The sequence below is a fragment of the Lacerta agilis genome, chromosome 14 (assembly GCF_009819535.1).
Source record: "Lacerta agilis isolate rLacAgi1 chromosome 14, rLacAgi1.pri, whole genome shotgun sequence".
NCBI classification, from domain to species: domain Eukaryota; kingdom Metazoa; phylum Chordata; class Lepidosauria; order Squamata; family Lacertidae; genus Lacerta; species Lacerta agilis.
Genome location: NC_046325.1, coordinates 14104551 through 14242432, shown reverse-complemented (window position 1 = coordinate 14242432; position 137882 = coordinate 14104551). Strand labels below are relative to the sequence as shown.

At 47.4% G+C, this 137882-nt stretch overlaps 8 protein-coding genes and 1 long non-coding RNA gene across 34 annotated transcripts in view; 6 read left to right on the top strand and 3 right to left on the bottom strand.

The window, feature by feature from the left end:
* FBRS (fibrosin) overlaps positions 1–13461 on the top strand; it is a 19849-nt gene extending 6388 nt beyond the window's left edge. For 2 of the 12 annotated variants that reach the window (XM_033170782.1, XM_033170780.1), the window contains exons 3-17: positions 1207–1242; positions 1821–1850; positions 2811–2859; positions 3497–3905; positions 4861–5099; positions 5696–5895; positions 6093–6137; positions 6314–6409; positions 7022–7090; positions 7173–7202; positions 7402–7638; positions 7809–7941; positions 8893–9156; positions 11183–11402; positions 11901–13461. In XM_033170782.1, coding sequence (XP_033026673.1) covers positions 1207–1242; positions 1821–1850; positions 2811–2859; positions 3497–3905; positions 4861–5099; positions 5696–5895; positions 6093–6137; positions 6314–6409; positions 7022–7090; positions 7173–7202; positions 7402–7638; positions 7809–7941; positions 8893–9156; positions 11183–11402; positions 11901–12645 — 2802 coding nt within the window. In that variant the 3' untranslated portion in view covers positions 12646–13461. The remainder of the gene's footprint in view (positions 1–1206; positions 1243–1820; positions 1851–2810; positions 2860–3496; positions 3906–4860; positions 5100–5695; positions 5896–6092; positions 6138–6313; positions 6410–7021; positions 7091–7172; positions 7203–7401; positions 7639–7808; positions 7942–8892; positions 9157–11182; positions 11403–11900) is intronic. The other 10 variants (XM_033170785.1, XM_033170786.1, XM_033170792.1 and 7 more) reach the window with 10 other exon arrangements.
* A 5583-nt stretch (positions 13462–19044) lies between these two features.
* On the top strand, positions 19045–50953 carry SRCAP (Snf2 related CREBBP activator protein). 7 transcript variants are annotated; one of them, XM_033170774.1, is made up of 35 exons: positions 23876–24119; positions 24605–24678; positions 25771–26015; positions 26305–26547; positions 26711–26896; positions 27195–27335; positions 28134–28350; positions 28658–28950; positions 29265–29352; positions 29464–29553; positions 30160–30315; positions 31319–31572; positions 31647–31824; positions 32143–32279; positions 33611–33780; positions 33880–34072; positions 34156–34292; positions 34551–34737; positions 34917–35086; positions 35641–35990; positions 36458–36586; positions 36629–36991; positions 37074–37241; positions 37898–38128; positions 38515–38841; positions 39058–39299; positions 39434–39798; positions 40510–40712; positions 40874–41043; positions 41761–41957; positions 43974–44088; positions 44396–44524; positions 44619–44801; positions 45225–45308; positions 45687–50953. In XM_033170774.1, the coding sequence occupies exons 1-35, from the start codon at positions 24079–24081 to the stop codon at positions 49713–49715; spliced, it is 10485 nt and encodes a 3494-aa protein (XP_033026665.1). In that variant the 5' UTR covers positions 23876–24078; the 3' UTR covers positions 49716–50953. The 7 variants fall into 7 exon arrangements, with proteins under 7 accessions (XP_033026668.1, XP_033026669.1, XP_033026665.1 ...); XM_033170775.1 differs by having other exon boundaries at positions 36458–36991; positions 45687–47975; positions 48102–50953; XM_033170777.1 differs by lacking the exon at positions 23876–24119 and adding an exon at positions 19045–19249 and having other exon boundaries at positions 36458–36991.
* A 4060-nt stretch (positions 50954–55013) lies between these two features.
* TMEM265 (transmembrane protein 265) lies at positions 55014–57190 on the top strand. The gene is made up of 2 exons (XM_033170819.1): positions 55014–55534; positions 56799–57190. Exons 1-2 carry the CDS (start codon positions 55328–55330, stop codon positions 56874–56876), a joined length of 285 nt encoding a protein of 94 aa, XP_033026710.1. The 5' UTR covers positions 55014–55327; the 3' UTR covers positions 56877–57190.
* Positions 57191–60347: 3157 nt separating this feature from the next.
* On the top strand, positions 60348–75768 carry PHKG2 (phosphorylase kinase catalytic subunit gamma 2). 2 transcript variants are annotated; one of them, XM_033170811.1, is made up of 10 exons: positions 60348–60452; positions 62592–62720; positions 63009–63184; positions 64299–64353; positions 65056–65121; positions 65238–65401; positions 65716–65806; positions 66383–66536; positions 72920–73045; positions 74834–75768. In XM_033170811.1, the coding sequence occupies exons 2-10, from the start codon at positions 62626–62628 to the stop codon at positions 75116–75118; spliced, it is 1212 nt and encodes a 403-aa protein (XP_033026702.1). In that variant the 5' UTR covers positions 60348–60452; positions 62592–62625; the 3' UTR covers positions 75119–75768. The 2 variants fall into 2 exon arrangements, with proteins under 2 accessions (XP_033026702.1, XP_033026700.1); XM_033170809.1 differs by lacking the exon at positions 60348–60452 and adding an exon at positions 60540–60564 and having other exon boundaries at positions 74834–75118.
* On the bottom strand, positions 66247–67688 carry LOC117059223. Its single transcript, XR_004427902.1, has 2 exons — positions 67123–67688; positions 66247–66533 (listed from the first exon to the last, which is right to left on the bottom strand). It is a non-coding gene; the product is annotated as an uncharacterized LOC117059223 (long non-coding RNA).
* A 525-nt stretch (positions 75769–76293) lies between the features above and the next one.
* Positions 76294–82134, bottom strand: CCDC189 (coiled-coil domain containing 189). Of its 2 annotated transcripts, XM_033170815.1 has the most exons (9): positions 81996–82134; positions 80877–80908; positions 80635–80700; positions 79983–80152; positions 79603–79673; positions 79337–79453; positions 78747–78807; positions 77377–77454; positions 76297–76679 (listed from the first exon to the last, which is right to left on the bottom strand). In XM_033170815.1, the coding sequence occupies exons 1-9, from the start codon at positions 82017–82019 to the stop codon at positions 76507–76509; spliced, it is 792 nt and encodes a 263-aa protein (XP_033026706.1). In that variant the 5' UTR covers positions 82020–82134; the 3' UTR covers positions 76297–76506. The 2 variants fall into 2 exon arrangements, with proteins under 2 accessions (XP_033026707.1, XP_033026706.1); XM_033170816.1 differs by lacking the exon at positions 80635–80700 and having other exon boundaries at positions 76294–76679.
* Positions 82135–82814: 680 nt separating this feature from the next.
* On the top strand, positions 82815–96471 carry RNF40 (ring finger protein 40). The gene is given in 21 exon segments (XM_033170793.1): positions 82815–82878; positions 83973–84169; positions 85647–85814; positions 86148–86283; positions 86378–86400; positions 86402–86615; positions 87613–87734; positions 87871–88017; positions 88129–88203; positions 88332–88451; positions 89667–89846; positions 90097–90232; positions 90539–90660; positions 91565–92073; positions 92659–92776; positions 93575–93724; positions 94243–94455; positions 94580–94705; positions 95229–95369; positions 95573–95674; positions 95779–96471. Coding segments are annotated over 20 exon segments (3111 nt in total). The 5' UTR covers positions 82815–82878; positions 83973–84037; the 3' UTR covers positions 95956–96471.
* Positions 96472–98805: 2334 nt separating this feature from the next.
* On the top strand, positions 98806–119670 carry RUSF1 (RUS family member 1). Of its 7 annotated transcripts, XM_033170804.1 has the most exons (16): positions 98833–98976; positions 99987–100155; positions 100384–100471; positions 101161–101238; positions 101549–101663; positions 102236–102281; positions 104534–104566; positions 105204–105309; positions 105450–105551; positions 105671–105741; positions 105925–106109; positions 106499–106556; positions 107179–107249; positions 117952–118110; positions 118751–118828; positions 119390–119666. In XM_033170804.1, exons 2-16 carry the CDS (start codon positions 100109–100111, stop codon positions 119482–119484), a joined length of 1332 nt encoding a protein of 443 aa, XP_033026695.1. In that variant the 5' UTR covers positions 98833–98976; positions 99987–100108; the 3' UTR covers positions 119485–119666. The 7 variants fall into 7 exon arrangements, with proteins under 7 accessions (XP_033026692.1, XP_033026695.1, XP_033026697.1 ...); XM_033170806.1 differs by lacking the exon at positions 101549–101663 and having other exon boundaries at positions 104534–104633; positions 119390–119670; XM_033170802.1 differs by lacking the exon at positions 100384–100471 and having other exon boundaries at positions 119390–119664.
* Positions 119671–120354: 684 nt separating this feature from the next.
* On the bottom strand, positions 120355–137408 carry SLC5A2 (solute carrier family 5 member 2). Its single transcript, XM_033170800.1, is given in 17 exon segments — positions 120355–121063; positions 121523–121694; positions 122321–122536; positions 122931–123099; positions 124252–124402; positions 124603–124710; positions 126000–126135; positions 127531–127760; positions 128627–128707; positions 131432–131537; positions 131813–131844; positions 131847–131916; positions 133204–133263; positions 133865–133948; positions 133950–133970; positions 134698–134769; positions 137290–137408. Coding segments are annotated over 16 exon segments (1932 nt in total). The 5' UTR covers positions 134767–134769; positions 137290–137408; the 3' UTR covers positions 120355–120836.
* Positions 137409–137882: the final 474 nt, after the last annotated feature.

Sequence of the window (137882 nt, the reverse complement as noted above, 5' to 3'; positions counted from 1 at the left end):
AAAACATTCTTCAGATCTTGAATACTAAGGCTAATTGTGAATTCAGGACATAAGGGAAACAGAGAGCTTAATGTGAACCAGAACATAGCGTCCTGCCTGGGCCAAGCCACTGAATCTGTAAAACAGAGTTTCTTTGAGCTTGTGCAGGATAGCTTTCTGTTGCTGTTAAATTACCATATTTTTCCTGTAGAAAAGGATTAAAAATAAAGGATTCCAAGTACTAGTGTATTGCCCTGAGACAGGTTGAATCTCAGCACTCCTGCTAGCAGACAGCAACAGAGCGGGAGCAAAGTTGCCCTCAGAAAGTGGGAGGGCTTGTGGTTTATTTATTGGAGGGCTTTCTGTTGTGTTGTTGAATCTCCAAATGGCAGATGAGTTTTGGTGACATCAGCAATGACGCTGCATCAACAGGGTTGGAAATACTACTAATAATTTGATTTGAGGAGGGAGACAAATCCCAGCCCAGCAAAATTGCTCTTGGCATCCTCAAAATGCCTAATAAATTTAGAGCAAATAGTGGAGCAGTGGGCATGTTTGGACAGTCGTATAAACTGAGATATGAATGAGTCCTGTGTACCTGCATTCAGGTGCTTGGCTTCTTCCTTTGCTCAAGCTGGAAAACAAGCCAGGAAGTATTGGGTAACTATAGTTTCACGTTGCATCTGAACTAGGAAATGCTGGTCAATGGCTTCTGAAAAATCTAGGCTATGAAACCAGGGTTTAAAGTTGTTTTAATACTTGAGTTGTTTTGGAAGTTATTAACTATAGTTTCCTGGTTTGGCCATCATGGGGTATTATAGTTAACTGATCTTCCTGTCTTGTTCATTTGCACAAAGGGAGGAGTGAAGTGACTGCAGGAGGAGGAAAGAGACTCATTCATATCTCAGCTTTTTAAGCTGAGATGATCATCTGAATGCAGCCAATTTGTGTCTGTGTGTAGCATGCCAGCCAGAATCTCGTCTTTGTGGAATACTCAGCATGTGTTTCTAAGGAGGACACATTTTTTCTTTTATTTTCAGTATTGCTCTTAAAATCTTATTACTCTCCTGACAAAACAAGGATGCTTTCTCTTAATTTTTTATCCTTGGTTTTTTTTTCCTAATTCTTTGGGATTAACAGCCTCCTATCCTTCTGAGTCTAATCTTTCTTTCTTTCTTTTCCTCTCTCCGCCCCCACCCCTGGCCAACCTTTATTTTCTTTTTCCAGCCTTCTCTCCAATCCTACCTGGAAACTGGATATATAGTAAGTGGGCAATGTATATATAGTAAGTGGGCATTCTCTCCCACACCCCTGTTCTCTTGGTTTGGGCTGTAGTTTTCCTTAGTGGTGAGCCCTGGCTGCACACAGTTTTACAGGGCACTGTTTTAGCTTCCCACACATTATTTCCTTGGCATCCTTTCCCACCTGTGAACTGGAGCAAGGGTGTGTGTGCGTGTGTGTGTTGTAAATGGCCTCCAGGAGATGTGTAACTAATCCTCTCCACTCGGTGCTAAACCATGGGAGATGCTGGTCCCTTGGAGAGTGAGAAGGCACCAAGGCTTCTTCCTTAATTTCTGATGGATTCAGCTGTGCTTCTTTGCAATGATGCCTGCCTGCATGATTTCTTTGTATTTGATTCTGTTCCCTTCTGAGGCCTTGGGTGGTCCATGGGTTTGGGGTATCAGAATATCAGTCTTTCCATGTGCCATAAAATCCTACCATAAGTCTTCTGCAGAGCCTGCTGCTGACCAGCATTTTGGTGGGGTGTGTATGTGTGCCACTGAGGAGCATTTCCAATTTGCTGTATTGACGGACTTCTTTCTTTCATTCTCCTTTTGCAGTGTGATACAGAAAGTGACCCAGAGGAGCAGGTAGGCATAGCCCCCACCCTGGTCCTGTAATTTGCCAGGCTTCACTTGTGACTGTCACATCACTTGACACTTATATGGGAGTTTTGGGGCAGGGCAGATATTGCAAAATGGATCCAGCAGTTTGCAAAATGCCAAGGTCCTGTTTCTCTGCATGCTGAGCCACATGGGATCCAATTCTCCATATTTCTCATCCCACGCAAATGTTGGTATTGTGAATACTTGAACCATGTGGATCTTTGCAGAGTGGTGTCAGGGTGCTGTGGAAAATGTGCAGACATTGGGCCTTTATTTATCTTATTTTATTAATTATTTGTCTTCCACCTGAGTCTCAAGACAATTTACATAAAAACAACTAAAAATAGCTTTGAAACCTGTACACAAAACAACAAAAGGTATGTTTAAAACCAATATGGAATAAATACCTTTTCACCTGGCTGGAAAAGCTTGTCAAAACAAATGTCATAAATTGCTTTCCAGAAAGTACAAATAGGGAGCAGCTGCCATATCTCTCTGAAAGTTACCATAGAGCAAGCTTCTGATATTTTAGGGACTTCAAGGGGATACTTTTGCAGAATACAGTGACCTATCTTTGTATACAAGGACAGCAGGTCAAAATAAGCACCTTGAATTACCGGTATACCTGGAAGGGTGTAGGAGGCCAGCATTTGTCAACACTAGCATAATAATTTCCCAGAGGCCTGTTCCTTTTGGAAGGAAACAAGCTGTGTTCTGCACCAACCATAGAAGTACCGGTAGTGACCAGAAGTAGCAAATCTGTCCTTATTTGAATGACAAGCTACTTCCATTGCTTGCTTCAGAAAGAAATAGCATTTGTGTCCTTCAGAAGCTTCCTGACTGCTTTTCAAGTTGGCCTCAAAACAATTTGGGATGGTGCATATTTTGTGCCGAATTGTCTTCTCTTGCTAAATAATGAATGGCCTGTTTTTCTTGTCTCTGTAGGCCTCCGTTGATGACCTCGAACAGTCATTCACTGTCTCAACCAGCAAAGGTGGGTTTGAGTGCACAGGGTGGGGGCTGCTGGTCAGAGTAGAAAATACTAGCCTGGATGGACAAATAGTCTAGCTTCCTTTAATGTATATTCACAACCATATTCCTATTAGCAACACTGAAACTGCTCTCTTGTCCAAACACCAAGGTGCCAGAAAAACTCTTAATAGACAGCATGATACTCTGGTAGGAGTCACTTGCACTGAGTTTCCTTTCCTCTGCCTCATCACATTTCCTGTGGTGTGCTGGGAGCAGATAAGCTGCACTAGATAGTTTCTCTTTTTGAAAGCTAATGTAAACTTTTTGAGTAATAGCAACACCTAATATCAATTCATGCTAAGTGCTTGAAGTACTGTGACTAGGTGGGCCTCTTCTCCAGGTGTGTTTTCAGCTCCCTTTGTGTTTGATGTTTTCATAGAGTTTTTAGGGTCCAATTGCTTAAGAATAGTTCCTTCCTCCGCCCCCAAAAGGATTCTTTTAAGTAGATTGTGACACGGCCCCTCTCCTGCTCAACAGGACATGCGGCTGATTTGCTGAGCCAGGGAGTCTATGGCTCAGCAAGGATTGAACCGACAGTTCAAAGCCTACTCACCTGGTACTCTTAACCTCTGTTTTTTTCTTTCTGTTTCTGCCCTCAGCAGCCTCGGGACCCATTGGTGCATTAAACGGGAGCTGTGAAGCCAAACTCTCTGTGATCCCTAAAGTCTCTGGCCTGGAGCGGAGCCAGGAGCGTAATTATGAGGCCGACCGGGACCCCTTGCTAGTGCCTTTCCTGCCCAAGGAGCCCCCTTCTCAGGCAGCCGCAGCCCCCGCTCCAGCTCAGGCCTTGCCCCCCAGTCCTCCCGCCCCGCCTCCCACCAGGACAAGGGCTCAGACGCCTAATGCTGTTCGCGGGACACCCCAACCCAAAGGCCAGCTGCCTCCGATGCCTCAGGGGGGAGCCGTCCCCCACAACCTCACCCAGAGCCAGCTGCACATGAAGGTACCGCCCTTTGCCAGTCAGACGCAAGCACCATACGCTGTAGGGCTGGATCTCAGCACCGGAGGGTGAGTCCCAGTTCACTTTCTCTCTCTGATTCTCATTCTCGCTTTCCCTCTTCCCTCTATTTCAAGCTTTCTCATGTCCCTCTTACTTGTCTTCCTCTCCTTTTTTTGTCCACTCTCCCTTTGCTTCCCCCTGCCTTTGACCTGTCACTCGTCATCCTCCTCCTTGTCCCCTTCAAGCAGTTTCCCTTCTATCCTTTGTGTCTTAATAATAATAACAATACTTCATAGAGCACTCATAAGGGTTTTTTATTTTCAAATCACTATTTACATCTCTGTAAAGTAGGTCAGTATTGGCATCCTTATTTTCATCCCTATATTGCAAATTGCAACTGGGTTGACTGGAGCTGATGGGGGAGAGAGAGATGCTTGCCGAAGGCCACCTCTGGCAGAGGCAAGATTTGAACTGGGACTTCCTGGGCCCTATTTTGTGACTCCTCAGTGCATGTTGGCTGCACTCACCCCCCCCACACACACATTATCTCTCCTCATATTCATTTTTTTTCTCCTTGAGTGTTGCCCATTTATCCTCATTTTTTATTACAGAAAATGTTTTATTCTTCCTTTGCAACTGACATTACTGCACTGACTTGGAAAATTAATCGATTTGGCAATATTAAAGTGCAGATGTGTCCCAGCTTAACTTGGCAGCCTAAACACCCATAATGAGTAATCCTTTATGTAGGATTACTTTGAACAGAAGACCCTCTATCTCTGGCTTGTCTTCACAACAGCCTTTCCTTTTTGCTGACTAGGGACTTCTGATTGGGCAAATCTTGTATTCAAGCCCCCCTACTCCCCCCAATTGAATCCACTGCTGAGTTGAGATTTGAACCCAAGCCTCCTGGGTCCAAGTTCAGTGCTCTCTTCAGTGCTTCTGTGCTCTTCTGGCTTCCATCATTACTCTGTCTCCTCCTGACTTCCACGCTCCAAATTTATTTTTCTCTCCCTTTTTCAGGTGCAGCCGCGGCGCAGCTCACCCCAAGCCCATTCTCCCTCCGTGCTCCCCCTCTTCCTCTCAGCTCCCTCACCGGCCCTCCACCCCCTCGCTGGCCCTGCCTCCCCACGCCTTTCCGCCCACCCTTCGGCCGCCTTCCCACCACCACCCAGGCATGTTCACCCCCTCGCCTGGCCTCCCACCGCCACCCCCGCTGCTTCAAGTTGCCGGGCACCCAGCTGCAGCCGCTGCCATATCTGGTAAGAGGGACTTGGTGGGAGGGGTGTGGCTGATGTGTGGTCTTGGGGAAGATGGTCAGGGGCTATGTAGAAATGAGAGGGCGTGAGAAAGTGGGGCATAGGCTAAGAAAATAGAAGGTTACTGTCATATTTTTCATGTTTTTATGATAACTTTAGAATCCAGAGAACTCTGTGTAAAAAAATTTTTTGTAGCCCTCGTGGTGGCAGTGGTTGGGGCTGGGGAGAAAGAGATGTGTGGCTATACAAGGGCAACATGAAACAGAAAGGAAAGGATGGAAGTTGGGGCAGCGGAGGAGGAAAATAACTGCCAGGGCAGATATACGAAGGGTTTCACTTGAGTGTAGCAGTGCTGGCTTCGAAGGTGTAATGCTTATTGGCAGAAAGCCTTGGCAAGAAGAGGAAAAATCTGAATCTAGCTAGAGAAGCACTTCCAGAAAAGCTGGGAAGGGCTGTGTGGCTCTAGTGAGTTGTATGGGTGGGGTGATTTGGGGTGGGTGAGTGTCGAATCTTTTCCCCGCTCCCTTCCTTTCCTTGCTGGCTCTGCTCCGCACCCCAAGCAACTTGCTGTCAGCTGACTTGTTCTTCTACCTCCCCAGAACAAGAACTAATCCGCCAAGACCTGAGTTCGCGCTTCCTCACGGCCCAAGGCGGCGCCGACATGGGGGCTGCCGCCATCCGCCCGCTGGCCTTCCAGTTCCACCAACACAACCACCAGCACCAGCACACCCACCAGCACACCCACCAGCACTTCACCCCTTTCCCACCAGGCATGGTGCCCACAGCCAGTCCAGCCATGGTAAGTATAGTCCTGGTAGGATTTCTGGGAGAAAGGGAGGGTGGGCATTGGGAACCATGGCCCCGGGTTGCTGCACCCCCCTCCCTAGTGTAGGGCTGAGCTTGTCGGTGAGAGCTGAGATGATGTGCAGGATGGGATTCTGCCCTCAGAGCTTTTCTCACTTCTCGCTTGTGCCTCTCTCTTCCTCTCTCTTGCAGTATGAGAAATACCCTGGCAAGATGGATGGGCTCTTGCGGCACAATGTAAGTGCAGCCTTCTTGGAGTAGGGAGGGCCCAGGGGGTTGACCTGTTGGCAGGGGGACCCAAGGAAGCTCTGAGAGTTGTGTGTCCTGAGGAAGGAGCAGACCCCTCCCCTCTTTCCCTTCCCGCCTTGGTTTTCTCTGGGTGGCGCTTCCATTGCTTTCTCTTCTTCTTCCAGTTTTATGCCGCCTTCCCCCCAACCGTGTCGGGGATCTCCCCGGTCCTGCCTCCCGCTGTGACTTTTGGCTCCCTGCAGGGGGCGTTCCAACCTAAGGTGAAGCCTCCAGACATAGTAGACAAATGAGCTTTTCTGTTCTTTTTATCTTGGAAGGGGGGGAGTTCTAGAAGTCAGGGCTCCTGGGTTCCCCCTCCCCAACCTCCTGGTGGATTTTTAGCAGGGAGGGCGGAGGGCCAGGACTCCTGGGGAATCTATGTGAAGAGTTGTGGGGAGCAGAGTATGGGGATGCGGGGAGCCAGGGTTACTGGGGAGAAGTGGAGCCCCAAAGCTTTTGAGCATGAAGAGCAGGTGCTTGGACTCTTGGGTTCATCTGCTGGCTCTGGGAAAGAGGTGGGGCCGAGGAGAGCATCCCTCGTGATTTGGAGAGCATGCGTGTTTGTGTATGTCCTGCATGGCCTGCATGGAGTGGCATTCTCCCCTCGTCCTGAGGTGGACAGGGAGGCTGGGAGCCAGAGCTCCTCAATAGCTGGGTTGGGGAGCCAGGAATATATGCGGAAAACACAGAAGGTGGAGTGCAAGAATGGATTTCTGAACTCTCCCAAGAGGATTGCACGATTTTCTGTGTGCTTGGGAGAGGGATCTGAATGTGGAGAGAAGAGAGTTATACTCAGCAGCCTGTCTCCTCCTGACCCACTGTTTCTTCCCTAGAGCACTAACCCTGACCTGCCATCCCGGCTGGGGGCTGTCCCACCTACCTTGTCCCAGAAAGGCACTCAGGTGAGTGTGCTATCTTTATAGGGGGTGGGGCAGTGTGGAAAGTTTGACTAACCCCCCACTTGGCTTTTCTGTCTCCTTTCAGCTCACCGATCCCTTCAGGCCAACGCTAAGAGTGAGTAACCCTGGGACCCCTCCTGGACACGGTGCAGTGGGGTGGCTGCTCGGGGTAGCAAGGACTAGCGATGGCTGACCCCACGTGGTGGCGAGGGAGAGGGAGAGGGAGAGGGACTCAAGTCATGGTGTAGGGCAGCTTGTGCCTGGCCCAGCAGGGACATAACGTACAGAGCTGATGGTTCCCCCCTCTCTCGTAGAAGCCCGGGAAGTGGTGCGCCATGCACGTCCGTGTAGCATATATGATCCTGCGGCACCAGGAGAAGATGAAGGTAGGGTGGGCTTGCGCCGCCTCCCCCCTCCGCCTGCGTTCAGTGATGGGGTGTGGCGCAGCTCCTGCTGGTAGCCGCCAGAGGGTCGCTGCAAGCAACGGGAGAAGCCTCTCCCATTCTGCTCTTCTGATGTCTGTGCTGGACCCTGGATGCAAGGCAGGGTCTGTGAGTCTGGGTTAGGAGGCGGGTAAACGGGAACCACAAGACCAGAGCCTGGGGCTGGGCAGGAGCAGGAGGTGTCCCTGCCAAAGAGTGGGTTGCGGAGGCTGCTGTGAATAGCGTGCCAAGCCTGGTTGCTCAAGGCCCCCCCCTCTGTCTCCTTTATTTCCTCTCAGCTGGTGCAGGGCGACCCCCAGAAATTGGACTTCCGGAACGACCTTCTCACCGGTTTGCCTGGGACGGGAGCCTTTGGCAGCCTGCCTCACAGCCAGGAGCTGGCACGCCCAGCCACTCTCTTCACAGCCTCAGGTTGGTGCCTTACTCCCCATCCTGCAGTTTTCTTGACTCTTAAAAGGCTGAGGGCGCTCTATGTCCCAGCCTGCCAGATTTCTGGGCCTCCTGCAAACTCTGTGGAGACTCTTTCCCTTCTGTGGTACTTGGAGACTCCCCTAGAACTATGCCAGTAATGATGTTTTGAATGTTTTTATGTGATGCCAATAAAACGTTTGATGATGATGATAGTGAGCTTTTTGAGGGACCCAGTGTGCAGGATTTCAAGGGTGGTTTCCCCCCCCCCCCCCAAGTAGCCTTGCCTGTAAAATGTGAACAGACGTGCCCTGCCATTTATATGGTTGTGTCAAGGCAGCTAAAAAAGACACTAAAAAAGATTATGTGCTGCTTAGATTATTTGGTAGTGACAAGGGACTCTTACTCCTCCTTATGTTTTTGGGAGCCCAGCATCCTCTACCTGAAAGATTGTATCTCCTTGTATTAACCAGCCCAGATGCTGAGATCCTCAGGGGAGCACCTTCTCAGTCCCATCAACATGAGAACACAGTTGGTGGTGACGTGAGGGAGAGCCTTTTCTTTGGCTGCTCCTATATTGTGGAATTCCCTCCCAAGAGAGGTTAGCTTGGCTCCTTCTCTGTATCCTTCTGCCAGCAGTCGAAGATGTTCCCATTCAGACAGGCTAAGGTGCAGACAATGCTGATCACTTTGCCGCTGTCAGGGCAAACTGTATTTTAACTGCTGGTTTGAAATGGGTTCTAATGGATTTTCACTATTGTTTTTAACTAGTTTGTTTTTACTACTTAGCATGTTGTAATGATATTTTTTAATGTTGGAAGCTGCCTCGATCCCAACTTGGGGAAAAGGCAGGCTATAAATACGTTAAATCATGTCAGTAACCATGAGGTGCACCCCCTTCTGTCAATCCCAGCATCTCGACCACTAACTTTTCTTCATGCTTCTGTCCTGCAGGTGCCATCCACCACCCAGGCAGTGGCACATCATATGGTCCTGCCGGCACCCCTCATGGCTCCTTCCTCAGCCCCAGTCCCCACATTGGTAAGAGCTGGCGCACCAGAATGCCAGGGCCGGTGGGGCAGGACCCAGCATCTTCCATACGATTGCTCACTCCTCTGCTCGCCTCTTTTCCAGATCCCTTTGGCAGGCCCCCCAGTTTTGCCTCCCTCGGGGCACTCTCCAATGGAGCTTTTGGGGGCCTGGGAAACCCATCTTTCAGTGAGTATTGTTTGGGGGTTAGGGGCATAAAATCTGTAATTAATGGGGCCAGAATGGTGTTTCTTGGGTTTACCCAAGACCTCTAGGCTGACTTACATGCAGGGATTTGAACACAGGACTCCTTCCTTTCCTCTTACTCCACCCTCTACTCTTACAGCTGGAGAAGTAACCCAGGAAACTTGTTTTCCCGTCCCAGTCCTTGCAGCCCCATTATGAAGAGCTGGAGACAGAAAATCCTGGGTTCTACCGTATTTTTCGGTCCATAAGGCGCTCCGGAACACAAGACGCACTTGTTTTTTAAAGGGGAAAAACCAGGAAAAAATGTTTTCCTGGTTTTCCTCCTCTAAAAAACAGGGAGGGGGCGCTGGAGGGGAAGCCCCTTCTCCCTTCACAGCGGCTCATCCCCGCTTCCTTAAAGGGACATGGGGACGAGGGGAGAAGGTTTCTCCCCTCCTCCCCATGTCCCTTTAAAGCAACAGGGGATAAGCCTGCTTTTGGCATCGGGGCGCAGGGTGGTGGAGAAAGCAGCAGCATCCCCGCTGTTTCCTCCACCACCCCGTGCCCTGCACCGATCCTTTTGGGATCGGCGGGCAGCGCGTGGGGTGGTGGAGGAAATCCTCTACCAACCTCCCTGCCGCCCACCGATCCCAAAAGCAGGCTTCACGCTGCCTCCCCCCATCCCCTGCCGCGTTCGGCGGGAGGTGGGGGGAGGCAGCAGAGATGTTGGTGGATCGTGCTAGCAGCTCCGTGAACGGAGCTGCTGGCACAATCCACCAACATCCCCTTCGCTTCCTGCCGCCTCCCCCCATCCCCCGTCGCATTCGGCGGGAGGTCGGGGGAGGCAGCGGAGATGTTGCTGGATCGTGCTAGCAGCTCCGCTCGCCGAAAGAAGCTTCTTTCGGTGAACGGAGGTGCTGGCATGATCCAGCAACATCGCCGCTGCCTCCCCCCACCTCCCGCCGAACGCGGCAGGGGATGGGGGGAGGCAGTGGGAGCGAAGCCTTCGCTCCATAAGGCGCACAGGGATTTTCCCTTCCTTTTTAGGAGGAAAAGTGTGTCTTATGGAGCGTAAAATACGGTAAGTTTTGGGGTTTTGTTTTTTGTTGTTGCTCTCCCCTTGTTTCACCCACATTCCCTTGTTTCCCTCTCAAAGCTGGAAGGAAAACCTAGGAGCTGTGGATCCCACCCTCTTCCTTCTGCCAATTTCTGTGTCCCCTCTCGGAGGCTAAGTCTCAGGACTTTTTCCCTTGAGCCAAAGCTTTTGAAGTTCCTCCCTTTGCCTCCATTTGTGGTGCTCCTACCACCTGGCTGTCATTTCAAGGCTAAGGCTTTACGCCTCTTCCTTGCAAACTTGAGGCTGTTAGGACTGATCTAAACTTTCAGAAAAGCAAATGGGGCAATAACTGGGTTGGGGCAGGTGTGGAATAGAGACAAATTCTGCCCTTAGGAAACTCACCTATTAGGAGAAGCCCAAGTTAGAACATGTGTACTTGGTATGCTGGCGTCCTTCAGGCAGAAAGTTTTGTTGTGAGAGATCATTCAAATGTGTGATGCATTTCCTCCCCCTCAATTCATTAGCAGCATTTGGGAGGGGGCTATTTCTGAATGATTGCATGCACAAGCTCTTATTTATGCCCTTTTCTCCATGGTGCCATGTTCATCAGTGCTCTAGACATGATAGCTAAACTCTACCTCCATGGTCAGATGCAGTAATGCTTCTAAATACCAGTTGCTAGAAGCCACAGGAAGGGAGAGTGGTTTTGTGCTCACTTCCTGCTTGCTGGTTTCCCACAGGCATCTGGTTAGCCAGTGTGAGAACAGGATGCTGGACTAGGTTTGCCCTTGGCTTGATCCAGCAGGCTCTTTTTATTTTCTTATTCCAGCTTGGGGACCTAGTTGCCCCCACACCTCTTACCTGGGTGAGCCCAGCTGCCTGGGGCTTTTGAGGATCCTGCTGCAAAGGGGCCATAGGGACAGCAGTGTTTTCTAATGTGCCAGTTCCAATCTTTCTGCTTTCCCGTCCCAGACTCGAGTGCTGTCTTTGGGCAGAAGGACAGTCCCGGAGCTCCAGCCTTCCCTAGCCCCCATGAGGCATGGAACCGCTTACACCGCACACCCCCTTCCTTTCCCACCGCCCCAGCCTGGCCCAAAGGTGGGGCTGGAGATGGGGCTGAGCGTGGAGGAACCCAGCACGAGAAGGAGAGCGAGAAGCCAGAAGGGCCAGTGATCAAGGATGAAAAGGACAGGTAAGAGGTGGGATACAGAGGTGATGATGAGGGGGTCAAGGCCATTCCTGGATGAAGAGTGAATGGAGTTAGATACAATGGAACCTCTGTTTTTGAACGTAATACGTTCTGGAAGACCGTTTGACTTCTGAAACGTTCGAAAACCGAGGATCAATGGGCAGTCTGCAAAACCCATTGAAAAAATGGAAAAACATGCGATGGAAGCTATTGAACTTCCGAGGCACATTCAAAAACAGAAGCAATTACTTCCAGGTTTTCGTCATTTGGGTTCTGAATCGTTCTGCTTCTGAGATGCTCGAAAACTGAGGTTCCACTGTATTCAGGAGAGGGAGGGCAATTGCTGCTCTTTGGGACTCTCTATGTGTGGGTGGAGTAGGAGGCAGTTGGGCCAGCTGACAAATAAGGGGTCTCCATAGGGCTGGCTGACAATACCAGGGTGTGGAGAGTGACTTTTTCCTGCCCCCAACACAAACTTTCTTTTGCCTCTGTGTGTTTCAGAGATGCCCTCTTCTCGCGCCATCCACTGCGTGCCTCTCCAGCTACTCCCACCCCAAAGAACCTACAGTTGGCTCACGAGGAGCCCCCCGGCCGGTCACACATCCCAGCAGAGCGTGAGCATCGCTACGGAAGCCCGGCAGGTTCAGGCCATGCCTCCCGCTCCCCTTACCCAGAGCTGCCTCTGAAGAAGGAAGTGAAGGTCAAGGAGGAGCCTGAGTTGACGGGCTTCGAGGGGGCGCTGCGCACGGGGCCTCCCTTCCACAGCACCCTGCATGTTTCCCACCCCCTGGGGACGCTGGCTGTGTTTGAAAGACCTCAGGCCGGAACTGGTGGAAGCGTCTCCCCATACTTGGTTGCTGCCCCGCCCTCAGCTGCCTCCTATGCTGCGCTCGAAGCTTGGCGCGAGCCCTATCACCGGGGGCTGGAGCTGCACCCGCTACAGCGCCTGCCCCGCTACCTGGAGACCCCGTCGCCTGCCGCCACTGCCGCCGAGGACTACGAACGGGCCCGGTTATATGGCCTGGCGCCCCCACCCCACCCCAGCCTCATGGCCTATCCCCGCCACCCAAACGGGCTGCTGGCAAAAGCCACCCCTGCTGCGGCTGCCGCTGCGGCTGCTGCCGCTGTGGGACTGCTGAGCGCCCCCCCGCCTCTCATCCCTGCTTCGAATGCTCGGCCCTGCTCCCCCCGCCGTGCTCCTGACATCCGGGAACTGGCAGCCTACAAGGACCGGGACTCCAGATAATGGTGCTCTGGGACATGTGTGCACCTGTATCAAGCAGCTTCCCTCGTCTCCAGTGGACTGGTGGGGTCAGTGTGAGCCCTGGGCAGAGAAACCGAGCCCCCCACCCCCTTCCTGTCAGGCAGGGAAAAGAGTGCAGCCTCCTGCTGCCTTAACCTGAGGAGCACCTAGCCACCCCTCCCAGAAGGACTTTAGCCTCCTTCAGCTATGAATAGTTGGAACCTCTTCCAAGCTCAGGTTGGGGCTTAAGAGATACGGGGTGTGATGTCTCTGTTTTAGGGGTGTTTGTGGCGGAGGGAGGGCAGGAGTCGAGGAGCTGGTGTGCCCTCAGTTTGGGGTCCCGGTTTCTTCCCAGATCCCTCTTCCTAAGAGGTTTTGTGTCTGCTTCCAGTATTCCTGCTGGGCTGAAATGGCTCTGGGGTGTGTTCTTCTCCCTCAATGGACTGAAGGGAAAGCTGCTTTCAGGGGAAGGGGGAGGGCTGTATCTTGGGGCACCTCCCCCTGCCAGGCAGTGTAAATATTTATATATTCTGCCCCAAGCAGGTGGGGGAAAAGGTTTTTTTGTACATTTATAAAAGGTTTGAGATTGTGATTTTAAAAGTGACTTCTCCCTCTTCTCCTGTCCTCCCCCCACAACTCCCCTTGTTTTTACTGTACTGCTCTTTTCTATACCTGTATCCGCACCCTCTCCACCTCCTGGTCCCTTTCCTCCTTCTGTAATTGATTGGAAAGGTGCAGTGAGGAGGGTGCAATGCACTTGTCCAGTGCCCCTTTTCTTCCCCAGGTTGGTTAATTAAACCCCAAACTGGTGCTTCTGGATTCCTTGGTGTGTGTGTGTGTGTCTTTGGATGGCTGGTGGGGAGGAGGGCAGGAGGAAGAGGGGAAAGCGCAAGACCTCTACAGTCTTTCTCACTTGAATCCTGGGTGTTTAGCCCCATCTGTTGGAAGCAGGACACTATTAGATTAAAACTGGAGTTCTGGGAAAGGGAGGCTGGCACCCTGGACGGATATAATTTTTGCAGCCCTTTAAAAGATAAAAGAAAGGGAAAAAGACTTGGAGACAAACTACACTCTTTGATCAAGATTCCCCCAAAAGCATCACATATCCAGAGCAATTGTGATGGTATGGAAGTAGGACACTGGTTTTTACAGGTGGTGAAACCCTTTGGCATGAAGGCAGCATCAACAGTGTTTTTGCTTTGGAAGAGAAATGAAAGCCTCATTTTCGTCTCCTTCTTCCCTCTCCCTTTTGCTTTAGGGACAGAGTGATAAACCAGTGCAAGTGGCTGCCTGAAAATGAAAGTGGGTTTTCCATTTTCCTGCCTCCATCTTTAATCCTTCCTGCACAAGTCCGAGACTTAGAGCCCAGCAGACAAAGCCCTTTCTCCAAAGCATGATCCCACACACCAGAGGGCAACCTAAGAAATGCCCATTTAAAAGCAAACACCTGCCAGGGAGTTGGGCAAAATGAAATGGTCAAAGATATCTGCATGACAGACTTCGTAACTCCTTTGAAGTTGGGACAAAGTATGTCTTGGTGCCTCTCACTAGCATTGCTGTAAGCTGTGCCAAGACACTAAGGTAAATTTGTGCAGGTCTACAGGTAGCCCCTACCAGTCATAGCTAGACGTTTCCCTACCCAAGTGTGGTATCTCATGTTGCTAGCCACTATTGAACACTGAGCTAGATTTGATGCTCTGAGCAGCACTAAAAGCCCTAAGGATTTCTCTCTCTACCCTAAAGGCTGGATTCTCATTATTATGAGTTGCTCTAGTATGATATATCATGCCAAATGAGAGTGGAGGAGGAAGTAGGCTACTGATGCTGCTTGTAGCCTGGTTGCTTATGGCAAAGGAACCCCTCTATAATTCACTTTCAAACCAGTAGTTGTCAGTCTTCGACATCTCTGCCACAAACACTTCCTAATGTTGAGAAAGTACACAGAAGGGGCAGACATCTCCATATCCTGGACCATCCTGGTACAGTATAAAACTGGGTTGGCAGTGTGGAATTGTCATTGGCGAGATACCCTGGCTATCACCAGCCTGAGATCTCTGATTCTGGAGTTTTGCTTCACATCCTTTCCAACTCCTTTGCACAATAGACTGTTTGGGCTTTGGTAGAATCTGGGGGAAAGTGATAAAAGATGTGGCATTACAGCCAGAAATGAGCCAGGCTGGGACTACAACCGGGTTGCACCCTCTCACTTCAAAAGCCACATGTTGTTCATTGCAATCCCGGGGGGGGGATCTCACTAAATATTGAATGGCCATATTACGTATGTGACATATATATATATAACATATATATAACATATATATATATATATATATATATATATATATATATATATATATATATATATATATATATATATATATATATATATATATATATATATATATATATATATATATATATATATATATATATATATATATATATATATATATATATATATATATATATATATATATATATATATATATATATATATATATATATATATTTGGTTTATACTCCTTGTATTTTCACAAAACTTCTCCATTGCAGCAATTTTTTAATTTCTGTGATAAGAATAGGATGGAAGAGGTAGGTAAAATGGAAAGTTTCTTGTCTGTGAAGTTTCCTTTGTACATTTTTGCTTTCTAGTAGTCTAAATGTTTGGTACTGTCTCTTTCCAACCAGGAGGGAGCAAAGAATCTGGAGCGACAATGACTGGAATTCAAAATCTCTTTTAAAACCACTTTAATAAGAATGAACTTTTCTTTCCACCGCCAAGCCACAAATTTTATTATGGGTAGGCAAACTAAGGCCTGGGGGCCAGATTGGCCCAATCGCCTTCTAAATCCGGCCTGCGGACAGTCCGGGAATCAGTGTGTTTTTACATGAGTAGAATGTGTCCTATTTAAAATGCATCTCTGGGTTATTTGTTGGGCATAGGAATTCATTCTTTTTTCTTTTCCAAAATATAGTCTGGCCCCCCACAAGGTCTGAGGGACAGTTGACCGGCCCCCTGCTGAAAATGTTTGCTGACCCCTGTTCTAGGTGATACAGGGATCAGTTTTGCAGAAATGAGTGCAACTAGCCAAATGCTATATCCTAGGCTACTTTTATTTTTTATACAAAAAACAAACAAACCACCTACATGCCTGGTTCAGTTTGGACTGAGGCTCAGGTTTGAAACATGAAGTATTCACAAATCGAATTGGGTGGCAAAAGCTTTTAGTTTTATATTTTTACATTATCTCTTTGGGGTGGTACAGAATCATCCAGAAGACTGAGATGGATCTCTAATGTCCAATATTATTGTTTTGTATGATTTTTTTTTTAAAAAGTAGATCAATAATGGTTCCCAATTGTCCAAAAAGCAGAATCCCTGTAGTAGTTTATAGCAAGTGATTTTTTGCTGTTATCTGACCTTTGCCAAACAGGAGCCAATCTTTCAGAGTAGGCAAACTGACTCCTCCCATATTTTGTAATCAGAATATACACTGTAACACCTAGATTATTTAGTAAATATTGATGCTTCCATAATATGTTGCCAAAATATTCCCAATAACATAATTTCTGGCCTCAAAAGTAATACTTGTAAAAAAAAAAAGTTAAAGCAAGAGGTTTCCAAATGATAGCTGTCAACGGAAAGTAGTTATCACATATAGGAATGCTGTGGTTTTTTTTAATTGCCATGTGAACATTCCAAAGCTGCTAATGCTACAGTCCTAATTCAGTGGGACTTACTCAAGTGGGTATAGTATTGCATCTTAAACTGTACATCTTCTTTAAACTCAGTGGTGTTGATACCAAAATTATCTCCAGGTTGAATATCCACTGAGATTTCTAGAGCCCCAACACAGATTTCAACCTAGTCCCAAGTTACATCTATTGATTTAACTGGCCTTGTTCTATGTGTGACTAAAATTGGATACCATCCTATGACAATTTATTGTATAGTGAAAATGATTTGATAAATGCTTGGTAAAAACCTTCTGAGGTGTTGTCCTCATTATACATCCTCAGGAGTTCTTCTACATACGTTTCCATTTGTTCCTTTAAAACTGGATGTCATTCATGGAATGTGTGGCTTTTTTCCTTTTATGATGAAAATAAAAGTTACCTGAAAGAAACATGCCACAGATGAAGGCATTTTAATGAATTGTTTTAAGAACAGAAGAATCTAGTTCCAGAACACAATCAGCAAAGCTTGCATTTGGGTCTGCAACAAGTGGAGCTACGTACAGCAGTGATGGAGAAGTAATGCTTTAGGTCATGCTAGACCTATAGTTTGACTTAAATGTAAAGCAACATCGTATGGTTATCAGCTTATATATAACTTTTTTTTTAACGGCACACACACAAACTTATCAAGCTGCACTCCAATCCAGAAGTCCAAAACTTCCATGGGTTCATGCATCCTTTTTAATATCTTGAGGGGACGGACGGACAGACACACACTTGTCATCACTTATGACAGTGGGACCTACAGAAGCAGTTAACAAAAATGTTACAATTTAAAAATGACAAATACAGGAATCATGGGGAGGGGGGCTGGATACATCCTGTGGGCTGCAGGTTAGCTATCCCTGCTACACAGCATAGTAGTTTAAATAAATTAAGTTACCATATATTTGCAAAGCAAATTGGCTTAATCAAAGATGCTAGTACTCGATATAGCTACAAGTTTGCTAAAAATCCTTGTGTGTTTAGGACTGCAGCATTAACTTGGTTTATCCTCAGAATAGGTGGGAGGGTGTCCTAGCTGGCCGTTAGTACGGTATTTGGTTTTTTCCACTGCAGCCAATTAGTCCATGGCAGAGGTAGGACTTGAAAATAGGCCTCTCACATAATTAAGTCAAGTAGACATTGCATCATAGTCTCTCTCTGTCCCCATTGTTTTATATTTGTTGGACAGGCCCAATTCTGAACCATCTATCCAGAATGGAAGTGAAGAAGAGCAAATATTTGTAAATGTCATCCCCTTGTTTTATTTAGAAATTAACTGTGATTTATAGTTATCAAAGCAATAAAATACAGTAATAAAAAACATAATTTTTTGTTGTTCAGTCGTGTCCGACTCTTCGTGACCCCATGGACCAGAGCACGCCAGGCACGCCTATCCTTCACTGCCTCTCGCAGTTTGGCCAAACTCATGTTAGTAGCTTCGAGAACACTGTCCAACCATCTCATCCTCTGTCGTCCCCTTCTCCTTGTGCCCTCCATCTTTCCCAACATCAGGGTCTTTTCTAGGGAGTCTTCTCTTCTCATGAGGTGGCCAAAGTACTGGAGTCTCAACTTCAGGATCTAAGAATAAGAGCAGGTAAAAATGAGTTTATAAGCAGGTAGCTGAAGGCTTTAGCATGAATCTAAAATGTTTATTCAAAAATAACATCCATTAAGTTCAAGAGGGTTTATTGCCAAATGAACATGAAAAGGTCTATGCTACATCTAAAATGAAAATACTGGTTTTGAAATAACACTCATATTCGCTTTAAATGCCTATGAGTCCCCCCCCTTCCTTTGCCAAGTTAGCAGGGCCCACTTTTGCATCTAACGTCAAAATTTGGAATTGGTTCCCTTTGGAGAAATTATGATTTCAAACTCATAACTCATTGAAGCTCTGGAGTTCTCAATGCAGATTTATCACATGTAAAATCAGTGCACTAGGAGTTTTGAAATGAACTCGAAAAGTTGTCAACACCGTCTTGTGAACCTCGTTTTGCGCGACGTTGCGAGCACCCTCCCATGTAAACAATACTCATTGAAACTTTGCTGACTTTCAAAGTCGCATCTGAAGTTTCTGCGAGTCCTAGGGGAAGTGCATGTTTTCACGAGCCAAAGCAGCCTTTGCTCATTCATAAGCGCAGTGTACATCTTGTTTTGAGCACCTTCGAATGGTCGCGCCAGCCCTCCCAGCGAACAATTGGAAGAATTTTTCAGGAAAGACAAATCGAGTCCTCCCTCCCTCCCTCCGTCCGAAAGAGAGTGGGAGACTCCAACCCCCAGCATCCCCCAAGACTCCATTTCCCAGCATGCCCTTCACTCGCGATGGCCTTTCCCTCGCTCCGCGGGTTCGCAGTCCCGCATCCCGATCTATCTGATTGTGAGGGAGAAGAGCGCCGTCTTCCGCAATTCTTCTGGCCCGCGGCATCTCGCCGGGACGCCGTCCTCCCGCGTTACGCGCCTGTGAGATACTTTGGGTTTGAGTTTCTTTTCTCTTTCTCCACGCACGCACACCCTCCTTCGCGTTATCCGAGCTCTCGCGAGGCTTGAGCGCCGAGGCCGGCGGGTGGAGGGAGGCGGTGGGAGGAGGGAGGGGCTGGCCCTGGCGCTTGGTGGTGGCGGCCGCCATTTTGCCGCGGCGGGTCGGGTCTGGCTCGGCGGGGTCTGGTTAGGGATCAGCATCCGGGTGGGAGGGGTGGGCGACGTGCCGAGGAGCACCGGCGAAGGCCGCGCAAAGGGAGAAGTCGCGCGGGAGAGGTCTGGGAGCCACGGATGGCGGCGGATTCTCTCCGGCCGAGGCGGCGGCGCTGGGGCTGAGGCGGCGGCAGGAGGAGGCGGGGCAGGAGGCGCCTCCCCTCCCTCCTCACTCCTCCCCCCTCCCACCCAGGTAAGATGGCGGACCGGCCGGGGCTCTACTCCTGTCGCTCACACCCACCTCCCTGGAGGGGTGCAAGTCTCTGCTTCGAGTCGGGAGGGAAAAGTGAGGAAACAGATAAGAGCGCGCGTGTGTCTGGTTGCCGGTGGTCGCGCGCGCGGCCTTTTACCTCCCCCGTCCCTTCCTCTCTTCCATCGGTCATTTCCCTCCCCTGCCTATAGAGGGCGCACTAATGGAGAGTGGCGGGGCGGGAAATAAGAGAAAGGAGCCAATGTGGGAGCCGCACGCGCTTACCCAGCCAACGGCCGCTCTCAATGCTGGCCCATTATTACTTCACCTATCGCCCTCCCCCCCCCTCACCTCGTTTTCTTGCGCGCGCCGCGAAACCGACCAACCAACGGCCGCCTACTCCTCAGCGGGTGGGGGAGGGGCGAGCGGGGATTCTCGGGGGACTAGGGAGGGAGGGCGAGGGAGGGAGGGGTTTGGGGAAAACTGGGGCGGGGTCAAGGGGTCAAAGGGAAAAGGTGGGAGGGAAAGGGTGACAAAGGGGTTAAAGGGTGGGGGAAATCCAAAGGCATCGAACTTGTGCTGAAAAAGAAAGAAACTAGGGGTTAGAGGGGCAATCGCTTGCGATTAGGGTGCAACGAATGAATAAATGCAGGATTGTGGGTACAAGGTTTGATTTTTAGGGAGGTGCAAGAGTTTTGATAAAGGGTGGCAAGTTTAAAGGGTATTAGGGTATCATCTGGGGCTTGAGTGGTTGCTCTGCTCTAGGGTTTGGGTGGCTAGGGATAATACTTGAAAAGTTGGGAGTGGGTTGCAGTTACTTAGCACCATCTAAGTTTTGCAAGAAACCAGACCAGAAATAAGTGAAAGGTTAATGTGGTCATGGAGTCTGAGGAGGGGCAGGCTGAAGCTCAGAATGATAGGAAGGGAGAGGAGGCTGTAGTGAATGAAGATACCACAGTGGAAGGACCTCCCAATGAGGCAGAGAGAAAGATATCTGGATTGCTTCCAGAGACAGGTGTGGGACAGGGGGAGGCTAAAGACTCAGAGGCAAGTGAGGGGAAGGTTGAGGACTTGTTGGGGGCAAGTGAGGAGGAGGCTGAAAAAGAACATGAGGCACCAGCTACTGGAGAGTTGATGGGACCAGACCAGGATACATTTGGACCCTTGGCAGAACTGAATAGCGGGGTGGCTGAGGATGTACTGAAAGGAGAGGTGGCATTAGGAGTGTCTGGGGAAGAGGCTGAGGAGATTATTGAACCAGATCTGGGAAAAGCAGAAGAGTTGGAGACAGTGGCTCTTGAGGAGCTTCAACTTAAGAGTAATAGAGAGAAAGAAGAAGCGGAAGAGTCAAGAGAACCAAATCCGGAGGAAACCAGTGTTTTCGGGAGCCCAGAAGAGGGGGAAGCTGAGGGGAAGACTGGAAAAGGAATAGATCAGCAGGAGATGCAGGAATTTATTCATGAGGAAGAAACACTGGTTGGAGAGGGTGAAATGGTTCTAGAAATGGGGGGAAATGGGACTGAGGAGTTGGCAGGGCCGGACCACGGGAAAGAAGAGGATTTGGTAGAAGAGGACCATGTAGATTCTGGAGAGAGGGTTGAAAAGGGAGATGAACAGGAAAAGTTGATGGGACTAGAAGAGAGGGAAGATGAGGCAGTTGGGGAGGCTGAAAAGATGTTGGTGGAGGCGGGAGAGAGTGACAAAGAAGTTGGTGAATCAACAGAGAATCATGAAGAGATGGATGAATTGTCAGGGCTGGGTCAAGGGGAGATCCTAGAGGTCACTGGAAAGGAAGAGGATGTGACACCTGCAATGGACTATGAAGAAACTGAGAAAGTGTCAGGTGTAAATGAGAGAGAGTTAGAGGAAGTGACTGCAGAGGAGGATGCAATATTAGCAAGGGATCAGGAGGAGTTGGTAGGAGTAGGTCAGGGGGAAATTGAGGTGTTGACTGGAGAGGAGGAACCAGTTTTGGATAAGAAGGAGGCTGAAATGACAGTTGGACCAGGTGAGGAGGGGCTTGGTGAGGAAATTGAAAGGGAAGACAGGGTATCTGGGGTAGATCAGAGAGAGGCTGAAAGTATGATTGTGGAAGGAGATGTGGCATCAGCAGAGGGTTGGGGGGAGGTTGAAGACTCAGTGAAGTCAAGCAGGGGAGAGGCAGAGAAGGTGGCACCATCAATAGATCAAGTCAAAGCTGAAGTCCTACAAGAAGATCTGAGGGAGTCAGAGTTGGTGATTGCTGAGGGAGATGCAGGTGCAGCTGAGGAGAAGGCTGAGCATTTGGTGATGACAAGTCAGGGAGAGGTTGAGGGTGAGACTGAAAAAGAAAGTATGGCATCCACACTGGATCAGGGGTCACCAGGAATAGATGAAAGACAGGCAGAAGAGGTGACTGCAGAGAAAGATGTGGAATCAATAGAAGATCAAAAGCAAGTTGAGGATTTGGCTGGGACAAGTCAGGGTGAGATTGGCGGTATGGTAGCCATTGTGGAAGAAGGAGAAGCTGAAAAAGTGCTAGGGGAAGATAAGAGGGAGGCAGAGGTGGCAACTTCAAAGGGAGATGTGTCATTTATTGAGGGGGAGGGTTTGGTAGTGACAAGTCAGGAAGAGACTGGGGAGGTGACTGTCAAGGAGGATATGATACAAGTGGCTCTTGATGAGCCTGAGCAAGTGATAGGAGCAGCTCATAGGGAAACAGAAGAGGTGACTAGAGTGGGTCAGGAAGAAGGAAGGGAGGAGGCCGTAGGAGCACCAGAGAGAGTAGCTGGAGCACAAGAAGAAACTGGAGGTCTGGAGGAAGTACTTGTGCAAAGTCAGGAGATGGGGGCTGGAGAAGAGGTGAAACTAGGAACTAGTCAGGAGAAAGTTGGAGAGCTAGTAGAACCAGAACAAAGGGAGACAAATGAGCAAATAGGACTTGATCAGGGAGAAGCCAAGCAGCTGGGTTCAACTGAGAGGCTTACTAGGGAGGAATCTCGAGAAAAAAGAGAGGCATTAGTCGGGGATCAGAGTGATACTAAGGTGCTGGTGGAACCATTTCAGGGACCAGTAGTGGAGGTTACAAGTGTAGGTGAGATCTCATTGACTGAGCAATATCAAGATACTATGGGAAGAAAGGTACCCTCTCTGGAGAAGACATTAGTTTGGAGCCCAGAATTAGAAAAACAGTTAGGAGGACCAACTCAGGAGATGGCAGGTGTGCCTTCCAGAGAGGGGATATTGAGTCAAAGGGCAAAACCAAGTGAAGACGATACCAGAGTAACCTGGTTGGCATCTGATACGAACCTGGCCCAAGGTCAAGTGGAACCAAGCCTGAAGGTGGCTGAATTGAATAAATCAGGTTCCTCAGTGCTGTCATCACATTTGTCACAGGGCACTGCCATAGGAAGTCAAGAGGAACGTCGCAGGTTGAAGGGGAAAATAATTTCAGGGTTGGCAGGATTACGGCAAGGGCCAATACTGGTACCCCATCAAGGGGCAACACGCTCATGTGGATTCCGTCGTGGAGTGCTGGAGCACAGGGCTCCAGGGTTGATTGTGACCAGTTTAACAGCGAGGGCTCAGCAAAAGGGAGTGATTAAGGAGGCTCGTACGCAACTGGGAAAAGGTGAATTAGATCAGAGGGAGACACGATCAGCTGAATTGAGGTCTCGTGCAATTAGGGTTAAAGTGGGTGAGCCGGTGGTTATGATGGGGTACAGAATTGGACGGGAAGGGATGTCATGTTTCTCTGAGGCAGATAACAGGATAGAGGGCTTTCAGCAGGTTCCTGTGATGGAGGAGGCAGGAAAGGGACTTGATCAGACCCCAGCAGAACCACCGAGGCAGGAACAGAAAGTTAAGGAGTTGGAGACACTGGCCAAGGATGTTGATGACAGAGCAAGGCAACATCCAGAAGGAATGTACTTGCCATGGCTTGGTAGGCCACTGACACAAGATTATGCGACAATACGACCAGGTTCTGGTTGGACTGCAGGCCTTGGGTCAGGGCATGGACTTGCTTTAGGGCCATTGCGGGCTGGAATAAAAGAACGAATAAACATGATGGTGACAGGTCAGGGAGCAGTAAAGTCAGCAGGACCAAGTCCTGAGCCACCAGTGTCTGGGATGGGAAGAAGGGTGTTTGGGCTTACAAGCCAATCAGCCAACGTACACTGGCTGAAGGATGTGTTGGGGTCTAAGCAGACAGAGTCTCGACTCTCTATAACAGTTCGCGGCTCAAAAGCAGGCAGTCCTGACTCTATGGCAGAGAGACGAAGTCCAGGCCTGTTAACAGGAAAGCAAGAGTTGAAAGATTGGCGGGATGGGGTAATGGGAATTGCAATTAAAAGGTACAATGCCATGAGGCGGGCAATGTGGGGCGAAGGCCCAGCTGGTTTGCATGTGAAGGGGGTGAAGGTGGCTGAAAGTTCCCTTGATACTATTCCATTGAGTGCTGTTAAGACTAGTTCCATTCTGGGGCAGGTTGAACAGAGAGTGCTGAGGCTGGCACAGCATGTGGAGGGTGAGGCTGTGTCAGGATTGGAAGTGGAAGGGCAGGGGCTAGCTGATAGGATGAAGCAGGATATGGAGTCAGCAGGGTCAGGCCAGGGAGGTAGACTTTCAAGGTAACTGGGTTAAGTGTGGAGTAAGAGGGAAGGAACAAAAGGTTTGGGAGATAGTGGGTTATTTATGAGCTAGGGACAAAATTGAGCTATAGAAGCAGAAAGTTAAGAAGACACTATAGCAATAGAGTTGAGTTGCAAAATCTCAGCTTGCAGGATGAATGGGTTGTAGATATCTCTCAAAAGAATGAAGCCAAGGAGGGAAGTAAACTCTGGGATAATGATATGAGGGTGACGTGCAGAATATTGACGCCTCTGAAGCAAAGGTGGGTACATAGGAAGCAAAATAAAAGGCAAAATAATAACAATTTATTATTTATACTCCACTCATCCAGCCGGGTCGCCCCAGATACTGAGAAGATTTTGGGCTCTGGATACCTAGGCATGGGAGTGAGTGAAAAGGACACTGCTAGACAACTCAGAGTCCGTAAAGTGGGTGGGAAAGTGAGATAATTCTCCTAGTGGCTCACCAAACCGCACCCCAAACAGGTTCCTGCCTCTTTTCATAGGCTTGAATTTGGTAGCTGGTGCGTACAGTAAAACTCTCCACCGCAACCCGTGGACAGGCTATTCCCATGCTGTCTGCGTAACAATAAAAGAGAGACAGGGTTTGATATACCCTTTGGCAGAGTCGTTCAGGGTCCCAAGAGCAAGTTTGAATGATCCTTACCTGAAGGAATAGGCTGCTGTGCATCTACCACATGCGCACGCACAAAATGTTCTCTGGACTAATAGTTCCATCCTTTTTCAGGTGTAGTATTCCCCAGGAAAGCGAAACCCTGGAAGTTCAGCCTGACAAGCAAGAGGAGTTCGCAGCTCACGCAGGTACAGGAGAAATTGAATCCCATTGGGGAATTGGCAACAGGGTTTTAAGCAGGAACATCAAGCAAATCTAAATCTTTGGCTGTTTTTCTGAGCTCAGTGTTGGATTTATTTTCTTTTCAAAATGCTTTTTTCTGTCACCAACATCTATATTGATGGGCCAGAATTTATTATGTGCTAGAATCTGGCTTGACCACAACTAAACTTAATTTGCTTGTTGAGGTATGATGGAGGGACATAAAAAGCTACTGCAGCTCAAAGGAATGAAATAAATTTTACAAGATCTGTTCATAGCTCCCCTAGAAATTTTTGGAAAGTCTAGGCATTTATTCCTAAACAGTAGAATATTATCCAGTGGAAGAATATAGGGGAATCCTCTACTTGTAGGCAGGCTTTACATCTTTTGTGTCTAAATATTAAAAGTTTCAAATGCAAACTTTGAGAGAAAACATTTTTTTGTTTTCCATTTTGGAGTCACATTGCCCAGACATTTATTCTGTAACAGAAAATGTATGCATGTGTGTACAAACTTAGCAACAGAGATTTCATAATGCTGTTGTGTTTTTGATAGCTACTGTGTTGGATATATTAATTTTCTACTAGGTTCTGCCACCAGATCTTTTGTAGATCGTAAATTGGGAGAGGCTAACCCCCAGTTTGGGGGCCTGATCCGGCTCCCAAGCAAATTTTTCTGGGCCTCCCTTGATTTTGGCAACAGCAACAAAAAGGAAAAAATAACCCCCCTCCCTGCACTGTAATCATTAATCAAATCATATTTATACTCACAGCTTCTTTTTTGAAAAAACATAGTGAGAAATGAGATTTGATCAGCTGGGAACTGTTTGGTTTACATTTATGCTCTTTAGTTAATAGCTGCTTTTAAGGTGCATTACTTTCCTTCTTTAATTTTTAGTGCTTTACTTTGTGTTAAAGGAAAGGAAAATTGTAGGCAGAGGGCATGCTAATGTCATTTTGTCGTTTAATTTCACTTCCTCTGAAAATCTTCCTGTAGCTTGTTCTTGAGTGGGTGTCTTTCAATCCTTTTCAGTCTGGCTCTGATCACAGTGCAAATGATTTCTCTTCATGAATCTCTAGATAATTCTGAGACAGGCAGTCCCGAGCGCAGGCTGGGCTGCCAAGGAACCCAGGAGCTGGACGGCTCGTCCCAGTGGCTGGCTGACCAGAATGAGGCCGGTTCCGAGCATGCACTGGAGCAGGAAGCCAGCACTACAACCGCAAACGAAGCTGTTGGGACGAGAGGCAAAGAGCAAGAGAGAACTAAAATGCAGAGCAGTCCTCCCCAACAGCAACATGCACTGCACCCACAGGTAGAGTTGGAGGTGAGGGGAATCGCAGTGCAAGGCCCTGTGTTTTGAGGCCGCTTACTGGATTACAGTTTTTCCAAAGCACTGTAGTTCATCAGGGGTCTTAAAAATGAATTTTGACTGCTTTAATGAAGTATGTGGATGAGCGTTGTACTAGAAAGAGCATCTGTGAGAGTCAGAACAAGAGACGCTCCTCTCTGATGCTCTACCTAGACAAGCTCCCCAGAGCCGTTAGGTTCCTTTCTAGCATTAAGGCCACTATAATAATTTCCTACCCTCGTTTGTCTCCTCTTGTTCATCTCAGACTGCATTGGACAGAATGACAGGCAGTAACCCAGTGTCACCAGCCTCCTCGGGCTCACCTGCCTCAACTGGCAGCATCTCACCACCTCATCTCACCCACGACTCCTCGCTGGACAGTCACCCAGGTTTTGATGTTCCCAAGATACAGAACAGAGCCATTGTGTCGCCCGGGATGTACACCTCCCCGGACCCTGCAAGCATGTGGGACAAGACACACGCAGAGATTGCTGAGCAGGCCAAGCATGTAAGCCACACATGGTCCGGGGACCATTTGGCCCCTTCTGCCCTCTTGAGTTGGGCATGAACATACACAATCTATGTAAACATTCTGTACAGTTGGTTCTTCCAAGCTGCAGCTCACAGGGATACAGTATTTGGGGCTAACTGACTTGGGGGATGTATTCCAGGAGGCAGAGATTGAAAACCGCATTGCAGAAATGAAGAAGGAAGGGTTCTGGTCCATGAAACGGCTGTCGAAGGTGCCTGAGCCAGTCCGGCCCAAAGTCCACTGGGATTATCTTTGCGAGGAGATGCAGTGGCTCTCTGCTGACTTTGCCCAAGAGCGCCGATGGAAGAGGGGTGTTGCGAGGAAGGTGAGTTTAATCTCCAAACATTTAACCCATCTCTTTCAGTCAGTTTTCACACATGCATTCCAATCTCTGGGTTTAAGGGCATTTCATAATTGTGCAATTTTGTAACACCTCAGGCTTGTAGCTTGTGCTGTTGCAGAAAAGCAGTATAATATGTGTGTCCCTAGAGGGTTTCCATCCACTTTAGTGAAGTGGAGCTATCTCTTCCCTATGACCCAGATTTAGGGTCTGCTTAGAGCCATGGAAATCTTTGAAGACTTGTGATTATTAACATGATCCTTCTCTCCTTTGTTGCTTGCAGGTGGTGCGAATGGTGATCAGACACCACGAAGAGCAGAAGCAAAAAGAAGAACGAGCCAAACGGGAGGAGCAGGCCAAGCTGCGCCGTATTGCCTCGTCCATCGCCAAAGAGGTCAAGCAATTCTGGAGCAACGTAGAGAAGGTACGTGAGGCACCTGTCTGGTACATGAAAGCAGCATGCAGGCCTTGCTGGCCTAGCTATACTCTGAATACAGGAGCCACACCTTGAGCCAAGTGTCTGGAGCTGGTTGCCTCTACTCTGCCTAATCAAAAATACTGTGGATTCATCCACAGAAGGGTTGAGTGAATCTCTTGCCTTCACAGTTTGTTGGTGGAATTTCTCTCATTCATATATGCGTATAGGTATACATATATGTCTGTGTGTACACACACACACACACACACACACATATATATATATATACACACACACATACACATACACGCACACTACACACACGCATACGCATACACACATATGAATGATTTCATTTAGACGAAATACATAAAGTATAACAAACACAGAATTTCAAACATACAAAGCATGCAGTTAGTTGAAGGTTTTGTCTATTATATATTTATGTCCACTCCCGTTCGTTCTTCATTCATTCTGCATTCATATTAAAAAAGCCGAGGTAAATTATACTGTACTCCTGTTTATTCTCCTACAGCAGTGAAATGAATTGTTCTGGTCTGTCTCAAAACATCAGTTGCTTTTATTACTTGTAATTGGAGTTACTGTTCCAAATAACTAAATTGGGGTTTATTGTTTTTACGTGAGTAACAAAGTGCTTTTTAGTAGCTTTGAAAAATTTGCAAGGTTAAGGTTGCAGAGAAAAGAGTGGCACTGTGTGCACAGGGCTACTGAAGACTTAGAGAAGATAGTAGCTCTTTGCCCATGTTGCAAAGAGACTTCCCCCCCTAAACTCTTTTTCCTCAGGTTGTGCAATTCAAGCAGCAATCACGTCTGGAGGAGAAACGGAAAAAAGCATTGGACCTGCAGCTAGACTTCATAGTGGGCCAGACAGAGAAATACTCGGACCTACTGACCCAGAGCCTCAATGAGACCTTTGCAGTTCCCAGCAAGACCGGTGGCTCCCATGCAGGCTCTACTGCCTCTAGCCCACCACACCCCAGTCACCTCACTGAGGATGAAGGTCAGAAACTTAAAAGTCTCAACCCTTTTCTCTTAAACTGCCCAGGCGCAGCCCATCCAGGGCTAGCTCCAGACTGGTACCCTATATGGCTTACATCCTATATCCCATTTTCTCCCCTCCAGACTTGTTCTTCTTTTAGTGGTGAATGTAATTGCGGGGGGGGGGGGGGGGAGACAGACTTCCATGCCCATTCCCTACTCCTGCCCAACCAAACGTGGTAGAATTGTAATGTGTGCTTATTTTGAGGAGAGACTGTGTAAGCCCCAAGGAATTGTGTCTGACCACCCCCCTCTTCCTTCTCTGGCAGATGGGGATTTTCAACCCCATGAGGAGTCGGATGATGAGGAGACTATCGAAGTAGAAGAGCAGCAGGAAGGGAATGATTCAGAGACTCAACAACGGGAGATTGAATTGCTAAAGCAGGAGAGTGAACTGCCCCTGGAAGAGCTGCTGCAGTCACTGCCACCCCAGATTTTGGAGAACTCCTTCAGCGTGCCCCCTTGTGCCTCTAGTTCTGAAAATGATGAAGAGGAGGAGGAGCAGGAAAATGATGAAGAGGAAGAGGAGCAGAATGAAAAACAGACTTCCAAGAAGTTAAAGGTGTGCTGCTGGTTTATGGGCAAGTCTTGGGTTCAGATGTGTAGGGAACTCTACTTAGAATATGCAACTGCAGAATTCTGACCATCATGCAGTCACACTTTGATGGGCATCACCAGCAGATAGGAAAGGGACACAGAGTCAGGCAAAGGATCAGGCTGGGTCTGGACAGGCAAGGGCCTAGCTGTAGATAGCAGGAAAGATTAAGCTGGTTGAGGATACTTGTTGCCAAATTTCTGTCCTGCTTTCTGTGACATGCACATGCACTGCTAAATGCCTCCCATCTTGGTCTGAAAGCCCTTTCTCATATTTGACAGGAGAAGCCAAAGCCTGTTACTCAGAGGAATAAAAAACCCTGGAAGCCCGATGAAGAGGATGAGGAGTTCACTGCCAATGAGGAGGAAGGTGAGCCTGTTATTTTGGGTCTGCGGTTGACTGATCACGTTGGAAACTTGAGGCAGGGACCAGCGCTGCAATCATTTCATGCAGTAACATAAGGCATCCTTCCTCTTGTAGCTGAAGATGAAGAGGAAACAATAGATGCAGAAGAAAAGCTGGAAGGAGATGTGGATCACAGCCAGGAGCTGGATGAGCTGGCCAAGGAAGGTTCGGAGGCAGATGGTGGCTGGGGTGGCAAATGGGGGTCAGGACTTGCATTCCCTGGGCCCTGAACACTATTCGCTTTATTACTAAATTGTGTTTCCGAATGTCTGCTAGGTCTGTGAACCATCGTTCCCAGAATTTCTGCTCTTAAAGGGACGTAGGGCCAGGGTAAGCACCTGCCCCAACTCAGTATTGTATTTCTCGAAGTACTCCCTACCCCCAAGTGTTTCCAGTTGCCCTGGAACTTGTAATCTGATTTAGTAGACCAACCTTACTTGTTGGTGAACTGAGTTGGGCCTATATTGGTTGCACTACATCTATTTCTATTTCTTTCCACAACCATGGGAAGATAAAGTATTGCCAGCGTAAGTCTAAAAGGGGGCTGGTTTGAACTGATGGGCAAGGTTTGGTGAGCTCAGAAAGGATAAGTCATTGAATCCAAAACCTAGGCTGGGTTTTCCAAGATGGAGCCCTCTGTTCTAATTTATAACTGGGTTACAGAACCAGAGGGCCACTTCCAACACCAACAGGATGTGATCAGGGATCAGTGAAGAGAACTATCTGTCTTAGTGTTTGGGTATAATCTTGTGCTTTCTTTCCCTTTGGCAGGTGAGCTGCCCATGGATGAGTTGCTGCAGAAATACGCTGGCGCCTATACCTCAGACTTTGAAATGGATGAGTCGGACACTTCATCTGAGGCCTCGGAGCCCAGCACGTCTGAGTATGAGGAAGAGTCAGAGGAAGAAGACAGCAGTAGCCAGTCAGGTATAAAGGAAGGGAATGGGTCTTGTAACTTGGGAAAGTAATTGAATCTTGTATGTAATTACAGTGGTACCTTGGTTCTCAAACTTAATCCGTTCCAGAAGTCTGTTCCAAAACCAAAGCGTTCCAAAACCAAGACGCTCTTTCCCATAGAAAGTAATGCAAAATGGATTAATCCGTTCCAGACTTTTAAAAACAATCCCTAAAACAGAAATTTAACATGAATTTTACTATCTTACGAGACTGTTGATCCATAAAATGAAAGCAATAAACAATGTACTGAACTGTAAAATAAATAAAACAGTATTGTAAATGATAAAAAGGAAAATTAATTTTTTTTCTTACCTGCACTGATGATAGTCATTGTTTGGATGGGGGGCTTTTATCTGTTTCCGTAGTCACGCAATCAATTAGTAGCTGAACTGGGATCCACACAGTCACAAAAACAAATTACCGGTAACTGAAAAAGCCTCAAAACAAAAAAACGCAAAATAAATAGCAAAAACAAAAGCACCAGATATAAGCTCCAAGTATCACCTCAGAACATTGCAATCGGAAACGGAAGGCTTGAATTGCAATGGGGGGGGCGCAAATTAGCAGCGTAACTCAAAACACAGGGGAACTCAAAATGGAGCACATTAGGCTTCTGAAAAAAGTTTGAAAACCAGAACACCTACTTCCGGTTTTGCAGCATTTGGGTTCCCAGTTGTTTGTGAACTAAGCTGTGTGAAAACCGAGGTTCCACTGTATTATCTCCTCTTTATAGCCAAAGGTATTCTTAGCAGGTGTCCTCAAGTATTTGCCTCAGTCTTGGAATCAGATTTTGTTTTTGAAGAAATGTTTCTCCCAAAAACAACTTAACATGCTGCATTTGTCTTGATGAAATTTGTGGCACGTAACAAATGATTTCTTGTGTAGAGCAATTTAGTTTGTAAGGCACTGATTTAAAGATGATAGCAATAAGTTGCCCAGCTGCTTTTTGTCCTGACATTACTAGTTCTTTCAGATTCTACAGAAGAGGTGGAGAGTGAGCAGGATGAAAGTGAAGAAGAGGTTGCCATGGAAGGTGGGGAGGAAGAAGCCTCTGTGAGCCAGGAGGAGGACTTTGGTGTTGAGTATCTCCTGAAGCAGGATGAGGATCGTGGTGGCGAGGGAGACAATGACTCGACTCCAGCTCCAGGGCCCAAGAAGGAGATCACAGACATAGCAGCCGCAGCGGAGAGCCTGCAACCCAAAGGTTATACCTTGGATACTACGCAGGTGAGTCAGAGGGAATCTGCAGGGGATTGCAGTGGAATAAAGCAGGCAAATTATATTGCCCTTCTCCCATGTAGGTTAAGACGCCTATTCCCTATCTGTTGCGTGGGACACTGCGAGAATACCAACACATTGGTCTGGACTGGTTGGTCACCATGTATGAGAAGAAACTCAATGGTATTCTGGCGGATGAGATGGGGCTTGGCAAAACAATCCAGACGATCTCGCTGCTGGCGCATCTGGCCTGCGAAAAGGGTGGGTCAGGGACTTTGAGAAGAGAACGGAGGGTGAGGATGGGCTCCTTGCTAGAAGCAGTAGATGGCATATTAAACCTCCTAAGATGTGGAGTAACAAAATTCATGCTCTCAATGCTTTTAGTGGTCACTGTTCCCTTTGGCAGCCTGACTTTAACAGCTCCATTCTGGGGGGAAATGGGCTATTGAGAGCAAGCTCTGGAGGGGAGAGAGCTGGATTTGCTTAGGGGAGGGCATGTGGCTGAGGAGTGAGGCACAGAGGCAGCCTTGGTCTCCAGAGTCATGGAAGCTTCTCTGCTGTGCTTGTGTGCTCCTATAGGCAGCTGGGGCCCCCACCTGATCATCGTTCCCACCAGCGTGATACTGAACTGGGAGATGGAGATCAAGCGCTGGTGCCCCAGTTTCAAGATCCTCACCTACTACGGGGCACAGAAGGAGCGTAAGCTAAAACGGCAGGTGAGAGAACTCAGGCTTTGCAGCTGGGACCAGAGATGGGTTTTGTGTCTCACAATGTAAATGGTTTTAAACCTCCAGATAAGCATAAAAATGTGGTTGAAAACAATGTAATGTTGTGTATCATTTTCCTCCCAGGAAACATTCTGACTTCTGTGGGTCCTTCGATAAATTATTTAAAAGATTTCCCTCCCCCACCATCTGTTTCTAAGTAAATTGAAAAGGGTGGCTAGTCTACAAAGTGAGAAACTAGACTATTACCATTATTTTGGGTAGCATGTATGGTGCTAAATTAGGTTTGGTGGTCACGCTGTGCTAATAAGAGATCTGTTTTAAGAAAACTGAGATGATGCTTGTGAGTAATTGTAATGCAGTCTCCGAGCCATATGTAGCTCGCAATAGAAGACATATAGCTAGCATAATTTCCTAAAATCACAGAAAGAAAGTATTGGAATAGTATGAGTCATATGAGTCCAGGGGATAAAGATTACTTCATATTGTTAAAAGAGGCACAAGTTGTACTCCAGAATTGATTTGTATTTGTATGTAACTGTATTTATGTGTGTCTATTCATTTTGGAGGGAAACCAGTTGGTGAAACACGGGCAAATCATGCTATAGTATTTCTGTGCTGGCACATGACAAAGGAATCTGAAGCCCACTCCTCTAGCTTAGTTGGTAGAACAGGAGACTCCTAACCTCAGTGTCATGGGTTTGAGCCCCATGTTGGGCAAAAGATTGCTGCACTGCAAGGGGTTGAACTAGATTACCCCTTGTGGTCCCTTCCAGCTCTATGTTTCTATGATTCTCTGAATAAGACTCAATTCTTTGATACTCCAGGAAACATAAGGTAGGGAAACCCTAAGTAGAGATATTAAAGAATTTTAGTTATTTTTAGTCTCCAAATTACTTGATAATAGTCTGGAATGCATTTAAGGCTGAAATAAGGGGTTCTTAGATCTGTATTGTTCTTAAATAAGTAGTGCAGGACCCTCCTCTATACACTCTTTGGCACCTGCTTAAATCATTTTTGTTTACCCAAGCCAATTCAGACATGTAGAATGTTTCATGTGTTTTATCTCTTTTGAATGTTTTTAAACATCTGTTTCTAACTGCTTTCTATCAATATTTTTAATGTGTCTTTTTATCTTTGTGAAATGCTTAAAGTCGTTTGTTTGTTTTTACAATCAAGTGGTATATAAATTTTGTTAAATAAAAATCAACATAAGAAACTCAGAGAGGGCTGGAAGTTCCCTGCCACAGGTCTACAGCTGTTGAGCTTTGTGCCTCTTGTGTTATTGGTCACAATTGTAAGCCTTCACTGTCTGTACTCAGGGTTGGACCAAGCCCAACGCCTTTCATATCTGCATCACCTCATACAAGCTGGTACTGCAGGACCACCAGGCCTTTCGACGCAAGAATTGGAAGTATCTGATCTTGGACGAGGCTCAGAACATTAAGAACTTCAAGTCTCAGCGTTGGCAGTCTCTGCTAAACTTCAACAGGTGAGGGTGTGTGTGCTGGTGGGCTTGAGATCGGGGTGCAGCGTGGGGGAACGCCTCCCTCTCAGAGGTTCTCACTGTCCTGTCATATTCCTGTTCCAGTCAGAGGCGGCTTCTGCTGACCGGAACTCCTCTCCAGAACAGCCTGATGGAGTTGTGGTCCCTCATGCACTTCCTGATGCCCCATGTCTTCCAGTCCCACCGCGAGTTTAAGGAGTGGTTTTCCAACCCACTGACGGGCATGATTGAGGGCAGCCAGGAGTACAATGAGAACCTGGTGAAGAGGCTACACAAGGTGAGCAGGGTGGGGGTGAGGGTACAGAGAGCAGCTGGCGTGGTAGGAAGGTGAATGGGAATTGATTCTCTCCCCCTCCCCAGGTGCTGCGGCCCTTCCTGCTGCGGAGGGTGAAAGTGGATGTAGAGAAGCAAATGCCAAAGAAATACGAACATGTCATCAAGTGTCGGCTTTCCAAGCGCCAGCGTTATCTCTACGATGACTTCATGGCCCAGGCTACGTAAGTACAGAAAGCTAGTTGAGGGGAGGGAGGGATGGGGTGCTGCACTAGGGATTGCTTGGCTCTCAGTGGCCTGGATCTTAGAGGGCTGGTGGGCAGCAGCTCCAGAGGATGAGCCCAGTGTTTTATTCTCTGGCTTTGGTTATTCAACGCTGGACAAGCCATCCTTTATGCCATTCCTCTTTAACATCAGCGGCTGTTATTCTGATGCTCGGCACCTCTGAGTCTGGCTCACCCTGTGGCTGGTTTCTCTTTTAGCACCAAGGAGACATTGGCAACGGGGCACTTCATGAGCGTCATCAACATCCTGATGCAGCTCCGCAAGGTCTGCAACCACCCCAACCTCTTTGACCCACGGCCAATCCACTCGCCATTTATCACAGAAGGCATCTGCTTCAACACAGCTTCCCTCATCCTCCATGCCCTTGATAACGACCCTTTCAAGGCAAGTTAGTTCATGCTCTGGTTTAGTAGGAGAGGGAGATGCTCCATTTAGATGCTCCAGGTTGGGCGAGAGATCATTTGTCTTTGGGGCAAGAAGGGGTATGTGTATGTATCCAGGGTAACCAAACTCTATAATTGGGATGGTGCTTATTTCCTGCATATGGGCCTTGCTCCTTACAGCATGCGGACTTGGGCATTTTCGATCTGATCAACTTGGAGGGCCGTGTGTCCCGTTATGAGACAGACACATTTCTGCCCAAGTGGAAGGTGACAAGGAAACTGATTGAGGAGATTGCTGAGTCCCCAGACCCTCCTCCCAGACCCAAGCCTGTCAAGATGAAAGTTAACAGGTACCTGTGATTCTTCTCATTCTCAATAGTGGGCAGCTTCCAGCAGTGGTTTGATGATGATGATGATGATGATGATGATATTAATATTTGTTTATATGCCACCCATCTGACTGGGTTGCTCCAGCCACTCTGGACTGCTTCCAATAAATTATAAAACTACAGCAAAACATCAAACATTAAAACTGCCTTTGTTCTTTGCTGCCCAAAGTCCGCACACCCCATAATGTTGCTGCTAGTATTAGAAAAGGAGCATTAAGCATTTATCTTGGCCTTGGATGTGTTGATGCTGGAGAATGCAGGAAGCCTAGCACGGAGAAGATGGCTGACATCAGGTTTTGCCTCTTCCCAGCTGCATGGCAGAATACGGACTAATTGCAAAGCCCTCACCTTAGTGACTTCCCAGGATCCTGACTTGAAATATTCCTTTGGCTAAGGCAGAGAAAGTAAAGTAGTTGTGCTTGAGATTGGGCCTAATAGGGTTGCGCTGTAGAGAATGCAGATTTTGTGAGAAGAGGATTCCAGTGTGTTAGTTCTAAATCAGTCTCCACCCACAGGATGCTGCAGCCAGTGCCCAAGCCGGAGAACCGAACTGTAGTGCTGGTGAACAGCCCTCGTCCCACAACTCCTCTACAGAAGCCCATCACCCCTGTCCTTCCAGAGACACTGACACCTGCTCTGGCCCAAATCCAACACCCGGGCCCAGTCTTGCCAGGACCAGTGCAACCCCCCACATTCCCTGTTGCTGTCTCTCTCCCCATGCCCATCCCTTTGCCCTCCTCACCAGTGACCATGTCGATACCAGTGCCTCCTTCCATCAGACCACAGACCCAGACTCTAGTGCCTACGCTGAGCCAGAACAACACAGCTGCTGCTCTGCTGCAAGGCCAGGCCTCTACTCCGCAGGGTAAGATTCAGAGATCCCAAAGCAGTGGTAATGAGGAGGGAAGAAGGGGGCTGGGAGCTAATTCACTTTCTCAATTGAGCCCTGGCATCTCAAGTTCTTCTCTACAGTGATGTACTAAGAATTTTTACTGCCTGAAATGTATCTACCTCTCTGGCATACAAGTATTCTGTATTGGGGTGTCAGATCTCTCACTTTCACTCTCAAAAAATGGGGTTTTAAGCTAGTAGCCCTTGCGAATTGCAGGGGGGAAATGTGCCCCTTTTGTGTGTTGGAACAATTTCAGTCCTGCATCTGAATGAGAAAGAAGAGGGTATTGCTTGGAAGGGTTAGTAAAGGCAGAGATAGAGTGAGAAAAGTTTTCTTTTACGCCACTGGGAACAAAACAATGACTTCTTTTCTTTTTAAATAAGACCAGGGCTGTTCCAGGAGACACTACAAATCTGTAATCTTTTCCTCTTTCTCCACAGTCCTACCTGTGGCGATGACTGCAGCTCAGCTGGTCCCAAATGCTCCTCGACCCCTCCTCCAGCCATCTCCTATTCCTCCCACAACCACAACATCTTCTTTGCCGAAACCTGGTGCACTGCCAGCCCCTGTGGGGCAGCAGCAGCCCATGAACACCTTAGCCATCACATCCTTGGGGCAGCAGCAGCCCATCAACACCCAGCCCATCAGCACCTTGGGTGTCCCTCCCATGGGGCAGCCACCTCTGCCCATCAGCACCTCGGGTGTGTCCTCTGTGGGGCAGCCGCCACCACCCATCAGCACCTTGGGTGTTTCCCCCATTGGACAGCAGCTGCCACCCACCAACACTTTGGGTCCAGCTGCTACAGCCCAGCAGTCAACCAGTACCATGGGCACAGGCGCCATAGGAGGCATGATGAAGCCCGTGAAACATCCCAATTCCGCTGTGCCCTCCTTGCCAGGCTACAACTTTACAACTGCTGGAGCCATTCAGCAAAGGCTTCTGCTGTCCCCGGATATGCAGGCACGGTTGCCTTGTAAGTATGGAGATACTGCTGGGAAGGAGGCAGCATGGTATGATCATCTCCCAAGCCTAACCCGTATCTTCTTTCACTGCAGCGGGCGAAGTGGTAAGCATCGGGCAGCTTGCCTCACTGGCCAACCGGCCCCTGCAGAGTGCTCCAGGGAGCAAACCCCTCACCTTCCAAATCCAAGGCAACAAGCTTACCTTGACGGGTACACAGGTCCGGCAGGTCACTATGCCTCAGCCAGCCCGACAGCTGCCAAGTAGGTAAACCCCCCAGCCCCCCACTATCCCAACCTCACTTTTCTCCTCTGTGTCCTGTCAGAGCCTGATGGGCAGCTCTGCACATTGTGTCAGTTGCTAGACTACTGTGCTACTGGAGATAGTTGGTAGGGTGGGTGGGCCCCAGTATGACTTCATTGAGCCTTCCATAATGATTGTCTTTGGGGGAGAGTTCTGCTCTCTTGACTGGCTTGTTTTCCATGTGCCAGGGTCTCCATGGGAGAACTTTACACTTGCCCTCTGACGCGGCTTGCTCCTGCAGCAGATAATCTGTTCCACTCCCATTGCCTGAGTCCTCCTTTGAAATGGCGCTGAAAAATGTTCCTCATAGATCTGGATGCCAAATAAAAACTTTGCAATATGAATATGCAGAGTAGTAATACCAGAATTGGTAGGAAATGGGTACAGTGGAAGAAATATTTTTATCAGAGCAGTCCCTCTAAGCTCCTGATGCCTCTTTGTGGGGCATCCGGTGACCCGAGGGATACAGGAAACTCCAGAGCCTTTCCTGACATAGAGGCCCACTGTTTCTATGGTGGGATCTCTGCAGGAGGGCTTACACGTGCACTGGGTAGTTTGGCCACCATCTGCAGGCAAGGCTGAGTAGTTAATGGTCTCTCCCTCCTGTCCCATCTAGGGAATGTAGTTCACCTGGTGTCGGCCGGGGGACAGCACCACATCATCAGCCAGCCAGCACAGGTTGCTTTGATCCAGGCCATGGCTCAGCAGGCTGGGCAGGCCCCAGTTGGGGTGCAGGCTGTGCCAGGCCACCAGCCTCCTACCATCCTGCCTGTCCCAGCTACCAGCACAGCTGCTGCAGCTGTGGCTTCCACAGCAACTATCAGCGTCCCCATTGCTGCCACCCAAGGTCAGTCAGTATCTGGATTCCTGGGGGTTGCCCTCCCGCTCTTGGAAGGCAATGTGGTTTTGTGGGTTGAGGGCCTGGGTGACTTTGCCTTTGGGTCAGTAAACCTTCCTTCTGTGTCCCCAACAGCATATTGTTCTCATCCTCCCTCTTATGGCATCTGTTGCTCCACCCTGGCCGCCTTCCACTTCCCTTTCCTTCTGCCCTGCTCCCTACATTGGTCCAACCCTCCACCACCCAAGCCTTCTCTGAATTGCCATGGCCTGGTCCTATATTGAAGCTTCTCCTTCAGCACCAGCATAAAATAAATGTCTGGATAGAAATAATTAGAAATGATACAGCTCTGTTGGAGAGCCGCAGTGCAGCCTCTCTTGCTGTTGCCCCCACAGTGCCCTCATCAGCAGTGAACAGCTCCGGTGTGGTGAAGATCGTTGTGCGTCAGGCTCCTCGAGATGGTCTGCTGACCCCTTCCCCTGGGCCGCAACAGCCATCTCTGCGCCCTGCTACAGCAACAACTGCTGCCACAATGCCTGGTCTCCCAGCAGCCCTCATGGCCCAACGAGCCCCACTCTCCATGACTCCTGTGCCGCCTGTCAGGTTGCCCACTCAGCCACTGGTGCCAGTTAGGGCGCACACACCAGCTCCCCTGCAGGGCCTTGTGCGACCCATGCTGCGAATGGTACAGGCGCCAAGCCCCAGCCTGGAGCAACAGCTGGGTAAGCATGTTTCCCAGCACATTGTGGAGTGATTTGTGCATCTTAAATGGCTGTGGGTTTGGGAAGAGTTCCTCACCATCTTGGGAGTCAGCATCAGCTCTGGAAATGGGGGAAACGATAACGTGAAATGCCAAAGCACCATCTTCTAGTAGAGTTTAGTTTCTTCTCTTTTCCCCAGCAGCCCTTCTGATTCCCCTTCTGTCCCCCTTTTTTCAGTTGCAGCTGTCACACCCCCAATAGCGGCTTCGTTTGCGGTCACTCCAGCGGCCACTGTCACTGTTGCCGCCAACACCACCCCAGCTATGACTTCCCAGACGGCCTCGAGCACAGTGCCCAAGGAGGAGCCAGAGATGTTAACACTGCGCTCCACCACCCCAACCCCGCCCCCGCCCCCTTCCGTTCTGGCCCCACGGCCAAGGCGGCAGCCGCCTCCCCCACCTCGCTCACCCTTCTATCTGGTGAGTTCCTGCTGGAGGCCTTGGGCTCGGGGGGGGATTGAGGAGCAGGGTGGCTTAGAGGCTGTTATCGCCACTTGGGGGAAGGGCCCTGGCCTCTGTTCTCCCTGACTGGCTTCGCTCTCTCTGGCCTGCAGGAATCACTTGAAGAGAAGCGGAAGAAGCAGAAGGAAGAGCGCATCGACCGGCTCTTCCGCCTCAACGAGCAACACTGCAACCTTGTGCCAATTTATGGCACTGAGGTGCTACACTTTTGCACTCTTTTCCCCCCTGCTCCCCCTCTCTGGAGGGAGGAGGAGGAGGAAGAGGAGCCAGCAGCAGCAGCAGCCCAGGAAGTAGAGCCCAAGGGCTGCAGAGGGGCTAGCTATGCACACTGTTATGCAGCACAAGTGCAAAGGGACCCCCATCGCCTTGAGGCTCACTGGCAGCGGGCAGACACCTTGGCCCAGGCTATCTTGAAGCCACAGCAGCGAATCGAGGAACTGACAGACATTATAGAGAGGTAGCATCTTTTTGTGGGGAGGTAGACCTTTTTTGGGGGGTGGCAGCAAAAAAGAGAGAGAGGGTGCGAAGATGTAAAAAATGTAAAAGAATTTTTCCTGTACACAACTGCTGCTGCAAGAATGTTGATTGCAATGAACTGGAAGGGGGAGAGGGTTGCAACAAAACTAGATTGGCAGAGTAAATTACTAGAATCTGCCGAAATGGCACAAATGACAAACAGGCTGAGAGCTTTATTAAAAAATGGGACCCGTTCAAGAAACGTCTAGAAAAATAAAATAGTGGTGTGGCATCTATGGCAGCGTTTGAATGATTTCCGTGTAAAATAACAACGAATAACGAGAATGGGCACGAAAAGGTGTAAGAAACTGTAAGATAACATAAAAAGAACAAAGTAATAATTATTAGTACAGTTGATAGCAGAAATGGTAACTACACTGGGGGGTGATGGGTAGTCTTAAGTATCTTAGTAAGAAGCTATGGTGAAATGGACTGTGTAAGATTGAACAGATTTTTATTTGTATACTTATAAGAATGTTTTGTTATTAAATCTTAATTTCAGTAAAGCATATAAAACTTTTTTTTTAAAAAAAGTGTTCCTGGGAGCTGCAGCTTGAAGGCCATGAGGGAACCCAAGAGTCCTGCTCCCTGCTGTCCAGAGGTGCCCTGGTATCCCCCTTGATGTCCTCAGCCTTCCCTTCTCTCTCTGCAGGTTCATCTTTGTTATGCCTCCTGTGGAGGCTCCTGCTATCACCATGCATACCTCTCACCCGCCCCCATCACTCCTGCTCCAGCAGGCTGTCTTCAAGGAGACCCTGAGACAGGAGCTCTCGCCCCGTGCAAGCGGCCTGCACCGTATCGTCTGCAACATGCGGACTCAGTTCCCAGACCTCCGCCTCATCCAATATGACTGTGGTACGTGTAGCCGGGTAGAGCCTGCATGCTGCCAGTTGGGAGCCAGGGCAATGTGGAGTGCTCTGCATTAAAGCTACTAGGGTGAACTGAGTTCAGTTATCCTGCTGGGCACTCTTTGCCCTTTGCTCAGTTTTTCTTTCTGGCCCTTTTCCTCCCTCCAGGGAAACTGCAGACTTTGGATGTTCTGCTGCGGCAGCTCAAGGCTGGTGCCCACCGGGTCCTTATCTTCACTCAGATGACTCGCATGTTGGACGTGCTGGAGCAGTTTCTCAATTATCATGGACATATCTACCTGCGGCTGGATGGTAGCACCCGTGTGGAGCAGCGGCAGGTAGGCAGTAACAGCCTGTGGCCACTTACAAAGTGCTCAGAGAACTCCTGAGGTCCTAGCTGCTTTGGCAAATGGGTCTGTCAAGGTGTGCATCCAAAAAAATCAAAACATGAAACTCCAGGAGAATGCTAGTCTGCATTTGGGGCAAATGAAAGGAAGCTCATTCATGGCCTTTTGCCATCTGATAGAGAACAAAGGGGCTGCTGAGTGCGTTTTGTGTGTGTGTTTTTGTTTTTTATTATTTTAGTCTGTAAGCTGCCTTAATGATTATTATATCAAAAGGTGGAAAAAAGAAATTGGGAGGGGGGTTGTACAAAGATTCCAAAGGTTCAAACCTGAAATTGCCAGATTTGGGTACTACTGTCTACATTTTGCCCCAGAATTATGTCATTATTGGCAAGGAGCAATGTGATGGCAGGAGGAAGTGCCTGGGCAAATATGGATTATAGAGAGAGCAGGGACAGGGTGGCATGAGAAAAGAAAGTCATGCACATCAAGGAATCTCTCATCTTCTTTATGTAGACTCTGAGTAGTCCGGGAGATAGAAGTTGGTTTTTATGATTGCATAATTAAGGGAATTATTGTATACTGGTCTGGCTTCCTTACAGTTCTGGCTTGTAAACTCTGTACACTTTCCAAAGCTCAAAAGTAAAACCAGGAGTTTGGGTCTTGGATTTCTTTCCTCTTTGGCTCCAGATTTTTCTCTAATCCTGGCAGGCACTGATGGAGCGCTTCAATGCAGACAAGCGCATCTTCTGTTTCATCTTGTCAACGCGCAGTGGTGGTGTGGGAGTGAACCTGACAGGTGCCGACACTGTGGTGTTCTATGACAGTGACTGGAACCCCACCATGGATGCCCAGGCCCAAGATCGCTGCCACCGTATCGGGCAGACGCGTGATGTTCACATCTACAGGTTAGCTGGGCTCCTTGTGCCGCTGGCATAGGAAGCTGCCTCCAAGGATGTGGACAGGCTGCTTGGATTTGTGAAACCAACCACCTGTCTCCTTGATCCTTGCCCATCCTGGCTTATAAAAACGAGCGGGAAGGGCTGGGTGATGGGCTCTGCGGGGTGGTGAATGCTTCCCTCTGTGAGGGAGCTTTCCCAGACACGCTGAAAGAGGCGGTTCATCTTTGGACCCAGCCAATGTGGCCAACTATTGCCCAGTCTCAAATCTTCCATTCTTGGGCGAGGTGATTGAGTGGGTGGTTGCTAACAACTCCAAGCACGCCTGGAGGATGTGGACCATTTGGATCCCTTCAATTGGGATTCAAGCCTCATCATGGGACTGAAACTGCCTTGGTTGCACTGGTTGATGATCTCCGGTGGGTTTAGGGACAGAGGTGAAAGCTGTTTCCTAGTTCTGCTGAATCTCTCAGCGGCCTTTGATAAAATAAAAAATGACATCCTTCGGGACCGTCTAGAGGAGCTGGGGCACTGTTATGCAGTGGTTCCGCTCCTTCCTCCTGGGCTGTGTCCAGAAAGTGGTGTTGGGGGATGAGTGTTCGGACCCCTGGGCTCTTACTTGTGGGGTGCCTCAGGGATTCGTCCTCTCATGCTTTTTAACATCTACATGAAGCCACTGGGAGAGATCATCAGGGGGTTTGAGCTGGGTGTCCACCAGTATGCAGATGATACCCAGCTCTACCTCTCCTTCAAATCAGAACCAGTGAGAGCAGTGAAGGTCCTGTGTGAGTGTCTGGAGGCAGTTGGCAGATGGATAGTGGCTAACAGATTGAGGTTGAATCCTGACAAGACAGAAGTACTATTCTTGGGGTACAGCGGATCTAACTGTGCTCCTGAAAGACCAACTGTGCTCCTGAAAGACCATGGAGGCACAGGTCAATTCTTTGTCCAGGGCATCTGTCTACCAGCTCCATCTGGTATGCAGGCCGAGACCCTACCTGCCCGCAGACTGTCTCACCAGAGTTGTGCATGCTCTATTTATCTCTCACTTGGATTATTGCAATGCACTCTTTGAAGGTGACTTGGAAACCACAACTAATCCAGAATGCGACAGCTAGACTGGTGACTGGGAGTGGCCACCAGGACCATATAATATCAGTCCTAAAGGATCTTCACTGGCTCCCACTATTTCTAAGCACAATTCAAAGTGTTGGTGCTGACCTTTAAAGCCCTAAACAGCGTCAGCCCATTATACCTGAAGGAGTGTCACCACCCCCATCGCTCAACCCGGACACTGAGGTCCTCCGAAGGTCTTCTGCTGGTTCCCTCACTGCGAGAAGTGAGGTTACAGGGAACCAGGCAGAGGGCCTTCACGGTAGTGGCACCCTCCCTCTGGAACACCCTCCCATCAGATGTCAAGAAAATAAACAACTATCTGACTTTTTAAGACATATGAAGGCAGCCCTGTTTAGGGAAGTTTTTAAGGACTAATGTTTTTATTATGTTTTTAGATATGTTGTAAGCAGCCCAGAGTGGCTGGGGAAACCCAGCCAGATGTGTGGGGTATAAATAATAAAATTATTATAAAATTCTTATTGTGCCCAGTCAGTCTAGACTAGCTCAATATTATCTCCATTGACTAGCTGTGGTTCTTCAGGGTTCCCAGAGATATTTCCCAGCCTTACTCTGAGACAGCAGGGACCAAACCTTGGACCTTTTTGCATATGAAATGTGTGCTTTAGGAAGTGATAGACATCTATACTACTTTTAGAAGACACCTGAAGGCAGCCCTGTATAGGGAAGTTCTTGATATTTGTTTTATTATTCGTTTATATTTGTTGGAAGCTGCCCAGAGTGGCTAGGGCAACCCGGTCGGATGGGCTGGGTAAAGTTGTTGTTATTTAGCCATTGCAGAGACTGCAGGACACACTTCCTGAAAGAGACTTGTAATGGGGTGGCACAGTAACATATAGAAGCTGTACACACTAGCAGTAACTTGAATGTTGACTCTGGTGCTTTGTACAGGTTGATCAGTGAAAGGACAGTGGAAGAAAATATTCTGAAGAAGGCCAATCAGAAGAGGATGCTCGGAGATATGGCTATTGAGGGTGGCAACTTCACGACAGCCTATTTCAAACAGGTGACCACACAGATCTGTCAAGACCTGCCTGCAGAAATCTGCTTTGTATAGCCTTTCAGACAGTTGGCTTTGCAGTGCCACTGTTTTGATGCTGAGCCTCATGAAGAGTTCCTTAACATTTGTATTATCCTGAGACATCCTTGGGAGTAGCCGTGTTGGTCTGCTGCAAGAACAGCAAAACAAGAATCTCATGGCACTTTACAGACAAATTAGTTTGCTGCAACTGGGTTTCTGGTGTGTATGCTGAGAATGAGGAGCTCACTTCTGTAAGATCTGTTTGTAATGTGATTATTTCTGTGCTCCTCAGCAAACAATTCGTGAGCTGTTTGACATGCCCATAGATGAGCCAGCCAAGAAAGAAGGGGAGGCCTCAGCTGTAGCACAGGAGGATGAAGAGGACCCCATGGCCACCAAGCAGACACAGATTCTGGAGCAGGTAAGCTTTCAGCTTTCATATTGAAGATAAGAGTGGTGGCCCTCCAACAAAGAGAGTCCTTGTTTACATCTGTGTGGCTATCTCTGACTCACAGGCACTGTGCAAGGCAGAAGACCCCGAAGACATCCGGGCAGCTACCCAGGCCAAAGCAGAGCAAGTGGCTGAGCTGGCAGAGTTCAATGAGAACATCCCTTTGGACACAGAAGATCGGCCCAGCAGGGAAGAAGATGAGGAGCTGTCTAAAGCTGAGCAAGAGATTGCCTCACTGGTGGAACAGGTACACAGTCTCTTGGTGCCCCTTTAGAAAGTGGAAGTGCTTATCTGCTTTTAGCCTAAATTAGATGGGGATGGAATGGTGGCTCTGTTCCTCCATGGTGTGTGCATGTTTGAGGCTTCCTTAATCAGACTGTCTACTAGTACTGTCTACTCTGACTGGCAGCAATTCTCCAAGATCTCGAGCAGAGATTTTTTTTAACTGGAGATGATGGAATTTGAGTCATGAAGAACACATACTCTACCATTGAACTATAGGCCCTCCTTTTACTAGACACTTGGTAGCCAAAATCATTTTAGAACCTTCAGTTCCTATTCCATCTCCCTCCCACCCCTGATAACCTGGCTCTCCACGTTTTCCCCTATTCTGACTGACTTGGCCTGCAGTTTCCCTGATACCCCTCTGGACTTCCTTTTCCCTTTGCAGCTCACCCCTATTGAACGTTACGCCATGAACTTCCTGGAGGCATCTCTAGAGGACATCAGTCGGGAGGAGCTGAAGCAGGCAGAGGTAAATTCCCTACCCCTGACTGGAAGCACTTCCTGCATAGTATCTTGTCGGGCAAGCACAGCTGGAGGGATGCTCTGTGACTGACTGGTTGCATCTGCCAGTTTGAAGTTGGTCAGCTCCTTAGTCGGATGGCAACTTTTTAGAGACAAATGCACAGCAATCTTTCATGGTCATGACACCAAGGCTCAGAAACTTGTAGGAGGAGCTTCTGTGTTGTGTAGTCAGTCTTATCAGGGAAGAAGATGGCTCAGGCCTCTTACTTAGAGTCTTACTCTCTCTGGTGCCACTGAATGGACCAAGCCTGGTTGGCATCACTTGTTAAATCAGTAGTAGTTCCCCTTTGGCTGTCTATTAAGCTCCCTTCTCTGTTGCCCTTAGGAACAAGTAGAAGCTGCCCGCAAAGATATTGACCAGGCAAAGGATGAGGTAGTCTTCAAGCTGCCAGAGGATGAGGATGAGAGCTATCTTGTTGAGGAAGGCACCAGCAAGAAGAGTAAGAAGTCCAAGGGTTCAAGCCGCACAGCCTCAGAGAGGACAGGCACCCGCATGAGTGAAAGGCTGCGTAGCACCCGCCTCCTGCTGCGGGATGGGGAGAGTGGAGATGGGGAATCCCCCCAGGCAAGACTACCCAATCTCCGGCATTCCCACATGGTGACGGATGAGGAAGACGATAGCCTGCCCCAAGTAGCTCAACACACGCGAGCGGCTGCTGTGCGTAGGGAGTTGGTGCGGGAGGAGAAGCCTGCCCAGGCTGCCCTGCACTCCCGCAGAACTTTGGCCCGCCGAGAGGAGCCCTGGACTAAGGCCCCAGTGACTGGGGAGAGGGTGCCGAAAACAGCTCCCCACAGGACTGAGGTTTCTGCTTCTGGTGACAGGGTTTTGAGAAATAATCCCCACAGGACAGAGACCTTGTCTGCTGTGGAGAAGTTGCTACCAGTTACTCCACAGAAGGCAGATTCAGGGGCCGCAGGTGACAGGATGCTAAAAGGCACCTCTCCAAGGACAGAAACCCAGCCTGCTGGTGATAAGTTGCCACAAAGTGGCCCCCAGAGAATAGAAACTGGCTTGGATAAGGAGGTGAGGCCAGGCCTGCAGAAGCCTGAGAAACCCTGTGAGTTGGATAAACTCCCATCCAACCCTCCTAGGTTAGAAGTACCAATAAATGAGGCACAACTCCTCCAGCTTCCTCCTCAGGCACTTGATGGAGAGGTGGCCAGTTTAAAATCAGTTTTAAAAGAGCAGGAAGAGAAAGAAAGTGCCCAGCTCAATCCATCAGCTCCTGAACCCCATGTTTCCAAGAATGTCCCAAATGTGGAAGTACCAGTGTTCCAGGCACAAGATGTGCTAGTGGCTGAAGAGAAGTTGTTGAGTACACATTCACCACCTGGCACGGCTGTCCTTGAGGTTCCAGCAACTAAAGAGAAGGCACCAAGCACAGTGAGTCTCCCTGCCACTGTGGAACTGCCTAATGAGAAACAACCCGAGGCTGCTTGTGAGGTAGACCTACCATTGAGGGAGCAAAAGGAGAGCCTGCCAAGGTCAGAGGAAGAAGCAGACATGAGCACCTCTTGCAGTACTATGGTACAAGAGTCACTAAACTCTGTATTTGAGGCACACAGGCCTGAGGTTGTTCAAGGGGCAGCACCCTCTGATGGTCCTGACAGAACAGCATCTAACACACTCGCCTCTAGAAGCTCAGAGGCCACCCCCCTGGAGTCCACAGTTAGTGCATCATCCAGGTTGGACAGCGACACCCCCAAGATTGAGGTGCCTGTGCTTCCTTCCCTGGACCACTCCATGCCAGCTGCTGGCTCCCTTGTTCAACTGGAAGCTCTGCCCTGTGTAAAGGAGCCAAATGGTTTGGAGCAGGCTCCCAGAGCAGAAGACTTGCCATGTCCCACTTCAAGCATCCTAGATGAGCCAGAGTTTGAGATCGCACCTGGAGAGACTGTATTGCCAACACCAGAGGTCTCAAGCAGTGAAAGCAAGAGCCCCAAGGAGTCACACAAGCAGGATCAAGGGGCTGTTGAGAAGAAGCTTCAAGGGGAGGAGCACCAAAACAAAGAGGCTGAAATTCAGGCCACCTGCCTGCCAGCTGTCTCCTCACCATCAGATACTGCTGTCTGCTCAGGAGCGCCATCTGCAGATGAGAGTTTGTCGCTGATTAAAACCCCTCGCCGTCGAACCAGTGCGGACGTGCAGATCCGGCAGAGCTGTCAGGACCAAGATGGCCCTGCCGCCAAAGTTTTGCGCAAGCTGCCAGGGCGGCTGGTCACAGTGGTGGAGGAGAAAGAGCTGATTCGGCGTCGCCGTAATCGTGTGCGCAAGTTGGATACTGCCAACAGCACCGTGGTGAGTCCCAGCAACAGCTCAGCTCAGAGCATGTCGGAGCCAGAGCCTTCCTCCCCTTCTGGCAAAGAGTTGCCACTGCTGCGAGACTTGCCTGCCCGTCGGAGAATCGAGCTGGAGAGCCGGGCAGCAGCTAAGGAGAGAGATGGCGGTCTAAGAGGAGATGCACACAGTAGCCCTTCTGCTGAGCCTATGAAACGCAAGCGAGGGCGTCCCCCCAAGAACAAGTCCTCTGAGCAGCAGAGTCCAGGGCTGCTCCAGCCCCTCCCTGAGCCTGTCCGGGAGACCACCACCCAGAGTCAGACCCCAGAGAAGAAGGTGCCCGAGATCCAGCCCCAAAGCAAGACCTCTGAAAAGAAGGTGCCCGAGACCCAGCCCCAAAGCAAGACCTCCGAGAAGATGGTGCCCGAGACCCAACCCCAAAGCAAGACCTCTGAGAAGAAGGTGCCCGAGACCCAGCCCCAAAGCAAGACCTCTGAGAAGAAGGTGCCCGAGACCCAGCCCCAAAGCAAGACCTCTGATAAGAAGGTGCCCAAGACCCAGCCCCAAAGCAAGACCTCTGATAAGAAGGTGCCCAAGACCCAGTTCAAAAGTAAGATGCTAGACAAGAAGGTGCCCCAGACGACTTCACCCAAGACCGAGTCTCCCAAGGGTAAAACGGAGAGTAGTGAGAACAACTCTCCTGTGGAAAAGCGGCGACGTGGCCGCCCCCCCAAGATACGGGAGGCCCCCATTGTGTCTCCAAAGCCTTCTCATTCTGCAGTTCTGCCAGCCTCCTCTGCAAAGCCTCTGGTCACAGAGCTACTCCCTAAGGTGCAGGAGCAGCGGGACAAGTCCCCTAGGCCCACCCCTGGGGCAGAAGCAATACCTAAGATTCACGAATCGCTGGACTTGCATCCCAATCCCAAAACAACGTCTATCTCAAAAGTATCCCCCAAGGCGCGGAACCGAGTTCCTGTGCATCCCAAACCCACCTCAATTTCTAAACCAGCTCCTAAGGCACGAGAACTGTTGGCCGCTCCCCCCAAGCCTGTTTCCAAATTATCCACAGAAGCGTGTGAGCCCCTTCCTACCCCCCCTAGAGCTGTCTCTGCAGCAGAAGCCTCCCCAGAGATTCAAGCACTGCCTTCTCTGCACCAACCGCCACGCACACCGCCCCAAGCTGCCCTCAGTTCCACAACTTCCGAGTCTCCGCCCAAGCGGAAGAGGGGTCGGCCCCCAAAGAACCCACCTTCCCCTCGTGTGGAGGCCGCGCCACCTCCCACCTCACCCTCTGACCACGAGATCTCCACCGAGAAGAAGGAGACCCCGGCTCCCCCTGTCCGCAAGCGGCGACGGAGGAGGAGAAAGGATGAACTGGGCCCGTCTTTGCCGGGCAACAGTCATAGCTCCTCGGAGGGCGAGGACTCCCGGCCGCTCACCAGGCTGGCTCTGCTCAAGCGCGAGGAAAAGCCAGAGTCTTGTGGTGAGGGCTTAGCGCAGCCCTCCCCAAAGCAGGCGCTCCCCGAGGGCGCTTCGTCTGCAGAGAGCAGCACTTGGGAGCAGCCTTCTGGGGACACCCCCGCCCGCTCCACCCGCCTCCGGCCCGGCAGCCTCGTCCCACCACTGGAGCGCGAGACTCAGCGTCGGAAACGCCGCTGCTTCCTGAAGGGCAGCCGGGTGAGCAACAGCAGCCAGTCACCTGCTCCCCAGGCCACCTCGGAGCAAGAAGGTGGGGAGTCCGAGTCCTCCCTGAGGTCCTCCTCGGAGTCAAGCAGCAACAAGTGCTCCCAACAGCCCAAGCGCCAGTGCTATGAGTCGGGCGGGGGGCGGGGCAGGGGGCGGGGACGGGGTTGGCGCACTGGAAGCCCAGCTGACCGGATTCTCCGTAGTGCAGCCAAGCCCAGTGATGGCACCCAGCCGGCCTCCTCCCCCATCCCCACCAGGAAAACGGGCCCTGCTTCCATGCCCCCCTCAACGGGGGGAGGCTCTGGGGTGCTATCTCCCTCCTGCGCTCCTTCTCCAGCTGCCCCGGTTACCTCTTCACTAAGTAACAGAGGCCGCAAGCCCAAGACGTGACCACAGCGCGAGAAATTCTGCCGTCACTTCTCTGTGGGGGGTGGGCCAATGGCCAGCTCTTCCTCGCACATACTGTAAGCAGTTTTAGCCCCCTGCCCCGACCCACCCCTTGCTCTTGATCCTCCCGTTATCATGGAGGGCAGCCGATGGGGCTCACCTGTCCCCACACAGCTCCCTGCATTCCAGACTTGACTGTTAAGAGTACTACTTGAAAGAGGAGGAGGAGGGCAGCAGGCGTGGCTGCTCCCTCCTGGGTGCTTTGTCTCAGAGCAGGGCGAGGGACACTCCTGCAGAAGTTGGCTAGCTCTGGATGTGTAGCTCAGCTGCTCCCTCGCGGGGGAAGTGACAGAGCCAGCACTGTTCCCAATTAATTCTGCTACTTGCTGATCATGGAGTGGGTGGGGGAGCAGCCCCATAGAGGTGTGGCCCCCTGAGTGATGCTTCATGGCTCCCGCTGCCACTGAATGGCCCCCGCAAAATTCAGTACCACTTTGGGAAGCCTCCGTTCAGCCTTTCGTTAGGCGCTTGCATCCTTTTTAAAATGAAAATCACATTTTGGGGCTCTGCATCCTTGCCCTCTGCCCCTTCCCCTCAAGAAACCCGCAGGGGATGCCCTCCTGATTTATAACACAATTAGCTCTTACTTTTTTAATGGCTCTGGGTTGGTTTTTAAATGACAGTGACCAAATGCTGGGTCCCCTTCTCTGGCTTTCCCTTTTGATTGTCGCCCTGTTTATTCCGTTCACAGCTTAGGGCCCTCTTGAGGCACAAGGAGGTGGCAGAGTTGACTCTTTGAAAAGGGGAAGGTTGTGCCCTCACGTTTTGCATTGCCACCAGGAGAGATGGTCTTATTTTTAATGATGTATATTGCAGCCTCATCGCTCCGAGGACTCTGGGGGCTTCTGAGTTGGATCAAATCCCTCTTCCCTTCCCCGCCTCTCTGTGTACAGCTCTCATTGTAAAATAGGTTCTTTTGAACATAATCTATGCAAAGGTTATTTTGTATAGGGGAGCACAACGTTCCCTCCCCTCCCCCACCGCAGTGGGATTGAGGGGTGGCAGTAGTTCTCTGGTTTGGGGGAAGGGGGTGCAGTTGGGGTGGAGGGGGAGGTGTTCCCATGGAGCTGTCTTTCCTACTGAAGCATGTTCAGAACTTGTACAGAAGACCGATGTAATCTTTCTTCAGAATAATGCTATGAATAAAGTGTTAAAAAAAGAAAAACCAACAGCACACCAAATGGGTCTGTGGAGTCTTTTTTATTTATTTAAAGAAGACACTTCATGCTTCCTTTTCTGGTTTTTTTCCAGTCTTCTTGGAGCAGGGATGGGGTACCTGTGGACCTCATTGTCTGCCTACAGTTTCCATCATCCCTGACTCTTGAGCATCCTGACTAGGGCTCATAGGAGCTGGAGTCCAGGAACTTCTGGTGCCCCACCAGTGCCGTAGAACAGCTTTCCAAACTGTGTCGCAACACAGAGTGTCGGCTGCAGTGTGCGGATGTGTTGGCTGAATGCTTTTGGGGCTGGAAAGGGGTTAGTTTAACCTCCAGTTTGCTAATAAAGCTGAATTACTGTGTCGCGAAATAATGCATGTCTAAAAAGTGTGTCACCAACATGAAAAGTTTGGAAAGCTCTGCCTTAGAAGATCCAACGCTTGGTTCATGCACAATATTAGGCCATTGCATAATAATAATAATAATAAAAATAAAAATAAAATAATAATTTTTTATTTATACCCCGCCCATCTGGCCGGGTCTCCCCAGCCACTCTGGGCGGCCTCCAACAAATACCAAAATACAATACTGAGTCACAAATTAAAAACTTCCCTAAACAGGGCTGCCTTCAGGTATTTTCTAAATGACAGGTAGTTGTTTATCTCTCTGACCCCTGATGGGAGGGCGTTCCACAGGGCGGGTGCCACTACCGAGAAGGCCCTCTGTCTGGTTCCCTGTAGCTTGCATGGTGTTGTATGAGCAAGCCTCAGGCTATCACAGCCCCTCCCTCTGCCCACACTCATATTCAAAAAGATAACTTCCCATTTAGTATAAAACCAGCTTGTGTGCCATGACTGGCTTTTGAGAGGACGGGGTTATCTTTTACCTCAGGGATGGGAGATCTGTGGTCTTTCCGAGATTATGGCCTCTGTCAGATGTGACTCTTGGCCATGCTTGCAGAGGCTGACGGGAGCCAGAGGCAAGCAACACATACAACAAATATAATTAATAGTAACAACATTAGGATGGCTACATCCCTGCTTTTATACACTGAGGCTCAGGACTATCATTTTTCCAGGGTGGGAAAAATCACACTGAATAGGTTGGCTGCTAAAAGCAGCACAGTCTTCTAGATGGTCTCTTTCTGCTCCTCTTTGAGAGCACTCTTCAGTCTTCCTCCACTGTCAAGTGATGACAAGGTGGGGCACACCATTTTCTATAATCCATATATGCAGAAGTTCAATGACTCACAGGGGCAGGTATGGTAAAGTTAAAAGACTCCTGGACTCTTAGGTCCAGTCAAGGATGACTATAGGGTGTGATCTCACTTCAAGACAAGGGAGCTAGCATTTGTCCACATCCAGCTTTCCGGGTCATGTGGCCAGCATGACTAAACCTCTAGCACAATGGAACACCGTGACGTAAACCAGAGTGCACGGAAATGCTGTTTACCTTCCTGCTGCAGGGGTACTTACTTGCACTGGAGTGCTTTCAAAATGCTAGGTTGGCAGAAGCTGGGACAGAGCAACGGGAGCTCGCCCTGTGGGGCAGATTCAAACTGCCAACCTGCTCGACAAGCCCAAGAGGCTCGGTGGTTTAGACCACAGCACCACCCACATCCCTCACAGGGCATACCCCCTTGAACAGGGCACCCATCCTTGTTTATTTTGTACTCTGGGTGAGGCATCCTCTTCGGTGCAAGAGCATTTGTACCAAAAGGAATGGTTTTTTTGGCTCGTGAGGAAACAGGCATAGGGGCCAAATGCAGTCCTCCAAGCCACTTGCCAAGCCTGTGGGACAGTCCTTGGACTGTGCTCCTCATTGACTCTCCTTTGCACCCCTTAAGTCTTTTTGACTAGAGTGTGTCCTGTTGACTCTTAATGTCTCTTGATTGCTGGGGGAGAGAAGTCACTCCCTCTTGGTTTTATACCTTTCAGGGGGTGGGGATTAATATGGAGACCTGTACTACCACCACATGGTGGAGAAGAGCTAGTTCCTTGCTATTGCAGTATCTACTGTAGTTTTTTATCTGATAATCTGGAAAGTACCATGAGCAAGAACAGATTATCAAGGAGCCAAAAATGGGCCCAGGCAAGTCAAAACAAGGGCACGCCTCAGCTGAGGCATGGGGCAATTGCACAAAAGTTCCCACTGCCAGGCAATGCCAGGAAAAACAGGGGACCAGTTTGGTCACATTTTTGTAGCCAGCGTCAGGAATGACACCTTCCGAAGCCTACAGTAACCAAGAGTAAACAATGAGTCAGTTAATTATGACTTCCCGTTAACGCTTTTTAGGCCTTTTGATTCATTTTTGGCATATTCCTCTCACAACAGCCTTCTGACCTGTAACTTTTCCATAGTGTTTTGTGAAAAAGCAAGCAGCTGCATTCCTCTGAAACAAACTTTGGGGCTAATATACAAGTGGCTATAGAAATGAGGACCACCTGGGCAGTGACCAAATGGGTACAGGTAATGCTAGGATAGGAAATAAGTCCTTAATTTAAACAGATACAGTCAAACCTCAGTTCCCAAATACCTCCATTTTGGAACGTTTCGGCTCCCGAACACAGAAACCTGAAAGTAACTGCTCCGGTTTTCAAATGATTTTTGTAAGCCGAACAGCTGATCTGCATTTTTCATTTCCCCCCCTTGACTGCAGCCAGCCCATCGATCCTCAGTTTTTGAACTTTTCGGAAGCTGAACGGTCTTCCTGAACAAATTAAGTCTGAAAACAGAGATTCCACTGTAGTTCCTCTGTGCTACAGTTGCTTAATTGTAATTACAAGACAACAACTTTTAAAGGAAACATTTGTTCTTTTGGCAGGGGGTAGAAGACTGGATGGGTCAGCCTTTCTTTTCTTATGCCCCTTTTGCCTTCTAAAAAGTTCCTTCAGGGGATCAAAATGTGTAATCTTGCAGAATCCAAGAGTTAAACCTGTACTTGAAAGTTAATGCAAAGTTCTCAAGTTATGTTGAAATGAGAATCCTGTGTTATTGCAAAACCTACACGTGTAAACTAGCAGGTGCAACCATTCTGGAGTTCTTCAGTTTGGTTCTTAGCCATATTTACATGAGAGCAGAACTGGAGGCTGGGCTCACTTGAGCCTCAGAACATGATGTGCTAGGCCTCAGACTTGAGGCAATCTGAAGGACTGGCAAAGGAGAGTTGAAAAAAAGAGTCCCTTTCACTACTGAGGCACTGCATTCAGCTTTGCTATCTGTTAGGATAAAAGTTGGCCGGGGGGGGGGGGGGCAGACAGGACAAAAAAAAACCTGTGAAGGCTACAGTAGTGTGCCTGAAACTATAAAGTTCTGAAATTGAAGTCAATGGGGCTAGACAACCAATATGTGGATGCAATATTTTATCTCCCCCCTTTCTTTTTTTGGAAGCACTTTAAAAGTCATAAAAATCTAGTTGTGATAGGTGTAAAAGTTAGGGGTGAATGAACCCACAGTGCTAACTCCCTTGCCACCACCTCCCTCCCTTTCCCAGAGGCTGTGGATCATAAATTAATAATAAAAAAATAATTTATTATTTATACCCTGCCCATCTGGCTGGGTTTCCCCAGCCACACTGGGCGGCTCCCCAACAGGTAATTTTTCCTACCTTGCCATTTTCAGCCTGCTCTCCCTTCAACAGCTGAGACCACCCCCGTTTGATTTCTCAGATTTCCTGCATTAATTGAAATTCCTGCTCTTAAATTTCCCTGAACCGCAACCCACTTAAGCTGAAGCACTAGCCTGTAGACAAAGAGGGAAGGAGAGTATGATCTCAGGAGGAATGTGCAACCTACATACCTGAGTCAGGTCCAACAACAGTGACCTCACCCAATAAAGAGTCTGGGACTCAGCCCAAAAAAGGTATAACCAAACAAACGGAGAGCTGCCAGGTGTGTATAAAAGTGTCTCTGAGAGTTGAGTTCCCAGCCTGCAGGTGTTGGACTATTCTCAATATTTCTGAAGACTGAAGAACTGAGACTGACTTGGGCGTAAAGAGGATCACACCCTTTTGGCTTCAGGTGAATTAATTCTCAGGCGTTACTACCTTATCATTTCTATAACACTTTCAGCTTGTGAAAGACGTTTCTTTAAATTCCTTTCGCAGCAGTCTGGTGAGGTAGGGCGATAATACGCCCAGGTATTTTACACAAAGGAAACTTGAGGCCAAGAGCGAAAGTCACTTTCTCAGTGCTGTACAGAGAATTCACAGAAGAGGTGGGGTTTGAACCTGGTCCTCTAAGACTGAACTATCCACTAGCTATTTCAAGCTCCTGGCTTGGAGTTTAGAAGCACAAATGTGGACTCAGATCATCACTGATTGTGGTGATAATTGAAATAGCAGAGAGAAAAGAGCAGGCTTGTCAGCACACTTCAGCAACTTTATGTGTGCCAGTTGCTATGGAAGGAGAGCAGGAGCTCAAAAATGGGACCCTTCGGCAAGATGCTGCAGAGACCATCGTGATGATCCCAGCAGACATTCAGGAGAAGGACATGCCTGCCAAGCCCCCTTCTTTTCATAAGCACAGACTGCGCAGCTTGGCCATATTTAGCATCATCTGTGGCTGCTCTTGCATCGGAGTCCTAGCACTGATCTATGCAATCAAGGTGAGTTACCTGCTGCTTTGACAAGGGATGCAGGTGGGTGGGACAAGGGATGCCCTTCCCCAAATGAATGGAAGTGCACTGCAGTACTTGGACCAGTTTCCTTTCTAGGGAAAGAATTTCTGGAGGCTTAGGGAGGGGAAGTGGGTTCAATATTGATCATACTCAGAGTAGAGCCATTTAAATTAGTGAAGATGGCAAACCTGGATCCATTAAGTTCACTAGGTCCACTGTGAGTACACTTTGGTTAGAGAAAACCTTGTGCCTAAACAAATGTGTTTACTGATCAGATGAAAACCCCCTGGGATCTTAACAGCTTCTGCCATTCTCTTGCCTTCCTTTCCAGAGAAATAACTGTAGCTGTGCCTCCTGTGTCCTTGCAAGTGTGCCTTTTAAACCAAAACAAAATGGGCAACCGGACCCACAAATGGGCAGCTCAAAAATTCAAGGCATGCCAAAGTTATATTATGTCAGGCAATGTAAAAAGTGAGAACCAGTGATGTAGTATATCCAGGGTTGTCATATCAATGAAACAAAGTGATAGATCCATATATTAAATGAGGTGTGTGTGTGAGATGTTTCCTGAGCACAGTATTGCAGTCGTGGGCAGGAGCCACCTCACTGCCCCACCCAGGCCAATATTTACTGTCTTTGAAGCTCCCACACATTCTTGTCACCTGGTGAAACTGCAGCAAATGCTCTGTGGAGATGTACAATCTGAAACAAAGGCACGGCAATCGTTGTGTTCCATCTAGCAATGAGAGTCTGCTCCAGAGAACCCTTGGGGTTCCTCAACAAGGCCAGAGATGGTGGATGATATTCCCTGTGAGGGCTTGCCACCACTACTGATCTTCCCCATGCAATGTGTGGCCAGAAAGGGATGTTGGGGTGTGTGTGTGTTCTGGGCCATGTCATCCCTCTGACAGCCGAGCCACCCCACCTGAAGTGTGAAAGGAGCCCTAGTTCCCCAGCAAGGCAGGATTCTGTGGCATAGGCCAGATGTTCCTGGAGGTTGGCCCTTTGGAGTCAGCAGTATAATGGCAAATCCAGAAGTGCTGGGTCCCTTAATGAGAGTCTCAGCCCCTTCTAAGATTATACAACAAGGCTACTAAGATCAGAGACTGCAAATTTTTTTAGACCTGATACATACCATCAAGATACACTGAGAAAGGTAAGTCCAGAGAAGGAGACCTAAAATGTAAGGATGTTTCTTTAAAATAAGTGACATCAATAATGAGGTTCACTCTCTTGGTTTTGTCCCATCCAGGCTAGTGAGAAGCAAAGGTTGGTTCCCAGGTATCAGCGGCTGACTGGGCTCGGAGGTCCCGGAGATTGTCTGTCCTAAGTATCAGTGTGTGGGTGTCCCTCATCATTCTGGTGCCCGTGTCAGTGTACCTCATTTCCTACCTCTTAACTCAAGCCGAATGATGATGACCCTGAAGAACATGTGACTTGGGACTTCCAGGATCATCTTCTCTGGTTCCCACATATTTGCCCAGCTGGATTTAGCAGAAATGGGTATTATGTGGGTCTTTGTTATGTGCTCCCTGGTCTGGTGTACTCTTGTCAAAGCCTGCTTTGTGGAGGTTCTAGAAGAGAGTGTAGAAATGGAACAGCTTCTGCTGCAGACATCGGATCTCCGTGGCCTGCTTCTATGGACTCACCAGGATAATCTTTTGGCTACAGTGGAATACAGGATGCTGGACTAGAGGGGCCTTTGCTCTGAACTGGGACACACTTCTTCTTTAAGCTCTAGCATAGCTGGGATGTGCCTGAGTTCTTCTTGAGGCAGAGTACAGTATGTGCTCTGTCCCGGTTTTGCTCCTGCATGTAGATGCTAAGATCCACTCCCTTGGAACCGAAGGATATTGGAAACACAGGAACATAGTTTCTGCACTGTGCTGTGTTTCTTACTCCAATCTTTTATTTATTTATTTAATTTATTTTCAATAAGCATTTTTATTCTGCCCATCAATTATATGCAAAAACAAATAAAAGTTGCACTACAGAGATTTCATGGGGGTGGGTTTTTTTGGGGGGGGGGGTTGTTGTTCCACTTGTCTCTTGGGTTGCCATTACAGGAGTAGGGCTGGAAGAAACAGATAAAACATTGGACTTGGGGTCTTGTGGCAGGAATAGTTGTGCCCCCTGCCAGATGTGGCTGAGCTCCAACTATCATCAGGCCCAGTTGGGATGGCCATTGGTCAGGAATGATAGGAGCTGTAGTTCCATGGCCGGTGCAACAATGAGGTGACCTGAAGCGACCCACTTCTAGCATGCTCCACAGAGGGCAGGAGATCCTGCCACTGCACCACTGTATTTTCTTCCAGCTGCTGCCTCTGCCTGGCCTCGGTGGTTGGAGGTGGTTACAAATTCCTAGTGCCCTTATCAACCTATGGCTTCCATGGTTCTTTGCGGGAAGTCATCTGATTTAAAAATGCATTGATGTTGTGGGACAGATCCACATGTGCTCTAAACATGTGGGTCTGCCCCATCATGTCAATGCCTATTTCCTTTACTCACATCCGCTCACCGGTAATGACCCGTTCAGAAACATGATGATGCTGAGCATGTTTAAGATGCAGCTATTCTCCAAGTGCAGGCAAGCCCATTGTGAGAGTAAACATTCCTTTAAACATTAACTTAAAAGGAAGTGAAATTCCTTTAAACATTAACTTAAAAGGAAGTGAAATTACCCACCCTACTTCAAACCGAGGAAACAACGGCAGCACCTTGTGATGCTGTAAAAACCAGCAGATTTATGATAAATCCAAGTCTTTAAGGTGCCACTCCAATACTCTTCGTTGTTATCTTGTTACGGAGCAGGGCAGACAATTAAAAAGGTAAATTAATGCAACATACAATATGCAGAGAAGCGCCTTCAGCCATGTGTAATTGGAGGCGAGAATGGTTGGGGGGTCAGTCAGGATTAGCATCCTTGTTGTTGTTGTTCAGTCGTGTCCGACTCTTCGTGACCCCATGGACCAGAGCATGCCAGGCACCCCTATCCACTGCCTCCCACAGTTTGGCCAAACTCATGCCAGTCGCTTTGAGAACACTGTCCATCCTTAGCTGAGATGAAAGGTGTTAACATTCACAACTATTTTAATCGCTGAATTCTTGTTACAGGTAGGCTCCAAGGGAAAGGCTGCTGGTTAGCATCTGGAATTAGAAGTATTTGAGGGCAGTTGTGTGATGAAGTTACTCTGTGGTGTAGCGCAGAGTTGAGGGCCGTGGCGTGGCAACTTTCTACATGATACATATACAACTGCTGTGTGAGTTGTATTGCTGACTTCAGCCTCATACACGCCATACATTTTAACCAGTTAGTTCCCCCCCCCCAAACAAATTGTAATTTACCCCTCTAGTGCCCAGCATCCTTCACAAAGTACAGTTCTCAGGATTCTTGAGGGCAGTCCTGTTGTCTGACTGTATGGTTGTGCACACAAGTCTATGTTGCCTTGTAATGCTTGATGCTGCTTTGAGTTACACTTCCATTAATGCTTAATGAAAAAGCATTAATAACAACACTTGAATAACCACTACTGGTGGATGCTGGTCAGACAACCGATATAACTGTACCTGAGTGGTAGGCACGTGTTATTATTTATTTGTTTATATTAAATTGTATACCGCTCTTCATCTGCAGATCTCAGGTTGGTTCACAACCTAAAAATACATGATAAAAACAAGAAAAAACAAACCAACCAATAACCCCCTCCTCACCTTAAGAAGAGAGTGAGCGATTCTTACTGCATGTTAGAGAACACATCTTTGTCATGGCAAAATTTGGGGTCGGGGTGGAGTAGAGGCCATGTAGTTTTTTGCATATGCAGAAGGAGAGGGAAAGCCTTTTGGCCCAAGGAATCCTTTTACACTTTGTGTAGCTGCCTCTGGGTGAGTGGGTGTCCTACTGGAGGGATTTTCTTTCCCTATGGATGTCATGGGATGGAGCAATTTATACGATGCAGGAAACCCAAAGACCAACTGTGAAGTTGAGGTTTAAAATGATGGGTCAGGGAGACACAGGTTCAAATGCTTATTCATCCATGATGAACGATGAGTGACCTTGGGCGGGTCATTCTCTGTCAGCCAGAACTCACTTCACAAGACTGTTGTGAAGATCGGAAGTGGAGGCAGGCAGTAAATATGTGCTGCCTCGAGCTCCTTGGAGGAAAGATGGAATCATCATCTCGTTTTGTACACAGCCAAACTCCTGATTTGCCCCAAATGAAAGACACGAAAGGATCACCCAGGAGAGAAGAGGCAGCAAACTCCCTCCTGCTCCGTAGAGAGACAGTGGTGTATTTTTCATTTTTTTCGTTGGGGGGGGGTGTTTATTGTGTAATTGCATAACAAATAACCGAAGGAGGGAAGTAGTAGCTATGACCTCATTCTGACCTTTAGTATTGCGATTGTGAAACCCTGAATAACCCCAATATTCTGCTCCCGCCCACTTCTGATCGCGATTGGCCGCTGTCTTCCCCAGACTTCGGATTCCGAGCTCCTCCCCTCAGCGCTGTTGCTCAAGACGAGCAGCCGATGGGTCAACTCGACTGTCAATAACGCGCTTCCTTCGCCCGCCCTTCCGTGGCTTTGCTCATTGGCTGAGCATTCTCCCCTCCCCTGCTGCAGTTCGGAAACAGCCGCTTCCTCTTTTAATCCCCGCCTCATATTTCTTCACCTTAGCGCTGATTGGCTACTACCGCTGACAGCGCTCCCTCTCCATCTGTCCACTCACTGGATGTTGGCCTTCGTCCGTCTCGACACACCCTGTTTTCTCCTTTCGCCGATTGGTGCTACGGTCCGGCCGTGCCTCTGGAACGCGACGGACCAATCAGAAAGAAGAGGAGGCGGAGCCTGGGAGTCGCCGGCTGCAGGTGGGGGGTCATTCACTCGCATCCAGCAACGGCGCTGCCGGGTGAGGATCTCGGGGAGTCCCTCCGCGTGCGTGGGCGGGGCGGGGCTGGGCGGTGCGGGGAATCCCTCTGGAGAGAGGAGGGGGAGGTGACTCGGAAGGGCTGGACCGATAGGCAAGGCTTCATTTCACCCTGGGGCTCTGATGAGCCCCGGAACCTGTTGACAGTGCTAGGCCACGGTTGTGAAATCTACGGACAGAGTTCCTCTGAGTATAAACAGAGTGCATTTTCCACCTCAGCGTGGCTCTGAATTGAGACTTGGGAAGGGGACCAGGATAAATAGCATATCTTGTCTCAGCCGCTGCATAGATTATACCATAATAGTTTAAACTTTCGTTATTTATATAATGAACGAAGGGCTATGTTAGTAATCCTTACACCAGTCCTTCAAGGTAGTGCTGCAGTTGTTTTTAGAAGGGGAAGTCCTGGCATGGGGAAAGAATGAGGGGTATTATGGGTTTGGAGATCTTGTAGAAGAGGTTATACACTCCAGATAATGTAATAGGGATTGTTTAGTAGGGATGTAATTGTTTAATAGGGATTGTGATATGTTCCTGTGCACAACCTGGACCATAAAATCTATCCTGCCAAGCTTGTTGTCAGTGCATGTTTATTCTGATTCAGGGGTGGGAAACCTCATGCTCAGGGGCTGAATGTGGTCTTCTAGCTCTCCCAACCTCTCTGTCTGGCCCTCAGGACCCCCCCCCCAGCCACACCCCTTGTGGGCCCTGCTTTGCACACGCCTTGAATGGTTTTGCCTGGCTGGAATGTGTCCTAGAACTCTCATAATGTGCCTTTGCTTCCCTGAATGGAGGGTAGAGAGGGGTGTGTGAGTGTGTGTAGAAAGTAGCCTAATGTTCAAAGGTTATATAGACACTTGTTGCCCCTCCCACTTTTGCGTTTGGCCCTGTCCAGCCCTGCATGGGGCATGTAGCCCCCAGAAGCTTGTCTAGAAGGGAATGTGGCTGAAAAAGGTTCCCTACAACTGTTACTATTTGGCTATGCTCTGCTTCCATGTTCAGAAGCAGTGTGATCCTGAATACCAGCTGCTATAAACCACAGGATGTGCTCAGGTCTTGCTTGCGGGCTTCTCATAGGCATGCGGCTGACCACTATGAGAACATGATGATGGCCAGATCATTGGTCCAACCCAGCAGGCTCTTTTTATTTTCCTAATTTGTATTGATACTCAGAAGATGTAATTACAGTGTATTGTTTCAAACTCAAGGTTGTAAGAATCTATTTTGAAAGACTAAAGAAATCTCAGAGTCATGGGGATGTAGTAGATGGCTATTGAACACACAGTGCAATCCTATGCATACTTGTTTGAAATGAAGCTCCACAGTGGCAGTCAGGATGTTTTGGATGGCAGCCGTGTTGCAGAGAGATCTGAGTTCATAATCTCTGTGGGGTTTAGCATAGCTTAACCTCACAGGGTTATAAGACAGCTGAAATTTTGGTCCAAGTTGCTTGGAAGAAGAAATATCAGAATTGCTGCAGTATGAGGATGGAAAACAAAGGATATAAGCTGCACCATTTATGCCTGACATTTGAAGGGCAATCTCCCTTAGATCACTTCTGCAATCTACTCCCACCTGCAGTCTTGCTGTAGTTATATCCTCAAGGCAGCAATACACCTGTCATTGTGGTTGTGCCAGAGATTCTGGCTTTTTGATCTTTTCCCTCCCTATTTGGGGAAATCTGATGCAGTCACATTGCAGTCCTCCAACTTGTTGATTTTGACTAGTTTGATGGTCTAAAGGGAGGAGGCTTCATGACCTGTGATTTGTGTCGGAGGCCTTGATAACTTGATGGCTGGAATGTGTCTGATGAAATCGTCAACTATGCCCTACCTATGGTTACTGCCCAGTGATGACCAAGACTGGGTCATTCTCCTTTATCTCTTCCACAACTCTCCTGAAAGTGGCATGGTAATTGGCATGTCTCTACCTGCCTCCCCTGACATCAGACACCCTTTGCCTCTTATGTTTACTGCCCTTCTTAGCTCCCCAACTGCTGTGTTGCATTCCTTGCATTCCACCTTCCATGTTGACCTTTCAAAAGGTATTTTCTTGGGTAGCTGGCGCTTGACATATTCAGCTGTCTAAATATCACTGCTGCCATCGCCCTTTGCTTTTCAGCTCTTGATCCAGAGCATTCCACATCTACAATAGGATGACCCGGGACGTGGGTCTAGAAGATGAGCTTCCGGACTGGGCCGGAGCAAAAGAGTTCTACCAGAAATATGACCCTAAGGATGTAATTGGCAGGTGAGGAGGGGTCAGATGGAGGGGGTAATTGTGGAATGAATGATGTGCTGGGATACGGACCCATTACATCACAAATGGATAAACTGTTTCCCTCCAGATATTGTTGGACTTCAGCTCCCAGCAGCCAGCATGGCCAATAATAAAGGATGATGGGAATTGTAGTCCAAAACATCTGGAGGAATTATGGCTTTCCAACCTCTGCCCTACATTTCTCCCCCACCATGGAGCCAATATTTTTTAGAAACTTGACGTCTCTCTTGATGTTTGTTCATCTCTGCTCCTCTGCAGGGGTGTAAGCAGCGTGGTCCGGCGCTGCATACACAAGCAGACAGGCCAGGAGTATGCGGTGAAGATTATTGAGGTTACTCCGGAACGCATGACTCCACAGCAGCTGGAGGAAGTGCGCTTATCGACAGGCAAAGAGATTGAAATCCTACGCCAGGTCTCCGGACACCCTTACATCAGTGAGTGACTACCCCCCCCCCAGCCCAGCGTCTCTGTAACCCAAAGTGCATCCCAGTATTTGGGCCTCCTCCTGAAACCCTAGTATTTTCTCAAATGTAATTTTATATTTGTTTAGTTGCCCCCAAATGAACCCTCCCCTCCCCCCCAGCATCTAGGCCTTCCACTATGTTGATGATCTCAACATTCACAGCAACGCCGCCATGTTGTCACCTGTGCCCATCTCTACTTCCTTTATCATCGTGTGATCTCGTCCTGCACACTCCTAAAACAAGGGTGGGGAACCTGTGACACTCTGGTTGTTGCTGGGCTGCCATTTCCATCATCCTTGACTGCTGGCTATGCGGGCTGGTAATGAGAATTGGAGCCCTTAATTGTTGTCGGAATGGAGGAAAGCATGTTTAGGGTTTGCATTGGGGTGGGGAGCAGGAGATTGCTGGGAGTGTGGAATGTAGCAAAGTGGGAAGGGGGAGTTGAAAGGAGCAAGGGAGGTCTGTTGGGGAGTGGCAATTTGGTCAATTGACAGAACAGCGAGAGCAAAATATATCAGCAGTCATAGTTTGGTCAGAATAGAGTATACATTCCAGAGTTAACAGCAAATACATTACTTCTGGTAAATGAGTCACCACAGCCGATAGAGGGCCATGAAAATTTGTGTCCTGGGCTTTTTAGACTCACCTAGCCATGTACCATATGAAACCAAAGGGGTGTATTGGTTGCCAAATGTGACCCCCCCCCCCAGCTCTCCTACCCTACTGCTGAAAGGGATGAACTTCCACTGCCTACTTCAGCAGTGTCTAACCTGTGACCGCCTCCCATAAGTTGTGGGACTCTAGCTCTCATAATTTGTTACCATTGGCCATGCTGGAGGGTGGCAGATTCCCTCATCCCTAAAGCTACGCAGCACTGTTAGCACAATAAGACTGTGGCCATGCTCTCATTCATTGTAGCTGCCTGTCTCTAGGCACTCCTGCTCCCCACCTCAATGCAAACCCTAAACATGTTTGCCTCCATTCTGGAGCTGTTTCCTGCCATCTTAAGTCAGTGAAGCAATCATCTCTAACTGTATAATCCAATCCCCCTCTTTCCCCTCCTTCTCTCTCTCTCCCTCTCTAGTTACTCTGATAGATTCCTATGAGTCATCTGCCTTCATGTTCCTGGTGTTTGACTTGTAAGTAACAAGCTATTGAAAAGAGGAGCTGCTAATCCACCCTGTTCTCACCAAGATGGGAAACGCCCTTGGAGCTGTTGTGGGTCTTGACAGGAAAAATAAAGAGACGTACTTTCCCATTGCATGTTACAGGCCCTCTTCTTCCAAGATGGCGATCAGCCTGGTTTTGAGAAGTAATGTGTGAAGCCACCCTCAGAGGGGCAGCTGGGTGGGAGGAAGAACCATAATAGTTGTTGAAAAGGGAAGTTGACAGAGGCAGTGGATTTCTGCTGCTAGACTTCCGGACCCTTGCGTGCTGAAGTGGTGTTGCTTTCAAACCCACAATGCCTGTGTGCTTGCTGCTGTGTCTCTGAAATTCCTCTTCAGTGTAGATAAATACAGTGGTACCTCTGGTTATGAACTTAATTTGTTCCAGAGGTCCGTTCTTAACCTGAAACTGTTCTTAACCCGAGGTACCACTTTAGCTAATGGAGCCTCCCGCTGCTGCCACACCGCCGGCGCGTGATTTCTGTTCTCATCCTGGGGCAAAGTTCTTAACCCAGGTTAGCGGTGTCTGTAACCCAAGGTGTTTGTAACCTGAGGTACCACTGTAGAGGTATTTTAGTGAGACATTGTAAATGAGTAGGAAGGGGAGATGGGGTTCTCTCCTCCATGCCACCCCCATTGCATGTAGATTTAATCCATCTCACATTCCCCCAACAGGATGAGACGCGGGGAGCTTTTTGACTACCTTACGGAGAAGGTGACCCTCAGCGAGAAGGAGACCAGGTAATGTGTTGTACCCTCTGCTGGAGCTGGGGAGGCAGACGCTCTCTTTGCCCGGCTCCAGCTGTTTTTCTACAATGATCTGAGAAGTGGAGGCTCCTGCAACTCTCTTCTTCCAGGTGTATCATGCGAGCCCTCCTGGACGCCGTGAGCTACCTTCACACCAATAATATCATCCATCGAGATCTCAAGCCTGAGAATATCCTCATGGATGACCAGCTGAACATCAAACTCTCCGATTTTGGCTTTTCCTGCCACTTGAAGCCAGGGGAGAAGCTGCGAGGTGAGGGTGTACCAGTCTGAGTACAGATCTCTGTAGGGCAGACCAGCTCATTGATAGCTCAGTCAGTAGAGCATGAGATTCTTAATCTCTAGGTCATGTGTTCAAGCCCCACGTTGGGCAAAATATTCCTGCATTGCAGGGGATTGGACTAGATGACTCTTGTGGCTCCTTCCAACACTACTGATTCTGTGATTCTGCTGTGAGCAGGGTGGCTGTTCTGACTTACACAGCTTCTGCTAGCAGTGACTCCTGATTTGAGATTCTTGGGCACCAAACCTTATGCACCTCTGTAATTTCCAACTCCTTCCTCTTAGAGCTGTGTGGGACCCCTGGCTACCTGGCCCCAGAGATCCTGAAATGCTCCATGGATGAGATCCACCCTGGTTATGGAAAGGAAGTGGACCTGTAAGTGACATCTAGCTAACACCTGTCCCCCTTGGCGGAGGGATAGTTTTTTGGGAAGGAGGGGTGAAGTATGTTACATGACAAGAGCCAAAACTCAGCTGGGTCTTTATACCTGTTTTGGGAGAGAGGTGTCTGCTCCCTGTTCTTTTGCCCGAGGGATTGGGAGGGGGGAACCAGTTGTTCTCTCTCCATGTTCTGTCCCTCTGTCCCCTTGTTACTCACCACACAGTCATATTTGAAAATAGCTTGGAACTCTACCATCATATTCTACAGTTGGCAGAACAGCTACACCCAGTGACAAGATTTTGCATGCGCTTACATACTTGAGTCTGGAGGCAAAATATGGATTGGGTTTTGTGTTGTTGTTTTGAAGGGGAACAATATTTTGACAATTTCCCATGGATGAAGCACAGAAATTTTAAACAAACAAAATTTTCAAGTTTCCAAAAAGCTGCACAAATTGTATAGGGTGCTTCCTCGGCCAATATTCCTTAGTCTTTCTGCTTTGCTGTTCTCCAATTTTGGTGTTTGGGGAAAGGGTGCAGGAAATAAAGCTCTCTCCTCCTTTCCCTGAAGTTGGGCCTGTGGAGTCATCTTTTTCACCCTCTTGGCTGGCTCTCCTCCTTTTTGGCACCGTAAGCAGATGCTGATGCTTCGGATGATCATGGAAGGGCGATACCAGTTTGGCTCCCCTGAGTGGGATGACCGGTCCGACACAGTCAAAGATCTGGTAAGATGGTGAAAATCCCATCTCTTGTAACACAACTCGAGCTACATGTACATTCAACATCTCCTTTTAGGAAACATTTGTGCCCAGAAAAAAAGAGTTCTGCAATGTGGTATTGTGAAGGATCTCACCGGCTGGGCGCAACTGGGATTTGCCTTCCCACCAATTTCTTAAATCCTATAGGATCCCCTCTCATACAGCTTATATACAGTGTACCTACTTTTTACTTCATAGCTGCCACTATTTAATTCCAACCTTTTACTACATGGAGCAGAGACATGGAACAAATGGAGCTGGAGGCTTGTGCATTAAAGCTTATTTAATATAAAATCATAGCTTTAATGCAGGTATTTATTTAACAACATAGTTTGATGATTGCAAAAATATGTTACTGTTACTTTAAATCTTGCATTGGCTCAAAAGAGATTGCTACATAATTGTCCAAGTTCTCATCCCTATGCCAACCTGATAGCCAGATCTCCATTTATCTGCTGCTCTGGTCAGGGTATTACTGAAAGAGCACAAGGTAGTTAAGGATGTCTCAACTGTTAGTCAGACTGAATTCCCATCTCTTGAGACTCCTGCTCACCCCCTGATCGGCTTGATTCAGTTTTCTTCATAAATCTCTCTTCTGGTCTGGTACTTGAAGACTCAGACATGATGGTGCTGCCTCTGAAGTCTTTCTCCTTCCTGAGGCCCACTGTTAGCTGCTGGCCACTCTGGTCAGACACCATCCTGGAAAACACCTCTCCTGGCTTGCCTCCCTCAGTCCCTGTCTCCTGTGGTTCTAAGTTCACCTTCCGACTCTTTCTAGTCTCCTGACCAACTGCTCCCAAAGAATGCGGTGTCTGCCCTTATATTTACTCCCTCTGGCCAATCATTGGGTTCTTTCTGGAGTTCCGAGTCCTCATTGGACCAATCATTCGAACGGAATGTCCACAAAAGGACCTATCACCATTTGACTTTTTCAATTCACTTGACCCTAATAAAAGGTAGAGTCCACAGCTAACTGCCATTAACTGTAAACCTAGCAAGTATGGAGCCAAATCTGGTATTTTGAAACTAGCTCCTTCCTGGCAAGACTGCCAGCTGAACCCACATACATTATATATTTTCTGACTTCAGCCAGAAGCAAAATGCAGGGTTTTCCTGCTTCATCACACAATTAACCATTTTTATATCAAATATTCCTATTGTAACAAACTTCTTACATTTAATATCTGCTTTTTAAAAATCCAGTATCTTTACATCTGTGTTACACAATTCAAGCCTGTTTGTATATTTTACAGTATTCTGTTTTTGCTTGTTATGGGGAGGAGCAAAGAGTAACACAGGGATCCCTGCCTTTTACCTCATAAAATCCTATTTGTTTCCCAATTCAAGCGTCACATATCTCAGCAGCCTCTATAGTTTCAAAGTGTATCTTCTAGGCCTTGAGAACTAAAAACTTGTTTTTCCCTTTAGAAAGAGAACCAATATTCTCAGGATTAATTATTCTTTTTCTGCTTTACTCAGCTTTAAGATTCATGTCTTGAAATGTGGCAACAGTGGGGTAGAAGAGATCCCAGCAATTGTTGCCCATGATAACAGATGATCGCTCTGTGGTGAACTTGATTCCTGAGGCTTTCAGTACTTTCACCTCTGCCCTAATTGGCAGGTTTAAAAAACAAGATTCCATTGCAGAAACAAAGGCCCTGACTGGCAGCTAGTGACATGAAGTGTTTGGCAAAGTAGACTGACAGAGGGAGATGGAGAAGTGAGAGTCTGTGGAAAAACTCACAACTAAGCGATAAAGTCAATGTGTATTGGTTAGAGTATCAGAGTAGGACCGGAGGAGATCCTGGTTCAATATCCATTTATTTATTTTTTTTTATAAGATTTTATTATTTTCTATTAGGGCAAAGGAAAAACATAGCATAAACAACAACATTAACAATACAAAAATACAATACATAACCACCACACATAAACACAATCCAACAATCACAATAAAAAGAAACATATACAAACCTATAAACTAACACTTATCCTCTTACTTCTCTTATTACTATCTTCTCTATTTGGGGGACTTCCCCCATTCCCTCCACTGTCTTCAAAATCATTTGTATTTTCTAGGTAGCTTTGTATCTTATTCTATTCACATTTACTCAATTTTAATACACTTTACTTTACTTAATCATATCTTAACTAAAACTCCAAATCTTAACACATTTTCTGACAATTAGGTCTTTTACACCAAAATATCTTAATAACAATTTTATCTAACATATACCTACTAAAGCCGCTATTCTAATTGATTCTGCTCAAATATTCAATTTTACTGATTTAATTAAATAATCTTTAAATTTCTTCCAATCTCGTGACACCTTCTCCTCCCTCTGGTCCCGGATTCTGGCGGTCAGTTCTGCGAGTTCCATATATTCCATCATCTTCATCTGCCATTCTTCCACTGTTGGTATCTCTTCGCCTTTCCATGTTCTTGCCAGTAAGATTCTAGCTGCTGTTGTGGCATACATAAAGAACACTCTATCCTGACTGGGTATCTCCTCATTAGTTATGCTCAGAAGGAATGCCTCTGGTTTCTTACAAAAGGTAACCTTCATCACCTTCTTGAATTCATTGTAAATCTTATCCCAGAAAGCACTCACCGCTGGGCACAACCACCACATATGAAAAAAGGTACCTTTCGCATGTTTACATTTCCAACATACATCTGACATTTTGGTATTCATCCTAGCTATTTTAACTGGTGTCAAATACCATCTGTAAACCATTTTCATTATATTTCTCTTAAACCATGACAAGCCGTAAATTTGATACCTTTTTGCCACAATCCCTCCCAGTCATCCATCATAATGTTATGTCCTACATCTTTCGCCCAACTTATCATTAACGATTTTACCAGTTCATCTTTCGTATGCCATTCTAGCAATAGATTATACATTTTGGAAAGGTTTTTAAAGTTCGATTCTATCAATTCTGTTTCCAGCTTTGATTTTTCTACTTGAAAACCAACTTTTTTGTCCATTTTGAATGTTTCATGTACCTGGTGATAATGCAGCCAGTCGGGGACCTGACTTTTCACTTGGTCGTAGCTTTTTAGCTTAAAAGAGTCCCCTTCCTGCTGCAATATGTCCATATATCTTAACCAGTTTGCAGACATATTCGGTCTCTTATAGGCTTTGGCCTCCACTGGAGAGATCCATCTAGGGGTCTTTCTCTCTAACAAGTCTTTGTATCTATTCCAGACCTGATACAAGGATTTTCTTACTATATGAGACTTAAAAGTTCTGTGTATCTTAACCTTGTCATACCAAAGGTATGCATGCCAACCAAACATATTATCGTGTCCTTCCAAGTCCAATACATCGACATTCTCTAGTTTGAACCAGTCCTTTAGCCAGCAAAAGGCCGCTGCTTCAAAGTAAAGTCTTAAGTCCGGCAGGGCAAAGCCTCCTCTCTCTTTAGAGTCTGTTAAAATCTTAAACTTGATTCTTGGCTTCTTGCCCTGCCATATAAACCTTGATAAGTCCTTTTGCCATTTCTTAAAACAATCCAGTTTGTCCAGAATTGGTATGGCTTGGAATAGAAACAGCATCCTTGGTAGGACATTCATTTTTATCACGGCAATTCTTCCCATTAACGACAATTTCAATCTTGTCCATATCTCCATGTCTTTCTTTATTTCCATCCACAGTTTTTCATAGTTGTCCTTGTACAGGTTCAAATTCTTGGTTGTGAGATTGATACCTAGATATTTTACTGTTTTAACAAAATTGAGGCCAGTGCCTTCCTGTATTCTTTGAATTTGTTCTGCACTCATATTTTTTCCTAAAACTTTGGTTTTCTGCTTATTTAATTTGAAACCAGCTACAAGTCCAAATTGTTCAATTATTTCCAAGGCTCTGGGGACACTGCTTTCCGGTTCCTGCAGGGATAGCATCAAATCGTCTGCGAAGGCGCGTAGTTTGTATTCCTTCTCTCCCACACGGATTCCTTTTATCTGTTTGTCCTTTCGTATCATGTTTAGGAGGACTTCCAGGACCGTAATAAAGAGTAACGGGGAGATAGGGCATCCTTGTCTAGTTCCCTTTTCAACTTCGAACTCCTCCGATATCACACTGTTTACTATTACTTTAGCTTTTTGTTCTGTATAAATGGCCTTAATGCCATTCAAAAATTTTTCACCAACTCCCATCCTTTCCAAATTCTTTTTCATAAATGTCCAAGAGACTTTATCAAATGCTTTCTCTGCATCAACAAACAATAGTGCCGCATCTGTATTTATGTTTCTCTCCAGTTTTTCTAAAATATCCACAATAATTCTCGTATTATTGCTAATTTGTCTGCCTGGTAAGAAACCTGCTTGGTCTCTATGTATATAATCTTTCAACACTCTTTTCAGCCTTGTAGCCAATACATTTGCAAAAATTTTTAATCCACATTCAAGAGGGATATTGGACGATAATTTTTCATTTGAGTCTTGTCGGTATCAGGTTTTGGAATCAGTGTGATAAAGGCTTCCTTCCATGTCTCTGGTGCCCTATCTCCTTCTAGTATCTTGTTGCAAATTTCTCTTAATGGCTGCGATAGCCAGTCTTTCAATGTCTTGTAATATTTTGCTGTTAATCCGTCCGGTCCTGGGGCCTTCCCTAATTGCATGTTGTTTATTGCATCTTCTATCTCCTGTGTCGATATTGGGTGGTTGAGAGTAACTAATTTTTCCTCTGGGACTTTTTGCAATCCGTTCTTTTCCAGAAATCGGTCTATTTCTACTTCATCTATCTTCTCCTCCTTGTACAGTTGCTTGTAGAATCTTTGAAAACACCATCTGATTTCCTCCGGTTTCTCCACATTTTTTCCATTTACTACCAAAGTATTAATGACATTTGCCTTTTGTCTTTTCTTCAGTTGCCAAGCTAGTAGTTTTCCGCACTTATTGGCCGATTCAAATGTTCTTTGCTTCATCATTTTCACTTTCCATTCAATGTCCTGATTCATGATATTGGCATATTGGGATTGCAAGTATTTGATTTCTTTTGAATTTTGACGCATCTGGGATGTCCTCTTAATTCTTTTCCTTCTCTTTGATTGATTTCAATATTCTCTCCATTTCTGCATTTTGTTGTCTCTTCTTTTTTGCTTTTTCACTAATGAGAAATCCTCTCATAACAGCTTTACTTGCATCCCAAGCAGTTCTTTTCTCCACTTCGGAACTCCAATTTATCTGAAAATATTCTTTCATCTTTTTTGCCGCTCTTTCTACTAGCTTGGTGTCTCTCATCAAAGCGTCATCCATTCTCCATCTGAAAGAATCCTTGGAAATCAGTTTTAAATTTAACTGTACCGGGTTGTGGTCTGAAAGAGTTTTGGGGCCGATTTCTGCCTTTTGTATTTTGGAGCCAATTCGTTCGAAATCCAGATATAATCTATCCTCGACCATGACTGCTGAGGTTCACTAAAATAAGTTGCCTCTGTATCTGTAGGGTTTTTTAATCTCCAAGAGTCCACCAAATTCAAATTGTCCACCATTTCGAAAAAAGTCTTTGGGAGTTTCCCATCGTTCGTTAATTTGGTTCTTTGAGATCTGTCCATTAATGTGGAAACTGCACCATTGAAATCTCCAAGGCAAACTAATTTGTAATCCAAGTAGTCCAGCAGCAGATCATGTATTTTCTTATAAAAAATTGACTTTCCATCATTTGGTGCGTAAAGTCCCAGAATCAAAAGTTTTTCGCCTTGTATGTTTATTTCAATTGCAATGTATCTCCCTTCTTCATCTTTAAAAAGCTGTCTTGGGCTATATTTCTCCTTTGCATATATCACTACTCCTCTCTTCTTGACCTTGTCCGATGATATAAACTCTTGGCCTAATTTTTTGTTCTGTAGTAGTCTTCTATGACGTCGGGCTATGTGGGTTTCCTGTAAGCATATTATATCCAAATTCTTCTTTCTATGCTGTAAAACACTCTGCGTCTCTTTGGTCTCTGATTCAATCCCCGGACATTCCATGTCATTAACTTGAGCGCCATTTTCCTTTCTTTAGCCTTCTCCTCCGGTTGCTTCTCCTTTCTTATCTTTCTCTGAATCCTGGCTTGGACTTGGTAGACTTGGTGGTCCCGGCGGTGGTGGAAATACCTCTGGGAATCCATTTAGCCATGAAACTCATTGGAAGACTTTGACCCTATCTCCCAGCCTAACTTAGCTTGCAGTGTGAGAACCGTTCGTTGCTGTATTGAGTTTCTTGCAGGAAGGGTGGGATGAAAACAGATTATTATTATTATTATTATTTGCCCCTGAATTGCTCGGCCTTCTACATTGGGTGCCAAATATATGCCCCTCTCCCACAAATGTCTCTTGCCCAACTCTGTGTGTGTGTTTGGCAGATCTCACGACTGCTGCAGGTGGATCCAGAAGAACGGTTGACAGCTCAGCAGGCCCTGCAGCACCCCTTCTTCCAGCAGTACGGTGGCCGTAAACGCCAGCTCTTCAATCCACACCATGCATTCAGGGCAAGTCTCTTGATCCTTCCTCCTGCCACGCAAATGTTTCCCACACAGGAGGAAACATTTATTCTAAGGTGGTTCCTGCTGCAATATGTGCAGGCGTTTTCTAAAAACGTGTTCGCTTTTTTCCTTCATACCATTTTTTTTAACGCAGATGTAATCAGTGAATTGACCAAAACCAGTATGATGGATCTATTAGGGCTTCTTTGTCAGTTTGTGTGCACCCCCCTTCCCAATTTGATCATCTCCTTTCACCGCCGGTGCTTTATAGCTTTCTGGTAATATGCCTGAAACTTTGTGGGTCTTTCCACTTGTTTCTTCCATAGTCCTTTTGTCACCGATTCATGGAGGATGTCTATCAACAGGTAGTGGTCATGATTGCTTTATGATACGGGATCAGAGGTAGCAGCATGCCTCTCAGTACCACTTGCTGAGGAGCAGGAGAAGAAGAAGAGAGGGCTGTTGCATTTACGTCCCATTTGTTGACTTCCCAGAAGCACCAGGAAGCCACACTGGAGAAGTGGTTGTTGATTTGCTACCAGGCCAGGTTCATGGTCCTTGTTTTAATTCACAAAGCCCTAAACAACTTGGGTGCAAAGTACGTTCAGGATGGTCTCATGCATTATACTCCCCCTTGATCACGGAGATCCTCTTTAACGCAGTTTTCCAAACATTTCATGTTGGTGATACACTTTTAAGATATGCATCATGTTGTGACAGTAATTCAGGTTAAACTAACCCCTTTCCAGCCCCGGGAGGAGTGTGGGGAGTGTTCATACACCAAAACACTGCAGCTGACAAACCAACGTGTCGTGACTCGCGACGCAGTTTGGAAAGCTCTGCTCTAACAGGACACATCGGGAGGTTGCCCAGGCCCCTGAGTTTCATTTGGCCTTCACTAGAGCCTGTGCCTTTAGGCCCGGCCCTGCTGAACTCCTTATCCAGAAGAGGTTTGGCAGGAAAATGCCTTATTTCAGTCTGCTGAAAATTGTTTAGACCGCTCTTCACAATAGGAACTTTTTTTTTTTAACCAACCAGTATCTACTGATGTTTTACTGATAATAATAATAATAATAATAATAATTTATTATTTATACCCCGCCCATCTGGCCGGGTCTCCCCAGCCACTCTGGGCGGCCTCCAACAAATATCAAAATACAATACAGAGTCACAAATTAAAAACTTCCCTAAACAGGGCTGCCTTTAGGTGTTTTCTGAATGTCAGGTAGTTGTTTATTCCCTTGACTTCTGACGGGAGGGCGTTCCACAGGGCGGGCGCCACTACCGAGAAGGCCCTCTGCCTGGTTCCCTGTAGTTTTGCTTCTCGCAGTGAGGGAACCGCCAGAAGGCCCTCGGCACTGGATCTCAGTGTCCGGGCTGAATGATGGGGGTGGAGACGCTCCTTCAGGTATACAGGACCGAGGCCGTTTAGGGCTTTAAAGGTCAACACCAACACTTTGAATTGTGCTCGGAAACGTACTGGGAGCCAATGCAGATCTCTCAGGACCGGTGTTATGTGGTCCCGGCGGCCACTCCCAGTCACCAGTCTAGCTGCCGCATTCTGGATTAATTGATACTTATACACTGGTTTTATTATATTTTGTCCTTTGTAAGCCACCTTGATATACTTTATGAAAGTGTGGATTACAATCATTTAAATAAATGAATTGATAAATAAGAATGCTGGACCAGGTGGGTCTTAGTCTGGCGCAGCAAGTGCTGATGTTCTCTCCTGCTAACCTTCTAGGTCTCACTTCCCATATTGACACTATTCCCGTCTCTTTCCCGCAATAGGTTCTTGCATGGACTGTGCGGGCCTCTATCCGCATCGTCTCCAACTACCGGCGGGTGCGGCCAGTCACCAAGGAGATGCTCCTGTGCGACCCCTATGCGCTCAAGGGGGTGCGCAAGTTGATTGATGCGTGTGCCTTCCGCATCTATGGGCACTGGGTCAAGAAAGGTGAGCAGCAGAACCGGGCCGCCCTCTTTGAAAACGTCCCCAAGGCCATCCAGCTTGTCTTGCTCAGCACAGAGGGGGAGGAAGCCCCTGCGTCTGCGGTGGACGACCCTCCCAACTAAACACCTGGTTGCTGCTCCCTGTGCAACTGTGGAATCACTGGGTCCCTGAACAAAGAAGGGAGGCAGGAGCCACTTCAAGAACTGTCCCACCACCTTCCATCTCTTCTTGGGGGAACGGCAAGTACCTCCTGTGGGGAGGTATCCTCATCCTTGCATGCGAAGGGGGTCCAATTTCCTGGGGAACAAGGACTTCTTTGCCTTCTGGAAAGAATTCCTGAGTTTGTGGCTGTCGGAAACTAAGGGTCCCCTAACATATCTGGGAAGGGCCCCCGAGATCTGTGTAGGGCAAGAATACAGAGCATCTGAATTGTTAGACGCGTATGGATTAGGGAGGCTTATCTGTGTGTTGCTAGAAGAAGGACTTTGTCTTTGCATCTCTTCCCACAGTAAGGAGACCTGCTACCTCTTGCCCCTCAAAGCAGCCAATTTCACCATTGCTGAGGAATCAATCCTTGCATATAGCCAGTATGGGTGGTCCAGGGAGGAAGGGGGTGGATTGGGATCAGAAATTGCAGAGTTCCCTTTCCCTACTAGCAGGAATTGGGCTCCACCCTTCTCTGTAGATTATATTGTATTTTATTTTCCATCTGGTTGTGCCATCTTTCCACATCCATGATGTCACAATTAGAATAAAATGGAACGTGACCAAACTGACGCCGGTCTTTGGCCTTCTTGCTTCCCAAGAAGCGGCCGTATCCTTTTAGTTGGAGAGGGGCACAGAGTTGAATTTCTCCTGCGAAAAATCCAAGGGTGTTCAGTGTTTCGGGGGTGGGGTGGAGGGTATCCTGTTGCTGCTGGAAGGGGTGTGCACCTGCGGGAAAAGAGTTCAGCTTGAGAAGACAGGATTTGCAGAGAGTGGGAATCAAAGAGAAAATCTGAAGAAAGGCAGTGTGTCAGTTTCACTCTAGCAGCCGGTCTAGTGAGGGAGATCACATGGATGCATGAGCCTGCAATACTCGCACATCCACAATTCAGACAGCGCCCCCAAGTGTAGCATCTCTGCTAGTAGGGTGTGAGGAGACCTACTCTATACAATGGTTTGAGTGCTTCTGATGGGGAATTGCAGCAGCTGAGAAAGAGGAGAGACTGCCTGGATCCTAAACACAGAAGATGTGCAACGGTGATACCGATCGTTTGGAAGCTCTTTAATGTTTTAAACATCACAGCCACATGGAACCTTCCAGTTCCTAGACAGTATACAGGTTTCTCTGTAGAAAGTTTCTGAAAACAGGTTTCTAAAAGGCATTTAAAAGTGTGGTCTGTCTACCACCCCCCTTTTAACTATTATTCATTTCCACAATTTCTGAGGCATGAGATACTTGTATGGGTGGGCCCTGATAGCCTCTCAACATTCCAATCTAAAAAGTTAATTCTCTTGCCTCCCAACCTTATTTTTTCTTGCCCTTGGAACCTCCCTTGCCCGGGCCCTTCTCCAGCTGGAGCAGCTTGGCATTGAACTGGTCCTCCGTTGCCTTCAAGCGTTGATCTACTGAAAGGCGCAGCATGGTCAGCTCCTGGGTGAGCTGGTTTGCAATGTACTCTCGCAGCACAGCAGTGGGACCTAGGAGGAGGGGGGAGGCATGATAACGGAGAGAGCACTCACCTCTAGGCTACCATTTTGGGATTCAGGAGTGGCCCCCCAAGCCAAAAAATATATACTACTTACTGTTTAAATAGAACTTTTCAGCAATTGAAGCACTTACTGCATATTGGCCTGGGCTGCATTGCTCTACCTCAGCCTCTTTCAGTACTGTGCTGAGCCATGCCAATGTCTGGCTTAGCATGTTGTCTAAACCCAGGTTTCTGGTTAAGATCTTTTCAGACAAACCGTGAGTTTGTTCTTGGTTAAAGCTTGTGGATAGCCTGATAAGAGCTCAACCTCAAGCCTGGTTTTGGATGCCATGCCACTCCAAACTGGCTTAGTTCAGTGTGGTTTGGCAACAAAAACATGGCTAGGGAGGAGCAAACTGGCTGCAAGCTCCTCCCTGGGAACCGCATGTTTTACACCACAGTTTGGCTTAGTGCAAGGTCATAATCTCAGTAGATTTTTACAAGAAGCCTGTAAGGTAGGGCAATATTACTATCCCCAGATTGCAGATGAGGAGCCAAGGGCAGAGAGAGAGAGAGAGGCACAGAGAGAGGGAGTGAGGGAGGTTCACCCAAGACCTCATGACTAAGATGAAATCTGAGCTGGGGGACTTTTTAGCTCACCCTGGACACTACACACTAGCCCCAGCCACTGAACCACCCCTTCTTACTTTCTTCAGCAATAGTTGTCTCGTCCATATCCTCCTGCAGAGGTGACAAAGCTGCCTCTGAGTCCTCAGTTGCTGCTTCTGTAGAGAAAAGAGATATTTAAAAACCTTTGGGGAAAGGGTTGGATGGAGGCAACAACTCTTGATATTGTATCCTTTCCTACAGACTCTCTTGGGCCTGTAGGACCCTCTTGGTAGTTGTAAAAAACTTCAACCTGACGCAAGACATGGGGGGCTATTGTGACATTTTAGCATTTGAGGACCGAGTACTGATTCAAAGCAAGAGCACCAGGGCCCCAAAGAGGGAAGGCTCATCTCTCAGGGGTGAAATGTGTGCTATTCACACAGAACATAACCCAGGTTCAATCCTTTGTTATTTCCAGTTAAAAGGCTCTCAAGATCATAAATCTGGGCAAGATGTAGCTTTGCCTAAAATCCCCAGTCAGAATAACACTGGGCTAGATGGACTGACAATTTAATCTGGCAGAAGATGCCTTCCTATGATAAACACATATTTTTTAGATGGCTTCCTATATAACTAGGTCTCTGTGTTACTGTAAAGCAGGCATAGGCAAACTCGGCCCTCCAGATGTTTTGGGACTACAGCTCCCATGATCCCTAGCTACAGACCAGTGGTCAGGGATGATGGGAATTGTAGTCCCAAAACATCTGGAGGGCCAAGTTTGCCTACGTTTGCTTTAAAGCCACCTGCCACATATTTTTTTTTTTTATAATATTTGCGTAGCCGACTGGCCATAGCATCTAAAAGACAAACACCAACAAAAATACAACAAATATGGTTACCAATAAAACCTTATAACCTATTAAAACTCAAGGTAATAGCTCCTTGGAACTTAACATAAATAGTAAAATGATAATAATAATGATAATAATAAATCCTATGCTGGGAATCCGGATGACTACACTGTTGTCGTTCAGATAGCAGCTCTCAGTGAGGGCGATCTGGCTGCGACATCTGTCACCCCATTGATCGCCAGGGTTGATTCGGCTGATCTGGCTGGCTAGGCGGGTGTCCCCTTCCTCCCTCACCGCTCCATGTGCGTCCCTCCCGAAGCTGTGCGCTCGGTGGAAGAGGACGACCATCCCAGATAGAAGGAGTGTACCGTTCTTCGGTCAAGGGTATACGATAGCTGCGCTCCCCTGCTAGAACCTCCAAACAAGCTCAAGGTCCTGCCACAGATTTATACGTAGCTTTGGTCTTCCCCTTGTTCTATTCTGGGAGATGTCCTCATTTAGAAGGACTGGTAAATTTCTTTTTCTCCCCTTTAACATCCTTGTCAAGATAGGTGAATGACAGCCAGATTACACTGTTGTGCTCAGAGGGAGGGGGATCAGGGCACACCCACACTTACCTTCATATTTGGGCTCTGGTTCAGGCATCCCAATGTAAGTGAATGATATGTCCAATCGCACCTAGGGAAGAGAGAGGATTTGGGACTGGTATGTATGAGCATGTGGCTGCTGAAGAGTGATCCACTGATTTCACTGGCTGGCTAGTTTCTGGTCACATTTTGATGCTTTTCACTGCATCCACAAAAGCAAGTACCTTGCTCTTAAAAGCAAAGGGCCATATCCAACAGTGTTGCTCAGCTTGATGGTAAGACTTCTGTCAGTGGAATAGGAAGGAAGCAAACTTCAGCAATTTTCTCCCCCTATACCTTCTCTAGAGGGTTGGGGGATCCTCCACCAGCAGAAGCTCTTGTGCTGCTCCTTTGGAATAGCTGGAATTGCTTCCTTTCCTGTCCTGCTGATGGAAGCTGAGTGGCAATGTTGGATCCCACCCCAAAATCCAGAGGAGCATCAGAGTCCATGTTTAATCCCTCGTGCTATACATAAATCATCCAGGATCCTGCAAACCCTTTCCTCCCATGGCATGGGAAGGTGACATGGGAGCTCCTTCCCATCCACCCAAAACCTGGCATAAAGAGACACTAATTTTTACCTGTGGAGTGAAAGCGTATTTGTAAAGTTTGTAATGGCGGAAGTAGGTGTTGATCATGTAATCTGTTAGGCGCACCAGCTGGTTCTGATTGAAGAGATCAATGCTGAAGGGGGGCCTCTAAAGAAGTGTGGAAAAAATAGGTGAGAGAGTGTGTGTGGGGGGGAGGTGCCATTCCCTTCCACATACACAGTGCTGTAAAGAGGAATATTGGGGAGGGATGACACCTGGGTTATGTTATCATTTTTGCCCTGTCAGGACACACTCACCCGAATGGAGTGGCAAAAAACAAGTTCAGAAAAGTAGTTGTAGCATTCCTCCACATTGGGCAGTGGTGTTTCTACAGGAAAAGAAGATGGAAGCATCAGGTTCTTCTTCTCAAATCCCTTTTTCTACAGCCCAGTTCCCCAACTGGCAGCCAATAGGACTAGCTCCGGGTGTTACTCTCCCCTCTTTGCCTTATGATAGGGCACCATCGCTATAGCACTAACAGGCATCCACAATAACCCAAAGGAAATGTGTACTTAAGACAGTATCCTACCCTTTATAATGGCAAGTTGCTCCCAATGAGGCTTCTGCGGTCCTTTCCCCACATTCTTCTTTTCCATTCACATAACTCCTTTCTCTCGTCTGACATCCATTTGCTTACCTACACAGGCCTCGTGTACATCCTTCACAATTGAGAAGAAGGCTGAGGTCTGTTCCCGGTTGAAGCCCTGCTCCCGGCAGAACTGGATGGTGTAGAAGTACAGATCCAATAAGATAGTGGAGCGTGGGTTTGTTTCGAAATCTTGCAAATCCAAGAGTCTGGAGAGGAGGCTGCAGAGAAGAAGGGAAATAGGGAGGTAGGATTATCGACATCCTGTTTTATGGGAGAATGACAAAATTCTTCCATCATCACTATTTCCTTTAACTGGTAGGAGTCTGCCTTTATTTCACACAGCTAACTGCAATAAGATGACTCTGCACCTGAGAACAGTGAGGGTGTAGATCAGGGTTTTTAAAATTTCACTGCCAGTTTAATTCTTCAGACTTGGATATATCCAGCCACCTATTCTTGGTAACCTCTTTAAACAGTGTCTGGTTAAATATGTACTTATAGTAGCCAATGCTGGTTCTTTAAAATTTGGAGGACTTTACTCTCTGTTACTCTGCATTTAGGATGTGTTATCTGGGAGATCCTGAATGCAGCCCGATTCTCTATGTGTTTATTCAGCAGTAACTCTTACTTAGATGTTTGTTTTGGTAAGAGACTGACATGGCTAATTGGGAGATGTTTCTTAGTCCTAAAGTCTCATCACCTCTTCAGTTCATCAGTGGTTCCAGCCTTGTTGATGAGATCCATGGAGTGAACATCTAGATATTTCCTGGAACAGGAAGAACAAGGGAAAGCAAGTAACCTGAAAAAACAGCTACATGTTCTTAATAATGCAGCAATGCCAAAATTCAAGGATCTTCAGGCCACGCACCAAAATGCAGCTGATTCTGGGGTGGGATGTGGCAATTAATGCTTCTACATTAATACACATGAACAGTTACTCACCACATGCATATCTTTGCCTTATGAGGCTGAGGCTGAAAGACAGAAATAATTTTTGAGTAGGAGTGTTAGGGATCAATTTACAAATATTTTTTCATACACAGTTATATGACCACATTGTATACTACTATTGTTGGCATCCGTCTGTTTTGAGAGACAGTAGAAGAATGGGGGTGAAGTCAAGCCATTGGAGGGTTACAGTGCCTGCTGTGGCTGTAGAGACTGATACAGGAGAGACATGTTTTACTGCTACTACTACTATTACTACTGGTTATTTCAATGAGATTCGGTGGCAGATTATCTTGCCACAATGGGAACAAGTTCTAATTAGTTGGGGCGTGCTTTGAATTAGTGTTTGTTACACAATTTAAAGCTGAAAGCCATATTGCTGTAATTTCAAATAAGATAATTTTTTCGTCAATCAGAACATTTTTATTTACCATAATTGATTTTCATTTATGTTGGTGGTTTATGCAAAATGTGAGGACAGATGGCAGATGGTCCCAAGTTTCTCTGACTGATAGGAGAAAACGGACTCCTCCTAAGAAATCCACACTGTGCAGTTCTGTGCCTCTGCATTTCCGTTGAATTATGTATTTTAGTTGCAGTATTCCACATGTGCATGCATTCCACCCACCTTCTACAATGCTTGGGGTAGGTATTTCATGGGGTTTTACCCTCATTTTATCCTCACAACTACCGGTACTCTGTGGGGAGAGACTTGCACAAGGTTACCTGCTTAGTTACTGAATAAGTAAAACTTTGAACCCAGTCTCCTAGGCCCAGCATTTTATTCTAATACCATTATTTTTATTAATTTTATCATAACAACTTATACTTCCACATGGATTATTATTTTTACCACTGCTAGATAACTATTTACTATGAAACGGTGTCAATTTTTGGTATTAGGATTGCTTCCCAATCCTGACAGACACCCCTGTGATTTCCTACCACCATTTCTACTGCGCCAAAAGCTGTCCCAGCTGAGTTTCTGCCTCGTGTTGCTGCTGGCAGCGCCGTGCGCCCCCACCCTTTCCCCAGCAATATGTCCTAAGTAAAAATGGGAGATATTGGCCTGCACGTGAATATTATTGAATTCCCCCCCCCCGCCCTTTTCACCTGCTGGAAGCCCTCCAACCCCATCTCTGGTTGTCGGAGTGAAGAAGGTTGGGGAAATCACGCGTTGCCATAGCAATCTCTGCTTCAGCCAATTGGAATTCCGTCGAAATTCGTCCAATAAGAACGAGGAACACTTGAGGGCGAAAGCCAATTGTAGAGGCTTTCTTTGAAGTGTTCCGGCGGTGGGGGTGGGGGTGGGAAGAGTATCAGTAGAGATAGAAATCTAGAGCAGGCATCTCCAAACTTGGCCTTCAAGATGTTTTTGGGACTACAACTCCCATCATACCTAGCTAACAGGACCAGTGGTCAGGGATGATGGGAGCTGTAGTCCCAAAGCATCTGGAGGGCCGAGTTTAGGGGTGCCTGATCTAGAGCGACATAATAACATATGTGAATTTTGTTCGGACGCCATAGAGATAGAAAAGCACTTTTATTCCTCTATGGACCTCAGTTGGGCGCCGAGTAGAATCTTACCGGATTAAAATTAGCATTTTAAGTTAAGGACCTGAAACATAAGTTTACATGTTGGATCGAAATCTCCAATTCAAGGGTCTCCTGCGGCGCGCATCACTCTATCTATGGAAAGTCTACGATAAAGAAAGAGCCAATCACAGAGCGCGCTTCCGTTAAGGCGTCTCGGTAAGGTTAACCAACGCAGCCCTGGTTCGCGCTTTGCCCAACATCTTGCGGTTGGGTTTGCGCATGCGCACTCGGCAAAGAGGTTCTGGCTTCCGTCGTGGCCAAAGATTGGGCCTTGAGAATGGTTGCGCGAGAGCATGCGCAGTAGGCGCGCTAGCGTTTCTCAGCCGGAGCAACGCATGGGGGGGGCGGGGGGAGAAGGACGAGGAAGCCGCAGGCGGGGGGGGGAGGGGCGCTCAGGCAGGTGAGTGTGAGAGGAGACCCCCCCCCCCCGACACCAGACCCCCCCTTACAGCACGCTCCCTGCAGGTCTCCGCCCCGCTCTCCCCGCCCCCCCCGGCCTTCCCTGCCTTATTGAGGTCCCCCGCCTTGCCTGTGTGGATTGTTCCTAACTGAACTTTCCCTGGAACAAGCCTCGCCCGCCTTGCCGGGTATTCCGATGCTGCCCTTTTAAAGGTGGCCTCATCCTTCCCTTGAATTGTCAGGGCTGTGAGGGGGTCCTTGGCAGGGTCGGGGGTCGGGTGGGGAACCTCTGGCCCTGCAGAGGCTCTTGGGACTGCGACCTCCAGTGTCTCCCCACGACGAAGGGTCTGAGGGGAGTCGAATTCCCGCAGCGTCTGGTGGAGGGACACGGGACCCCTCCTCCCGCGCACCTGAAAAACATGCCAGAGGGAAGCTGGGGCGAAGGGGGGGTCTTCAGTGCGTCCTTAAAAATAGGACGTGAAGTGTTTGCCTCCTTCCCATTTTTACCCCCCCCCCCCCTTATTTCACTCCTTATTTTGGTTTGTTAACTCTCAATTTAAGAATATTTTTCCATAGTGTACTTCACTCCCTCTTTTTTTGTTTTTTTTTTGTTAAGTCTTACCTCTTCTCCAAGCCTATGCTTTTTATCTGCTTGTCAACACCTCTGCACCCGGCAGAGATTGGGCTCTTGGTACAGCACCAAGACAGACATCCGTGGTTCAGCAGGTGCCTCTTCCCCATTAACTGTCTCTGTGGCAGGGGGCACCTGTTGGTTTTTGGCCTGGTATATAACTTTTAAAGAGCACACAGGGTGTGTGTGAGTTAGTAGCCATATCTGCAACTTTTATTCCCCTTTGTGCCCTCTTATAAAAATTTCCATGATTCCCTTGATAATGTCACTGCATTTCCTTACCTACCACACACCTCTTTTGCCCTCTGTGTTTTGCTTAGCATAGCTGATACCCTTCTTTCTACATCTCTGACCAGATATGGGAAGTAGTACCTGGTCTTGACTATGGGAGGATTAATGTCACACTAGTCTACTTATGGGGGCAACTGCAACTCACCCTCTCTTTTTTTCCTTTCCCTTTACAGCTGAAGCGCTGCCCCCTTGGCTGACTGCCTGATTCCTCTGCTCTCGCCTGCTGCTCAGAGTCACCATGTCGGGACTTGCGAGCAAGCGGGCAGCCGGGGATGGGGGCTCTGGGCCCCCTGAGAAGAAATCCAACAGGGAGGAGAAGACTACCACTACCCTGATTGAACCCATCCGTCTGGGGGGCATCTCTTCCACGGTGAGGACCAGGGGATTGAGTGCAGGGTAGAGAAGTACTCAGGTGGAGGTGGTGGTAAAAGCCTGAAATTCGCTTCTGCAAGGTGTCACGAAGGTTGCCAAATTGGATAGCTTTGAAAGTGGGTTGGACAGATTCATGAAGGATAAGGCTGTCAGCAGCCACTAGTTATGACTGCATTCTGCCTCAACTGTCAGAGGCGGCTTGCACTGAATATCAGCTGCTGGGGAATCTGAGCTTCACAGTTCTGTTTCCCTCAGGTCCTGCTTCCTATGGGCATCTGGCTGGGCACTATGAGAAGAGAACTCTTTCTACATAGCGATTAATTGTTTTGATTTTTAAAAATAAAAACCCTTCTGGAAATAAATGTTGGGAATTTAGGGGCGCAAACATACTGTACTCCAGATCAGGCTTTTTAAATAGGCAACTCTCTAATAAAGAATATTATATAGGTTAGGACCAGAAAAAATAATCCATGCCTATAATTTTGCCTAGAAACTGGATGTTGGTAGCTGGGTATCTGAAATATGCAGGACTGGTGGCATAAAATTTGATGCTAAGATTTAGGAGTTAGAAATACCTTTCCCCCATCACTTTTAGAGGAAAATGTTAAACAGCAGCTTCCAGGTTTGCTTCCTGACATGAACCTTTTCAACAGGGGCACGGGCCCCTGTGGTAGATTTTCGTCTTTTAACCACACCAGTTGTGATTTTCAAGACAGTTTTTACTTGGTCAGAACAGCAGCAGCTGCTGGGAACTCACAAAAGTAGAGTTGTGGCCTATAAATGACTCAGGCTTCTATAGGGGCCTTCCCTCACCTTAGCTTTGCACACAAGTAGAAATTAAGTACCATGTCAAGGAGAATTGCAGTCGAGCAACTAAGCAACAACCTTATTGGGAGAGCAAAAGTAACATAGAGAGGGGCTTGATGAAGAGCGAGACCATAGGTTCCCCTATCAGTGCCAGCAAATTCCTTCTCACTCTTTAATAGGCTTATTGACTCCTTCTCACTCTTTAATAGGCATATGTACAGCAATACGTTTATCTATCTTTACAGCAATATGTTTATCTTTAACTAAAAGAACAGAAAACTGTCTTATACTGACTCAGACTGTTGATTGGTATTGTTGGCAGTGTCTGGCACCAGCTTTCAGCAGGGAGTCCTTCCTAATCCTCCATGGAGATGTTGGGGTTCAAATCTGAGACCTTTGCAAATAAAGCACGTGTTCTGCCACTGATCTGCACCTTTTTAGAATTAATGGTCAATTAAAAAGGGGGGGGGGGACGGAATTCATTCTAGTTATAGTTTTGTGCCTCATTAGGGTAAATGATGATGGACCATGTTTTTGCTGTTGATGTCTCATCTATCTATCTATCTATCTATCTATCTAGTAGAAATACCATCAGAACTTGGAGTTGTTGATGGAAACGGCCGAGGATCATGCTGTGATTTACATTCTGACATTCTGTTTTATTTCAGGAGGAGATGGACCTCAAGGTGCTCCAGTTCAAGAACAAGAAATTAGCTGAGCGCCTGGAGCAGCGGCAGGCCTTTGAGGACGAGCTGCGTGAGCGCATAGAAAAGCTGGAGAAGAGGCAGGCCACCGACGATGCCACTCTCCTGATTGTCAACCGCTACTGGAAGCAGGTCAGGGCATCTTCCTGGCCGATCGTTTCCTTTTCTTAAGTTTCTAGTCCTTAAAGTTGACAATATGAGATTGATGATCAGTTCAGCAGCTGGTGGAAGCTTTAAGAAACCAGTAGGGTGTTAAGCAGAGCTTCTAAGTGGTTGGGGAGCGATATTTTGCCTTGTTGCTCCTGTGTCACCTTCCTTGTGACAAGCACAAGCCAAATAGAGATAACTGGCATGGTTTGGAAGCTGGATAGTTTTGGTATTCACCCAGCCCTGCCTGTTGCATCCCCTATCTCCTCTCTCTCCCTGTGTCCTTCTCAAGCTGTCTCTTCCCCCCCTTTTCTACAGCTAGATGAGACCGTGCAAGTGCTGCTGAGGCGATGTGACGGAGAATGCGGCCAGGCTCTCGAGGAGCCCAAGTTGGAGATGACAGGAGCCGAGTTGGATGCCACTCTCCTGGGGCAGGAGGGGCTGGAGAGGAGAGGTGAGCACAGCTCTCTCCGATACAGGATGCTGGGAGAAGATGCAGCTCCCGTCCTTGGAGCCAGTAACCATTGGTGTTCTTCTGGTCCCCACAGAGGCAGTCCTGTCCCCCGTTACTCCCCCCCGCCCCGTGGAAAGCCGGAGCGGGGCTTGTGCTGAACGAGCCAGCCCTCTCCTTCTTGGCTACCTTGGCCAGCAGCAGCAGCGAAGAGATTGAGCTGCAGCTCCAGGAGCGCATGGAGTTCTCCAAAGCCGCCGTCTCCCGCATCGTGGAGTTCTCTGACAAGATCCACCGGCGCACCGAGGAACTCTGCCAGAAGATCCACGCCCGGGGTGAGGCCAGGCCCCATGTCAGAGCTGGGCTGAGCAGCCACCTTTCAAAGCATTCTTATTATTGTTGTTGTTATTATTTTATTTATCGCATTTATTTCCTGCATTTTTCTCTAAGGAGCTCCAGGTGTTTTACATGGTTCTGCCCTTTATCATTTAATCCCCACAACAACCCTGTGAGGTAGATTTTGACAGCATTCCCAGGATCCTTTACATAACTTTTATCTCCAGGCATCAGTTAGAAAATTAAAATTTCAAAAATACAGAAAAAAAGAATCCATAGAAATGAGCTAGCAAAAGCAACAAAGCAAAAGCAACAGTTATGGATAAAGTTGTCTACTTTGGCAGCGTTTTTGGGGAAAGGTCCTTTTGGAGTTCAGTTGGGTCACCTCATGGGATCTTTTGTTGATGCCGACATGAATGCTGTTTTTATTATTAATTGTGCTTTATTGATTTTCAAGGGTATTATTATTATTATTATTAACCTGTTGAGATGGTAAAAGCCTGGTATTAAAAGGTTTGGTTCCTAGCTGTATCCAAGATGCTGACCTAAACAGTTCTCTTGCTTTAAGGGCAAAGCAAACCAAGAAATGTTCTATTTGGTATCGTTTGATTTTGTTCGGTTCTGGTTGGGGGCAGAGGGGGTGTTTCTGGAAAGCCCTAATGCGACTTGGAATTCATGTGGAATAGATAGTAGAAAAGGTTTGTTAGAAATGGAGGCGTAAGTGTTCCATGAGGTAAATAGGACCTGTGGAGAAACTAGATAAGTTTTTAAATTAATGGAAAAGGGAGATTGTTGAGATGCAGAATTCTGGTTCCTTGAGGGGAGAGGTGTTGGAAGCAACACAGTGTTTTCTTGTCGTTCCTGCGTGGTGAAGGAATCGTAAGAAGATTTAATGCAAACTTGTAAATAGCCTGTAGCAGCCAGCTGAGGAAGTTGCTGGGAGGTGGGGCTGGGAGTTGGCGTCCTGGGTTCTCAGGGGCCTCTTTCTTCCCCCAGTGGAGTTTGACCAACTGGAAGAAGCAGTGAAGTCTCTCAACAAGGACCTGATGAGGGAGAATCGGCACTTGCAGGACCTGACCACCCAGCTGCAAGAGAAGCACCATAAGATCTCCTTGGAGGTAGGTTCCTTGTCAGATGCCAGCAAAGAGTGGGTGCGGGGGGGGGGGGGGCTTCCCACAGCCAAGGCTGCTCTGTGGGAGAGAATCGTTCTGAAGCCCGGCATGTCTGCATCTTTTTCTCCTCTGGCTCGCTTAGTACACGGAGCTGCAAGACAAGGTGACCTCCTCCGAGACCAAAGTGCTGGAGATGGAGACGACCATCGAGGACCTGCAGTGGGATATCGAGAAGCTGCGCAAGCGGGAGCAGAAGCTGAACAAGCACCTGGCTGAGGCCCTGGAACAGGCAAGCGAAGACCTTCAGGGGCCCCCTATTCCCCCCACCCAGCCCATGGGCCAGTATTGTTCATTGTAGTGTACAAGGCACTGAACTTTGTTCTCTTAACTCCTTTGGCAGCTAAACTCGGGTTACTACGCATCGGGCAGTTCCGGCGGGTTCCAGGGTGGGCAGATCACACTTAGCATGCAGAAGGTAAGTGGGAGAAAAACAACTGGGGGGTGGGGTGGGGTGTCAGTGGCGCTGGGATGCGAGTCTTGCAGGTCCAAGTGCTTCCCTTTGCGGAATCTTCCTGCTTCAGTTTTGTGCCTGGGCTTTTGCAGTTTGAGATGCTGAACGCGGAGCTGGAGGAGCACCAAGAGCTTGCCAACAGCCGCATGGCGGAGCTGGAGAAACTGCAACACGAAATGCAGCAGGCTGTGAGGACCAATGAGAAGCTCAAGGTAAGGAAGAGCCTCCTGTGGAATTTGGGGAAGGGAAGCAGATTGCCCTCTAGTGGTAGGCTGAAAATATGCTAGTGTGACCAGGAATGGTGGTTCTGGAGAATCTGCTTTAGAGCCACTTTTGCAGGTGCAGGTGGAGAGGGATATTATTTATGTTTCTAGTCCTTGTGATGCGGGGAAGCGGTGTCTCTGAAGAGCTCTGGTTCTGTGCATTTCCAGGCCCCCTCCATCTGTGTAGCTGTAGTGCTTCAGTGTTTCATATTCTTCTTCTTGTCACCTCAGTCCATTACATGCAGGTCCTGCTATCGGAACACTTGTTATCCAAAATCTCACATATCTGAACACAAAGAATTATTCACAAACAGCTGACTCAGATATCCGAACAGCTGGAGTTTGTCCAGTTCTTTACTTGTTTGTGTTTTGCTGGTTAGCAGCTGCTGTTTCAGGCCAAAACCATGGCAGGAAATGAGAGCGATTGGACAAATCAGGGAGCAAGAGAGATTGGACAAATCTATTTTCCCCTTTGTTTGGCTTTTGCTGATTGGCTGCAGCAGTTTCAGGCAGAAAGCATGGAGTGAGAAAGCATGGATTAGAAATGTTCCTATAGGAAATAATGAAAATCATTGACTTGTTATATGCACCCTTGCCTAATGAACGATTTTCTTAGAATGCATTGTGTTCAGAAAGCAGGACCTGTGTGTTCTTTGCTTCCTGGCAAAAGAATTCCAGAGTGACTTTGAGGAAGGCCCATAGCTCAGAAGGTTGCATGTTCAATCTCTGGCATCTCCAGCTAAGGCTGGAAATGTTCGCTGTCAATCAAATGTGCTGGCCTAAATTGACTAATGCTCTTGACAGATTCCTATGTACCCATGACTCCCCCCCCCATTTATCAATAGAACTATACCAGTCCAAACAACTTCAGATGCCTCCTTTACGTATACTCATGCATGCAGCATCCAAAGCCTTTCAGCAATCAGGCAGAAAGGCACAAGCCTCAGGCTGAGAATCTTGAGCCTTTGACCCATTTGCTGCTGCTGGTTTTTTTTGTGTACACTTGCTATTACACTTAATACACCTGAACATGCAGGATAGGGCATGTTTCTTTTAAAAGAACCACCAAGACCACTCCCAGGGGTGATGACGTGGGGCAGTTGATGTGGAGAGCTACCGTGGCTCTCCTCCCCCAGGCACCTGTTCTCTGCCCTTCCCCTGCAGGTGGCGCTGCGGAGCCTCCCCGAGGAGGCGGTGAAAGAGACGCTGGAGTACAAAGTGCTGCAGTCTCAGTTCTCGCTGCTGTACAACGAGAGCCTGCAGGTGAAAACACAGCTGGACGAGGCCCGGGCCCTTCTGCTCACCACCAAGAACAGCCACCTGCGCCACATTGAGCACATGGAGGTGAGGGAGCCTGTGAAGTGTGTGTGCCTGCTCTCTAACCCTTGAAAGGGTAGTTCTTAAGCCTTTCCTGTACCTCTTTGCTTTGTAGCATTAGATAGAATGGTAAGGAAAGCAGTTTTGCAGTTTCACAGAAGAGCCCCCACTGTTTGTCAGACTGTGAAAGCTACCAAGGAGGAAGAGTGGTCTTGCACCCTGTTCTCCCTCCCCCCAGCTGATATTGTTTGCCCCTCCCCATCTTCCTCTGCAACAGAGTGATGAGCTGAACCTGCAGAAGAAGTTGCGGACGGAGGTGATCCAGCTGGAGGACACCCTGGCCCAGGTGCGCAAAGAATATGAGATGCTGCGCATTGAATTTGAGCAGAACTTGGCCGCCAACGAGCAAGCAGGTGAGGCTGCATTCCTTCCCATTGAGCATTCATGGTTTGGCCCCAAATGAATATTTTTCTCCCTTTAATATTCTAAGGCAGGTTTCCCAAAACTTGGGTATCCAGCTGTTCTTGGACTACAAGAACATCATCCCAAACTAGCAGGGCCAGTGGTTGGGGTGATGGAAATTGTAGTCCAAAAACAGGTTGGGAAACCCTGCTCTATGGTCTGCCCTTTGCAGAAGTCTATCTCCTCTTGCAGTCATCTGTCTACCAAATTGTTCATTCTCACTCTTCTCTTCCCCGCTCCCTCCGTTTAAACCCGAGGTCCCATTAATCGAGAGATGCGGCACCTGATCAGCAGCCTCCAGAACCATAACCACCAGCTGAAGGGCGACGTGCAGCGGTACAAGCGGAAGCTCCGGGAAGTGCAGGCGGAGATCAACAAGGTGGGGCTGCAGGAGGGGGAGGTTTCAGGGAATGACCCCCAAAGGAATCTCTTGGGGGCTGCATGCTGGCGGTGGATGGGGCCAGAGCCCCTAGTGGCCAGAGCACTCCCTTCTCTCACAGGAATGGAGGACGATGCCTTACTCTGAGCCCAATCCATTAGTCCATCTTGCTCAATGTTGTCCTTCCTGTTTTCAGAAAGGAAACATTTTCAGTCCTACCTGGAGATGCTGGGGATTGAACCTGGGAGCTCCTGTGTGCAAAATAGATGCTCTATTACTCAGCGATGGCCCTTCTTTCTGCCCCCACCTTCTCTTTGTATTTCTCCTCCTTGCTACCCATATGACAGTCTGCTGGGGACTGTAAGTGGCCTTTAGCCATGTGAGGGAGCTGCCATCGCCACAAGGCAAGGGGTTTCCAGGGCTTTATCAGTATCGCGAGCCCCTGCCTCAACTGCTGAGCAATTCGTCTTCCTCCAGTGGGGAGGGCAGTGATCCCTCTAGTGGGGAGGGAGAGATGGGACTGGGAAGTAGGAGTCAGGACTGGGAAGTAGGAGCAGAGGCTGGAGGGGAGGCACCTCTTCCGTCTCCCCACTTGCACAGGGGGGAAAGACGCAGAGGGGGTAGGCGGGGGTTCCGCTTCCCGCGGTTTTTATGCTGGGCAAGGAACCGGAAGGGGCCATTCCTGGACTATGGCGAAGGATGAGCTAGACGTACTTTTTGTTGCTGCACTGTACATATCTGCACAATAAAGAAACTTAGTTTTAGAAACCTCGGAGTCTGGCTGGTTACTCATGAGCAACCACTGAACACCATTACAGGCCACCCCCTGCTTTGAGCTCCATAATTCCAGGTGCTGTGATGGCCACCTTACCCTGCAGCTCATGTCCGTTTGTTCTTTGCTCAGGTTCGGCTGCAGCAAAGCGGCTTTTCCTCCAGCTCCACAGCAGCACCCCCTACTCCAGGGGCCGAGGACCCCGCAGGGCTGCTGGGGCCCCCAGGGGCTGCCACCGTGAAAGAGGAAGAGGGAGCAGCACCTCCCGAGGTGAAAAAGGAGCCCAAGGAGGTGCAAGTGAAGAAGGAGCCCAAAGAGGAGGCTGCTGCCCTCCAGCCTCTCGGAATCCATGAAGGGGTGAAAAAGGAGGAAGAGGAGCCACCTGCCCCACAGCCCCTCGCCCCACAGCCACCCCCACCTCCCCGCGCCAAGGAGCCTGAGCGGTCCAAGGGGCGCAGTGGCGGGGAACGGAGTGGGGATCGCGAGAGATCCCGGGACCGGGACAAAGAGGCCTCCTCGTCGTCGTCCTCCTCCTCGTCCTCTTCCTCGCGGGATCGGGAGAAGCAGAAGGGTGGCGGAGGCTCTGAGGACCCCAAGAAAAAGGATTCCGATCTGCTCAAGCAGCTGCGGACTGAACTCAAGTGAGGGAGGTGGAAGATGGCGCCATTTCAGAATGGGGCTGGGGAAGTGGGGAGAGGAATCTTGTGCAGAGAGAAGACTAGACAAATGCAAAGGATTTTTGGGGGGATAGCACTGGGTAGGGTAGGGCATGACGGCCTCAGGAAAGGCCATGAACCTGGAGGATCTGTGCCAGTGCTTTGGCTCCTGGGAGCAGCTGAACCTCTGCACTCAGCAGAGAGGGAGATTGGGCTCTGGAGGGCTTTATTGCAGCTGAAGAGCTGGAGGCCCAGAAAACGCTTTGCCAAGATTTTTGGGTTTCAGGAGGCAGGCCCCTCACTCTGGTGTTTGGGCCCAGGGGGAGGTAAGAAAGATACCTGTAAGCTAGAACTTCACTGAAATAGTTACCCCCCCCAACTGAGAGGTTCCTTGTAAGATAGTTTGAACCCTCCCTTTGCACCCCCATAGTTTCTCATAGGTCTCACAGCAATAACCCCTGTCTTAAAAGCTTGCCACCCTATGGTTGATGTCCGGGGAAAACCTTGGCATCGTGGGGTGCAAGGTTCTCTCCCCACCCCACATCACACTGACCCTGTTTCCTTCCCCAGGAAGGCTCAGGAGAGTCAGAAGGAGATGAAGCTACTCTTGGACATGTATAAGTCGGCACCCAAGGAGCAGCGGGACAAAGTGCAGCTCATGGCCGCTGAGAAGAAGACCAAGGCAGAGGTGAGTGGCCCACCTGCACACGGATGCCTGCTTCCTTCCAAAGATTGCACTTCCTCTGCCCCCCTTTTATTCCATCTCTTCTTTGCTTCGGTCAAATGCGCTACTCTCAATCTCGGTTCTCTCAAGTGTGGATCCTTCTGTAGTTAAAGAGATGCTATCCACGCGTAGCTGGGAGATATCAGCAAGCTGGGCGAGGGGGGGGGGACCCCAAAGTTTCGCGGAAAGTACAAAAAGAGTCCCCCTGTCCACAAACAACCTGACAAGGACAGGGCATGCTGGGTAGGAGCAGAATGCCAGGTGGTCTGGAGGGATGTGGAAAGTTGTGCCCTGGGAAGGGGCATGGCTGGCTGGCACTCTGAACATGAGCATTAGGCACTGTCAAGCTTTGGTGCAGGTCCCATTGGCCCTTTCTGCTAATTCACACTTGAAGTATGAGTGAGTCAGAGTCTTCTCTAGGGTTTATTATTATTATTATTCAGTTTATATGCCGCCCTTCATCCGAAGATCACTGTATCAAAACACAAAATACATAACCCAAAAGCCCCCCAATAGTGGACAACTGAGTGACAGTATAGCATATTGGCATGCTAATTCTGGGCAAGTTGATGTGAATGATGCGTCTGGACAGTAGCTATCATAGTTCCCCAAAAAGGGGCTTGGGGTTGGGCGAATAATATTGTGATGCTTGCAATTTGGCTTGTCCTGCCTTAGTGTTGGTTGATGAATTTGGCAGCACCATGTTGAGGGACTAGGGATAAGGAGTCACCCCTGTTCCCTTTTACTCGGTCCCCTTGGCAGGTGGAGGAGCTGCGGGTGAGGATCCGCGAGTTGGAGGAGAAAGAGAAGAAAGAGAGCAAGAAAATGGCAGACGAGGATGCCTTGCGCAAGATCAAATTGGCCGAGGAGCAAATTGAGCACCTGCAGAAGAAGCTGGCTGCAACCAAGCAGGTATTTGGCTGTGGGAGGAGCCTGTGTAGGTGTAAGTTGTGCTGCAGGGTGGAAACCTTCCCATAGGCCTGATTGTTGTTTCAGTCCATCTGTAGCCATCTATAGACCAGGGGAGATTTTGGCTCACCAGGGTTTGGCCTATGAGGCCATTTTTTCCAAAACCACCTTCACCTGTCAGCCATGTCAGCTGATGAGCCATGTCAGATTCATTCCTGCTTTCTGATGGCAGCAGCAGTATGTGCATGAGTTCTCCTTGCTGATGGGTGCAGGATTCAAGGCTCCTTGGCCACCACTTCCCCACACAGCTGCAGTGCAACTTTGGCAGGTGGGCAGGACCACCCACCTTTCAATCGCCTGATGTCCAGATGCCACCAGGGGATTGACAGGCATCCCCCAAAAAATTACCAGCCGTGTGTGTGTGTGTATTTGTGTGTGTAGTAATAAGGGAAGCTGCAAGGGCAAGGAGGGAAAACTTGAGCAATCTCGTTCCCTTCCTTATGTCTGTTCTGCTGGGGCAGGAGGAGGAGGCTCTCCTGTCCGAAATGGACGTGACGGGCCAGGCTTTTGAGGACATGCAAGAGCAGAACATGCGGCTGAACCAGCAGCTGCGCGAGAAGGATGACGCCAACTTCAAGCTGATGTCGGAGCGCATCAAGTCCAATCAGATCCACAAGCTGCTGCGGGAGGAGAAGGACGAGTTGGCTGAGCAGGTGCTGGCCCTCAAGTCCCAGGTAAGGCAGAGCCCGTCCCCCTACCTCCTCACAGGGTTGTGGAGCCTGAGGCAAGGGGGGGGGGTCTTGAGGGGAGGCTCCTGCCCCATGTCCTGAAGGCTGTGGCTTTGGTTTCCATGCTTAGGTGGACACCCAGCTGTTGGTGGTGCAAAAGCTGGAGGAGAAGGAGCGTGTTCTGCAGGGGAATCTGGGCACAGTGGAGAAGGAGCTCACTTTGCGCAGCCAGGCCCTGGAACTCAACAAGAGGAAGGTGAGGAGAGGGAGCTGGGATGAGCCATGGGCTGAATTTGGGAGACAATCAGGGCCGTGGGTACTTGTGCTCCAAAAAGCAAAATTCTTTTCTAGGTCAGTGAGTCTTTTTACAAGCTCAGTTCTTCAATCTTGAAACTATGGTATATCCTTCCTATATTTTGGATAACATATTCTGGTCTTGTCAGTATTTGGGGTTGGGGGCAATTGCATGCCCGAGACCTGGAAATCCTGTTCCGTCTCTCTCCCCAGCCCATCTGCTTATGAAGTTTCCCCAGGCATTGCCCATCCCCTCTCAGTGGGTCCCCATGACCTTAGGGAGCTAGAAACTAGAAGCAGAGATTCCCAAGCTACTGCGTTCTCTTCCCATTGCTAGTTTTTGGATGCACACAGTGCAATTGCGCTATGTATTCACAGCCCCAGGACTGGGGTGCCTTTGTTGGGGCTGCTTGCAGCTGATGGTCCTTAACTTGGGAGATTCTGAGGTGGTGGCTCATGGGCTTCTGCTGCTTTTCTTCTGGCAGGCAGTGGAGGCTGCCCAGCTGGCAGAGGACTTGAAGGTGCAGCTGGAGCACGTGCAGTGTAAGCTGAAGGAGATCCAGACCTGTATGGCCGAGAACCGAGCAGCCAAGGAGAAGGAATCTTTCAACCTCAAAAGAGCCCAGGTACTAGAAGAAAAGAGGATAACTTGTTCTCCTCTGCAAGTGTGTCAGCTGCTCTAATGCTCTTCTTGGTTGAAAATGTTAGATTTTTTAAAAAGCAAGTTACTAGCCCTCATGGCTACAGATAATTATTTCTCGGTATGCCAGTGTTACCTTCCGTCTTGCTAACCACCTTTGGGATTCATTGACTTGCATCCCTTCCTCAGGAGGACATATCACGCTTGCGGCGCAAGCTAGAGAAACAGCGCAAAGTGGAGGTGTACGCGGATGCTGATGAGATTTTGCAGGAGGAGATCAAGGAATACAAGGTGAGGAGAAAGGAGCAGGTTGGTTGGTTGGCAACCCAGTGCAAGCCTTGTTGGGGAGAGCCAAGTCAAGGACCTTACACGAATTATCTGTCCCATATCTCCAGGCCAAGCTGACCTGCCCCTGCTGCAATACCCGCAAGAAGGATGCTGTCCTCACCAAATGCTTCCACGTCTTCTGTTTTGACTGTGTCAAGACACGCTACGACACCCGCCAGCGGAAGTGCCCCAAGTGCAACGCGGCCTTTGGCGCCAATGACTTCCACCGCATCTATATCAGCTGAACACCTGGGTCCAATTTCCCGCCCAAGGGGATCCCTTTCACAGACGGTGCCTGGATCCTGTGGCTTACCTAGCAAAAACCTGCCTCGGGTCCGCATAAGACTCATTCCTCCCTCACACCAGGTTTCTGGCTCTGGTCCATGGACCCCTTCCCAAGCATTTAAAATATTTTGCAGAGTTTCCTTTTCAGTGGTTTACTTTCTCTTCTCTCCCCTTGCCTGTATACTTCCTGGGTCTGTATCACTGGATCCCCTCCCTAGATCTGAGGAATCCTCTCTGCTGCTGCTGCTGCTCCTCCTCCTCGGCATTTCCCAAATGGTCTCCCTCCAAATTGCCTTTGGATTTTTTTTTCTTCTTCTACCATTTTGAAAACTTTTTTGACAACCACTGTCTGCAGGCAGCAGTCATGCAGATCAAACGCTTCCTGTTGGAAAGGTGCATTCTTATTCTTCAGTTAGTTTAATAATTGTTTTCCGTGTTTTGGAAGTAAAAGTTGGAGATGATCTGCTCCTGCGAGATCCCTGTGTCCTTAGAACCTTGTGTTCCACCTTAAGGGTATGAGTTCTGGGCAGGATTGGAGGTGTGGGGGGGGGAGGCTTTTGCTATGGGTAATTCCTGGAGGTCGCATTAAGCCCCACCAGGGCAAAGCTTAGCTTTGTGGGGTGAGGAGGTTTTGAGGAGACAAGAGATACACAAGGAATCATGCATGAACGCCATGGACTGGCTGTGCACATTAATGTGGTCACAGCAGACTTTAACCTTTCCATATTCAGACTCACTTTTAACACAAACCTTTGTTTGAGGAGTAATAATATTTGTATGGTGGTTGTGCTGCTTTGGTTGTGACCCACCTTAGATGAAGCTGCAACCCAGTAGCTGGTCCTTATGCAGCAATTTGAAGACCAATGCAGTAACAGACTCACTCTTGAGGAAGGAGAGCTGAGTGGAAAGTGTTGTGAAGTTTTTTTTGGGGGGTGGAATAAACAGGATCTGGGTCTAACCAGGGCTGGGCAGACACGGCTCAGGAGCAAACCGCACACATTTCAGAGCTGGTAAGGTGAACTGTCACCAAAAAAGGAAAGCACAGGGCAAGTGGCTAGAGGAATCAGCAGTGCGGGGAAAGAATGGGTTGTTCCCTAGCAATTCACTAGGCCAGTGAGCTGCAGGATAAAAGGACCAGTTGCTTTTACTAGCAGACTGGAAAAAGCCAGCCAGAAATAAGAAGAGTAACTTTTTAAAGCTTGCCTCCATCTCAAATTCTCAAATTGTACAAATATGGAAGGGCTTTAGGAATTATTTGTATTTATTTTACAGCATTTCTATGCTTTTTTTTTTTTGTATAACTCACACAGCCCCCTCATATAACAAGAAGAGGTAAAAACAAAGTCGAGTGCTGGGGCCCTGATGAGGGCCAGCAGTTTCTGCTGAAGTCACTTGTTAGCCAAAAACACAAAGCAGCTCAGACAGCCTGTGTTGTTGCTTTTTAGATGCCACAACTTTCTGGTCCCTGGAGAATCCTGTTTCTCGGATCCCATCCACAAAACAACTTCTTATATATACAAATCTTAAATTTTCCATGTGTGTGCTAAGCAAAGTCAAACTTGGATAATGCAAAAGTGAAAGTAGCTCCCAACTGTCACTTTTCTGGGATTCAAGTGAATCACTTTAGGATATTGGTTTCCCCTGTGCCTTTACCTATCCCAACCCTGCTTTCCAGAGATAATACAACCTGCACTGACAAGAGCAAGTTGCATCTATTGAAAATAAAGCTCCCCCTCTCAATATTATTCTCTGGCTGCATTTTGGTAAGAAAGAATACCGTACTTGATGTGATGTGCAAATCAAGTAGCTCGTTGTTTAGTATGCATAAACCTCCACTTCTTTTTAAAATAAATCATTGTGGGATTTATTGCCACGGCATGGGGTGGTGATGGCTGTGGACTTTAGATGGCTTTAAAGGGGATTCAATAAACTCGGAGAGAAGCAGAATTCTATGGACGGTCATGACAGCAACTGCAACGATGGAGGACCACATTTCCCAGAGCTCCTTGGAACCGGGGTTGCAACTCCTCCCATCGTTCCTGCTGGATCCTCGGCGTTTCCGGATTGCTGGAGGGTTCTCTCCGAGGACGGGGCTGCCTATTTCATTAAGGGGAAAACGGTTCCCTTTCGCGTGGAGTTTTCACCCCTTTGCGCCCCGTTTCTCTCTTGCTGCTTCAGCTGGGAACGAACCAGCTCCAGTCCCCCCCCAACAGATCGGAAGGCTCCCCCTTCCCCCCCCCCCCATAAAGCCCCTGTGCCTTCGGCGGCTGCATGCCAGGCAACAATTCCACCTGCAGAGCTTTCCCCTAAGATACCTTCGCGGATAAGACTTCACTTAAGAACCTGGAGATGGGGTATTGGGGTGCGTGTAAATGTGCATTTTCCACAAAAAAGGCTTTTATTATTTATTTAACAGTAGTCTTGTGCTACCGAGCGCATTTATTACGGTATAATTTTTAATCTATATAATTTGCCAGCTGGCATCGTAAGCCTAGTCCACAAAATCTTACGCTGTAAGACATTTGTTAAAAAGAGTTTCCACAACCTGCAAGATCCTGCGCCGCTGTTGCTGCAGCAACCGATTAATATGGCCACCCCTCCGGATTTTCTTTTTCTTCCCTAAGAAGATACTGTTGTTGTTGTTGTTGTTGTTCAGTCGTTCAGTCGTGTCCGACTCTTCGTGACCCCATGGACCAGAGCACGCCAGGCACGCCTATCCTTCACTGCCTCCCGCAGTTTGGCCAAACTCATGTTAGTAAAGAAGATACTGTACTGTATCTTAATAACGAAGGAGGACAATGGTTAGGGAGAGGAAGAGGCACTCAATGCCACCCAAAACTACAGCCCCCATAGTCCCTTGCAACTATCCCCCAGCATCCTCTGCAGCCCTAACCTCCCTGAAATGGAGCAACCGAGACCTGCCACTTGGCGAAATAGATCTGGGCGCTGAGCGGGTGGCGCCTGGACGGCGGCTTGCAAAGGTTAGGCTGGGTTCAGGGTGGCCGTGCTATGCCAACCCCCGGAGAGAGATCCGGGAGCCAGCCAGCAGGCATTGGCGAGCGCGCTTCTGTGAGAACTGCCAGTCAGTAATCACTGCTGGGGAAAGCTGGCTTTCGGATGCGTCCCCCCCATACATTCTTAGAGCTTAAATGACAATATCTTGTATGTATGCCCAGGAGCTAGGTGCAAAAGGGGGTTGGGTTGCCTGTGCTGAATACTTGGAGATTCCCTCTGTTTATAATGTTCTAGAGGATGCACACGCCTTTAAATGTGGAAGTTGTTTTGTTTTGTTTTGTTTTTTAAAGCAGCCAGCATCTGAAAACGACTTAGCTGGGGCTTTGAGGATAGATCACTTGTGTCGGTAAAGTGGCAAGCTGTCTTGATTACTTTGTGCAAGCAGTGTAATTTATTGGTTTTATTTAGCAAAATTTATATGCTGCTTGATTGCAATACGACCTTTGAGCGGTTTAGAAGAAATATTAACAACATCAATAAGGCCAATAAAAAACAAGTAACTGAAACATTTATATTATAATTAAAATCAGCAGTAAAAGATTAGAGCACATCAACGTCTACATGTTGTCTGGTAGGCTTGTCAAAAAGAATACTGGGAATTTCCAGGAAATTCTGGGAATTGCAGCTCTGTGAGGGGGGAAAGGGGTCTCCTAACTACTCTCAGGATGCTTAGCAAACTACAGCTACTGTACTAGGATTCCTTTGGGGAAGCCATGACTGTTTAACGTGGTATGCTACTACTTTAAATGTACAGTGTGGGGGGAGCCCTTATCAGAGTTTAAGGACGCATCCCAGTCAGGAGAAGGCATGGCTGCCCCAAGTAGAATCCCAAGGGCCAGGTAAAAAGGATTGGAGGGCCACACCTAGTCCTTGGACCTGAGTTTCTCCTGTGCCAACCTGTGCATTCCTGTTCACGTATTCTGTTTCTCAAACGCAAAGTTAACAATCGATTAATAATACTGTGTGTCCTTAACAGCTTAGGAGCTGCTTGAGATATGACCAATTTGGGGGTTCAGCCGCTTTGTATGGAAAGTTATGGCTCTCGCAGTGCTCAGCACTACCGGGCCTTGCCTGATGGGAGGCTAGACTGCATTCCAGATGGACCTCAAAATCGAGGATTCCGTTCACTACGGGAGATCTTCATGGTGAGAAAACAGCTTCTTTTGGTTTGTGTTTCCAAAAGGCTCCTGGATGTTGTACATATGAATTATTATTTATTATTTATTATTATTTATTAAATCTCTCTCTCTCTCTCTCTCTCTCTCTCTCTCTCTCTCGGTGTGTGTGTGTGTATATGAGAGAGAGTGTGTGTGTGTTTGTATATGTATATGGACACACACACAAATGTTCATTGTCCCTTTGTGTTTTTGCAGTACAGATTTAGCAGAGTGGGTGGAAGGACTGTTTGGTGATAGTGGTTTGGGAAGAAGATACTGGAGTGATGGGATGAAGGATGCCTTGGTGTGTACTGGTGTGTGTTTGGTGTGTGCCAGTTGTGGGAGCAGAAAGGGATAAGTGATACCAGATGCATCATGGACGCTGCACGATTTGTGTTTTTGAAGAAGGGAAATTGGTTGGGAACGGATGTAGGACAGAATTTGGGTGTGATGTGTTATATGTCAGTGGGAGCGATTGCTGCGTATTATGCCAGGTTGTGTCTTGGCAAGAAGGAGGGTGAAGAGGAAAAGGAACCCTGACTCTTAAAAGATGTTTTCAAAATGCTTAGCAAGCGAACTCTTCCCTCTTCCCAGCGAACTCTGGTTATTGTAGCTCTGGGAGGGGAATAGGGGTCTTTAGCAGGTCTCAGCACCACTAATAAACTACAGTTCCCAGGATAGGATTCTTGGGGGAAGCCATGACAGTTAAAGGGGTATCATACCGCTTGAAACATATCATGTGGATGTGGCCTTAAGTGTGGGCATAAATGGCAACGTATCTCTGGGACGCAAAAACAATGCTCTTAAAAAAATCAAAGAGGGGCTGCTGAGCCTACAGCCACCCTTTTTTGTTGGGATGGGGATGAGAGGGGAAACATGTGGCAACAAGTCCAAAGTACGCCAACAGTCAAAACGGATGTGTCTCAGTGGTTGTGAATTTAACAACAACAACAACAACAACAACAACAACAACCTCTATTCTCTTTCCTGCAGTTGGTCTTCCTACCCCAGGGTTATCCTGAAAGTGTGAGTTCAGACTACCTGGCCTACCAGATTTGGGACACAGTGCAGGTGAGGGCTCTATTCTCCATCCTGGTTGGGCAGGGGTGGCGGTGGTCTGCTTTTCGGTGGGGTGATTGGTTTCCAACATCCTGCCCGTCCTCTTCATTATCAGAGGCTGGAAAAAGTGAGGGCATCAGTTCTGTGGAGGGTATTTTTTTTAAAGGAAGTCTTTTGGCTTGGATGAAACTGTGTGTGGTTTGAGGCAGGATAGGATAACGAAGGCTCAAGGGAAGGTCTCAAACTGGTGGTTAAGTGGGGCAAAAACCCTCCTCTGTTCTGCCCTAACTGCCCCCCCTCTCTTTTCCCCGCCCCAACCCAGGCCTTTGCCAGTAGCATCACAGGGACTCTGGCCACCCAGGCTGTGCTGAAAGGGGTGGGAGTCGGGGATGAGGCGTCAACCGTCACGGCTGCCACTGTCACCTGGATCCTGAAAGGTGGGACTTGCCCTTCTGTTAACCCTCTGCGACTTTTCCTCTTCTGATCCTTTCCCAGGGTTAAAAGTAGCTTGAGGTGCTTGCTTGGGAACTTTAAATAAATGCTTAGTAAGCGTTTGAATGACGCTTAAATTACTGGTGCCCACAAAATCAAACCCTCTTTACTGCCCCACAACATTTAGGGACGTCAGAAACAGAAGGGTTAGCAATATAAACAGTAAAACTAATGGAATAGAGCCCGTGGCTGAATGTGGCCTAAGTTTCGTCAAGCGGGGGAAATAAGGTGCCATGTAAAACTGCTCCCTCAGAGCCTTTCCCCAAATCTCTTCATCTTGATTTGAACCCAGAACTACTCAGGTTAAGGCGACCCCCTCAGCCCTGTTCTCCCTTTCCCAGTTCGTTCCTTATCTTGCCAGCAATATAGTCTCTACCCCACTCCAAAAAAGAAGCTCTTGTAACTTGCAGATGCAAACTGTGTTGTGATCCAGCTTCCTGTAACCTCCAATCTCACGTGGACCAGTTGCCCCTTTGTGGCAACCACTGATGTGTGTTCTCTATCCCTTCTTCCTCAGATGGGACTGGGATGCTGGGCCGAATTCTCTTTGCCTGGAGTAAGGGGTGAGTCCTGCTTCTGCCCTATGTTGTTGGTACTAGTGGGGGTGGGGTGGGGAGAGGAAATGTGCTAGGGTGGGACTGTTCATATTTTATTTATTCCCTTGTTATAAGAGCATAAGAAGAGCATAGCTGGATCAGGCCAAAGCCCCATCTAGTCCCACCCCCTGTTCATGCAGTGCCCAACCAGATGCCTATGGGGACCCCAAAAGGAGGACCTGAGGGCAACAAAGGGTTCTCCCCACTTGAGATTTTCTACCCCCCATGAACTGGTACCCAGAGACATGCTGCCTCTGGCAGTGGAGGTGGAACATAGCTCTCATGGCTAGAAGCCATTGCTATCCCAACTTTCCTTTTTTTTTTAAACAAAATTTTATTAGCATTTTCATAATATAACACAAACCCAACCCCACACCTACAAATACAAAAACAAATACAAATACACATAAAGTCAGGATTCTTCTTCTTATTTATAAACCTTACAAAAAAAAATTTCTTGTTCTAAATCTTGACGTTTGACTTCCCCCGCCTTTTCACCTTCGGTTTTAATTCAATATACTATTTCCTTAACAACTTTTCTCTATAAAAAGATTTAACTTTACTTAAAAAAAAAGAAAACATACTTATCTCAGTCTTTGCGTTATAGCCTAAATCATAGCCAAATATTCTTATAGCTAAACTTATTTCTTCTGTCCTTTATCATGCTGCTTTTAACTTAAAATTCAATATCTCCTTACTTATTTAAAATAAACTTGTAATTAACAGACTTCACACTCCGATTTCGGATACCATGGCAGACCATTTAGATTATACATTTAATACTTCAACCCACTCCCCCTCTATCCATTGTCTTTTTCTGTCTTTCTCCAAAGCCAAATCTCCAATTGTTTTCCTCTGAGTGTCCGCAGATCCAGGCGGCATCCACAACAAACCCCGCATCGAGCCTCAGGGCGTTCCTCATCTGCATTCTGGGCTCCTCCGTTTCTTTTTCTCCTTCTTCTTGTAAAAATCTTAATTCCCTGTCCCTTGACCCCGAGCTGCCACCTCGGAGTCTGGATATTGTAAGTTTTCCCGTTTCAAATTCCTTTTCCCGGATTTGCCCAGCCATTTCAGACCATCCTTCAAGCGCCTTTCCCAGCTCTTTGCCAAGGCTTGATTCCATTGTGTAGAACTTTTGAAAAGCCTCCTCTGTGGAAAGTAAATCCTTTTTATGAATAATTCCACTCAAGACTTGTAGTTTCCGATTAAGCAATTCCATCTGCAAGACAGTGAGCATTTCCTCATCCTTTAAATCAGAGTACGATACCAGTGCGAGCGCAAAGTCCAGCATTTTGAGAGAGAGGGTGAGTATCAGATTTCAGTTCCTGTCTCTTCCTTCCTTTGTTTCATTTTTTTCCCACGACAAACCAAGTCGCCGCCATTTCTCCGAAGCCGGAGTATAAAGACCAAAACTTCAAGCGGAGATATTTTTTCCCCAGTTAACCCCCGAAGGGAGATCTCAACAGACTCAGTTTTCAAATTCCAAGTACTTTCTATTGATTGTTGTAGCAGCAGTCACTTAAAGAGTTAATTTCTTTCACCACTCGGAGGGAGGGAGGCGGGCTGCCTTTCTTCTTTCCCCCAGATCGTTCCAGGAATACAAAGAGTCAATCAATTACTCACAGCCTCTGGGTTCTTATCAGCTCCTTAATGACAGGTAGAACTTAGACGCTCATCACAGGCTTTGTCGCCGCATTTCCATCCCGGTTGGGGCATGTCCCCTATAGCCCGGCTCCGTCGTCCCTTCACCCCCACTCCCCCTTTACAGGGGGCGCGGGGGAAGGGTTCGGAGCCACAACGGGCACAGCCGGGGAGCCCAGGGTGCGGGACGCTCTTCCCGCACCCCAACCGGAGCCCCGCTATGCGGCTGCAGGGCTCCTAACCCCCGGGATGAACTGGGTGCTTCGCAGCCGAAGCATCCCACGACCACCCATAATGGCGTCAGCCGCCGGAAGTCCTATCCCAACTTTCCTTCAGGTGGCAGACATGATTTTACACCCCCTGCCACGATTTTATCCCTACAACAATCCTATGAGGTAGGCTAGGCTGCAAGGGCTTTGTGGCTGAGTGAGGGGTCTGAACCTTGGTCTTCTGCCCAGTCCAAATCTGACATCCTGACCGCCAGCTGTTTTCCAAGTTTGATCTCTATGGGGCCCTGTCCTTCTCCTCCTCCCCACTGTTGTAAGAATTCATTATCCCATTTCCTTTTTATCTTCCAGGAGCAAACTGGACTGCGATGCGAAGCAATGGAGGTAAAGAGGGGTGTTTTGACCCCAACTTCATAGGTGTCCTCCTCTCTAGTTGCATGTCTAAAATTAGGTACGAATCCAGTACTACTTTATCACCAACTGTACTTCCAGTTGGTTCATTAGCTAGGACACTTCTAGACATATGTTCCAGTTGGAAGGACGGTTTATGGCTTTGCTTGAGTGCTAGTTTTGGTTTACAGGCACACATATGTGGCCATCCGTAGTATGATAAGAAACAAGACCAGTAGTAGCCTTATTTGGTGTGCGTTTACTTATTAATTTCACTGATGGATCCAATTGTTTGAAATACTTTGAAATACATGTCTCTCTCTCTGTTTACATATGCATGTATTAACATTAGCAACTACTGGGGAATACAATAAGGACGAAATGTGTTTGTGTTTATTTTACTGAGTTGAGTGATATCAGGTCATGTTTGTAATTGTTTATACTTGTGATATAATATGACTTTATAACAACAGTCCCACATTATTTCAGTTTGTATTGTTTGGATATTTGGATTCCAGATTGCTGGTAATTACATCCTTGTGGGTGTTGTGCTTAGACAGACACTAGATGGGTCAGTGTTTTCTCTTTGATTGCCATTTAATCCCTCCCCCCCCCAAAAAACCCCTCTTAGGCTCTTTGCTGATGTCCTGAATGACATGGCCATCTTAATGGAGATCCTGGCCCCAGCATTCCCAGCATGCTTCACTCTCATTGTGTGCATCAGTGGCTTTTTCAAGGTAAAAATAAACAAATGAGGAGGGATGGGAGTTGGCTTGGTGAGATGTTGGGATAATTGAGATGTGTCTCTGTGTCACCCACAAAGCTTTCTGTTCTCCTTCCATCTCCTTTTCTCTCTCCTCCCTTCTCTCTGCTTCAGTGCATTGTGGGAGTTGCTGGAGGGGCCACTCGGGCGGCCCTCACCATGCACCAGGCCCGGCGGGACAACATGGCCGATGTTTCGGCCAAAGATGGAAGCCAGGTGAGAGCGCTAGGGGGTGTGGATAGAATGAGGCATGCATTGGCCAACTCTTGTTATAGCTGTGCAAGGCCTGAGGCCTACCATTTGCCTTCTGGTGATGCCCTCTCTTGTTTACCCAGGAGACCCTGGTGAACCTAGCTGGCCTCTTCTTCAGTCTTCTCCTCATTCCTCTTGTAGCAGACAATCTCCGGTGAGTGGAAGGATGCTGCCTCTCTCTCTCTGCGTGGTAGGTAGGGAGGTGGGCTGTGTAAGAGTCAGGTTTTACAAGGATAGAAGGAATGGAAGTATTTGGCAGGGGCCACTGAGGGACAGAAGAAAGTCCTTTCTTAGGTGAGACTTTTCTCTGATTTGTCTGCTTCCTTTTTCCCTTCAGCCTCACTTATTCCCTCTACGGCCTCTTCACTGCCTTGCATCTCTACGCCAATTATAGGGCGGTACGATCTGTCTGCATGGAGACCTTCAACCGTGCCCGGCTCCGCCTGGTCTTGAGGCATTTTTTGCAGTGGGGTAAAGTGCTGGGCCCTGCTCTCGCCAACCCTCAGGAGCCTCTGGTGCCAGGTAACGAAGGGCTTGGTTGTAGGCGGAAGGAGGAGTGGTCCTGCCTGAGAGCTTTGTCCATCCTCATGCCTCCGTCTCCTCTTCTTCCCTCCCACCCCATCCTTTGGCGGGAGAGGGAGACCATAGAACTGACAGTCACATTATGCCGTAGGTCAGAGATGCCCTAGGCCAAATGCAGCCCTCCAGGTCTCTCTGTATGGCTCGCTGAGCTCTCCTCAGTGGCCTCTCCAGTTGTAGATGAGAGCCATAGTTTAAAACACCTGAAGGGTACAAAGTCAGGAAAGGTGACATACCTTGGTTTCGCCAGCATGGTGGGACTTCAGCAAAAGGCCCTCAGGATTGCATCCTTAAAAACCCAGAGGATTTTTCACCCCCCCCCCCATGTCTAGGGTTTCAGCAGGAGCTCAGGATGAACCTTGGGACACCACTCCACACTGTGGCCTCCAGGTGAGTAAGAACTATCAGGTGCCCCTATAACGCTCCGTTCTCTGGAAGATAATTTGTTCCTAAGCTTGCCGTTTCTTTGTGAAGTTTTTCAACCCACTTCTTATAACTAAAAATGTCCAAGTGCATGACATGAAAATGATGAAAACGATGGCAATAACAATTGAGTAAGGTTTCCTAGAAATCTGGTTTAAAAACAAAAAAAGACATATCACGAATAAAACTGAGCAGTGTGCAGAACAGAGAATTAAACGTGTAAGAGTCCAGGAGAAGCTTGGATAAGCGGACTTTTGAAAGTGTCACAAATTCCTTGAGGGGAAGGCATTTCACAGGGTGGGGGTGGGGGGGGCGATCACTTCTGCATTGTTGCCAACTGACAGTGTGTAAATATATCTTGGAAAAGGTGTCTATAGGATTTTTAAAAGTAAAAAAAACAAAACCTATGCATTTATTCTACTGAAAGGCAGGCTTCTAGATGCAGCCTTTGGTCCCAGGGCCTGGACTATTCTTCCTGGGTGCAGAGGAGTCCCAGAGGTTTGTCTTTCAGATTGAATTTCCCATCCTGGCCACGGTGAACCTGCATCACGTTTTGGCATTCATGAATTTCTCTTCCAACTCCGACCAGAGTTGCAGATTTCCAGAAAGCCCTTGAAGGGAACGCCACAAATCACTTAATCTTCTTCAACCGAGCAGCAGGTGAGTTGGTGAGAAAGTTGCATATATGAAGTGTCTGGCTATTAAGAGTGCAATACTAATCTTGTCTACTCTGTTGAATTCAGTGGGGCTTACTCCTGAGTAAATGGGGTTAGGATTGCAGCCTGAGGCACGTGTGAAGTTTCCTAGCAATGTGGCATGGAAGAGAGAGAGGTTTCAAATGAGTTTGGGTTCTTGTTCTAAAATCTCATTCATACCGTGTTTCTCTTTTTTTTTTAAATTTTAATAATTTTATTTAATTCTTTAAAAATATTCATACATATATCACATATACACATGAATATATACATATTCAAATACAAATTACAAATTACAAATACAAATTAGCAACTTACATTTCCAACGAAAGAAAAAAAGAAAAAGAAAAAAAGAAAAAAGTAAAACAAAAAATAAAGGAAAGAAAAAGAAAGTAAAGGACAAAGAAAGAATGATAAGAAGAAAAAATAAAAGGAAAAAAAGAATGAGAAAAACAGAACCCTCAGAGATCAGAGGGTTTCCACTTAAGATACTTAATTAAATTCCAACAGGTACTTCCGCTGCTTTAACAACGTTTCTTGATCAGTAATAAATCTCTTACTATATCTGTCTTTTTTATATTATATCTCAAGTTATACAAATGTTGCGCTCTATACTTTACTGATCTTAATTCATCTCCTCATTCTAGACACAACCAATATCTTCCATTCATTTCTTGTTTATTCAAATAGTCATTGAAGTATTTCCACTGGTTTTTAACTATATCTTTTGATGTACCTCTAATAATATTCGTCAGCTTCGCAAGTTCCAGATATTCTGTTATTTTACTAATCCATTCTCCTTTTGATGGTAATTGATCTCCTTTCCAATATTTCGCAACTAGCGTTCTTGCAGCAGTTGTCACATAGAGAAAAATACTTATTCTGTCTCTTGGGATTTCATTGTTTACTAAACCCAGTAAATACAACTCTGCCTTTTTACTGTATGATATTTTGATCAACTTTTGAGTTTCTTCATGTATCATATTCCAAAAGTTTTTAATTGCAGGACAAGTCCACCACATGTGGAACAGAGTCCCGGTCTGATCTTTGCACCTCCAACATTTACTATTCCTGGATTTATTTATCTTTGCTACTCTTTCTGGCGACAGATACCATCTGTGGTGTACCTTTATGAAATTTTCCTTTATTTGGTACGAGGCTGTAAATCTAATATTTTTCGTCCAAAACTGCTTCCAAATATCGTAACTTATTTCATGGCCTAGATCTCGTTCCCATTTTATCATATTGCTGTTTTTAATTTCTGAATTCGGTTGTCCTCCTTTTAATAACCTGTACATTTTGGCTAGCATTTTTTGTTTACAACCTATAACTTCCACTATTTTTGCTTCTTTGGTTTCAAATCCTCTATTTTTTAAATCTTTTTCAAATACCGCTCTCAGCTGCATATATTCTAACCAACTTATTCCTAAAGATCTTAAATCTTCATAGTTCTTTAATTTCGGGTTTTCTTTCAATTCTTCTACTAACTCTTTATATACCGGCCATTTCCTTTTGGACATGTTCTTAAAAGTTGAGTTGGCCTCTACAGGTGAAGTCAGCCATAGGGTTTTTTGCATCAATTTTGTTCTGGTTCTTTCCCAGATTTCCATCAGGGATTTCCTCACCAGATGGTTATTAAATCTTTTATGTAATTTTAATTTTTCATAGAAAAGGTACCCGTGCCACCCGTACAACTTATCCCAGCCTTCCAGTTCTAATATTTCTTTGTTCTCTAATGTTAGCCAATCTTTAAGCCAGCCCCACCCTGCTGCATCATAATAAACTACTAAGTCCGGAACCCCGAAACCGCCTACTTCCTTCAAACTAAGCATAATTCCTTGCTTGATTCTTGCTTTTTTTCCTTGCCATATGAAGTTCGCCAGGTCTTTTTGGCAGTTTTTTAAATATTTTGTCCCAATGATCACAGGTGCCGTTTGGAAGAGATACAGGATTTTTGGGAGTATCATCATTTTTATCATGGATACCCGTCCTAGCAATGATAAATTCAGTTTCTGCCATTTTTTCATTGTTTCTTTAACTTCCTTCCAGAGTCTAACATAATTATCCTTAAATAAATTTGTATTTTTATTTGAAATCCACAATCCCAGGTATTTGGCTTTAGTTTCAATTTTTAATCCTGTTAAATCCTCTAATCTTTTTTTCTCCTTCTCTCCCATATTTTTTGTTAATAATTTTGATTTTTCTTTGTTTAATTTGAAACCTGAGTTCTTCCCAAATTCATTAATTTTACCCAATACTTCCTGCAGACTTTCAGTCGGCGATTCCACTGTGATGATTACGTCATCTGCATATGCTTTGACTTTATGACTTTGGTTTCCAACTGTTATCCCCTCAATTTTCCTATCATCTCTTAGGATATTTAGGAGAATTTCCAGTGATGTGATAAATAATAATGGAGACAAGGGACAGCCTTGCCTAACTCCTCTTTCAATTTCAAAAGCCTCTGAAAGTTCATTGTTTATAATTAGTCTTGCATTTTGCTTGTTATATATGCTCTTGATTCCATTCATAAATTTCCCTCCGATTTTCCATTTCTCCAAATTTTTTATCATAAATTTCCAGGAGATGCTGTCAAAAGCTTTCTCCGCATCAACTAATAACATTGCTATTTTTTTGCTCGGATTTAATTCAGCATATTCCCATAGGTCAATGATTACTCTAGTGTTATCTTTAATTTGTCTCTCAGGGAGAAAGCCGACTTGATCTTTGCCTATAACTCTTTTTAGTAATCTTTTTAACCTATTTGCCAGCACACCTGTGTAGATTTTATAATCAATATTTAATAACGAGATCGGTCTATAATTTTTGGTTAGCTTCAAATCAGCTCCTTGTTTGGGAATGAGGGTTATCAAGGCTTCTTGCCACGATTGTGGAATTGTTCCTTTTTCCAAAATTTCATTCATAATAACCTTTAATTTGGGTGCCACTATCTCTTTACATCTTTTGTAATATATTACCGGTATCCCATCCGGGCCTGGAGATTTCCCTATTTTTAACTTGTTTATTACCTCTTCTATCTCTTCTATTTTGATTTCTGCGTTTAACATGTTATATTCCTCAACTTTAATTTCCGGCAGTTCTTTCCCGTTTAGGTAGTTTTGTATTTCAATTTCCTCCTCGCCTTTATCCTGATATAGGTTTTTATAATATCTCCAAAATCTTATCTTAATTTGTTCCTGATCCGTGATTTCCAACTCCCCTTCCGTTATTTTGTTTATTACTCTATTTTCTTGTCTTTCTTTGGCGAGCCATGCTAACAATCTCCCTGGTCTGTTTGCCTGTTCAAAATATTTTTGTTTAGTCCAGAGAATCTTCTTTTCTACCTCTTTGTTTATCATATTCGAAAGATGTAATTGTAAGTTTCTTATGCTCAGTCTTAGTTCTTCACTTTTTGGGTTTTTAACTAATTCTTTTTCCTTGTCTCTTATTTGTTTGTTCATTTCCATAAAATTATTATTCTTTTCCTTCCTTATTTCTTTCATCTGTTGAATCCCGTATCCTCTCATGTAAGCTTTGCTTGTATCCCAAATTATCATATTGTCCATTGTTTGCCTTTCATTTAATACAAAAAAATCCTTTAGTACTTCTTTTACTTTACTTGCTCTTTCCTCATTCTTCCATAATTCTTCGTTCATCCTCCATCTGCCACTTGTACATTTCCTAAATTTCATCTCTACAGACACCGGATTATGGTCGGAGATGGATTTGTTTAAGATTTCTGTTTTATCTACACTTAGCATTAGTTTTTTTGAGGCCCAAATGGCGTCAATCCTTCCTCCCGATTTATGTACTTCGGAATAGTGAGTAATATCTTTAACATTTGGATTTTTAGTTCTCCACGTGTCATATAAGTTTAAATTAGTAACCAAATTAAAGAATGATAAAGGAAGTTTACCCGAGCTTGATATTTTCTCTCTATCCGTTCTGTCCAAATCGTTAGAGATCACTCCATTTTGATCTCCCATGAATATCATTTCTTCCCCTGTATAATCCCAAAGTTTGTCCTCTAAGTTTCTGTAAAACTCATCTTTCCTATTATTGGGGGCATAAAAACCCACCAATATAATTTTCCCCACTTCTGTTTGTATTTCTACAATTAATGTTCTCCCTTCCTCATCCTCATATAACAGTTGTGGCTGTAAGCCCGGGTTGATGTACATCACTACACCTCTTTTTTTCTCTTTCCCTGCTGCTGTATATTCCTTCCCCAATCTTACATTTTTTAAGACCCTTGTATGTAATTTGGAAATATGAGTTTCTTGTAAGCAAATAATACCCCACTTTCTTTTTTTCAGTATACATTCTACCCTATTCCTCTTTAGCTTACTGTTCAAACCATTTACATTCCACGAGATACATTTCAACGTCATAACTGTATTTCTATCTTTATTCTCCCTTTAGATAATTACAATGTCCAAAACCAAAACGAAAAAATAAAAAATAAAAATAAAAATTGCAACAAAAAAAAGGAAAAGTAAGGCAAAAAACCATTCGAGTTTTAAAAAGGAAGCAAAAATACTCTTCCTAATCGGATCTTGGATGAGTTTAGTTCTTTGTTCTTCCTCCCGCCACTCTTTTTGTTGTTTCAGTCACTTTGGATGCTCTTGTCTGGTCGTTTCTCACCGCCCAGCTCCTCCCAGTATTTCCTCCAGAAAATTTCTGTGTCGTCTACTGATTTAAAGAGTCTTCTTCTTTCCTTGAATGTAAACGAAAGCCCTTCGGGGAACTCCCACTTAAACATAATTCTATTTTTCCTCAGTGCCGATGTCAAAAACTTGTAATTCTCCCTCTTTTTCAACAGACGGGTCGGGATTTCTTTCATTATTTCTATCATGTTGCCATTTATTTGGAGTGGTTCTGCTCTCCCCTTTAGTAAAAGCTTGTCTCTCAGCAGCCTTGAGTTCAAAAAAATGAGGCAGTCCCCTGGACCTTTTCTGATTTTAGTTTTGTTAATTCTTATTCTGAATATTTTATCTATTTCTAGTGCCAGCTCCTCTACTGACACTTTCTTTTTTTTTTTTAAACAGAATTTATTAGCATTTTCAAAATATAACACAAACCCAACCCCACACCTACAAATACAAAAACAAATACAAATACACATAATGTCAGGATTCTTCTTCTTATCTATATACCTTGCAAAAAAAAAAATTCTAGTTCTGAATCTTGACGTTTGACTTCCCCCGCCTATACACCTTCGGTTTTAAATCAATATACTATTTCCTTAACAACTTTTCTCTATAAAAAATTTAACTTTACTTAACAAGAAAAAACACAATTGTCTTAATCTTTGCATTATAACCTAGATCTTAACCAAGTATTCTTATAGCTAAACTTATTTCTTCTATCCTTTATCATGCTGCTTTTGACTTAAGATTCAATATCTCCTTACTTATTTAAAATAAACTTGTAATTAACAGACTTCACACTCCGATTTCGGATACCATGGCAGACCATTTGGATTATACATTTAATATTTCAACCCACTCCCCCTCTGTCCATTGTCTTTTTCTGTCTTTCACCAGAACCAAATCTCCAATTGTCTTCCTCTAAGTGTCCACAGGTCCAGGCAGCATCCACAACAAACCCCGCATCGAGCCTCAGGGTGTTCATCCCCTCCATTCTGGGTTTCTCCGTTTCTTTTTCTTCTTCTTCTTGTAGAAATCTTAATTCCATGTCCCTTGCCCCCGAGCTGCCACCTCGGAGTCTGGATATTGTAAATTTTCCCGTTCCAGGGCTGCCACCCCCAGAAACCGGCCCCCCTTCCTTTCGGAGTTGCCCAGCCATCTCAAACCATCCTTCAAGCGCCCCTCCCAGCTCTTTGCCGAAGTTTGTTTCCATTGTGTAAAACTTTTGAAAAGCCTCTTCTGTGGAGAGTAAGTCCTTTCCATTTATAATTCCACTCAAAACTTGTAGTTTTCGATTAAGCAGTTCCAGTTTCAAGACAGTAAGCATTTCCTCATCCTTTAAACCAGAGTTCAATACCAGTGCGATCGCAAAGTCCAGCATTTTAGGAGGGAGGGTGAGTATCAAGTTTCAGTTCCTGTCTCTTCCTTCCTTTGTTTCAGTTTTTTCCCACGAAAGTCCAAGCCGTCGCCATTTCTCCGATGCCGGAGTATAAAGACCAAAACTTCAAATGGAGATATTTTTTCCCCAGTTAACCCCCGAAGGGAAATCTCGACAGTCTCAGTTTTCAAATTCCAGATACTTTCTATCGATTGTTGTAGCAGCAGTCACTTAAAGAGTTAATTCCTTTCATCTCCCGAAGGGAGGGAGGCGGGCTGCCTTTCTTCTTTCCCCCAGATCGTTCCAGGAATACAAAGAGTCAATCAATTACTCACCGCCTCTGGGTTCTTAACAGCTCATTAAGGACAGGTAGAACTTAGACGCTCATCACAGGCTTTGTCGCCGCATTTACATCCCGGTTGGGGCATGTCCCCTATAGCCCGGCTCCGTCGTCCCTTCACCCCCACTCCCCCTTTACAGGGGGAGCGGGGGAAGGGTTCGGAGCCACAACGGGCACAGCCGGGGAGCCCAGGGTGCGGGACGCTCTTCCCGCACCCCAACCGGAGCCCCGCTATGCGGCTGCGGGGCTCCTAACCCCCGGGATGGACTGGGTGCTTCGCAGCCGAAGCAGCCCACGACCACCCGCAATGGCGTCAGCCGCCGGAAGTCTACTGACACTTTCAGCCAATCCGCTATGGATTTTGTAATTATTTCTGTAATGTCCTCATCTCGAGTTTCTTTAATACCCCTCAGACGGAGAATCATTTCTTTCTGCCTCATCTCTAAGACGGCTAGAGCATCTAGAGTTTCTTCCTGTATTCTCTTCAGTTCTTCTATCTCCATTCTGTCTTTTTCTTGATATCTTTTAATTTCCTTTTGTTCTGACTGCGTCTTTTTGATATTCTCCTCTTGTTTTTGCATTTTTTCTTTGACCTCTTGCACTGTTGCATCTAATTCTGTCTGTTTCACTGTCATTTGATTTACTTGGCTTGATAGTTCCAGAATTAGATTTGAATTTTTCTCAATCTTTCCATCTAGGCTTTTAATATTTCCGTCTAGCGATGTTATTTTGTCTCCTATATTTTTCTCCATCCTCTCCATTGCCGCCATCAGTTCTTTCAAATCCATATTGGTGTCACTTTCAATTACTGAGGTCCTTCGTTGGTGATTCAAGGCTGGTGTTATTGTTTTTTTGGTTCCCATTAGGGTTTTCCCTTCAGTTTATAATATTGCGCTTTATTTTTCAGCCTTCCCTATTCCTCGTCGTTTCTTTTATTGGGAGTTTCCCTTTGGGGGGTGCTGCTTAGCAACTGTCCATTCCCCCTCCTAATTCTTATAATCCTCCTGCAATTCTCTGAGCCTCCTCTAGATGGTGCAATTCAAATTGTCTCTTTCCTCCTGTCGCAGTTCTATTTGTAGCCACTAGGGGTCGCACTTCCCTCTTTCTCGCCTCTCCTTCTCCTTCTCCTTCCCCTCTTTGCGATCTGCTTTCAGCACCTCTCAGCACCTCTTTGTTTGCTCCTTCCGCTCTCTCTTATCTCCCCTCCTCCTTCAATGGCGGCGCCTCCACTGACTCAGCTCTTCGGGTATGTTTCAAAAAGCTGATGAAATTATTTTTATTTCTCTTCTTTAAAATAATAGGAAAAAAAGCTCTACTGTATCTGCTTGCACGCTCTCTATCCACCCGTTCCCCTTTAGCGGTTTTCCTCTTTCCTTTGTCTTGCGCGTGCTTTTAATGGCGTACGTTTGTTCCGTTACAGTCTTTTTAAAAGTCTCAAAGGGGATGGTTCACCAAACTCTCACACCGTCTTAGTAGTGTTCTGACAGGTATCTTATGTTGTACCGCAGCCCCCCTGCGCTATTCCTTCTGTTTCTGTCTGATATAGTCTTAGCGTCTTCTCTCCCTCCTCCTTTACCGCCTCCGCGTTCCGGGGGGGTGGTGTTTTTATATTTATATTTAATTCTTCCGTTTACGGAGGAGTTTGTTCTTTTACAGTTGTTTTTAATGGGGGATAGTTCGACGCTACTTCGTCGGGAGTCGGGGCGTGTGGGCTGAAGAGGGGTTTATGCCCGTTTGCACGGAGGTCCTCCCGCGTTTCCTTTCTTGCTATTTCGAAATTCAAAGTTCGTTTTCTATGCGGGAGACCCCATATCGTGCTGCCGTGGGCTTCTGCCCCCAGAATCCCCCCCTGGGGTCGGTTGACTCACGCTTCGTCGCCCGTTTTCGCCTCTTCCAGCACCGATCCGTCTCGAGACAACAGGAGCACGGATCCCCACCCGACACCAAGCGCGCCGTCCCGGAAGTCCCCATACCGTGTTTCTCATAAAATAAGACGTCCCTATAAAATAAGCCATGGCAGGATTTTCAACCGTTCACAAAATGTAAGACATACCCCGAAAATAAGCCGTAGTGCTGGGCGCAGTTCTGGAGGGCGCCAAGGAAGATGCGAGGTTGCCCGCACCTCCGAGCCTCCTTCCCGCTGGAGGAGCCGCCCTCCAGCTGCTGCCCATCTTCTTTACTGCACGGTTGCCGTACGGAGCGAGAGTGACGAGCCACGGCAGGAGGAGGAGGCGGCCTGCCGGCTCGGCGCCCGGAAGCGGCTGCTGCTGCAGCGCCGATCGGAGCGCGCCGAGCCCGCAGCCTCGCCTCCGCCTGGCCCAGCCGAGGAGGGCTGCCGGCTCGGCGCCCGGAAGCGGCTGCTGCTGCAGCGCCGATCGGAGCGCGCCGAGCCCGCAGCCTTGCCTCCGCCTGGCCCAGCCGATGAGGGCTGCCGGCTTGGCGCCCGCAACTGGCTGCTGTTGCAGCGCCGAGCGGAGCCCCGAGCCAGCGGGACCCAGCAGCAGAACCCAGGAGCAGCAGCACCGTGCTGCGCGGAGCCCCGAGCCAGATAAGTGGGTATCTCCCCTCCCCCCTCCCATGGCTAAACAGTTTTTAATTTCTGTTTTTTTATTATTTCACCATTTTGACACAACACTTTGGACAGGGGACTTGCTAGGCTTTTCCCTAGGTTCCAGGGGGACCCTATCCTTGTAGGTTAAACTTTTGGGATTGGGACTTAATTCCTCCTCCCCCCCCCAAAAAAAATACTTACCACTGTATTTGTGTTAAAGGGAAAAAAAAGTTTAGCAGAGAATGTACATAAGCTGTGCAGTCTTGGCAGCCTGCACCCACATTTAGTACTTCTCATGGCTCTCACTTGGTCCGTTTATAAATCTGTGGTAATAAAAATAAGACATCCCCTGAAAATAAGCCATAGTGGGGGTTTTTGAGGAAAAATAAATATAAGACGGTGTCTTATTTTATGAGAAACACGGTATATCCTTTTTCATCATATTTTTTTATTTTGTATTTTTTCCTAATTATTAGATTGTTGTATTTTGATTACAGTCAGCCTCAGAGTATATATTAATGTAGAAAGGTGGGGTATAAAACTGGAATAGCAGAAGCAATAACAATAGAGATGGATATTTCAAGGGGCTGCAAAGTTTGGACTGGGAACTAAAGTTATCTCTTTTTAAAATTGGTCCTGAATTCCCAGTCCCAGTTGACAGCTTCACTCTCTGCCAGAGTAAAGGCCGGTCTGGATGCATCCTCTGGCGGCGGATTTAGGGTCTTAGTAGAAAAGTTTGTCAGCATGTGACATACTGAGAACCATCTTGACTGTGAGACCTGGAAAACCTGCTGCCTGCCTTGCAGGCCTTACAGCAGGCATGTCCAAAGTCCGTTTTGGGAGCCTAATCCGGCCCACCGGTCAGTTAAATGCAGCCCCTGTGGCAGTTTATTTTCCGGGTGTGTGTGTGTGTGTGTGTGTGTGTGAAATCCTAAAAAAACCCCTCAACAACTTCAATCCTAAAAAAAGGTTAATAACACTTCATCAAATCTGGCCCACTACCTTACAGGACTGACTCCAACTACAAAAGCTGCTGAACACACTCTTAGGCTGTGGTATTGTTTAAGTTGGGTTTTTTTTTGGGGGGGGTAAGTTAATGGTATTGATTTCTGTATCTTTCTTTTTAGATCTTATTATTTATGTGGAAATTGTTTCAATTTGGCTGTGTACTTTTTATGTCTTTTATTTATTGTTTATTACTTTTGTTAGGTTTGCAATGGTGTAAATCTCGTCACGTTGTAAGCCACCTTAAGCACAGTTTTAACCAGTGATTTTTTTTCTAAAAAAATGTTTAGGGGGTTCTCTCATTTTGACTCAAGAAAACCACCATTTTATAATTCAAATAAGGAAAAATAAATACAGTAAATGGACAAAAGTACACAAAGATTCACAAAATGTTTAGGGGTATGCGTACCCCTGCTCCCCCCCCCCCAGAAAAAGCACTGGTTTTAACTATGGAAAAGGTAAAGTGAAGGTAAAGGGACCCCTGACCATTAGGTCCAGTTGTGCCCGACTCTGGGGTTGCGGCGCTCATCTTGTGTTAATGGCCGAGGGAACCTGCGTACAGCTTCCAGGTCATGTGGCCAGCCTGACAAAGCCGCTTCTGGCGAACCAGAGCAGCGCACGGAAACGCCGTTTACCTTCCTTCCCCGCCGGAGTGGTACCTATTTATCTACTTGCACTTTGACGTGCTTTCGAACTAAAACAATGACGATGACCTTGCCCCATCTCTCTCCCCCCCATCCCCAGGGACCGTCTCCATTCTCCTACACCGACTGGCAGGCAGCGTGGATGTAATTAAAGCCTGCACTCACGCCTTCTTCCTGGAAGTCCTGCTGTACCAAGACGTGGCAACATCTGCCTTGGAGGAAGAGTCTCTCCTGAATCTGCAGCTTAGGCTTCGTGAAGGTGATGAACCAGGAATTAACTCTGGAGGGAAGGGGAGTGGAGAGCAGCTGCAGCTCAGTGAGGACTGTGTGAAATCAGGCAGAGGGGTATGTGGTGGTGTAGTGTAGTGGTTAGAGTGCTGGACCTGGGGGGAAAGCAGGGTTCAAGTTCCCACTCAGCAAGGAAGTTGACTGGGCTACTTTGAGTGAGTTCTTCCCTCGGAGGGTTGTGGGTGAGGATGCACTGAGGAAGGGGGGAACCTCGTACTCGACCACATGCTTCTTGGAAGAAGGGGGGGGGAGATAGAAATGTATTAATAAAACGAAATTAAAACAGCTGTCCACCCGAGGCTTAAAGGATGGGTTGGGAAGGCTCTTTCTCTCTGACATTGTAATGCCAGTCAAAATGGATGATGGTGGGTTGTCGGGCAGCATAAAGACAGCTGTTTCTGTCCTTATTTTCCGCCATGTTTTTTTTTTTTGAGAGAGAGATTTCCCCCTTCCTATTGGGCTGCTCCTTGATAGTTTATTTTATTTGCATTTATAGCCCACCGTATACTTAGAGCTCAAGTGGGAACAATGTACCCATTTTAATATACTATTCTTGGTACAGCCCTGCTCTGATTTCCTTCCTTTTTTCTTTTCTTTTTTGGATCGTTCAGAACCTGAGAATAAGGACAGCACTGCAATTTCTGAAACACATCAGCTGTTGGACAAGATATTTCCCAAATTCCTGGCAGGTACGGTGGGGTCGTGATATACACGCTGACCCTTACTTAAAAAATAAATATTCTGAATGCAGCACCGAGCAATGCTACATTTCCATGACCTGTGTAAGTTGTGAAAATTGTGTAAGTTGTGAAAATTTAATAGATTTGCATCTAGCTGCTTGTTTAGCTCCACATAATAATAAGATTAGTATAATAGTATACTAATTGGATATGGGGACAGGGATTCACCCCTGTTAGAACCCCTGCTCAGATCCTCTCGTGATTTCAGAACTTTTATCAGACTTTGCCCATCACAGATTTTCAACTTAATCCTAGGGGGTAGAAACTTGCTTTCCTTTAAAAAGACTGCTGAAGTTTTTATGATTTCTCATGCTGTTTCTGCTTGCAAGAATCCTCACTCCCCCCCCCCAAAAAAACCCCACTCAGTCCTGCTTATATTTCACGCTTCTGCATTGTCCTGTATCAGGGAGGTAGGAGCAGGAAAGTGTAGGTTGAGAATTAATTGAATGTATAGCTATAGCTAAACAGGACACCCTTCCTTTCACTTTGGACCCACCTGTCTCTTCCAAGGATTGACAGCAGCAGGATGGGTAACAGACCGGAACCTTCTGGGCCCTGATGAGTGGCGCATGGATTGGACCGTCCCTGAAAAGAAAACCCTTTAACTCCAAGAGACGTTTAACACGACGACTTGCTAAAGCCTTGGAAAGAGTGGATCTCAGTTGCTCCAGTGATGCCAGAGGTGCTGTCTCTGCCTCACGTGGGGTTGTCAGAGTTTCTAATGCCAAAATGGAGGAGAGTGCAGGGCACCAGATTTTTTGAGGGTGAGAGGGGAAACACAAAAACAAACCCTTTTTTAAATAAACATGGAAGTTTAAAAGTGTTCTTCTTTTGCATTTTGTGTGTGAAAATTTTATATATGTGCGTGTAGTAGTTTTGCAGTACCGACAACTTCCTTGTGCATTTTTGAGGCCTGTATTTGTCAAATTGAACATTCAGGCAGACACATCTCCATTCCTGACAGAGAAAGTTGCAGTGGGAACTTGGCCCTCCTTCAGGTTCCCCATTTGCCTCCGGCCTAGAACATACAAAAGCACATTGGCCATTTTCACTGTCACATTTATTCCCCTGTTCTTTGGCCTCTCTGTGCTGTCGGATGTGCGGCCTTCGGGGGGGGGGGGGAATGGGCAGGCCAGCATTGCCTACCTCAAACCAAGTAATAAGAGAGGTACCCTTGTGCCTGACTCTCGTGACCTCCATGTGGCTCTGGAGGAACTGAACAACCTCTGCTACATTGACCTTGGTGAAAATGGTGATGACGGCATGAAGGGTACTTGGATTCCAGGGGCCGCACACATTTGATGAAGATGAAAAGCATTGGGGAGAAAGTGTGTGGTTTGGATGACCAGACCTAAGAAAAGTGGCAGCATGGACAAGAAGCTAGAATGTCTTGCTCCAGGGACTCGAATGGGTGAGGACCCCAGGTGCCAAATCGGTGGGCCCCCCAAGAAGAACGTGCCGCCATTTTATTTTTATTTTTGCAACGCCACTAACATTGGGTGGTTTGTCTTTCCTCGCAGGCTTCACACCTTTGAGGTGAGGGCTGTGGGAGAGAGGCAGTATATGTGGTATTGCACAGAGGAACTAAGAAGGGCCTTCAAAATGGGGCATCTTGCTACAACACAGACGGGAGCCAGTACCTGTCCCTGATGTTAGACTACAAAGCACATCGTCCCTGGCCATGCTGGTTGGGGCTGATGGGAACTGGAGTCCAACAACACCTGAAAGATCACAGCTTCCCCTTCCCTGTGTCGTGTTATGATGCTCTCTCTGACTTGGATTACAAGGGTTGGTCTTTGGAGGGCTTGGGTGATCCTGGCTGGCGGGTTGAAGACTGCTTGGTCCCTGACAACTCGATGATGCCACTGTCCCTCAGAGGCTGAAGTTATGTCCAGATGGGGTTGGTGAATAAGAGGGTGTCAAGAGGTTTACAGAGAGCTGCCATCCTGGGTGGCGCTCAGGCATAGTAGCCCCACAAAAATATCGCTAGGGCCATCATGACGACGGCGTTGATGTTGACGACGCGCCTCCACGTTGGATGCTCGGTGATGTCTGTCAGGCGCCGCAGCTCCTCAGCTTTCTCTTCTGGGCTCGGCTCTGGCGGCTCCTGGCCTTCTGCCGCTATCCCACAGAACCAGCCGAGGCACCGGCGCAGCCTGCCAGAGAAGGCCTCTGCTTTGGGATCTGTGCGGAGAAGGGAAGAAACAGAGGATGGTCAGGGCCTACAAGGCTGTGTGACTGAGGCCACCTCAAACGACACCACCGAGTAATAAGTGGTTTGGGGGCCTGCTGCAGGGATAGTTAAGAGGGGAAAAGTGGGGTGGCCTGCCTCTCATCTCCTGATACTGGTTCAGGGCTGAATGTGGCCCCATGAGCCCCTCTCACTGGCCCTCGAAACTTTCCCCAGGACTTTGCCCCTCACTGGCTTTGCCTCAAAGCTCAGTAGTTTTTGCCTGGCTGGAATGTGTCCTCAAACTCATGTCTCTGGATGGGGGATCGAGACGGGTGTGAGAGTGTGTGTATCTGCCCTACTTTACAAAAGTAAAAATTGTGTTTGCTGCACCTCCCACTTTTGCTCCTGACCCCGCGAGTGGCTCTCAGAAAGCTGCCCAGGAGGGATTATGGCCCTCCTCTCTGCCTCACCCTCCACCTCCAGCGCCTGCTGCAGCCTCCCGTTCCTGGCGGCTTCCATCTCTGCATGTTCCCGGCGCCGTTGCCGGCCAGCCTCCCTTTGTTTGGCTTCCTCCTCTTCCTCCGTGTCCAGATCAACTCGTTCCTCTTTACTGTGTCTGAGGCTGAACACCAGGCGATGCAGCTAGGGTGGCAAGACGGGTGGTTTGGTTAGACGCAAGGTGCATGGTTGTGTTGCTCACCTGCCACCCTTTATCTCTCGCCCAAGCCCTCCTCCCCTTCCCTCGACAATGGATGTGCAAATATAGTATTGTTATGAGTTGGCAGACGGGGCGGTTGTATGCCTGGGCCCCCTTCTAAGTCTTGGAATAGCCAGGCTAGCTTCCTAGTGAGGCGATAGCCTGGGTAATGGGCCATTAATGGACCAAAGGAAGTGGCTCTGTGCCAGAGAACAAATGGGGGGGGCCCATTCCATAAACTGGCTGGTAGTTAGACCGTAGTTAAATGCGATGAGAACTAGAGTTTTGTTATGGGGAAAACAACAGTTCCCAGGATTCTTGTGTGTGCTTTAAATATACTTTTCTGTGGCTCGTCTTTCATACCACTAGGCCAGCCTCCCCCAAAACAAGCTACACCCCCACCATGCATTTAAAGACAGTAAACTAGAGTTGGGCTTTTCGAGGCTGCAGACTTGGAGGTGGCAACCTTCAGTTGTCTTGGCAGTGAGGCACTGTCACCCTATAGCCCCCAGTTTAGGTTTGTGTGCCAGGTTCACGTGGATTCCTCTGCCCACCCGGCCTCTATACTTACGTGTTTCTCGGGGATAGGTGAGGTGCAGAGAGAGATACCCACTGCAATGGTGGCTGTGAGGCAGAAGAGGATGAAGGCGAAGTAGAGATAGTGGACGCCACAGATCAGGCGGGGGCAGGTGCTGGGGAAGAGGCAACTTCCTGTCCCGTAAAAAAATTCCGGGATCATCCGGGCCATGCCTATGGCTAGCCCCCCCACCAGCCCCCAGAATGCACCCTAAAGAGAGAGAAACAGGGTGAAAGGGAGGGATTAACAACAACAGAGCCAAGGGGCTGGGCTAGGTCTGGCTGCTTTGAATCCTTTCTAACCCAAATGTTTGCTTGTCCTGTTCTTTTTGTTCTCCTGTGCTGCACCCTAAAATTGAGAGTCCGCAGCAGAACCTGAAAAAGGATGGATCCTAAAATAAACCTGTGACATAGGCTTCTTTGCAGTGACTTCTCTGTATCTTCTATTCCAGTGTCTCCCCACCCCCTGAAGTTCATCTGGGTTCCATATCCCAAAATGGCTACTGCCTATCGCTTAAATTCCCTTTGTCTTAGGCACCTGTCTTTCCTCTCCACTGGCTTGAGTGTCCCTTTCCCATGCTGGCCCCTTCCTGAACGTCACTCACCTGCTCGTTAACTCTTTTGACGAAGAGCCCAAGGAGAAAGATGGCCGCGATCGGCGGGGCCAAGTAGCTGCTGACGGACTGGATGTAGTCAAAGAGTTGGCCCCCCTGGGCCGCCTGCACCACTGGGATCCACGCAATGCTCACCCCCACAAGGAGCAGGATCCACACTCTGCGGGGAGCAACAGCAAGGTGAGAACGCAGCACCCCCTCGGGGAGAGCAGGACAGTGGAGGCACCACCAAAGGGATTTGGCGAGCGGTGCTTGGTAGAGTTTGGAAGGGATTTCTGCAGGTCCTTGCCTTGTGCTGTGGCATCACCTGGTTTGGTTTTCCAAAAGAATTTTTACAAAAGCCCTCGGATAAAATATCAACTATTGACTGACAGAAAGGAGAGGGGAGGGTTTGCATTACCTAACCTTGAATTATATCATGCAGCTGCAGCACTACTATGGGTAAAAGAATGGATAACATTAAAGAACCCCGAGCTATTAGATCTTGAAGGATCTGACAACAGGTTTAGCTGGCACTCCTATTTGTTATATGATAAAGTCAAGGTCCACAGGGGTTTTTTAAATCATCTAGTAAGAAAATCACTTTATAACACCTGGCTAAAGTATAGAGGAATATTGGAACCCAAGATACCCCTGTGGACTTCACCAGTGGAAATAATTACGGTCAAATCTTAAGGAGGAAGAGGTGAAATCCGTAATGGTGAAATGGGCCCAAGATTTGGGCCATAACATCATGATGGATCAATGGGAAAGGCTTTGGCGAGTAGATATAAAGTTTACAGCATGTTACAGCCTCAGAGAGAATATATTAAAGATGATGTACAGGTGTCACCATACGCCAGAGATTAATTATATACAGCGAGATTAATTGGAAGTCATTTTTTAATTTTTTGTGAAGATGCGGAACCGATTGTAAGTTATGTATAATATGTAGATTTTTCTTCTTTTCTGTTATTTGTTTTGTGTTGTCTTGTCTTGTTCTGAGTTGCTTGATGTTTGTCAATTGTTTTTTAGTGTTATTTGTAATTTTTTAAAATAATAATAAAGACTTATTTAAAAAAGCGAGAATTTTTACAAAAGCCATCTTGGCAGTCGACGTATCTGGCCTGCGGTTGTTGCTAGTTTTTCTAATGTAAAAAGTGTCTTTTTTGTTCCGTGACAGTTTCTTAGATTTTCGAATATGTCCCTACAGCTGAATGGAGGCAAACTGGACCCGTCCTGAGCTCCCCATTTCTGCTACAGGGCTCCATTAGTATCTTAACGAATGAAGTGGTACTCAATGGGCGTGGGGCAATCCAGCGCTCTTCCTCACCTGCCCACGATCAACAGCTCCTTGTCGCTGGCTTGCGGCCTCAGGCGGTTGTAGATGTCCATGGTGAAGAGGGTACCGCTGCTGTTGAAGATGGAAGCCAGCGAGCTCATTAATGCCGCCAGCATCACAGCCAGCATGAGACCCCGGAGGCCTGCAGAGGGGAGACACAATGAAGTGGGAAGGGAAGCCCACCCGTCTTCCTCGGAGCTCAGCATCTCTCAGGCCACACAGATGGAGCTGGTCAGAATTCATAATAAGGCGAGCGCAGTGGGTTTCCGAAGGACTCAGGATTTCAAGTGCAAGAAAGCCAGGCGAAATCCGCCCTCCCCTTAACACCACCCCGCTCCTTACCACTCGGCATGAGAGACACCACCAGTTTGGGGTACGCAATGTTGGAACACCCAACTTCCGTGCCACAGATCCGTTTGCATTCCTCTGGGATGACGCAAGCCACTTCGTCTGAGAAAGAAGAGGGGATGCAATGTAACTCCCGGATTAAAATAATTGCAGGCCTCGTTGGCCTGTCAGTACGTTTGGATCTTTGAATGAGGGCCGTGGGTTCCACCCCTTCTCCCCACTTGCAGAGAGACAGGAAGTGAGAAAGGATTTGGGTGAAAGTCTGATTCTGCAGCCTGGAAAAGCCCGTAGAGCTGAAAGAGGAAGGCGTGGGACTCTTCCAACTTTCTGTGTATTTTTCAAGGAAGGGAAAGACAGCCACCTCATGCCCAAGGGCCAGTGAGTTGTGGGGGAAGCTGCAGGTGTCATGGGAAGACTGCAGGAGCACCATCAGTTCTGGAATGGTGTTTTGTGTGTGCACCGCTTACTCGGTGCTGGGCCAGAGGCGTTGGCTTTTACGTTGTAGGTAGCCAATGTCTAAATAGGTGCTTACTTCCCACCCTCAAAGAATCATGGGAACTTTAGTTTACCCCTCACAGAGCCACAATCCCCTGTACCCTTAAACTATAGTTCCCAGGAATCTTTGGCAGGAAAATGTGTTTTAAATGTATGGTGTGTATGCAGCCTAAATTCTTAAATTGCCTGCAATCTCTTGAGGTCTCGAAGGCCACAACGAAAGAGGAGGAAAAAGCTGGAGAACTGGAAGTTTCTACCTGCTGAGAGGAACCAAACTCACTTTTCAGCTTCCAGAAGGGTAACCGTGTTAGTGTTTTTCAGCAAAAGCAGGAGAGAGCTTTGTGGCTGTTGTTGGCTAATAAATGTACCACGGCCTAAGATTTATCTGATTAAAGCTTAAATGCATGCAGAATAAGCACAGCTGCCCAACCGCAACAGCAGTGGTTAGTGAGGGCAACACATATATTGAGAATAAAAGCCCATCAGATCTATTCAGGCCACTGGCGACAGGACTAAAGGTTGTGGTTGCGTTGTACGTCGGTGGTCTAGCACAGTGTTTTTCAACCTTTTTTGGGCAAAGGCACACTTGTTTCATGAAAAAAATCACGAGGCACACCACCATTAGAAAATGTTAAAAAATTTAACTCTGTGCCTATATTGACTATATATAAAGTAATTCTCTTGAATTTTTCAATTTTTCCCATGGCACACCAGGCAACATCTCGCGGCACACTAGTGTGCCGCGGAACAGTGGTTGAAAAACACTGGTCTAGCACTAGTGGCATGCACTGAGATCAGGAAAGCACTCCAAACTTTTTCCGCTGTCGTGGAATACCAGGACGTGGCCTCCTTCCCCCAGTTCCGACCTGCCTCCCCTGCTTTCCCCAGGTGCTTACCTGGATACAGGATCCGGCTGATCATGCCAGGCATAACCATAAGAAACATGGGCAGCAGTTTGAGGTAGCCACAAAGGATGCAGCCGGCTTTGACATGGGTGAGGTTCTTCCCAGCCAGGCACCTCTGCACGATCACCTGTACAGGATGAGAACAGGAACTTTTGCTGCCAGTCATCTTTTCCACCATTTAACTAATGCCTTTACACTGGGGGTGAGGTGGCTTTTACCCCGAGAATCCCTCAACTGTCATTCAACAAATGTCATCGTGATGCCAGGTGCTTGGCAAACGGGTGAGACCACCCACCTTTCAATAGCAAAAACCACAGTAATAATAATAATGTTTATACCTCTCTCATATGTCAAAGCTGGCGGACAGGGGTGGAGCAGGATGTTAATCGCTGCTCATAAGTTCTGCTTTTTGCAAGGATTGACTATGCACAGTAGGTCCCTGCAGGATTTAAGACCTCCACATTCCCACTTATGAACTGATGGGCAGGGAATAGTGCCACCCAGCCAAACTGAGCAAACTCAAACCCCGCAGCCCGTCACCTGACATCCCCTGCCCATCAAGATGATGCTAGCTAATTGACAAGTGGCCTTTTCTTTTTTTAATTGGCTAGCAGGAGGTTCCTCAGCCCACTTTGCGCAAATCTGTGGTGCAACTGTACTTGGAAAAACTGAATACCAGTGTTTTCCAATTGACTAAGTACTCCAGAGGGATGCGGGTGGCGCTGTGGTCTAAACCACAGAGCCTAGGGCTTGCCGATCAAAAGGGTGGCGGTTCGAATCCCCGCGACGGGGTGAGCTCCCATTGTTTGGTCCCGGCTCCTGCCAACGTAGCAGTTTGAAAGCACATCAAAGTGCAAGTAGATAAATAGGAACCGCTCCAGCGGGAAGGTAAACGGCGTTTCCGTGCGCTGCTCTGGTTCGCCAGAAGCGGCTTAGTCATGCTGGCCACATGACCTGGAAGCTGTCTGTGGACAAATGTCGGCTCCCTCGGCCAATAAAGCGAGATGAGCGCCGCAACCCCAGAGTCGTCTACGACTGGACCTAACGATCAGGGATACCTTTACCTTTACCTTTAAGTACTGCAGACCCCCTGTTTTTCAAACGCCAAGCCATGGGCCCTCTACTTTTGAAAGTTGTGATATCTCTACGGTCGTTTTTGTTATGTGAATGGTGCCATGGGGACCCCCTGGGTGGGTTACGCGGACCCCCAGTTGGGAACCACTGATGTATATACAGTTCTGGCCGTTGCAACTCAAATAGTGCAAAGCTGGAAAAGGTGCAGGAAACTGCAACCAGAACGATCAAGTGGCTGCAGAAAAGTTATAACCTTTGAGGCTTTTTAGATTAGAAAGAAGGCGAAAAGTTATAACGTTTGAGGCTTTTTAGATTAGAAAGAAGGCGAGTCAGAAACTGGGTTCTAAATCCAGAGGAAAGGGGTATGATCTTGTGCAAGTAGGCATTAGGAGATTGTGATACAGTCAGACAGAGAGAGAGATATACTCTCGCCTTTGCCCTGCCATACCTGGTCAGTGCACCAGTACCAGAGAGAATTGATGGACAGGCCAAGGATAACAGCCGGCCAGGGCATGTCACTGACGACGGCATCTCTCATCATCTGAAAGGAGTCTTCGCGGGGCAGGTAGCAGGAGGCTGAGATGTTGTAGAGGGTGGGGTTCGGGGAAAGGGTCTTCCTGGGAAGTGCCTGCATGTACTTGTCAAACACTGCCTGGTAACCTCCCACTTCGTTAAAGGCTGCAGCGGAATAGAGGCAGGCAATTTAAAGACAGGAAATGGCACACCCACTCATAATTTCACCACCCCAAACATCTGCAAAGGGTTGCCCAGACTTTTCCTTCCAACCCCCAAAGAACCCAGGCTTTCTCCACCACAAATAAATCACAAATAAAGATCGCAGATTGTTTTTAGAACAAGACTTTCAAACCAGAGTCATACAAGGGATACAGAATGAAATGTGGAAGATGCACAGCTGAGTTATCTCATCAAAAATAATAATCCTAGTTTAAAAATAAGTAGAATAAAGTAGTTATTTAGCACCAAGCCCCCAGCGCAACCCCGGATATGGATTTTGTGTGTGTGCTTTTGGTAAAAAAAAGTGTTTTGGGTCAGAAATGTAGACTGGGAACGTGGAGGAAATTGCTAAAATGGTGATGAACAGAGTTTTATTTTTTTTAAGCATTTTAGCTTTACAGCTCTCTCTATCACTTTAATTTAAGCACCACTTTTTCTAATGTTTTAAAGTTCAGAAAATATTTCATTGACATCTAATATATTTCTTTAAAAACAGTGGAGAAAGCATTTTAGCACTGATTTAAAGCTTGTTTGTCGGTTTGCTTAATGTCCCACCTTTCCTCCAAGTACCTCAAGGTGGCATATGGGGTGGATTCCACTTCCTCTCCTCCCCATTTTATCTTCACAACAATCCTGTGAGGTAGGTTTGACCAAGAGACAGTGACTGGCTCGAGGTCACCCAATGAGGACTTGGACCCTGGTCTTCCAGGTCCTCGTCCAAACTCTAACCATTGCACCCCACTGCCTCTGTTACCAATATGGTGCCCATGCCTCGGTGTCATGTCCGCCACAGGAAGTGACCTACTCACCAAACCCCATCAGGACACAGGATCCACCGATCATGACGAATGACTGGATTGTGTCTGTGAACATCAGTGCCGCCAACCCACCTGGAGGAAAGACAGGAGAAGGCCATGCGCAGGTCATTGGGAACCGTATTACTGCACTAAATCATAGAATCTTAGAACTGCAGAGTTGGAAGGGGGATCCTTGGGATCATCTTGTCATTTGGTTGATCTGTCTCACTTGGCACTGGCTGCACTTTAGACTGTAAGCTCCTCAGGGCGAATACCTGTCCTCTTAAACTCTGTAAAGCACTATGTACACAAGAGGCTCTCTTGAAATGCTACCACTATAACACAGACCAGCAACAGCTCAGGGTTTCTCAATGGCATTAAAGGAATAACCACACCTGTTCTTCCTGCTGATCACTAGTCAGGCTGCTTATCTATTTTTTTCTGGCAGGGATCCTTAATGTCAGTCAGAAATTCAACAGGTGAACTCTCCCTCAATATGGTGGCAAAGCTTTGCCTGTTGAAGCTCTGCCTGCTGCATAGGTATTTAAAGGCACAGGAGCCTTTCCCTTCAGTTGTACATTCATTCAGTTTATATCCTGACCTCCCTCCCAAAGGAGTGGTTAAAGTATAGATGACAAAACGCGTTCTAAAAACAATCGCAGCCAATGATTTCAGGACAGAAAACTAGAAACACCAGCAAGTTCATCCATGAGGTGGAAGCGTCATGGAACGACAGTGCTTTGAAAAATGGGTCAGCAGTAGCTTTATTATACGTGCCATTGATGTTTGCCATTTTCAGGTAGCCTAGCCTATTTGTTATTAATTTGTTATTAATTTTCTGGAAAATAGGGAACGCCTCAACTCTTCAAGGAAACGACACCTGAATGCCCAGAGCCCCAAAGCTCAGAGGGGTGTGTAACCAGTGGTTATGCATTACTGAGGCATTCTGCCTACGGTCTGAGGTGCATTTCTTTGCATATTTTCGGTCAGAGTTAGGCCTTTAGCCCCAGGCGATGCTTTAGACTTGACTTTGCTTAGCTAACTTTATCCTTTAGATCCCTCCTGGGGACCAAACTGGATGTGATATGCTAAACATGCCACTTGCTGCTGTGTCTTATTTTTTAAAAGTGACTCATAGAAGTGGGGTCCCCCAGTTTGAGGAAAGGGGGTCAAATCCTTTCCTGCTCCTCAGCTGCTCCTATTAGCCCAGGAAGCAGTTTTTGGAGCCAAATAGAGCTTATTTCTTCTTCTTGGGGCCAATAGGAGCTGGGGGTGGGGAACTGGAGTTTACTCAGAAAAGGCTGCGCTTGAAGATCTGAGGGCGGAAAATGTGCGTAATATTCCCAGGGGTAAGATGGCCTACGTGCCGGGATGGAGGGGAGGGGAGATAATGCAGTGAGAGGAGGTTCCCTCATGTGTGATCCAAGCACACAAAGAGCGCAAAGTCCATTTCTAAGCAGGGGGTGGGTTGGTGGGTGGTACCTTAGCATATGTTTTGTTGGGAAACCATATGCAGTTAACTTGGCTAATGCAAGGAGTAACGGCCATGCTTGGAACAGCATTTCTTTTCTGTCTCGCTCTGTAAGATACACACGCACACAAACACACCGAGAGAGAGAGAGAGAGAGAGAGAGAGAGAGAGAGAGAGAAGAAGCGCTTGTCTCTCAATCTCTCTCTCATATTGTCTGCACTCACTGCAACACATACACACTCTTCTCTCACACACATACACACACTGCTCCCCTTTTCTCCCTCTCCCATTCTCTCTCTCTTCCACATACGCGCACAGACCTGCCTATCTACCTCTCTGAGGTTTCCATCTTATGAACTAGAAATGACCGCCTGCCAGAAATGACCGTTAGGCCAGAAGTTTCACAAAATGGCAGCAAATATTTTATTATTTAATTTGTTCTTATTGTCTCTCTGCTGCCTGGGATGGGGAGAGGTGCATGTGGGATTTTCTGCCTCAGATGCAAGCAAGTCAACCAACCAACCAACCAACCAACCAACCCTTGACTAGCCCTGGGTGCTATTAGTATCATGGGCTTTGAAGATGCTCAAACTCAGGACAAGAAGGAGAAACATGCTAAGAGGAAGGCACACTTGGCAAATCCACACCGTGATCAACTTCCACCTGGAAACCAATGTCTCCACTGTGGAAGGACATGTGGATCCAGAACTGGCCTCTACAGTCACTTACGGACTCACTGTTAAAACCGTTACAGGTAGGTATCCGTGCTGGTCTGCCATAGTCAAAACAAAATAAAAAATAAAAAAATTCCTTCCAGTAGCACCTTAGAGACCAACTAAGTTTGTTCTTGGGATGAGCTTTCGTGTGCATGCACACCTCTTCAGATACACTGAAACATGCACACACGAAAGCTCATACCAAGAACAAACTTAGTTGGTCTCTAAGGTGCTACTGGAAGGAATTTTTTTTATTTTTTATTTTGTTAAAACCGTGTTCATGGAAGACAATCTTCCTTGGCTACAAGTGATTGCAGAAGGAGAAGGAGAAGAGAAGAAGAAGAAGAAGAAGAAGAAGAAGAAGAAGAAGAAGAAGAAGAAGAAGAAGAAGAAAGCTATTAATATAATACAGCTTGACCCTGGGGATGGGGTGTCATTTGCCCCTGTTCCTGTCAAGCACGTTGAGTTGCAGCAGTTAACAGGTTGACGGTCTGAAAAGCTGGCTTCTGCTTTGGTTAAAGGGGCATGAACAGGTCAGGCTGCCTCTCTCATGGCCGGTTGGCAACCCGGTTCTCTATTGTATTCCCTGCCACCAGCCTGTTCCGATAACCGTTTCAACGTTCCAGTTACCTGTCACTGTGTAAATGGTGGTTATGATCAGGAGGGCTATGACGGCCACATAAATATTCCAGCCCAAAGCTTGCTGGATGAAGACGGCTCCAGAGAACATGTCCACCTGCCAGGTGAGAAGGAGAAAGCCCAAGTCCATAGAGATCATGGCTCATGGTCCCCCAAAAGAAATCAGAATGGAAAGGGGTTCTTCCCTCTCCAAGGGGTGGCCTTGCCAGGAGGGCTGGCTGAGGGGACAGGCTTTGCCTGGCAGTTTTCGTGAACCATTAAAGTGGCCTTCTCTCCTCAGGTGGAAGTGGACCAGCAGAACCCCTGTTTGAAATCGTGCTCCCACCCACTTGCCCGCCCTCTCAGTTCTTCATGCCTAGAGAAATGACCTACTGAGATCTTGGTGAAGATATACATGAAAGAGAGAGGACAGAGAGGTAGAGTCGGATACGCTGGCCTCCAAAGCGCTTCTTCAGGTACTGTGGCATCGTGATGACCTGCAGGGGGAGGAAGCAGCAGAGGGAGATGTCACTGCTGTCTTTCATAGTGGTAAAGCAAGAGCCACGTAATGTTCGCTCTGCACTAGCAGGAGTTACTCTTTCAGAGGGGCGACGCCTAACTCTGGAACTCCCCGCCCATTGACATTAGACAGGCAACTTTGCATTGCTGTTTTAGATGCCTACTAAAATGTTGTTCTTCTTTGGCAAGCCTTTCTAGACATGCAATTTGTGTGTGTGATTGTTGATTTCTTTTAAAAGCTTGCATTATGATGATACAGTAAATTTAAAGGTCAACTTGTTGTTAACATTCGATTTTTAAAAATTGCACATTTAAAATGAATACTCTGCTTAAATCTGAAGCTTATTGGTCTGGTAGAGGTGCAGAGAACCTTCGGCCCTCCAGATGTTGCTGAACTACAACTCCCATGATCCCTGGCCAAGGGTTAGCTTCTTAGCATGCTCCCCGGGAGGAATCCAATATTTTGGCTCTTCTCTTCCATTCCCCAATCTATTAGCCCCCTCCTAGACCCGAGGACAGGCTTTCCACCCTCTTTTCTCTTGCCGCCCAGACCCACTTGGCACCTGCCTCTTCTCACGCCCTCAGTTTTCACACACCAGCCATTGTTTGACATAGCCAGGAGTTAAGAATGCAGGATTTAGACCTGGAAGACCTGGGTTCAAACTTCTGCACAGCCATGGTGCTTGCTGGGTGACTGTAGACAGCGGCGTAGCAAGCCCAGACTGTACCCGGTGCGGAATTTTTTTTTGGCATCCCGTACGGACTGCGCATGTGCGGCATTCCACGCGTGCGCACTCCGTAATGCCGCACATGCGCAGTCTGTCCATGTGTTGCTGTTCGTGCGCACCAGCCTTACGAGTTGCTGCTCACTCGAAGGCTTGTAAGGTTCCTGCGCCGAGCAGCAGCACGGATGGACTGCGCATGTGCGGTAGTCCATCTGTGCTGCTGCTCCAGCTGCAACCTTACAAGCTGCCGAGTGAGGCTTTTTACCAGGCGTTGGGGCTCAGCTTGGGGAGTCGGGGGGGGCGCCGCCGAGTGTCACCCCCCCTCCAGGGTGACACCCAGGGTGGACCGCCCCCAACGCACCCCCCTTGCCTCCATCCCTGACTGTAGATCAGTCCCCATCTCTCAGCCCAACCCACCTCCTCACCCAGCACAGTTGTGAGGATAAAATTGGAGTCAGGGAGAAGCTATGGGGCTACCCTGGGTTCCTTGAAGAGATTAAAAATGTCACAAAGAAGCAAGCAACGTGTGCTTCTTATTACCCCAGCTGTGAGGTAGACCGGGACGAAGAGCCATCCTAGGAGCAGGACAAGGAAGAGAGCCTGGGAGGAAAAGGAGAAGTGGGTTAGGGTGGTTCAAGTTCTCACTAAAAAAAAAATAATCTTGGTTTTTTTGTAGGGCTTCTATGTCATTAACATGTACGTAAGAGACAGAAATGTAATGGGTGACGTTTCCTCTATCGCTTGCCTTTTCACATTGGGAAAATCAACACCAGTTGAATGTCTATAGGAAAAGTGGTGGACCTCAGGCTCGGGGGCCAGATGTGGCCCTCAGGACCTCTCTGCCTGGCCCTCGGAACTCTTCCCAGGCCAAACCACTCACTGGCCCCTCCTTGAGTGCTTGTGCCTGGCTGGAATGATCCCTTGCACTCCGATCTTGCCTCTGGGTGGCCTGGGGTGGAGTGTGCCTACTTTACAAAGGTAGAATTTGCATGTCTTGCCCCTCCCACTTTCCACTACGGCCCACCCAAAGATGGCAGGTGGCCCTCAGAAAGCTGCCCAGGTGACAGCAGGCGCCGATCCAAGTGTGTATGTGATCAGTCCTGCTTGCAGTTTCCGTTCGCTGAATGAAAGAGTCTTGCCTCCCCACCCGCACGCTGCGTTTCCCCAAAAAGAAAGATGGAGCCTGCGGCCCACTGCTTACGTTCCACTCGAATCCTGCCACTGCCAGGCCGGTCGCTGCCCCAGTGCCTGCCAAGCCCACAAAATGACCGCTGCCGATGTTGCTGGGCAAAGAGAGAGGCGCCGATCTGTGGGCACACCAACAATCAAAGAAGTTTCTTGACGTTCGCCACACACACCACCAACCTAAAACACCAAAGCCCACCCACCATCTTGACCTTGGTGCTTCTTCTCTCTCTTCCCTCCTGTCTCCAATTTCATCCAATGTCCTAAATAATTTAATTCTCTCCCTGCCATGCCTGTTCATCATCTTAATTTATTTCTCACTTTCTTTTGCTTCTCTGTATTTTTCCTCTTCGCCCCTGATCTTCCCTGTCTTCTGATCTCTCTTCCCACCCTCCCATTCTCATCATCTTATTTCATTCCTATCCATCCCTCTCCCCAACCTGAAGTATTTGGGGCAGGTGTTTCGAGTCTCAGGACTGGGGGTCAAATACAGCTCTCTGGCCCTTGAGACTCTCCCCGGGCCACAACCCTCAGCAGCCTTGCTTCACACCTTCATTGGGTATTTTTTGCAGGGCTGGGGTGTGTCCTTGAATTCTAGTAATGGCTTTTGCTTCCCTGAATGGTGGGGAGGGAGGGGTGCGTGACTCTGTCTGGAAACTAGCCTACTGTACAACCATAGCTCCACCCATTTTTGCCTGTGCATTTGGCCTGTGGCCCCCACAAGGTTGCCTAAAGGGGAATGTGGCCCTCAGGCTGAAAAAGCTTTCCCATTCGCTGATTTGGGGCCTCTTTCCCCCCGTTCCCAAGCCCCATCTCTTCCTTTGTCCCTGTCCCTTTTCTGTTACTCACCGGCCACCACACCATGTTCCTACCAGCCAAGAAATATCCCCTGACGGTACCCCTGTTGGTCCGGCACATCGACTGTGAGCCAAGAAAGAGAGGGAAGGTGGTGTGAGTGGACATTGTAGAAGGGCTCAGCCATTTTGGGGTGTGTGTGTGTGTTATAACATGAGGCGTATTTCTTGCCCTGGCTGCATCAAAGGGAGACAAGCACAGAGGGAACGGAGCCCATCCTTTAGAGAACAGATTGTTCAATCGCTAATCTGTTCAATTTTACACCTCATTACCAGCTTGCTAGTACATTCCTGACCAGTGTAGATTTTTGCAATCATTAACCCATCTGGAATGGCCAGGCCTAAGATCAAAGAGAAGAGAAAAGGATGGGGATGAAAGCAGAAAACATGCCTAGTGTGACAGGCCTCCCTGCTTGAATGTGGGGTAGAGGAACCCTGTAGGAGAGGAGAACAGGAGAGGAAGTCTTGAGGCAGTGTTTGGGTTCTAGGTTCCTCAACTGCATTTACAGGGGCCGCGCCATCCATGAGGCAGACTGAAGTAGCTGCTTCAGGCAGCATAACGGAACAGGCTGCCCCCGGTTTAAATTTAACACATCTTTTTAATAACTTAGTTAATAAACCTCCAATTTATCTGCAATGCCTTGGGAGAAGTTTGATATATTGATCAGACTTTTTTTTTTAAAATAATAATAATTTCTTGTTGCATCCTTAAGAGGTGTCAATATAGCTCACAGTGGCCTTTCATGGGTTTGAGACTTGGTCCCTTTCCATGTGTTGACACATCGACCTGTCAATCAGGGGTGACATTCAGGTTTCAACAGCAAATGATCCTTGCAAAATCGGCGAATGACCACCAATGCTCCTGCGAATGATCTCAGGATTGAGCTGGGGAAAGAAAGGTTTAGGTGGTTTTCTGAGCTACCCTGGACCGAAGTTGTCCAGGGCTTTGTAAATTAATACAAGAATCTTGTTTCCGGCTCGGAAGCAGATGGGCAGCCAGTGCAGCTGCTTTAACAAACTGAACAGGGTATGGTGCGTTTCTGAAAACATCTGCTCCAATCTTCGGGCAAAATTTATCAGCTGGTATCTTCTGCCCATTGAGACTGGAAGGGTGGAAGGCAGGGAGGACCACAGTAGTGGACCGAGAGCCAGTGAAAGGTGGAGACAATTAATTCTAGTTTTGCTCCCCAAAGGCATCTAGAAGGGAAACACTAAGACCAAGGAGGAGGAGGAAGCTGATGGGCAATGCCCACCCCCCAGCCTGGTTGCAAGTAAGAAGGTGGTCTGGTGGGGGCTGGCTGACAGCCAACCAAGGTTGGAGGAGGCAGCCCTAATGGACCAGCACCCACTCAAATTTATTCTGCGTTTTTCATGCGTATAGTTATTATTAATGACATCTTGTAACTGAGTAATCCCTTGAGTGAACTGTTAGAGTGCATTTGAGTCTAGCACCTTCAGGTTGCTTTTCATTCTCCCTTTGGTAAATTTGTTTTATTTATGCTATTTATACCGGACACTTAATCTCCGGGATTTCTAAGCAGCCTACATAAAAATTCTAAAAAGTATAAAATGGATAAACCTATTAGAATCAATCAATCCCCTCCCCACCCCAACACACGTGGTTAAAATAAATGAAAATTGATTATCAAAACAGGGAACTTAAAATGCCTGCTGGAACGGAAAAGTCTTTGTCAAGCGCTTGACATTCAATGGGTGGTGGTGGTTCTGTCTAATTTCAGCTGGGAGGGCATTCCATAGGATTGGATTTGCAATTTGAATGTGTGGCTTCTGGTGGATACAAGCTGTGTATCGTAGGTATTGGGGACCACTAACAGAGACTCCCCCAAATATCTCAGCGGTCAGGAAAGGATATAAGGAATCAGGCTGTCCTTAAGAGATCCTGGGACCCAAGTTGCCTTGTAAATTACCGTAATAGATGAACCTGAAATACTCTGAGAGGAAAACATGGAGGACTCAGATGGAGAGATGATGGTGGGTGGATGAGTTGTGTTCCGGCTAGAATAATAGAATCTTAGAATTGAAGAGTTGGAAGGTAGTCCAACCCCTTACAATGCAGGAATATTTTGAGCTATGCAAGGAAATTTGCTGAGTAACAGAAAAATAGGTGATGGTGTGCTGTTTGGCCTGGCTTGGCTCTGACAGCTCCATGTTTTAACCCTCAAATGCTGGTTCCAATTCCTTTCCCACAGCAAAGCAGTGCCCTTGTTTTCTAAGTGAGGAACTGAGTCCTTTCTTTCCTAGGTCACTTCCAGACTGCCTGTTTATCGAGCATTCATTGGGATCTGTCTGCAGGGAGATTAGATGATGTTGTATATCAAACAGACTCATTTTCTGGTGCATTTTCCCAAGACTTATTGCAAAAAGTCTGGTTTCAGGGGAGAAGAAGCAAGTCTGTTACATAGGAGCTCTCAATCAACTAATTAATTGCACAACCCGAATTTTCCAGGATTGCATAGAACCCCACCTGAAAATAAAGACAGTCTGGAAAAATCTCCTAGCTTGGGGGAAGCGTGTTTACGTGAGAGGAGCACCCACACCCACACCCGCTTGCTCCCTACATACATACCCACAGACCGACTCCAATGACCGCAAGGAAGTAGAAGCAGATGACGGAAATGTCTGCTGGATTGTTGATGGCGGCCCTCTCAGGCCGAGGACTAGAGATTCCTCCTCCATGGTGCCTCAAGCTCTCCCACAGTCAGTAGGCAAAGTCAAGGAACTCTCTGGGGCAGCTCCTCTAGGAGTGGTTAATAAAAAACTCAGTCATGGGTTGGATGTGTGATTAACTTGGACTCTACGTGATGGATGGGAAGTAGGATGATGTGGGGAGAGGGCAACTTCCAGTAACCCTGGCTCAAGTTGTTACCTTTGCTTTTACAGACAAAAGTTGTGTGTCTCCACAGACAGCAACTGATAGATCATTCCAGATTGCTGGATCTCCCTTCTTGGATAAGCTTCACCTGTTGGCAGTAGGGATGTCAAGGGGTGGCAATTTCCATTCTTCCCTGTGTTCATCACAATCAGCGCCGCTATACGTTTGGCTCCTGCTAAAACCTGTTTTGTTTTTGTAAATGATTTTTATTGGTTTCACATACAATCACATAAGGGACGTGGGTGGCGCTGTGGGTTAAACCACAGAGCCTAGGGCTTGCTGATCCG

Bases quoted from the DNA above. Each gene is read 5' to 3' on its own strand.
- RUSF1 (XM_033170801.1), top strand. From the start codon at position 98,821: ATGCCACCCAAAACTACAGCCCCCATAGTCCCTTGCAACTATCCCCCA. The intron at 105,552-105,670 runs GTGAGAGCGCTA...TTGTTTACCCAG, and splicing joins CGGCCAAAGATGGAAGCCAG to GAGACCCTGGTGAACCTAGC. The intron at 106,110-106,498 runs GTAACGAAGGGC...CCCCATGTCTAG, and splicing joins TCAGGAGCCTCTGGTGCCAG to GGTTTCAGCAGGAGCTCAGG.
- TMEM265 (XM_033170819.1), top strand. From the start codon at position 55,328: ATGGAAGGAGAGCAGGAGCTCAAAAATGGGACCCTTCGGCAAGATGCT. The intron at 55,535-56,798 runs GTGAGTTACCTG...TGTCCCATCCAG, and splicing joins CACTGATCTATGCAATCAAG to GCTAGTGAGAAGCAAAGGTT.
- SRCAP (XM_033170771.1), top strand. From the start codon at position 24,079: ATGAGGGTGACGTGCAGAATATTGACGCCTCTGAAGCAAAG. The intron at 32,280-33,610 runs GTGAGAGAACTC...GTCTGTACTCAG, and splicing joins AGCGTAAGCTAAAACGGCAG to GGTTGGACCAAGCCCAACGC. The intron at 38,129-38,514 runs GTCAGTCAGTAT...TTGCCCCCACAG, and splicing joins CCCCATTGCTGCCACCCAAG to TGCCCTCATCAGCAGTGAAC.
- CCDC189 (XM_033170815.1), bottom strand. From the start codon at position 82,019: ATGGGGTTGGAGGGCTTCCAGCAG. The intron at 77,455-78,746 runs GTAAGTGTGGGT...TTTTCTCTACAG, and splicing joins ACCAGAGCCCAAATATGAAG to AAGCAGCAACTGAGGACTCA. The intron at 76,680-77,376 runs GTAAGAAGGGGT...CCCTCCTCCTAG, and splicing joins GACAACTATTGCTGAAGAAA to GTCCCACTGCTGTGCTGCGA.
- PHKG2 (XM_033170811.1), top strand. From the start codon at position 62,626: ATGACCCGGGACGTGGGTCTAGAAGATGAGCTTCCGGACTGGGCCGGA. The intron at 65,402-65,715 runs GTGAGGGTGTAC...CCTTCCTCTTAG, and splicing joins GCCAGGGGAGAAGCTGCGAG to AGCTGTGTGGGACCCCTGGC. The intron at 73,046-74,833 runs GCAAGTCTCTTG...TTCCCGCAATAG, and splicing joins ATCCACACCATGCATTCAGG to GTTCTTGCATGGACTGTGCG.